The sequence below is a fragment of the Spermophilus citellus genome (genome assembly GCF_964194105.1).
Source record: "Spermophilus citellus genome assembly, chromosome: 6".
Lineage (NCBI taxonomy): Eukaryota > Metazoa > Chordata > Mammalia > Rodentia > Sciuridae > Spermophilus > Spermophilus citellus.
In genome coordinates, this window is record NC_138187.1 from 89,914,340 (window position 1) to 90,058,518 (window position 144,179).

Sequence of the window (144,179 nt, forward strand, 5' to 3'; positions counted from 1 at the left end):
TGCCACCTGGTCTCTGTACAAAGCACCCTGTAGAGCTGCTACTAATAACATACTTGCAAATGATTTCTACTATGCGTATTATTTTCTATTTGCAAATATATTATAAGGCTGGGTGCTAATTTTATTTTCCTTTATACAGGAATTCAATAAAAATTGTGATCCTTACAAGTTACTGGAAATGGGCTTTTTGATATTTAGTTTCTTCCTGGAAGCTATCTTTCTCTTTAAGTCTCAGGAATATTGTGAACTCTTTCTCTTGTTCATACATATGGTTTCTTAATCATTTAGGGGTCATTGACCTTTAATATAATGGATCTTCTTTCTGTAAAATGCATATGCACACTATTTTACATATAGTTCTGTGAGTTCATAGGCCATTTAGAGGCAACATAATTATTCCCAGGTTAGAAACCCCTGTGTTTATCATAGCATGCCTACTATGAACTAGACAGTGAGAGGGAAATCTGAATAATGTAGAGTTCTACCCTTGAGAGGTACAAAATGTAGAAAGAGTACAAAGCAGTAAACAAACAAAAAGCAGTAAACAATTACAATCTAGGGTGACAAGTGCTAAGAGAAGGATAATAGAGGGTATTATGGGAACCCAGAATAGAAGAATCTCACTCAGATAGGAAAATTAAAAGCTATCATGGCAAGGTGAGACATCAACACTGAGCCGCCAAGCAAATAGGACAAGTAGGGCCAAACAGGAAGTTCGGGTATATGTATGAAAGTTCCAGGCAGAGGGAAAAGCATGTCCAGAAGGGAATCAGCATGGTGAGTCTCTGGAACACAAGAATATTTGCTGTAGTTGTTTCAGTAGCTTGTCTGTTGGCTCTCAGCTCTATTCCTGCTTCTCTTTGCATTGCAGCAAGCTGAAAACTAGCAAGTCACATTTACTAGATCCAGCTTATGGCTGGATTCTGCCAATGGAAAGCATTTGTGGAAGACTGTAGACAGGAGGAAGGGAGAAGCCATAGTCCCTCACTTTGGTAGTATCTCCCCTTGTGGGGACTGCAGCGGCCAGTGAGCAGGGTCTACTTGGTTCCACTGGCAGCTGTGGCAGTGGTCACATCAACAGCTTCAGTGACAGAGGCAGTAATGGAGTAGTGTATGCCTTTGAATTTCATTTAACTTCAGCAGCACACGGTCAATGGGTGACACCAGTGTCAAGTGTTCATGCAGGTCTGAGTCACTGGGTAACCTTATCTTTTTTGTCTCTCCAGTTATTTAACAGTTTTTTTTTTTTTTTTTGTGTGTGTGTGTGTGTGTGTGTGTGGTGCGGGGATTGAACCCAGGGTCTTGTGCATGCCAGGCAGGCACCCTGCCAACTGAGCTATATCCCTAGCCCCTATGTTTTAACAGTTCTGAAACCAATTCTCTATATTATATTGCCTCTGCTTAAATTGCCTAGAGTAGCTTCTTATCAAGTAGCTTTGTATTTTACACTAATATAGCAACTGAAATTAGAAAATAAGATGAGAGGTAAAAGAGAGTTGTGGGGAGAGATTTGGTTCAATAGATCCTGCAAGCTCATGTCAGCAAATGATCAGGCATTTGGACTTGTCTAAGAGTAATGGAGACTCATGGAATACTTTAAAGACATAGTCAATATGGTCAATTTTGATTTTAATAAAGATCACTTGGACTATATCAGGGTTGAGTCTGAACTGAACGAAGGCCAGGTATCCAATTAGGAAGCTGTTGTCATACCTTAGGAAATAATTTAGTGGTTTATACTAGAATAATGGCAGTGAGGTTGAAGAGAAGGGACTGGAAAGATTTTTATGAGATGGAATAGTTAGACCTTAATGGGGTACTGTGACATATTTAAAAAGACTACAAATTCATTGATACTCTTTCTGCTGAGAGATCTGTTCTATAGCTTCTCCTGAATTTGAGTATGTTCTGTGGATCACTGGCAAATATGGCAGAAGTGACCCTATACCAGTTTCTGGACTCAGGCCTTACCTAAGAGATGGGCATCTTCCATTTTTTATTTCTTGGAATGTGTGCTCTTGAAATACAAACACCATATTTTGAGAAGAGCCAGCCAAATGGAAGAAAGGCCATACATACGCAGTTGCTCTAGTTGACAGTCCCAGCTAAATTCCTAACTGACAGACAGTGTCAATGATCAGCCATGTTAGGTGTGCCATCTTGGATGTCAAATCCAGTGGAGTCTCCAAAGAACTGTATATAGCCCCAGTCAGACCAAAACTGCATGATAGGTCCAAGCAATTTCCAACTAGCTGGCCAATCTGACCCACAAATCTAAGAGATGATAATACATTGTGTCTTAAGCCACCACTCTTTTTTTTAAGCCTCTAAATTTGGGGGCATTTTGTCATACAGCAATGGAAAACCAAAATAGACATAGGAGAAGGCAGCATCAAGGATGGTATCTAGAATTTTGGTTTTGGCAGAGATTGAAATTAATCAGTTACTGCTGAGATGGAGACGAGAAGCATATATATGAACTGTTTGGGGGAGAATGGGTATGGACAAATTATGCATCATAGTAGGAAACACATATTTTGGAACTTCATTAAAAATTTTCTCTAGTGTAATGTGAGTTTTCTCTATGGCATTAGCAATCTGGTTTTAAACAGATTTGTATTTTATAAATCCCTATCTCTAATACCTCTTAAAATAGTACTGTATCTTCTGGGGCTGGAGTTGTGGCTCAGTGGTAGAGTGCTCGCCTAACGTGTGCAAGGTCCTGGGTTCAATCCTCAGCACCACATAAAAATAAATAAATAAATAAAATATAGGCATCGTGTCCAACTACAACTAAAAAATAAATATTTAAAAAAACAGTACTGTATCTTCTTTTTTTAAAAAAGCTACCTTCTCAAAAGTATCAGGAGGAACTGGTACTAACTCCACCACATTTAGTCCCTGTTAATGTAGGGCTCAACTTCCAGGTCTCTAATTCATTTATCAAGTATTTACACATCATCTACCAAATGCTCAGCATTTTCTGGGAATCACGGGCATAAATGTGAGAGATGATGATATCTCTGCCTTTACGGTGTTTTTACATTCTAACTGGCAGGCAAAGGACAAGTGAAAATAATAATTAGCAATTTGAAAAAGCAAATAGATAAATAAGCAGGATACTAACAAAGTGGTTGAGGGAAGTGGAAAGAGCTAGCAGTGTGAAGAGGAACAGGGTTGGTAGCCATGAGACCAACCAGAGTACAAAGGCCCTTGGACTGTTAAAAGTTTGGTCACAAAATTTTTAACCACCCAAGGAACTGAAAGACTTGTGTGCTTATAGATTCATGATTAAGAAACACATGCATACAATATAAAGTTGGAGAGAGATACAGAGTAAACAATCCTGTGCAGGCCATATTGAGGAATTTGCGTTTTTATTCTAAATATAAACAACTTGCAGAAACCTGGATATAATCTGATTCATGTTTTAAGAAGATATCGGACAGAACTGATAGGGTAAAAAGAGAGGTGGAAAAAACTGACGAGAAACTGTTGTAGTGTCCAGGAGAAAGGAAAGTGGCCTGGGCAAAGGCTCACTCTTAATTTTCTCTTTCCTTACACTCAATCTTTGTAAAGTGCAGATGGAGGCTTAGTAGAAACAGATTGCCAATTATCCTCAAGTGTCCAAATACAAATAAGACTCCCATGTACTTCTGCTTTGTGTAAATATTTGAAATCTTTTTTGAGATTGATGGTGTTTTCTACTTTTTTCTGCAGATCAACCTACTTCCCCTAAACCTGAGGTTTCACTCTAACAGGAACTAAGAACATCTGTGGTCTTGCAAATCCACTGAACCAATTAGTAACTTTCATGCCACTTCACCATAAATAATTTGTTGTCTGACAAGTTCCTTGACAACTGGAATAGGTAGGAATGGAAGATACAAGAAGAGGTACAAGACTTTTTAGGGACTCTGTTAAAGATTAATCTACTTTTTTATTTTACTTTTTGTTGTTCAGCTGAGCCATAGGACCTGGACTGCCAACAAAACTAAACTTTAGTGTAAGGCATCGGCATCCTTGTTTGCCCTAAATCCAGTTCTCTTATCTTGGTGCCTCTAAATTTCTCAATAACTATGTCTGAATATTCATGAAATAACCTTCAATTAAGCAAGGTACCACAATTCAGCTGACATGCTTAAAAAAAGCCTTTTTAGCATTCAGAGGATGATGGCAAAATGTGAAGAAGGCTCTTTAGTGTTACTGGTAGTTTAAAAAAATGGATATTTCATGTAAATTCAAAAGTGGTGACACATGCCTGTAATTTCAACTACTTGAAAGGTTAAGGAAGGAGGATTGTGAGTTAGAGGCTAGTTTCAGCAACTTCATGAGAACCTTTCTCAAAATAAAAAGTGGTTGGGGGTATAGCTTAGTGTTAGAGCACTTGCCTAGAATGCAGGAGGCTCTGAGTTCAATCTCTAGCACCCTTCCCTGTCCCATAGAATAATACAGGTATCATGACTTCTGATAACTTGAAGCCACCAGTATCTTCTTAAGGCATCATCTATTTAGTCAATCGAAAATTGTTCCACCAATAACCAAATCTAGTAGTCTTGTAGGATTTGAACTTGGCATTTATCTTAAGAAATTTAATTTGGTAATATATAAAAATCCACTTAAGGTTGTATGTAAATTTAAGTGACTTTCTTCTTTCCCATCCCTCTACAAGGTCCATTGGCCAATATAACATCCTCCTATGGGGTGAAGAATATTAAAAAAAATGGTTATATTCTTTTTTCAATCTGAACTATTTAAGTGTGATGAAAGAAGTTCTACTAAGATTTGTCTTAAATAGCTCTTATCCAGCTATATTTAAGAGTAAATTTTGAAGGCAATACCAAATTTTTACTGGCTGCTGGGTATGCAGACCTATCACATGCTGAAAACACTGATTTTTCCAACTGTCAATGCCTGTAGGAAAATTGCTGTCTAGAAGGCCTCTGCAGAGTCTGGTTCTGAGTTGAAAACATCTGTTACTGTCTCTTCACCAAAGCTGGAAATTTCAATAATAATTCTAGAAAAAGGGGTGTGGGGAGAGATGAGGAAGGAAAAAAGGGAAGCGTTTCTTCTGTGCTCATGGCTTAAACCTTTTGTGTACTGGTCAGTTGCCATTTTTATAGCTGATTTAAATTATAGTTTACAGTTGGTGAATATCTGCTTCCAAGTCAAATCTGACCTTCCAGTTTATTTATGCTAAGTGTGACTTTTTAAAAAGAGCCTTCCCCTGCTCCTCCCAACCTTCCTAAGTTACTCATTTGGGCATGCACTATTACAGATAAAACTGAGATGAGTCAAATTTAACAAAGTTTATTTGAGCAAGAAATAGGGCAGGACTCTATATCAAATATGGTTCTGAATGCCCTTACGTATAAGGTAGTGAGTTGTATCTATAACCAGAAAACCAGAAAATGATGCACAAAGATTACCTGATTGGTTCGGTTTATTGTTTGCTTTATTGGGGCATATAATTTGACAGTCTTCAACCTAAGATTGACTGAAGCTCAGTTCCTTGGTTAGCAGGGTACATTCTTAAGTTAAAGATTACAACAACCTATTATTAGGTTAAAGGCTTATTAAGGAAGATAGTAGTAGGCTATTAAATATGGAGGATACTTTGGGTCAAATCTTATTGCTCAAGTAGAGAGCTAGGTTTAGGTTAAATTTATTTCAATTTACAATTCTCCCACCTCCCTGTGGTCATCATCTTATCCTTGAGAGATTGATAAAAATGATGGGCATGGGCCATAACACCAGCTTCTGCAATCACCATAATCAATCTGTTTGATTTCAGTATTGTGTCCACAATCTTACAGTAGTAGATGACTCATAGGTCTTATATTATTATTCTAACTATAATGAGATCAATGTGAAAACAACAGCTATGTATGGGCATTTAACACTTTAGGTGAGCACAAAGAGTGCCAAGAAACTGCAAGAGGAGTCTCTATTAATCAACTGATCAATAGCAAACAATTAAAAATTCAAGTATCTGTGGCCCACTGATTAGAGTTTTTGAAGTATGATGGAAATTGAGAAACAAGAGTGTTATGGTTTGTATATGAGGTATCCCCCCAAAGCTCCTGTGTTTCTGCAGGAATATTCAGAAGAGAGATAAGATTGTGAGAGCTGTAACTTAATCAGTCCATCCTAGTTTGAATGGACTGACTAGTGGTACTACAGGAGGGTGGTGTATGGCTGGAGGAAGGGGTCATCGGGGCATGCCCCAGAAGGGGGCATGTTCCTTGTGGTCCTTTCCCACACCCTCCTCCTTCCTGACTCCACTATGAGAAGCTTTCCTTTGCTGGGACCTCCCCCCATGAGGCACTGCCTCACTTTGGAACCAGAGCAATGGAGTTGGCTGTCTAGGGATTGAGACCTCTGAAACTATGAGCCCCAAATAAAATTTCCCTCCTCTAACTGTTCTTGTCAAGTATTTTGGTAAGACTGACACAAAAGCTGACTAAAACAGAAATTGGTACTGAGAATAAGGTTATTTCTTTGGCAACTTGTACATATAGGTTTGGAAGCATTTGAAGCTATAGGAGAAATTTTGAAAAGTTAAGAGAGGGTTGGGGTTATGGCTTAGTGGTAGAGCGCTTGCCTAGCATGTGTGAGGCCCTGGGTTCGATCCTCAGCATCACATTAAAATAAATAAAATAAAGGTATTATGTCTAACCAAAAATAAATAAATAAATAAATAAATCTTTTAAAAAAAAGTTAAGAGATGCAAGCTGTAAAATTCTAAAAATTTTAGAATGTTGTAAGCAGAACTTAACAGGCAATTTTGGTGGGAACTCAGAAGATAAGAATACTGATAGGAATGCAGACCATGCTCATGAGGTTTCAAAGAGAAATGAGGATTCTATTGGGAATTGAACTAAAAGACACTTATGTTGTATTGTAGCAAAGAACTTGACTACATTTTGCCTATGTCTTGAGACTTTCTATGAGGCTTAATTTAAAGATGACGGACTACTCTGGTGGAGAAAATTTCAAGGCAGCACATCATTCAGTCGGCATGGATATTGTTGAGCCAGGTTTACTTTGAGACTCGAGAAGAAAACAGGGCAAAATTTTCTTCTTGTTATTTTTAGATACACATGACAGTAGAGTGCATTTAAATTTTTTTTTAGTTGTTGATGGATCTTTATTTTATTTATTTGTATGTGGTGCTGAGAATTGAACCCAGTGCCTCACACATGCTAGGCAAGTGCACTACCACTGAGCCACAACCCCAGCCTCAAGTACATTTAGATATATTATACATACATAGAGTATAACTTATTTTAATTAGGATCCCATTTTTGTGGTTGTAGATGATGTGAAGTTTCACGGTGGTGTATTCATATATGAACATAGGAAAGTTATGTCAGATTCATTCTACCATCTTTCCTATTCTATCCCCCTCTCTTCCCTTCATTCCTCTTTGTCTAATCCAATGAATTTCTATTCTTCCCTCCCGCACCCTTATTGTGTGTCAGCATCCGCATATCAGAGAGAACATTTGACATTTGGGTTTTGGGGATTTGCTTATTTCACAGCATAATAGTCTCCAGATCCATCCACTTGCCAGCAAATGTCACGAAGTCATTCTTTTTTAGGCTGAGTAGTATTCCATTGTGCATACATTCCTCATTTTCTTTATCCATTTATATGCTGATGGGCACCTAGGTTGGTTCTATAGCTTAGCTACTGTGAATTGAGCTGCTATATAAACATTGATGTGGTCACATCACTATAGTATGCTGCTTTTAAGTCTTTTGAGTATATACCAAGGAGTGGGATAACTATGTCAAATAATGGTTCCATTCCAAACTTTCTAAGGAATCTCCCTATTGTTTTCCAGAGTAGTTGCAACAATTTGCAGTCCCTCCAGCAATATATGAGAGTACTCCCCACCCCCCACATCCTCACCAACATTTATTGTTACTTGTATTCTGATAATTGGCCATTCAGACTGGAGTGAGATGAAATCTTGGTGTAGTTTTAATTTGAATTTCTCAAATTGCTAGAGATGTTGAGCTTTTTTTTCCATGTATTTATTGACCATTCATATTTCTTTTTCTGTGAAGTGCCTGTTCAGTTCCTAGGGCTAAAAGATTTTAAAAACTTGCAGTTTGGATGAAAGAATGCATGTAACGCTGTGGCTGAGGAAGATGTGCTTGTTGAAGAAATTATAGCACCTCAAGAGACTCTAAGTACTTCATACAGAGATAATAGGAATAAGACCTATCTCAGGAATTTCCAAAAATACACCCATTGCAGTTTCCATATAGAAAATTCTTTTAGGATAATATCATAGGGGTGCCCTGATTGCATGGGGTACATAGGAGCTGTTCCACCATTCTGAGTCATGCAGGCACTCAAAGGCCACTGCAGCTATGATTCCAGGGAGCCCATGTAGTGTGTGAGCTAGCAGTAGACCTTGGCATTATTCACCTGGTGCTAGTTCTGCAGGAATGCTCAAGTTAAGGGGTCATAGAGGCTTCCACTGAAATTTCAAAGGAAGGCCTAAAAATTCAGGTAAAGTGTCACAAGGTCAAATTCCCTGAAGGATGTCCCTAAGAAAACAGTGTGCTAAACTGTAAAGGTGAAGCCAAATCTAGAATGGAGACCCCAGGAATTAAGAGATGCTAGTAACTTGAACTATCTGCCGAGGAAAGCTGCTGGGTGCAGAGAGAACCAGGGTAAAAGAGAGGAATGTATGCTACAACTGACCCAAGGATTGGAGCTGTCCAGGCCCTTTGAAAATAACATCTTGTTGGGAATAGTGGTGCATGCCTGTAATCCCAGCAATTCAGGAGGCTGCAAGGAGAACTGCAAATTTGAGGTCAGCCTAAGCAATTTAGTGAGGCTCTAAGCAACTTAGTGAGACCCTATCTCAAAAAAAAAAAAAATCTCATAGACAAGTATCCTAAATGCTGTACATGGAGCTACAGAACTTGTTTACTCAGTTGGATTTTGGTATTGCCTTGGTTCAACCCTTCTTTCTATGCCCCCATCTCTCTCTTTTTGAAATAGAAATGTTTACTCTGTAGCATATGTTGGATACATGTAAGTTATTTTTGATTTGGGCTCACAGTTGAGTTTGTCTTGACCCTCAGATGAGATTTTGGATTTGGATTTATGACAATACCGAAATTATTAAGACTGTGGCACTCTTGGAGATGAACTAAATGCATTTTGCATTGTGAGATGGACATGAGCTTTTGGGGGGTAGGGTGGAATATCATGGTTTGGATGAGGCATCCCTCCAAAGCTCCCATGAGGTGAAATGATTAGATCATGAGAGATGTAACTCAATTAGTCCATCCTAGTTTGAATGGCTGGGTAGTAACTATAGACAGGTGGGGATGGGTCACTGAGGGCATGCCCTGAAGAGTGCACGTTCCCTCTCCCCAACCCCCCCTCCCACCCTGTACTTCTTAATTCTGTCATAAGCTGAGAAGCTTTCCTCTCCTGGGCATGATATAAGCAATCATTCATATCTACTTAGGTAGTTTCCAAGTCTCAAATATTGTTTGGAAGCACAAAATACTTCGTGGAGGCATCAACCAGACAGTTTTTCTATATCCAATAACAATCAGGTTATTGACCATAAAGGTTGCAATACTTCTTTTCACAAGTGTTGAAAAAAAAAGTGATATTTATTTTTATTTTTTGGTACTGGGATTGAACTCAGGGGCACTCAACCTCTGAGTTATATCCCCAAGCCCTATTTTGTATTTTATTTAGAGACAGGTTCTTACCAAGTTGCTTAGTGCCTCACTTTTGCTGGTTTTAAATTCTGAGCCTTCTGCCTCAGCCTCCCTGGCAGCTGGCATTACAGGTGTGTGTCACCATGCCCTGCAAAGTAGTAATATTTAAAATTCCAAGGATAGCATTCTATTCTTTGGGAGTTTCTTCCTTTCCTGTTTCTTGTTTGTAGTATGAAGAGGTACTGGCATTAAGAGATTAGTTTTCTGATTTTTTTTTTTTTTTTTGGCATGAACCCATGGAATCAACAGTCACTCTAGTTTCTTGCAAGATCAGTTTTGCTACATTAAAGCCATCCAAAGATTATTATTCTGTGGAATTCCCTGTGTGGAAAGGGAAGGGATTAGAATGGCAGAAAACAGGAGAAAAGGCCTTCATGGTGACAAATTTTCTGTATCTTGGGAAAGTTATCATGTCATATAATGCCATAATTCTCAAAAAAAAAAGTTTCCCTGGTTTTATTTTAAAGTCTACAACAGGTGTACAGTTGCAGGTGTCAGGAGAGATCCTTTTGAGTTGTGAGATGTAGAACCAACATTCAAGGCCTTGAAACTATGGGACAGTGTGAATAATGACAACTTGGTAGAGTATTTTCCAATGAAGAGCAATCTTTCTCTGATGACACTTGCAGAAGATGCAGTCTCTAGGTTGCAGATTTCGAAAGGTCTGGTTACCATCATTTGGTAGGTCACAAAGAGCTTCTATTCTTGGATGAAAATATACTCTGGCATTAAAGGCTTACAGCACTTATTCAGGACAGTAGTAGATGTTTGAGGCTTTATTTTTTTATTTTTAAAATATTGTTTAGTTGTAGATGGACATAATACCTTAATTTTTAAAAAATGTTTTACATAGTTCCAGGGATCGAACCCAGTACCTTATGCATGCTAAGCAAGCGCCATACCATTGAGCCACAACCCCCAGCCCTGAGGCTTTGTTAACAAATTGGGTATGGATTTTCCAGTAACTATTTCATAAAAGGGCAATCTACATTTTTCAGTTGGAAGTGGGTATGACTGCCATTAAAGCCAGTGGTAACACCTTTGGCCAAGGCAATACAATTGGCTGACTTTACTAATTTCAATTTTAAAATATCATTGTGTTCATGTTATGGTTTTGATGAGGTGTCTCCCCAAAAGCTCCTGTTTCCGCAGGAATATTCAGAGGTGAAACAATTAGGGTGAGAGCTGTTTATCGTAGGTTGAATGAACTACCTGGAGTGGGGGGGCAACTACAGGCAGGCAGAGCACGACTGGAGAAGGTGGGTCTTTGGGTGCATACCCTGGAATGGTGCATGTTCCCCTTAACCACCTCCCACACCTGCCTTGACTTAAGCTGCTTTCCTCCACTGGGCCTTTCCCCCATGATGTGCTGCCTCACCTTGGATCCAGAGCAATGGAGTCAGCTATCTATGGACTGAAAACTGTGAGCCCCAGATAAACTTCTCCTCTTCTAGAGTTGTTTTGGTCCAGTCATTTTAGTCATAACTGCGAAAAAGCTGACTATAACACTCACTGAGGGTGTCAACTGAATTAAGTCCAACTGTAAATGTTTGAAGGGTCCATTAAGTGGTGGAAATGCACCATCAGAAGTTTTTGTTGTCTTCCCAAGATTATGAGTTTGGCAAACCAAAAATTGACTATAAATAATTTTGGCAATTATAAGACAATTATTCCACCAGTATTTTTTAATCATTTGGACTCAAACCATGTTCATCACTTACATAAGTGATCCTCTGACCAGAAGCAATAACAAGTACAGAGACTCTTAAACTTGCTCCTAGTGTCCTCTCAGGAGGAACAAAAGCATTATAGGATGGAGTGTGCTTTTTTATCCAGTTGTCTGTAGCAGTAGAGAGGTTGGGGAGCTTTTGAAGAGATAATTCTAGAACTGCAGACTGTTAAATTGCTCCAAACAGAATCCATTTTTTAAAAAATATTTATTTTTAGTTATAGGTTGACACAATATCTTCATTTTATTTTTATGTGGTCCTAAGGATTGAACCCAGTGCCTCATGCATGGTAGGCGAGCACTCTACCCCTGAGCCACAACCCCAGCCCTCTAATTTGTTTTTGACATTTTCTGAAGCCTTCAAGAAAGCAGAAATTTCATTGGCAACAGGATGAAGTAAAACTGTACTATTCATGAATTGTTTATGTCAGATAGTGTTACATGTAGTTGTTTGGATATAAATGGAAACCATCCATGTATGCTCAATCAACTACTTCCATATACAAATTAGCTACCTCATGATTGATTGCTGAGCCAATTGGTAATAGGATGGAACACATACCAATTAATAAACTGGCAGAATCCTTAAGATCTGATTTTCAATAGATGTTACAAATGCATTAAATCTCTTCTGGACTTGTTTGACACTGCTTCTTATTTTTGCAGAAGAACCAATTGCTATACCAAATAGTACATCATATCCAAACTTGCAAATTGATACAACTTCAATTTGTGTTATTTCTGTTCTATCTTCTGCAGTTTCTTGGGGAATAAAATAATTGTGGTGGTGCTCATCTCAGACATGATGCAGGCAGATCACCTTTTGACTTCTGCAGCTGTCAAGTTGGCATGTAGTACATTGGTTAAGAAGCACAAAGATAATCCCAAGGGTTATTTCAGTGAGTCTCCCATGCCATACCAGATCCCTAAAGTCCTTTCCTTTTCTTCTGAATTCTTCTACTGGGCCAATTACAGATCCTTTGGTCCTTGTTCCCTGTAGAAATTGCTGGAAAATAACTGGAAAGTTATAGTTGTGAGAGTCCATTCTCTCCTGACAGGGTTTATGGCTGCCTGGTTTTTCTGGCATTTTAGTTGTGGCAGGAAATGGTCTTTGATATATTTTGAGTCCAGATGCTTCACTGTGATTCTAAGTGAGCTCTGTAATCTGCACTGGTTCTTCCTTCTCTTGCCTGCAGGATTATATAATGGATGAATTAATCTTCTGCAAAAAAACCCTTCAGAGACTGAATCTAAAAGTCAACAATTTCCTACCTTTCCTTGGTCCCACCTTGAACAAGTTTTGAAAGGGTTATTAATATCCTCTTTCCATTCTGTTTTTGTCATCCACTTCAAGCTTCTCCAGGTCCCAATGTCATATGCATAAGGTGGTAGAGGTCAGGGAGTCTCAGATTTTAAGTTCCTATGAGAATCCTAAAGGTCTGGAAAATTTTTTTGAGGAATTTCTGTTAGATTTGGATTCTCTTATGCTGGCTCTAAGTTCTGTCTCAGAACATGGGGCAGAAAAGATGGCAGGTAACCTTGGTTGGTCAGAAGGCATCACTCTATTTAGCATTTGTCTTTTTATCTTCAGAAAAAAAAGGCAACTGGATAAAGGGTTAGTGGAATCAAGAGTATTTAGATAAAGACAGAGAGAAGAGTCAGAGTTTTAGTTCAGTTATTAAAGTACAGACTTCTTTCATCATGCCCTTAGTTTGTTGCTTAAAGCTTAACTCCTTTTTCTTTATTTACCTTTCTTTTTACCTTTATTTATTTTATTTATTTTTATGTAGTGCTGAGGATTGTACCCAGGGCTTCACACATGTGAGGCATGTGCTCCACCACTGAGCCCCAATGCCCAACCCTTAACTGCTTTTTCAAAAAAAAGGGAAGCAATTTCTGACGCATTAGATTTTCTAGATATGTCTACATAAGAATTAAAAAATATACCCTATTGTATTGTCAGTTTTTTTTTTTTTTTCCTTTTCAGTGCCGGTAATTGAACTCAATGTCTTGTACATGCTAGGCAAGTACTGTCCTGTTTTAGCAGTTTTGTTTTTTGGGTTTTTTTTTTTTTTTTTTTTTTTTGGTGCTGGGATTGAACTCACCGCACCCAATCACTGAGCCACATCTCCAGCACTATTTTGTATTTTATTTAGAGATAGGGTCTCACTGAATTACTTAGCGCCTTCCTTTGCTGAGGCTGGCTTTGAACTCACAATGCTCCTGTCTCAGCCTTCTGAGCTACTGGGATTACAGGTGTGAACCTAGGTACCTGACTTTTAGCAGGGTTTAAAAAAAAAATCTGTTTTTCACATATGACTTGTAATTCTCTCCAAATTAAAACCAGCGCCACTGCTTTTAAGTTGTTTAAAGTTAGATTAATCCATTATCCCCAAAATGCACATGTTCTGGGCCCATAATTTTAATACATGAATCTAGACGGGAGTCCCAGAAAGTGGAATCTTGCAATTCTTTAATTGTGAAGAGCCTATAAATAATTGAAGAAATAAACAAAAACCAAAATAAGCAAATAAACAAAAAACAATCTGAGTTCCTTAACTGGATCTATTCCAGTTAAAAGTGTTAAATCCAATTTGACTTGAAACCCAATTCATATTTTGTCTGTTAAAAAACAACTGAGGCATCTTATCTGAATCCAATTCAGGAAAGTGGGGTGGGAAGAAAGTAGGGTGAGGGGAGAAAGAGAAAAAGAATAACAAAGTTTGCTCAGATAAACTTGTAGAGCTGAGAATCCAAAATGAGTGGAAGCATGAGATCCAAGAAACTTAACCCAGGGCCTTTAGATGCTATAAGACATCACCAGGCCCAAAGTGTGGTTGTGGGTAGTTCGTGTAGAGGCTTGATGCTTCTGGGACACACTGTAAGTTCTACTTTGGACCCTACTAACTATGCCAATTTGTTAAAGAAAAAACCAAGATGAGTTAACTTTAAAAGCTTATTTAAACAACAAATACATGGAACTAGGCAGTGCATCAAGCCAATAATGGTTCAGAATGCCCCGCACCTACAACGTGGTGAACTGTATTTATAACCAGAAAAACAGGAAATGTACAAAGATTACTCTAGTGCAATTCTGCACTTGCCTAATTAGGGCGCAATTTGGCAGCCTTCAGCCTGGGACTGGCTGAGGCTCAATTGCTTGGTTACCAGGGTATACTCTTTAAGTTAGGTTATGACCCGTGTGGACATCAAGCTAGGGTGCCTGTCTCTCATTTTGGAGGCTACTTGGGCCAAATTTTCTCCAGCATGGAAACCAGTTTAAGTCAAATTTACTTCCCAGAACGTATAAGAACAGCACGGGGCACGAAGTAAAACACGTAATTCCTGAGCTCTTCTCTGCCATGTGGACAGGAGCAGGCGCCAAGTTGCAGCGTGCGACCGAAGCTGGCAGGCCCCCAGAGGCGGCCCAGATCAGAGTTCCGCACCCACGTGGCCACACACGCACCTAACGGCTCACACTAGCTCAAAGTCCAAGGGCAGCGGTCTGGCTTTGGCCCTTGGATTTAGCGAGCTCCTGCCCAAGCCGCGGGAGTCATGAAAGTGACAAACGCACCACAGTCAGGGTCCCACTTCTCTCCCGCAACTCAACTCCCGGCCGGCGCGCCGCCGCCCAAACCACGGTGGCAGAGGACGGGCGGGGAACCGGAAGCCAAGATGGCGACATCCCGCCCTCCTCTCGCGACTGGCGAGAAAAGAAGAAGGTTGGGCGAACGACAGGGACGTAGCCAATGAGAGGACGGGGCGCGCGTGACTGGCGGCTCTCGCGGCCTCTCGGCAGGCCCCGCCCCGGCTGCGGAGGCTCGGTCACCGCCCGCCGCGCCCTCTCCTCTCGGCCCTCCTTCCTCGCCCTGCCCAACTCAGCTCTTCCCGTCTGAGGTGGCGGTCGGCCTCGCCTCCTGGTCAGCTCCATTTTACCTCTCCTCCGCTTTTCCCTTTTCCTCGGGCCCGAAACGGCCTGAACACCTTACCGCCTTCTTAGGGTGGCCTCAGAGCCTCTGCGCTTCCTCTGTTCCCGGATCCTCGATCCTCGCCCTGCCCCACCATGAATGAGGAGTACGACGTGATCGTGCTGGGCACCGGCCTGACGGTGAGCTGCGGGCGGAGGGTGCGGGGCGGCCAGCGATGTGCGGGCCTGGGGGGCGTCCCCTCGCCCGGTCTCCCGGCCTGGCCTCGACTCCCTTCCCATCCGGCCGCCCGGGTGGCGGTGGACGCACTCCCCCGGGCAACAAGACGGTCCAGCGTCCGAGACCTGCCGGCCTGAGTCCCCTCGAGGGCTGTCTTTTCGTCGTCGGCCTTGGTTTTCGGGGAGGGGGACGAGGCTAGTGGAAATGAACAGGTTTGAAGGAAGCGGGCTTTCTCCAAGTTTGCAGCGAAACAGCAGGAAATGGAAACCCAGGCGGTGCATCTGTGGAGCTAGTCAGTCGGGTAGTAACGGCCGAATAAAAGCAGGTGAGAAGAAGCTTCACCCTTATGCAGAAATGAAGAGGAAAGGGAAAAAACCTTGCCCTGGGGTGCCGCTGCTCCTTTACTTCCCTTTTGGGTCTGTGACCTATCCCGATTGGAAGCGGAGAAGCACTAGGCGGAGGGGGGAGGGTGTAAACCACTCGCAGTGGCGTTTCCTATTTAGTCTGCAGCCACTACTCAGTATTGGCTGTCAAACCAGGGAGGTTTCGTGACAAGTTATTGAATAGTTATTTCTTTCTAATTGCTAGAGTTTTAAGTTTTTGAAGAAAATGCAGAAATTAGCTTTTCTTTCTTTTTTAACTACCTCTTCCTGCCAGTAAGTTGATTCCTTTAAAGCACTTTGTCAACCCACTTACTGAGCATCAATAGAATTGGAAGTTAGTTTTCTCAGAACTTGGATGTCAGATGCTTTTGCACCTGACTTTTACCATCTTTCCCTTTTGTTTGGTTTGCTTCCTGCCTCCACTGTCTCTTCTGACTGCTTTGTATTAAGAAACTGATGGGTGATGGATTGCTAGAGGCCAAGATCTTTCTACTACTCAACTCCCTTCAGGGAGTTAGAAGATAAATCAATAACATGAAGAGTGAATTACTAATACACAAATGCAAAGTATATCTAATACCATAGTATGTTTATTTTTCTGTGCATCTGTCTGCTTAGAGATCTTTAGATAATATTTTGCAAACAATGCAGGCAGGTTTTGTATCTAGTACCTTTTCTGTTGCTTTTTAAAAGAAAAGAAGGACTGTTCTTGCAGAAGAATTCCAATTTGTAGACAGAAACATTTAACTATCAGCTTTTTGGGGAAATTTGAAATTTTGACAGGGCTACTTCATCATGAATACTGATCCAGATGAACACTGATGTAAATCTTGTGAATTCCTTATAGTCGGACTTCAAATGCCTGAGTCATTTAATGTAAATCACTTCTTCAAGTTTGTTGAAATATGTTTTCTCAGGATCAAATTAATTTTTATAAAGCTTACACTTTATAAAATAACTATTTTTGATTTCTCTAGGTAAGAGAAAACTTTTGACATTGTATTTGGCTAATTTTTTTATAGGAAAAAGTTATCTTTCTGTTTATAGTGATTTATGATGATTGTTGAACACTCATTTCTTAATACTTTATTATATTTGACCAGTTCAGAAATAGACTTGTGACAGTCTAGGAAATAGTACCAAACAGATGCAGTTACTTCTCCAGAAAATCATTTGGTCGTTTAAATGTGGGGAATTTGGTTGAATTTCTTTTTTTATGCCAAGTTGGGAAGAATGTTGGATGCCTAAATGAATAGGCCTACCCACTGCAGGTTTTTTGTTTTTGTTTTTTTAAGTACCTAATTGGGATCTCAAGCTGAATTTAGTAGTTTGTGGTGGATTTTGGCCGTTGGAATGTGTACTGTTGCTGCCAGCATGTTGGAAGAGCCAGTTAGTTCCACTCTTTTTTTTTTTTCTATGATTATTGCTAGTCTTTCAAATTTACTCATGATTCAGGTTAGTTAAACATAGACAAGTGAGAAATATGATATGTCAAGAGCTTTGTAATGTTGTGAACAACCAATAAAAAAAAAATTAAAAAAAAAAACATAGACAAGTGAGTACAAATCCATCATCATGCAGGTTTCCACCTGCCTAGTTCAGAAACATCACTTTGTATCAAAGATGATACACAATCTTATAGGATAACAAACAAGATAATATACTTCATTTAAATTTGCATTTGGACTGTGAATTTTTTGATGAATGGTGGATACATACTTACCATTTTCGGTTGTCATTTTATAGCTATTGATGATAACTCTTTAATCTCCTGTTAGTTTCCTATATTATTTTGTGAGATGTTCTTTTGAGAATTATATCAATTCAGGGTAATCACATTGTTACCATCATTGGTAGGAGTAGTCACAACAGGGGGATTTTAGTGATACCAGGACTTAGATGACTGGCAGTTCAATGAGGAGATCTCCAAAGTTAAAAATTTTCAGTTCCAAATTAACTTTGAGTTTCTAGAGTTAACATGCAACTTTGTTTCCTTAATTTTTGGCTTATAAATATTTAGTGCCTAAGATTTAAGACCCTAATAAAGGCATATATTATGATGTATGGATATTACATGATATTACATGATGTTCCCTTGTGTCTGTACTTTGACTGTCAGAAACTTTTACTTGTAAATAAGTGTGAAGAACTGTTGGAGATTTGTATATTGCTTTAGTGGCATTGTTTACATCAGTTAAGTCTAATTAGCTCATATTAATCCACAATTTTTTTTCCATTTTATTTTACTTATTGTTAGTTTTTACAAACAATAGATTTGCTACAACATGCTGTAGCTCATATTGAATTAAAAAATTTAACACATTTCCAAAATTTAAAAGGTATACTATAAGGAGTCTTAGGACTGTTGTACAATAATGTTACAAATGGTATAAAACTGTAAAATATGAGCCTGCTGTCGGGATAACATCCATTAGTTACATTTTTTTTTAAAAGAGAGAGTGAGAGAGGAGAGAGAGAGAGAGAGAGAGAAAATTTTTAATATTTATTTTTTAGTTCTCGACAGACACAACATCTTTGTTGGTATGTGGTGCTGAGGATCGAACCCGGGTTGCACACATGCCAGGCGAGCACGCTACCACTTGAGCCACATCCCCAGCCCCATTAGTTACATTTAATCCACAGATATTGATAGTAACTTTAATAAAGAAAACCTAAAATGATTTGGTAAAAACTAAAAAATGAGTGTTCTATATAAGGAATTGTGAGTTATCCCTTTAAAGAACTATAGATTTTGGGTAAAAAACTTTCTAAATGATATCAAAACTTCTTTAACAAACTAAAGAACATTATTAATTTACTTTATAACTAAGATTTCACATCACGAGGATTAATTATTGTCTTAAGCTATAACCGAATGAAGCCATTAAGACTTAGTAAGCTCTGTAGGAACTTGGACCCCCCACCCCTTTCCCATATTGGGGATTGGATACAGGGACATTTAACCACAGAACTACATCCCCAGCCATATTTATTTAGAGATAGGGTCTATATTGTACTATATAATATATTCTTTTAGCAATGTAGAAACAATCTTTTATTATTGGTTTAGAAGAATCAATGGATTTGCAGATTTTTTATTAGCTTCAGTTAACTTTTGTTGTATTTGTTCCAGGTGATAACTTTGAAGGTAGTTACTGTCAGCTCTTTGATTCTGCTGCATCATTCAATTATTGGGCCTCTTTATTTTAGTTCTCAGCTTTCAGTGATTGCTTTAGATCCAGTAGGTCATACTTTCTTTTGCAGTGGAGTGTGAAAAGTTATATGTGGAAGCTATGCAACATTCAAAAGTTGTTTGCTGTGATTTTTTTCTTCAAAAGTTTAACCCTGAGTCTACTTTGTTAGCTGGGAATATGAGGGGTCTTCCTGTTTTTTAAATTTTTTTAAGAACCTACTTTCAAGACATAAATACTATTTTACTTTCACATATTATATTGAACTATATATGTTAGTACTTTATTTAGCAAGTTAGCTGTTTTAGATGATATTAGGGCTGATTTTTGTAGTTGTAAAATACTTTCGGTTCTGTTTACCAAGATATCATTAAGAAAATGAAAATTAAGCCACAAAATGGAAGAAAATCTTTCTGTTCCATGTAACCAAGGAAGGACTTAACAGAATATATAAAGCACTTTCATAAGGCAATAAGAAAATGACAGGAAGCCTATAAAAAGTGAGTAAAAAACTTGAAAGGAAACTTATTAAAAAAAGATATCTAGTCTTAATCAAATACAAAAGTACTAAACTTCATTAATTAACAGGAAATTCTTCTTAATGAGAATGGGCTAAAATTAAAGACAACATAAAGTTTTGGGCAAGGATTTGAAACTCCAAGGACATTTTTCATATGATACTTAAAAGCATAAATTATACAACTATTTTGGAAAGCTGATTGACAGTATTTGCTCTCCTTGATAGCTAGCTACAGAAATGTATACTTGAAAGTTATGTTAGAGTGTTCATAGAGCATTGTTTGTAATAGTCAAAAACTGGACCAATAGTAGAAAGGATAAGAAAAATGTGGTATGTCCATTCAGGGGAGACTTCTACAGCTTTGTTACCCAGTGTATGGTCCATAAATCAACTGAAGTTTCAGAAGCTTCAGGATCTGCTTAGGACATGCCAAGTCAGGATCCACTTCAATATTCTTTGCTTGCAGGATTAGATATTCCTTCTGAACTGGTATAGAACAGTAAATATTTTAGGTTTTTCGGGCCATATGATCTCTGTCACAATTACCAAACTAGGGCAGTGTGAAAATAACTGTGCATAATATGTACATAAATGGGGCATGGATATTTACCAATAAAACTATATTTAAAAACAGTAGTATGCATGCTGAATTTGGATCATGTACCTTAGGGATCCCTGCTTTGTGGCAATGTGAATAAACAAATTAGACCTCACACAAAACATGAATGAATCTTTTAAACATAATGTTGAATAAAAGATGCCAGATCAAATAAATACCACATGATTCCTTTTATATGGAGTTCAAAAACAGAACAAATTGTTGCTGTTAGAAGCCATAAGAGTGATGATGATGGTGGTTATGAGTGAAACGGCATGAGTGACTTTCAGAACATAATGTTTTGTTTCTTGAGTCATAAAAAACTATGCATACTTGTATACTAAAATTGAATCTGATAGTTTTAATCATTTAAGAAATATCAAATGAATACATACATTATAGAGGAAAATTGAAAATTGTATGAATTAAGAAATAAATATTTCAAAGTCAAATAGATTATTTGGGGAATGAGATTATACTTCTCTGCTATATAGGGTATTTTGGGCAAATTTGAGAAATTCTAAAATTTATAAATGTATGTGGAATTTCCTTTGTCGTCTTAAAAAATTAATCACTGATCCACAAAATTGTGGTATAAGGAATTCTGTTGTCAGTTTATTAATGGTTATCCTTTATCTTGGATGCTTTTATTCTGGATGCTTCTTCCTTAGGGCTCTATTTCTCAAACATTTTGGTGTAGATTCTGTTTCCACTCTTAAAACTGAAGATCATAAAAAACTTATTTATAAGGATTGTTTCTGTCAATATTAGAAATCAACAGAAATAAAAAAATTGATCTACTTTAAAAAACAGTAATAAATCCATTACATGTTAACATGCTTGACAATTTTATTAAATGTAACAATTTTTCAAAATCAAGATTTATGAGATCATTATTGTCTTACATTTTCTGCAGATCTCTTTAATGCCTGACTTTATAAAAACTCCTGTATTCAATCTGTTGTGATAATTGTCTATCAGAAATTTATGAAAATAATCAGACCACACAAAAGTGTAAGTGGATCAAAAACGGAATATAATAATACAGTCTTTCAGATTGTTGTTGAAATTTTTTTACATACATGAAAACACTAGCATTAATTTTTGAAAAGATGAATTGCAATAATAACCCAACAACTCATCAATGGTTTGATATTCCTTTTTTTGTATGTGGTACCGGGGATTAAACTCCAGGGCACTCGACCCCTAAGTCACATCCCCAGCCCTATTTTGTGTTTTATTTAGAAACAGGGTCTTACTGAGTTGCTTAGCACCTGGCTTTTTCTGAGGCTGGCTTTGAACTTGCCATCCTCCTGCCTTAGCCTCCCAAACCGCTGGGATTACAGGCGTGTGCCACCTTGCCCAGAAATGGTTTGATATTCTGATACATTAAAATTCATTGGTAAAGTTTGCACTGTGAATTCCCTTTTTTCTCCTGCATGATTTTATAACATTTTTCCTATGTCATTTGGAAAATATGCAAATCTTTCCAATGTTAACACATTTCATTTTCCAATTAAAAAAATCATATTTGTTAATACTGTTACTGAAATGTCATTTAAAAGTCAGTATTAGGGACCTGACATACATGCCCAGATTTTAAAAAATTCTAATTATCATTCACAGTTTTAACTTGTTATTGGCAACAAATAATGTCAGTTACTTTCCTTTATATTCATTTTTGAGAAAATGCCTGACAAATATCTAAGCCTAATTAATCATAGTTTGTCAGTCAGTTGGTTTTTAAAATCAAAATGATGATCTGTGAAAAAAGTAGCTAGCTCAGCTTACTTAATCCTGAGGTGTAAGTAATTTAAAATGTGTATTTCCCATTTTATTATACAGAAGATAAAAAGACATATTAAAGGGTATGCATTTTAATAGTTAATTTCTATGCTTCATTAAAGGTATCTCTTAAGCAAGTGCCTGTTAGTGAAGAATATAATGACTGCTAGTTTAGAGCCTCTGTTCTATTTTATCAAAACACCATTGATTTTGCATCATCAGTGCAAATGCAAACCTAGTTTTTGAAAAGTGACTCAATGTTCTTGGTGTTATTATGAAAATAGTTTTCTCTTGGGACCCACTGGGATCCAAGACCACACTTTGAATCTTGGTGACTTTAGGGCTTTCTTCATAGAATATGTCATGTTGCATGAATATAACTGTTAGTTACTAAGAAGATTCTTCGCCCCCTCTGGTGCCAAGGATTGAATCCAGGGCCTTGTGCATGCAAGGCAAGCACTCTACCAATTGAGCTATCCCAGCCTGAGAATTCTTTTTTTAACTAAGAGAATTCTTAATTTCTTAGTGACTGGTTTTTGAAGGTTTTAAATATGTTGTGGGACTTGCCTTCTTTTAAAGATACTTACGTTTTCCCTGTAGGAATGTATTCTGTCTGGTATAATGTCAGTGAATGGAAAGAAGGTTCTTCATATGGATCGAAACCCATATTATGGAGGAGAGAGTGCATCTATAACACCACTGGAAGATGTAAGTGTTAATAAAAATAAACATGCCTTTTGTATTTTGAATATTTTCCTAGTAAATCTTCATTTTAATCCCGAGAGATGGTTTTATTTATTTATTTATTTAAATTTACTAAGTAGAAAGTCTGGAGCACATAATTTTGTAGGAGCTTCTTTTGGGGGGCTGTAGAAGTTTTAATTGTGACCTGTTGTTGCCATCTAGTGTCTATTATCTCTCAAAGCTAACAGAATATATACTAGGAAGATTGATAGCAGGGGGCCTAACATACCAAGCACAATGCCAGTGCTTTCCACTTGGTCTTATTTATTCTCTCAGTCACTCAAAGGCATATTTTTATCCCCATTTTTCAGGCTACAAAATAGTCTCTGTGTGGTTAAAATCTCAGGGTTTGGTTGTGAACCTGTGCTGTACATTTCTAAGCTTAGTTCCCGTTGCTTTAGTAGTCTATTTTCTGCCTTTTTAGGATAAGGCCACTTGAAACATACATAAAAAAAAAAAAATTTTTTTTCTGGTGCTAAAGGATCAGACCCTAGGCCTTGAACATTCGAGGCAAGCTCCCTACCACTGACCTACATCCCCAGCTGCACATGAAGTACTAAGTGTGTTATACTAAACTCACTTATAAATTTCTCGGTGTGGGGCTTGTTGAACATCCGCATGTATCCACCATTAATAATGCTTATAACTTGGACCACTTGGTTCAGGTGATGGCCACCAAATTTCTTTATATACAGTCTGAAGGGATTTGCTGTCACCATTCCTTCCACACTGAGCACATTTATTAGCTGATCTTTAATAAGTTGAACACATTTTCTTCTTTCTCCTTTTTCTTTTTAAAATTTTTTTCTTATGGTGAATATATTCAGATACTTGAATTTTTATTATGTATCTACCAACTTTGTTTTATGTTATCAGTAAGATTCATGAAATTGAAATAATATTCTCAAATTTTAAACTGCAGGCTTCCTTTTATCAAAGTTTCTACTCAATTTAGAAATTATAAGTTAGCTGTTCCTACTGCTAAACACCCCAAACCAAAACCCCCCAGAAAAAAAACAACACAAAGAAGTTTTGGGGAGTGATGGATATATTTGATACTTTTCGATGGTGTTCATAGCCACATACTATTCTCTAGATTCATCAGAATATATACGTTAAGTGTGTGCATTTTTTTGTATATCAGTTATACCTTAATGAAACTTAAAAAGCTATGTTAACTAGAATTAGTTTTAATTATCTTTTCTAGTTTGAAGGATCCAAAATTTATTTTTAACTCCTAATATAACTACAGAAGCAAAGTTAGGGTGGGTTAACTGGACATTATATGGCCCCTAATATGCAGTGTAATGTAATCAACAACAATTTCTTACAAACTAGCCTAATCTTCTCAAAAGAAAAAAAAAGTGAGAAAACTTTTGAATGAAGATGAGAATAAGAAGAAATAAAAAAAATGCAATGTTTGAACCTTTAGTTAATTGTGGTTTGAAAAACAAAAAGACTACTAAATAGCTTCATAAATCTTTTGTTAGCTTTTTATGTGGGGGAAGAATGAGTTCTACCAATAAGGAATGTACCTACAGAACTACTAGTGTCACTAATAAATAGTCTCCTGTTTTGTTTTATTGCTACTAAAAAACAAATTAAGGGGCTGGGGATGTGGCTCAAGCGGTAGCGCTTGCCTGGCATGCGTGCGGCCTGGGTTCCATCCTCAGCATCACATGCAAAACAAAGACATTGTGTCCGCCAAAAATTAAAAAAATAAATATTAAAAAATTCTCTCTCTCTCTCTCTCTCTCTCTCTGTGTGTCTCTAAAAAAAAAAAATTAAAACTTATGTAATATTTTGTTTATTTTAGCATTCACAAATTGATCAATCTGTCTTATTTATGTATGTATTGGGACCTTGATAAACATTTTATCTGATAAAATATGAAATGCCCTCCTACCTTACCGTATTGTAGTAGTGTTTTGTTATTATACCAAAACCACATAATCAAAAGTATTATATAAAATAATGGAAAATTAAATTTTGTTACTTTTTGTTTTGTTTTTAGTTATACAAAAGATTTAAATTACCAGGACCACCACCAACATCAATGGGGAGAGGAAGAGACTGGAATGTTGACTTAATTCCCAAGTTTCTTATGGCTAATGGTAAAGAATTCTAACTTAATTTATGAAAGTATACTGGATCTTATTTGGAGGTAGAAACTACCTCTCAAAGAGAGAATATTATTATGTGTGTGAGGAACTGGATTTTGTTGAATTGTAATAGTATGGTTAATGATGTGGTCCATTAGAGGTGTCTGGAGTTAGTAAGTTAAGAATGGAGAGAAGTGCGTGTGGTTTATTACTAAATGACTATAGAGAAACAAAGTTTTTTTTTTTTTTCAAATATATTTTTAGTTGTTGACAGACCTTTTTTAAAAATTTATTTATTTATATGTGGTGCTGAGAATCAAACCCAGTGCCTCACACATGCCAGGCAAATGTGCTACCGCTGAGCCCCAGCCTCAGCCCGAGAAACAAAGTTAAGATGTAGCAAGATACATGCCAAAATTTTGTAAGCATTTTGTAAATGTAAGTTTTGTAAAATAAAATTGGAAGCATTTGACATAGCTATAAACATTGGTACAATTAGGATGTGGTGTAGTACATACCAGAATTGTAAACATTTGTAACTGACTTCTCTCTCTATGCTTTGCGGACAATTTTAGATAACTGACCCTTTAAAAACTGAGTCATCTTAATGTTTTTTTTTGTGTAGGCTTTTAAAATTATTTTTCATATTAATTTTCTCTCATCATAGAGGCATGAAATATCTTTTTAAATTATTAGTACTTGAGGTGACATTGGAAAACTAAGTTCTTGGTTATCAAAGTCTATGTTTTATGAATAAAAGTATGTGCTACCCTTTCCTTTTATTCTTTTGTTTCTATTACATTGTTTGTTTTAATAGAAAGAGACCTTATTTGAATTTTCTCTAAAATTTGCTAAATTCTTTTGGGGTAAACTCTAAAAAAAGTTTGCTTAAGTAATATTTAAACTAGTAAGCAGTTAAGTAGAATGAAAAGCAAATTTACCTAATTATAATCTCACCATCTAGATTTAATTATAGTTAATATTCTGGTGTATGACATAGTAGTTTTGGTCCCAATTAACTTTTTTTTTTTTTTAAGCCAGTATGTTATGAACGTGCATGCACACGTGACAAACCCCGTTTTATACTCAGAATTGTATTATGGGGACAAAGATAATAATCTTTTTCAAAAGTCTTTTCCTTTTTTATTGCCACATTTTATTTTTACCAGTGATATTATCCTACCCATTTCCTAGTATCTTATCAACCCTTATTTTGGTTGATATTTTGTCATTGAGAGGTAAATTTGGTTGATATTTTGTCATTGAGAGGTAAAATCTGAACTTTAAAAATATCTATTTTTTTAGAGGATAGAATGAGGTTTACATACTGACTGACTTTCCTCTTTAGTAAATTGGCCAGCCTTGTGCTGGTACATTTTTCCATTGAGCTTTTTGTGTTTTTCTTTATTGATGTGAAAGAGCTCTTTATAACTAAGATTACCATTTTAAAGTTATGCAATTTGCCTAATAATCATTAAAATTTTTTTCTATACTCAGGCTTTTTTCATGTCATATTGGTTGATCTTTTTTCGTTTCATTGATTTTTATTTGCAGGTGGTTTATTTTTGAAATTTTCTTTTCACCTTGCCTCAAGTTATTAGAATACTAATGGTTGTTTTAATGATTTGACGATTTCATTTTTTGTCATAAATTTTTACATTTTACCATTTAATACATCTATTGTATGAAATATATCTGCTTTGTTGTCCTATTGGTTTAAAAGTAGAGATTGAATGTGTATGTAGCTCAATGGTAGAGTGTTTCTCCAGCATGTATGAGGCCCTGGGTTCAGTCTCTGGGAACACATACACATATACACGCACACACGCACGCACCCCACCATACACAAAATAAGTAGAGATTGAAGTTTATTATTCAAAATGGCCAACCAGTTGTCCTTCAATACCATTCTTTTTTTTTCTATTTTGATTTTAAATTTTACCAAACATTAATTTGTTAACACATTACATTTTTACACGTGGTATCTACGTATTATTTTTCCCCAATTTGGGGACCAGCTAATATAATTGTATAGTAATATATGTACAACTATAATTATATTTTAATAACCGGTTGTGTCTCTCAATACTTTATTTCTTGCTCTCAAAAAAGAAAAAGAAAATTGATCTTTTTGACAACCCTAGTGTGTGTATCTTCATATCAGCTTTAAAATAAAATTTTGGTTTCACAAGTTTGCTGTTTTTTACATAAGAATTTTTAGGCTTATAGAAAGGTAATATTTTTACTTGCATGCCTGGCTCTTTCTATATCTGGTGTTGATGTTCACTTTAATAAATATAAATTGACTTGGAAACTGAAATATTTTGGGAGTTGTTTCTTTGAAATATGATAGAAACTGTTAAGCAGCTTAAATCCATTTGCAGTAATACTGCAATTCTAAATCTCATGCCTCTAATATCTTTTACCCTTGGCAAAGCAAGTTCATAAGAATTATTAACGCTGAAATCATAATGTTAGAAAAGAAACTTCTAACTATGTAGTAGGTATGTGCCCTGATTTACCATTTAAAATATGGCTTTGCAGATTTGTTTTGTAAGAGCTATTGGACAATGTTAAGAAGAAATTGGGAAGCTGTTAGTATTAGTAAATGTGCGTTTATTTCTGTTAATTTTTAGTGGTAGCAAGATTTAAGTTAAAGTTTGAATTCTATGACTTTTCTAGGTCAGCTGGTTAAGATGCTACTTTACACAGAGGTCACTCGCTATCTAGATTTCAAAGTGACTGAAGGGAGCTTTGTTTATAAGGGAGGAAAAATCTACAAGGTTCCTTCTACTGAAGCAGAAGCCCTGGCATCTAGTAAGTACATTCATTTTATCTTCTCAGTATAATTAGATTATATAGTAGAAAGAAATATCAGACATCAATCCATCCAGTCAACAAATATTTATTGAATGCCTTATTATGTGCCAGACACTGTTCTAGGCAGAAGAGAGTACATTAGTGATCTTTAACATTCTGTATGGTTAGGGAGGGGAGAAGGTTCTTTTTCATTGTCTTTCTTATAACTGCATGCTGCTAGTAGGAAGAGCTGAGGGTCTATAAAGTGGTAGTTTATAGCTGTCTGTTCACCTTTTAGTATAAAAAGCAGTGAATGGATTATCTAGTGTTTCTCTAAGGTAAGTGACCAACAGGGCAACCAACATCCACATTTCTTTCTCTGTTAGATGCCAGAATATGTCTTAGCATTCAGAAGAGGAAAAGGAAGAGCATTCAGCATTTTAGGTAGTTGGTTAAGTGTTGATTGGTTATCAAAGGAAGAACTTTGATATTGTTCCCTTCATAGATCATATTTTTTTCAAAGACTTACTTTCTTTGTATCTAATAAGAGTCATAATTCAGGGGCTGAGGTTGTGGCTCAGTGATAGAATGCTTGCCTCGCATGTTTGAGACCATGTGTTCGATCCTCAGCACCACATAAAAATTAATAAGTGAAATAAAGGTACTGTGTCCAACTACAACTAAAAAATAAATACTTTTTAAAAAAAGTTTAAAAAGAGACATAATTCATATTTAAGTACTGACTGTAATTACTTATAACTGGGGGTAAACTTAAAGACTTTATAACTAATATATATTAATTGTGTGGGTTTTATTTTAAAGTTGTGAAATTGGAGGTGATGTTATCCAAATTTCTCATATCTTAATTTACATTTTGCCTTAGAGGGGCTAAGTTAATGATATTCATGTTTAAATTTTCCTCTCATACTCTCTCTCTCTCTTTTTTTATCTCTCAGTGTCCTATTGTGAGTGTATACTTTTTGAAAAATTCTTTTTTAGGTTTAATGGGACTATTTGAAAAACGACGCTTCAGAAAATTCCTAGTGTATGTTGCCAACTTTGATGAAAAAGATCCTAGAACTTTTGAGGGTATCGATCCTAAGAAAACCACAATGAGAGATGTGTATAAGAGATTTGATTTGGGCCAAGATGTTATAGATTTTACTGGTCATGCTCTTGCACTTTACAGAACTGATGAGTAAGTTTTTTGGTTTTTAAGATTTGTATTTTTCTTGGAATGCTGACTGAAATGAATTTCCCAGTTCTCCAAATTAGAAATTCTAACAGAATATATAACTGTGTTACACTATGAAAGAAGAGGCTCTAAATTCAAATTAATGTTGGAACCTTTTAAATGAATTAGGAAGTCAATAGATTAAAATCTTTTCAATAAAAGATTTTTAAATTGAGCAACTAAGAAAACTAAAACCCTTTTCTAATATTCATTTTCTTTCTAGCTATTTAGATCAACCATGTTGTGAAACCATTAATAGAATTAAACTTTACAGTGAGTCTTTGGCAAGATATGGCAAAAGCCCATACCTCTATCCACTTTATGGCCTTGGAGAATTGCCACAAGGATTTGCAAGGTAAGAGCCCATTTTTAACTGATTAGCTGATACCTCACTGATCCTGAACTTTATCTCAAATAGGTGGTACGTGAGCTTTAATTTTACCAATGAGACAAGGTATGTCTCATACTTTTCCTTTTTTTCCCATGGCATTAAGAGTGTAATACACATGTTTGTAAGTGCTCTTCCTATGAGCCTTGTCCCCAGTACTTTTATTTTTATTAAAGTGAAATTTATGTACAATGAAACATCTTTGGTTAAAAAAAAGAAAAAATTTGACAAATGTATTGACCCTGTATAACCACAACCAAAATATTTTCCTTATCCCAGAAAACTTCCTTGTTTTGTAAACAATACATCCTCTCTCCCTTGCATTACTTTTGTGATTTCTACCACCAGATTATTTTGCCTGTTGTTGAAGTTCTTATCTAGGGAACAATACAGCATGCATTCATTTGTCTCTGGCTTTTGCGTTATGTTTTTTTTTGGGGGGGGTTTAAGGGGGATTGAACTTAGGGGCACTCGACCACTGAGCCACATCCCCAGCCCTATTTTGTATTTTATTTATAGAGAGGGGATCTCACTGGATTGCTTAGGGCCAAACTTTTGCTGAGATTGGCTTTGAAATTGTGATCCTCCTGCCTCAGCCTTCTGAACCGCTGGGATTACAGAAGGGCATCACTGTGCCTGGCCGTGGCTTTTACTTTTTGCTTAACATATTTAAATATTTTGGTTGCCCTGGGGATTGAACCTAGAGCCTCAGGTATGCTGGGTAACCACTCTACCACTGAGCTACATCCTTAGCCCTGTCAGTCATTTTAATTTTAACCACCCAGTGAGTATAAAATGTCATATCATATGGTTTTAATTTGTATTTCCTGAGAAATAAAGTTGACTACTTTTTCATGAGCTTATTGGCCATTTGTATAATTTTGTTCTGTGACTGTTCAGGTCTTTGCAGATTTTTAAAGATTTGGGTTGTCTTTTTAATTTTTGATTTGTAGATCTTGATGTATTCTGGTGCCAAGTCTTTTGTCAGTTTCTTAGTCTCTGGCTTGTCTTTTGTAATTTTTACATTTTGATAAAGTGCCATATTTCAAAATTATCTTTTTATGTTTAAAGCCTTTTGTCTCCTAAGAAATCTTTGCTTTCCCTGAGGACACAAAGATACTTTTGTCTCTTTCTATAAGTTTTATTTTTGCATTTAACTCTGTCATTAATCTTGAAATAATGTTGGTGTGTGGAATGAGGTAGGGCTTGAGGTTCATCTTTACTATACCTATATTTAGTATTTTAGCAGCATTTATCGAAAAGACTTTCTTTCCCAGGTAGTCTCGGTATCTTTGTGGGGAAATAATTTAGCCATGTATATGGGTCTACTTTGGGATCCAGTTTTCTTCCAGTGATTTTGTGTGTTTTTTTCCTTATACTTTTACCACACTGTCTTGATATAGTTTTGTAGTAAATTTTGCAGTCAGGTAATGTAAGTCCAACTGTGTTCTTTTTAAAAATTTGTTTCATCTACTAAGATTCTTTGCGTTTCCATATACATTTTAGAATCAGCTTGTCTCTCCCCAGAAAAAATATTTGCTGGGATTTTGATTGAATTAAGTCTAAGATTTGAGGGAAATATTCATCATCATAGTGAGTTTTTCTATTTATTTTAAAGTTATTTGCTGCTAATACATAGAAATAAAATTCATTTTTTATATTTATGTCTTATGACTGGTTTATTAAACTAATTCACTTATTCTACTACTGTTATAGGTTTCTTAAAATTTTCTTTTATTTTTTTATTTTTTTATTTTTATTTTTTAAAGAGAGAGTGAGAGAGGAGAGAGAGAGAGAGAATTTTTAATATTTATTTTTTAGTTTTCAGCGGACACAACATCTTTGTTGGTATGTGGTGCTGAGGATCGAACCCGGGCCGCACGCATGCCAGGCGAGCGCGCTACCGCTTGAGCCACATCCCCAGCCCGGTTTCTTAAAATTTTCATGTACACAATTGTGTTATGTGTGAGTTTAGAGTTTAAATTCTCCACTTAACAATCTTGACGTGTCTTCCCTTCCCCTTGCCTTTATTGCAGTGGCTGGGTCTTCAAAAACAATGTTAAGGTGCTAAAAATGGACATTCTTGTCTTGTTCCTTGAGTTAGGGATGATGTATTAAATATAATATTGTTAAATGTTTTCTGTAATTTTTTGATAGATGGTTTTATCAGATTAAATTCCTTTCTATTCATGGTTGGCTGAGAGTTTTTATTATGAAAAGGTATTGACATTGAGTTAATCATGCAGCTTTTCTTTTGTATATTAAAATATTGAATTATTTATTTATTATTTATTTATTTGGTGGTGTTGGGGATTGAACCTGAAGCCTTGTGTATGCCAGGCAAGTACTCTGCCAACTGAGCTATATCCTCAGCCCTACAAATTTATTTTTTAATGTTAAGAAAAAAACCCTTGAATTCCTGGGATAATAAGCTCCATATTCATGATGCATTTTCTTGTTTATTGTTGGATTTAATTTGTTCATTGTGTGTGCATATGCAACTAATGCAGATAACAGATGATTGAATTGTGTGTTTCTGTTAATGATATTGTCTTATAAAGCTTGAGTGTTCTTATTTGTATCAAGGTTTGGTAGTCCATAAAATGTTTGGAAGAGTTTCCTCCTCCTTTGTTTTCTGAAAGTTTGTGAAGATTGCTATGGGTTTTTCTTCAGTGTTTCATAGACTTGATTAATGAAACCATCTGAGCCTGGAACTTTCTTTGTAACAAGGCTTTTGATTATTAATTTTCTTTTAATAGAAATTAGGCTATTTGGGCTGGGGCTGTAGCTCAGTGGCAGAGCATTTGCCTAGCATGTATGAGGTACTGGGTTTGATCCTCAGCCCCACATAAAAATAGGCTATTCATATAAGCTATTTCTTCTTGTAGTTTTCATTTGTGCTTTTCAAGGAATTTGACCATTTCATATAAGTTTTTGAATTTACTGTAAAAAGCTGTGCTAACCCTTTTGATGTATGTAAGATCATTAGTGATTTTCCCTCTTTCATTCCTGTGATTGATAATTTATATTTTCTCTCTTCTGCTAGGATTTAATATCATTTATCTTTTTTAAAGAACCAAACTTTTAGCTTATCAATTTTCTCTGTAGCTTTCTGTCTTTATCAATTGCTTTTTAAAAATTTCTTCTCCCCCAGCTTTTTTTTTTAGTTGTAGATGGACACAATATCTTTATTTATATTTTACTTATTTAATTATAATTATAAAAATGTATAATATATAATATTATATAAAAATAATATAAATTATTTTTATTTTATTTATCTTTATTTTATTTTTATATATTATCTTATTTATATTTATTTTTATGTGGTGCTGAGGATTGAACCTAGGGCCTCATGCTTGCGAGACGAGCACTGTATCACTGAGCTACAATCCCAGCCCTCTTCCCCCTTTTTTTGACTTTTATGGTTGAAACACGTGGCTGATATTACATTTTTCACATGTAACATAAGTTAAAAGTTTAATTTTCCTCTAAATCTGTGTTATCCATCCTTGGTACCTCTTTCTTTTGCCACCCCCTCCTTTTAACCTTGAGTTGTTTGGAAGAATAATTATTTCTAAACATGTGGAGATTTTTCTTAAATATCTTATTGTTATTAGTGTCTAATTTTATTATGTTCAGAGAACAAACTTAATACAATTTCAGTCCTTGAAATTGAGACATATTTTATGGTTGAATATGTAATCTTAGTGATGAATATGCTCTGAAAAAAGAATGTGTACTCTGCATTTGCTGGTGGAGTATTAAGAACTGGTAGCCTGGTGTCATGGAGCACACCTAATCCTAGCAACTCATGAAGCTGAGGCAGGAGGTTTGCAAATTCAAAGCCAACCTCAGCAGCTTAGTAGGCTCTAAGCAATATAGCTATACCCTGTCTCTAAATAAAAAGTAGAAAGAGCTGGGGATATATAACTCAGTGTTAAAGTGCTTCAGGCTGAATTCCCTGGTACCTAAAAGAGAAAGAGAACTGGTAGAAAGATTGAAATATATGTCTTTTTCTAGTTCTATCAGTTTTCTTCTTTTGTGTGTGTGGTGAATGAGATTGATCCCAGCGCCTGGCTTATGCTAGGCAAGCACTCTACCACTGAGCTAGCTACATCCTGTATCAACACTGTTCCTGAAGACAGCATCAGCATATAATTGAATCTTTTTTTTGGGGGGGGTCCATTGTGACAATGTTAGCTTTTTAATTGGAGAATTTAGTTCATTTACATTTGACATAATAATCCATACAGTTGGGGTTAGGTCTAGGTTTTTTCTACCCATCAACCCATGCGGTTTCCTGCTCCTGAGTTTTGGATTAATCAGATATTTTCTAGTATTGCATCTTAATTCTTTTTTTTTTTTTTTTTAAAGAGAGAGGATTTTTTTTTTTTAATATTTATTTTTTAGTTCTCGGCAGACACAACATCTTTGTTTTGTATGTGGTGCTGAGGATCGAACCCGGGCCGCACGCATGCCAAGCGAGTGTGCTACCACTTGAGCCACATCCCCAGCCCCCATCTTAATTCTTCTAATGGGTTTTTGTCTTTACCTCTTTTATTGCTCACTCTACAAATTGTAATTATTTATTTATTTATTATAGTTTATATTTAGAGTTAATATTGTACCACATTATGTAAAGAGAAGAGCTTTGCATCACTATCATTTTTATTTACCATTTTCCTTTGTGCCTTTGTCTATATTTTTACTTCTCTCATACTTTATAAGCTCCATAGTACAGTGTTAATTATTTTGCATTAAATAATCATTTTAAAGAGATAAACAAGGGGCTGGGGATGTAGCTCAGTTGGTGGAGTGCAAAAAAGATGAACAGAAGGGCTGGAGGTGTCGCTCAGTGGCAGAATGCTTGCTTAGCGTGCATGAAGCCCTGTTTGATCCTGGTACTTGCGGGGTGGGGAGGAATAGAAGGAAAACATTTTTTGAGTTAGTTAAGATTTGAAGAGATTTTTATCACAGATTTGTTGACTCCTTCCTTTGTGGCTCTTACTTTTGTAGAGGTCCCCCCCCCCCATGATTTTTATCTCTTGTGGCACTTCAAAGTCAGTAAGGCTGCAGCCTTCCTGTTTCTGTTCTAGCTACCCCAAGTTAAAAGACTAGGAAAGTAGTTCCCTTGGGGAAAGCAGTATAAACCACACAGGATCTCAGCCAATTGATTACTGTCAAGTCTGTTCATCATTTTCTGCCTGCTCTAGGCATTTCCTAGGGCCTTCTGATAGTGTTTAGTTTTTAATATTCAGGAGGAGAAGACCAATGAATATAAGTTCTTCCTGTTGCTGGTCAGTGCTTTTTTTTTTCCCCTCTCAGTATTCAACTGTATAACAAATTTGCATTTCTTGTTCTATAATTCATACTCTAATAAATCAAGCTAATATCCTTTTAGATGGGAATTGAGCAAATATATTGCCTATAATTCATATAGATCCAAGGAGGGAGACTTGAGCAATTGAAACATTTATTATAATTGAGATTTTTAAAAACTTTCTAGGCTGAGTGCTATTTATGGAGGTACTTACATGTTGAATAAACCAATTGAAGAAATCATTGTGCATAATGGAAAAGTGGTTGGGGTAAAGTCCGAAGGAGAGGTAAGTAACTTATACAATTTTAAAAATACTGTGTTCTTGTGAAGAAAATGTATTATCTACTAAGTACCTATTTTACTGTGGACATTGATGCTAGATTTCAGACTACATGAGATTTCTGCAGGAAATTTGGTTTTATCATAGCTAAGGACTAATGTAGTTTCTTTGTCTTATTTTAAAAACAAACAACTTTTCTAGTGTGTCAGTTGTTACTTAAGACCCAAATGTCCAGCATTATGGATGGTAATTCTACATACTTAACAGTTAAGTATTCCATATTTAAATTGTGTGGACTGGTACTTGTCCACAAATTGTGGAGTTGGCGATCTCCACAGGTGGAGTTCTGAGTAGTTTTATAAATCTGAATTGTAGGTAGATCACTGGAAGCTGGTTATAATATCTATTCTAATTCAGAAGGTTTGAAGGGACTCTGCCTTTTCTTAAAAGCTCTCTCACTCAGGTCATAATATTCCTGGCCTGCCAACCACACATTAAAAATAAAGTATTACCTCTTCCTTTTATTACTATACTACTTAATTTTTCTTTCATTTCACTCAGTTAACAGCTCTTGCAGTAGAGAATGCATTCTAAGTTACTGCCTGATGTATTATGTCTAAAATTCTAAAAATGTAAGCTTTATCTTAAACATTTAAACATTGAGTTAGGTGGGAATGCAGAGACATCCTGGAGGTGGTCTATTTTTTCTTGTTTAGATTGCATGGGAAATGAAGATTTGAGATAAGATTTTACTAGCCAGAATGAGAAGACAATGAATAATGGAGAGAAAATATAGGCCTGGCTTAGGAAAATAAAAGAGCCTAACAGCAAAGCACGAGGCAAGATTTTTCTTTAATATGATGTATATCTCACAATGATCCTAAGAGACAGGGCTTAATGCTTCTTGGGTACATATAAATAAAAGACACAGCTGACTGAATGGCTGTGCTGGAATTGTAACACACCTAGGGATATATGTTAGGAAATGTTAGCTTTGTCCCTCCTATCTTCTGAGATGTTGAGTCTTTATGGTTTTATATTTTCCAGGCTACTTCTTTATAATCTTTTATCTTGATTGTCAGTATAATTGGTTTACCACAGTGACTACAAAATAATCTTGGTAGTCTCTAATCTTTTTTATATGTTCTTATAAGATGGAATATGTATAGGACACTGTAGGATGATATAGGAAACTGAAGGATGATATTTTGTTTACTAGTGCTTTGACTGCCATTCTTTTATTAACTCCTAAAATGATGAAATGGCCAAATATTTTAAGGTAGGACAAATATTATTCAGATCTCACCATGTATACTACATATATAAATGGGTTCACTGGCCATGTAAGGTAGATGTTTTCTGTTTTTTTTGAAGACCTTTAAGGGGAAAAAAAATCATGAACTATCAATCCTTACAAATGGAGCCAAACACAAGACAAACTCAAAAAGTTAAGTTTAAAAATTATTTTGCTGTTCCTGGTGATATCTCCTGGGCTAAACACCAAATAATCTCCTTTTACTAGTTGGTCACCTGAACTTTTATTGTTAGCGATCTGTCATAACTACCTGTGCTTTCAGCACAATCATTGTTTGGGAGATATGGATAAATGTGTTAATCTGATTGCTTCAGGTTGTTTCTTTCTCTTGCAGGTTTTTCTTTGATTTCACTCTGCTGCACACAGCAAGAAAGTTCCCTTTTTTTAAGGAAACCTCAGGGCTTTGCCATGAAAGAGAGGGGTTATAATACATTACTCTTGGAGCTAAAGTCTTGCTTATAATGCAGTCTTTAAGATTATGATTTTGGTCTATTTATAATGCTAGTCTTATATGTTCTTTTATTTTTTTGCCAGGACATGCAAGTATAACAACCATTATGTACAAAACTTATACTTCTGACTACTATGCAACTGTCCAAAAAGAATTTATAGGGATTGTTGGAAAAGCTATTTTACTAGTTATCTATGGTTAACTTTTATATTAATTAGTTCATGAATATAAGAAATTCTATTCAAGGGAAAATTATATTTTAATGTATTGGTTTGGAGTTTTTGTGGAGCCGGAATTCAATCTCAGGGTTTTGCATATATTAGACAAGCACTTTACCACTGAGTTACATCCCCAGCTCAGAATACTATTTAAAACACTATAAACACTGAATATTACATTAAAAAAATCGTGCTCCCCCCTGCCAGTTTAAAAAGTTGTGATAAAATTACATAATACATGAAATTTATCATCCTTGCCATTTTAAGTGTACAGTTCTGTGGTTTTAAATACATTAATAATATTTTACAGCCATAACCACTACACATCTCTTGTAGTCTTTTCATCTTATAAAACTGAAACTCTGTATGATTGAACAGTAACCCTCCACTCCGTCATCCCATTCCATCTCTCTATGATTTTGGCTACTTTAAAATATGTGATATAAACAGTATTTATATTTTTTTGTAGCACTACTATCTTTAAGGTTAACCCATTTTTAGCATGTCAGAATTTCCTTTCTTATTAAGGATATTCCACTGTATGTGTAAACCACATGTCACTAATCAGTGGATACTTGGGTGGTTTCCACATTTTAGCTGTTGTGATTAATACTATCGTGAATGTTGGTGTGCAGATTTTCTCTTCAAAACCCTGCTTTTCACTTCTTTTGGGTGTATATCCAGAATTTAAATCTCTTGATCATACAATAATTTTTTTTGTTTAATGTACTTTTTTTTTAAATTTCAATAATTTTTTTTAAGAAACAACCATACTGTTTTGATGGTGGTAGTGCCATTTTATATTCCCTTCAGTGGTGCAGTTTCTCACATCTATGCCAACATAGTATTTTGATAGCAGCCATTCTAATGGATACGAGGTGGTATCTCATTGTAATTTTAATTTGCACTTTGCTGATGATTAGTGATGTTTAGTGTCTTTACACTTATTAATAATAGGCCATTTGTTTTCTTTGGAGAACTGTCCTTTCAAACCCTTTGCTCATTTTTGAATAGGGCAGTTATTTTTTTTATTGTTTTAGGAATTCTTGATATATTCTGGCTATTAATCCCTTATCAGATGTATTCATGTACATTTTCTCCCATTCTGTGGGTTGCTCTTTTATACTGTTTTCTTCCTGTGGTACAAAAATTTTTTCGTGAAGACTTGTCTATTTTATTTCCTGGGTCTTTCATGCGTAAGAAATCACAAATTTAATACCATGGAGCTATTGCCCTACATTTCTTCCGGGAGTTTTCATTATTTTAGGTCGTTGATCCATTTTAATTTTTATATATGGTGTTAGATAAGGGTCCATCTTCATTCTTTTGCTGTTGTTGAAAAGATTGTCCTATTCCTACGGATTGACCATGGCATCTTTGTCAAAAATCATTTGTAACTGTGATGGTTTATTTCTGGGCTTTTTCCCATCTCACTTGTCTTTGGCAGTCTTTATGCTAGTACCCCTGTGTTTACTACCTAGTTGTTTAGTGAGTCCCATCTTGATCTTTTTCAAGATTGTTTTGGCTATTCCTTATGATTCAGCATGAATTTTACCACAACATCATTAAGTCTTCTAATCCATGAACATGGGAGTTCCCATGTATTTATGTTTTTATAAGATCTTTAAAAATGTCTTGTTATAGATTGCTCGCTGTAAGCAGCTCATCTGTGACCCCAGCTATGTAAAAGATCGGGTAGAAAAAGTGGGCCAGGTCATCAGAGTTATATGCATCCTCAGCCACCCCATCAAGAATACCAACGATGCCAACTCCTGTCAGATCATTATTCCACAGAACCAAGTCAATCGAAAGTCTGGTGAGTTTTGAAGACCTGCAGATGTTAGATTGCTTTGTGTCATCCTAAATAACTTTATGTGTCGTATCAAGAGACTTTAGTTTACATGTAGGAAACATAATATGATCCTTTTAGATTCTAGGGATCCTGCAGCATTGTGTTGAAGTAAACTAGAAGCCCTGCTTTGGACTTGTATCCATCACTTCTGACCTCAGTTTCTTCCTCTAGAATGAATGGATTGGCTAGGTGAATTCTCACAATCTCCTGGCTCTAACATGAGTGACTGTGGAGGTTTATGCTGATAAGTTCAATTGAATCCACTATATTTTTGAGCTGTGTCATCATTTGTGAACTTCTTACATTTCATTTTAGCAATGTGCTAGAAAACTGTTCAATGTTTGTGATTCACATCAGGACTTGGCTTTGAAAGTGCAGTTCTTAATTTGTTTGCTTTAACCAGTTGTTATCAACTATTTGGTGTTCCCATCTTTTGATTTAGTAGCCCTACATCTTATTTATCTAATTAAGATATCTGAATTATTATTTTTTCTTTTTTTTTTCCTTTAAGAAATAACATTGCAACTAGGTATGGTGGTACATACCTGTAATCCCTGTGACTGGAAGGCTTGGACTGGAGAATTGCAAGTTCCAGGCCAGTCTCAGCAATTTAGTGAGGACCTGAGGAACTTAGTGAGACCCTGTTTCAAAATAAAAAGGGCTGGAGATGTGTCTCAGTGGTTAAGTACCCCTGGGTTCAATCCCCAGTAAGTAAATCACATTGCAGAACATTATCACTAGAACAAAGGGACTTGACAATCTTATTGTTCCCTAACAGGTCCCTGGGTCTGTGAAAATGTACAAAAAAGGAGCCCAATAATTTTCTGTTTGAGAATATAGTTACTTTGAATAGTGATATATACATCAAGATCAGAAATTATTAATTATTGCCAACTTAAAAATAGTTTTTACTGACTTGCAATTTTTAATAAAGGAGGAAATAGATATTTAATAAAAACTTTCTTAGCTATTCAAAACGTTACCAAATGTGCAGGGTACAGAGTGGAAAAGAAAACGCAGAGTAGATAATATGGTACTCTGACAGAGCCAGAAAGGAATTTTATTTCCAAGTTTAGCAGTTCACAGCCACATCAATCCTTAATCCCTAGTAGGTTAAAAGAAATTCGGTTATTAAATATTTGCATATCCACCATGACCCAGTTTGCTTTCACATAGAACTTAAGCTTAGAAGAGCAGTAACTGAATGAAATATAGTAAAACCTGTAGAGCACTCATATCCCAGGTTTATCCACCTCAGTTTTCGAGCTGCTATTGTTTATTTCTAGATATATATGTTTGCATGATCTCCTCTGCACACAATGTGGCAGCTCAAGGAAAGTACATTGCCATTGTTAGTACAACTGTGGAAACCAAGGAACCTGAAAAAGAAATCAGACCAGCTTTGGAGCTCTTGGAACCAATTGAACAAAAGTGAGTGTTGTGTTCTGTCAGCTACCATCCAAACTGAGACTTGATTTTGGTGCTATGGTAAGGTGAGCACGAGAACACAGGCAGACTCTGGCTGCTGTGTGGGCAATCTTGAAATGTCTCATCTCTACCAGTCTTACCTTTGGGGCTTAAAAATTCAGACAAAACAGTGACTTGAGTGTGGGACCAACTAACTTGCCTACTTATCTATTTTTTCCCTTCAGATTTGTCAGCATCAGTGACCTTCTTGTACCAAAAGATTTGGGAGGAGAGAGCCAGGTGAGTGTGGAAATCTGAAAAGGATATTTTTAGGCTTTACTGGAACATCCCCTAAATACTTATAAATATTTGTAATTTTTATTTCCAGATCTTTATTTCCCGCACATATGATGCCACAACTCACTTTGAGACAACCTGTGATGACATTAAAGACATCTATAAGAGGATGACAGGATCTGAGTTTGATTTTGAGGAAATGAAGCGCAAGAAAAATGACATCTATGGGGAAGACTAACAGTAGTACATGTTAATATCTAATTAGGACAAATATAAAATTTGACAAATAATGCATATTGTATGAAATCAAAATTGTAAGGCCTGCTTTTGTAATCAGAATGGAGAGATTGAAGAGCATTGTACCAGTAAATACTCTTCCCCTTCATCTTTCTAATATCATGTATTAACTTGTTTTCATGGAGTGGCTATTCAGAATTGGCCAGTTACCACATTCTGTTCAATTTAACTGGACTGGCTTTTTTTCTAGTGAAGGAGCAGTTTTAAACATTGTGATATCAATACAGAAAACTTGATACAGTATTTGTATCTTTTAATCAGGGTAGACTTTGCATTTATGTTCTTCTGCTGCTCAAGAGCTGGATTCATACAGTTTGTGTGCCATCTTGACATTAAGGAGATTCTAAATTGAATATTCCCTATAACTACATTGTGTGTTAAGTATTATGGCAGGGCCCAAATACCGTAGTCAAAAGTTTGGTTTATGTGGGCATAAACTTCTAACCAAACTCCAGACTTAGGGATTTGTTTGGAGGAAGCCAATATGTGGTGTTTTAACCTAATAAAGTTGATGAGAGAAGGGGAAAGGAACCTATCATTAAAAAGCAGGTAAAATGTGGAAGCATCTTTTGTATCCCAGGTGTGGCTTCTTCAATGGACCAAGCTGCAATGCAGTATTGATTTGACAGAGCCTCTCTTCAATGATGTCTATCCCAAAATGGCTCCAAATGATTTCTGTACTGCAAAATAAAGCCAAACTCTGGAATCCACTGCCCTCTGTATCAGTCTGTTTGTGTCCTGATTGTGAGGGCCACAACAAAGCTACTGCCTTGCCTTCAGGAGAGCCAGGAGTGATGCTGGGCTGGGACCATGGTGTAGCTTCTGGTCTGGATACATCAGAGCAGCCTATCCTTTGGCTTCGCTGTGAGTATACCTCTTATATTATTTCTGACAAAATGACTAGATTCTTGGGTAATTTTAGTAATGGTTTAAATACTTGTTTTAAAAAATAGTACTTGTTCCAGAAAAACATACGTTTTTACCTTAAATCTTGCTTACAGCAGTTTTGTAAATTGTACGTTTATTCATTTATATGTTGTGCCAAAAATCGAACCCAGTGCCTCACACATGCTAGGCAAGCGCTCTACCACTGAGCCACAACCCCAGCCCATCAGCATTTTAATAAGTGAGATCTGCCAGGTGGAGTAGGAACTGTAGTCCATTGTCATCCCTGCCCCCCAAAACACCTCAAGTCTTTATTAAGTTGCCCAGGCTAGACTTGAACTTCCTGCCTCAGTCCCCTCAAGTTGCTGGGATTACAGGCAATGTGTTACCATGTCTGGCAGATTAGTACTTTTTATGTACTCTAAATGATAGAGCTGGCTTTCTCCTTCATAATGATAAACCTCAATGTATATGCTGCTATTTAAGTGAAAGAGACGGAAGTAGATGATCTGGTAAAGCTAGTTAGGGTGTTACTCAGATGTCCGTGTGATGACTTAGCTCAGTCTCTCTCAACTTCCCACTGAGCCAGATCACTTTTTATTGCAGCTGCCAACAGCACCTGCCCTACATCAGCCACTGAAAGTGCCTCCTCCAGACATTTTCAGATGCTTCTAGTTGAGAACCACTGTTGATCCCTTCATATTCTAAAATTGTGAATTTCATGCAGGAAAGGCACCAGCTGGATTAGTGATAGATGAAAAGGAAGATACCTCACTTTTCTAATATGCTGGGCCAGTGGAACACAGAGATGATGAAAGTGCATGCTCTGGGGGAGCTCAAAGTTTAGGAGAGATACTTTTTTTTGTTAAGTATTACAAGTTATAGGAAAGGTAGCACGTAAACAGAAGAATGGCTTCATGGGTATTCTGGAAGCTTTTTGAGCAAGGGGAGAGAAATGTATGAGGTGTAATCTGTAAGGTAGTGTGCCAGGCAGATAGCATAGTAATGTACTGTACCCAATATAGTTATGGTCCCTTACAGACATGATTTAATCACTAAGTGAAGAAGAATACTAATGCTAAAGAATAAAATTGGTGGGCTGGGGATGTGGCTCAAGCGGTAGCGCGCTCTCCTGGCATGCGTGCGGCCCGGGTTCGATCCTCAGCACCACATACAAAGATGTTGTGTCCGCCGAAAACTAAAAAATAAATATTAAAATTCTCTCTTAAAAAAAAAAAAAAAGAATAAAATTGGTGCATGTGTTAAGAAGGAATGGTACAAAGCAGTAGAATGAGTTGCACAGCCCTATATAAAGGCCAGCTGAAATTTCCTTTCTGTAGTTTGCTGCTCAGCATACTTGGTGAAGGAAAGAAGACCACAAGATGCACAGAGAGGCAGGCTGATTATTCCTGTTTAAATAGCCTAAAAATTGTCAAGATCTCCCATACAAGTTTTAATTTTTGGTATAAAAGCACTGCAGAAACAGTAGAATAATTTTTAGTTGTCTTTATTAGAAAATGAAACAAATTAGTTATAAAAACCTTTGCTCCAAATAGATACTATGTATCTTACAAATGTTGCTTGGCTTTGTGTTTTAAAGATTACTATAGAAATTATTTCTAATATCATAAATAAATGATTATTCTTCCTCAGGGGTTGATTTTATAGTGCAGTATTTACAAAAACCGAATAAGTGAAAAAACAACAGTTTATACATCTGTACCATTTAGGACAAAATGTGTTAACTTTGTGTAGTGTTGCTTGTATAACAGCAAATAAAACCATTTAAGATTACAGTTGTTTTTTTTTTTTTTTAAACAAGGGTAGTAAAACCTTTAGAACACCACAACGTACATTTCATGTGCCTCTCTGACATTAACATGCAAAAACAAAGCTATTTGTTAAAATAGACTTATTTTTGCTCCAACTATGTAAACGTGAATTTGTTTACATTTTAAGCTCAATAACTTTGAAGGCATTATGTTGAAAATGAAAATAATTTAAAACAATATTCAACACTGCAACCCAAGGCTAATAGCAACTCTTGTGCCACTGTGAAGTCAAGATGTTTAAGCAAAATATACGAAAAAGAAGGAAAACATTCTAAGGTGTAGAACATCAATTTTTTTCAATTATGACAGACTGTGCATGTGTGTTTCAGAGTTAAAAAATCTGGAAAATACTAATTTGTTGTTGGCATCCTCCATGTCTAGGCAGGTGCAGGTGAATCACCTATATGAACACAAAATTGATGATAGAAAAGTGACCAAACATTTTATAAATTGGTTGTTATATCTAATTGGGCAAATTATGCATCTTAAAGTTACACTGTCTTGTCTTTTGACAACCCAGGTTAACACAAGTGACAATGGACATCATTTGAGTAATTCAAAGTACATTGGTTAGTGATAATTAGGGAAACAAAAGCAATTCCACTCCTAAATACTTTAAATTTATCTCATGATATATACTGTAAAGAGCAGTTTTTGAACAACTGTGCCTCATAAACAGTGAGTGTCTGCTGCCAACAACTCCAACTTACATGGGAAGAGTTACACAGAAAGTGTTCTTACCAATAGCTACTCCTAAATGGAGCTGCTACTTTTTGTATATTTTCAATAAAGTTATTTACATCTGTAACAAGGATTCCACTATTTTCAAAGACTTCTTTTGAGACAGTAGGCTTATCTGTGAAGAAAAAAATTAGTGAAAAATATCAAATAGGATGTTCTTAATAACATCTTACGTACAAGGTGGGAAATAAAAGGAAAAATGTCTGGTTCAATGTTAGAAAAAGATAAGCTGCATCCATGGGAGTGGAAGAAGGGAAGGAACACTGACAACAGTGACAACTCCTGCAGCTTTTAAATAAACTTGAACCATAACCCCCCTTCTGGCCTTATGTGCATTTGTCAGAACATGTCATACTAAAGTTTGTTCCTGGCTGTCTGATGTGGAAGTTTTATCTACCTTTATCGTAGTTATACACTACTGGGAAGGACATTTCTAGAGCCAACCTATTTCCGCATTAAGTAATGGAAATTAAAACTTAGCATGTGAACTTACCTGTTAGGAAGACAGCAAATCTGGCCTCAACATGCTGAATTTGCAGGTTTATCAAACATTTCAAAATTTCTGCTTTTGTTGGAGTTCGAGAGTCACAGTGGTGATAGTGAAGCAATTCGATGATATTTGCACTCTGATATGATTTCAATATTAAATTCTTTTTATGCGCAATTGAATCCATTCTGGAAAATACATAGGAATGTTTTTTAATATTTATTTTTTAGTTTTCGGCAGACATAACATCTTTGTTTGTATGTGGTGCTGAGGATCGAACCTGGACCGCACGCATGCCAGGCTAGTGCGCTACCACTTGAGCCACAACCCCAGCCCACATAGGAATGTTAATCACTAAATTAAGATTCAGTTATTTTCAACTGTTTCACTCCTAGGACTTTTTCTTATCCTTTGTTTTAACCAGTTGTTATAACTCAAACTCATGAGAGATCCAGCTCTTTGCTTCTCAAATGTTCTTTATTATGACACAACTTGGCCTCCTAGAAGTCACTGTCACTATTGTAATGACTTTGTAAATATAAGATTATAAATTTGGGCCTCATTCCATGCCAGAGAGACATTGTACATTTATCTACTACCACTTTAAATTGTGTGGCCTAGAGCAAGTCTTTCATTGATTTGTAGTGGGCCTTTCTGCCTGCATTAAATATTTGTTTGCCAACAGATCTCTTAAAATAGACAAATACACGACAACAGTGAAATGCCTTACAATCCTTATTACACATATAGAGCACAATTTTTCGTATCTCTGTATATCTAAAATGTCTATTCCATAACCATTAACTTTGTTAAAACTATGTAGTTTTCTTACATATCTCAAAAACCTATTACTACCTGTTTTCTTCCTCTTTTAGAGGAAAATGCATCCTTACGTATTAATAACTTACAGGTATGATATGGCTCTTAAGAGCTTTAATGCACTTCTAGTTTAATGATTGAAGTTTAAAATTTCCCTTAAAACTGCTGATCAACAAGATCCTCTGAACCTGGTTCCATTCCCTCTGGATTGCTCAGACCTCAGAACTCTATCTGCTTTGCCAGCTAGCTCCTCTGTCAAGGGAAAACCTTTCCTGAAATTTGTTATTTCTCCCTCCTTTAAAGATTCCATACCTCATACAATTTGTTATGCTTATTCCTACTTTGTTGGAAAAAGCAGTATGGTAAAAGAGGTAAATAAACTCACTTCAAACCTGATGACTTCTTAACCTTGGAATAGTTTTTCTACTTTCTAGGTGAAGTTTCAAAGAGACAATGGATGTAAAGCGCCTACCAGTACTTGACATCTTCAACAGTTAACAATATTTGTCCAATCAACACTTTTCTACTCTGCCTCCCAGCCCACTCTTCTTCCTGTCTCAGAAGAACTGAGAGGCATACCTTAGATAGGTAGGAACATCCATAGGCCTCAGAACTCTCTAGCCATGGAATCAAAATTTTCTATGAGTAAATATCTAACCCACAAATAATTATTTTTATAATTGATGGTAGTCGAGCCAGAATCAAACTATAGAGTTTTTATGACTTCTGTTAACCTAGAGAAGTGCATGGCTTGATACTGTTTACAGCTTCCATTATTGGATGTCCTGCTACAAAAACAATACATCAGCTAGACATCAAACCTAAAAACCATGATCAAAGTGGCAACTCATCAGGCTGCAATGTTTGGAGGGACACTAGAGCACACAGAGCACAAGGGCATTTCTATGCCCACCCGAAAGTACTTACCTTATGTCTTCCTTTAGCTTTTTATTTTCTCTGTAGTGAAGTAACCATTTCCATCTTCCATTTCCATTTAGTTTTTCCAGAATTTTGACAATATCCTTCAGTTGAACTGTAGAATAAGTGTGGCGAGAGATCATAAGTAAAAAAATTAGATCCGTGGTTGGGTATATAACCACCATTACCACTGAAGTGGTTGGGCAGCATCCACTCTCACAAAGGCACAACCTATTGCCCCTTCAACACCTACGTATACTACAATATGAAAGAACTGTGTAGAGACGAGGGCATGGTGGTCTGCAAGTAAAAGCTTGACTGGACAAGCCACACAATAAAAAAGGAGGAGTCCTGTGCTGTAGGAACAAGGCAGGTCGAGTTTCATAAACACAAAAATCTACCAATAGTTTTAACCCCAGTTTCCATGCAGAATTCATGCTTCAGCAGATAATTAATCTCATCCAGAAGTAGTATCCACATTGAATTCTAATGAGAAGATGAGTCAGGTTTGGATTACACATAAAAGTGTGTGCCATGAGAGATGTAAACTCTGTGGGAAAGTTCAAGGAGATGGTTACAAAATATGACTTATGGAAAACAGGGCTGATTCTAAGCAAAATTATTATAGAGCAGACTTGATTTGGCAAGTGAAGGGGTTAAATACAAAAACCTTAAATTTGTATAAATGGGAGTTTGGCCATATCAAGAAGGATCTCAGAAGCAGGTTTGGTGATAAAGATAATTAGGTAAAAACAGGTTAAGAGCACTACCATGAAAATTACTATATAAAAAGTGCTTAGTATAGTATTTGACAGGAACTAAAAATCCTCAAAAGGTGGCAACTGAAATTCTTTAGTTGATAATTTCTGCTATGATAGTATTTGGGTCACTAGGTGAGAAGAAATGGACTTGACTAGATTTCAAAGGAAGGAAAATAAAAGACCAACCTAATGTTAAATGTTCTAATATTTTGTCATCTGATATCATGAAGCCTCCTGTGCGAAACAGCTCTTGGTAGGTGTCGTTAACAACATCTTCAGGGCTGTCTATTCCAGCAAAGATGACACTGGGGAAATGCTTCAGTTTCAGCAGAAAAGGAATCTGTTAGACAGAAAAGGGCCCTGTGAAGAGAGGCACACTAGGCACATTTTCCTATCCACGGGTTTCAAGGTCCAGGAACAGGTGAAAATACATTTGGACTACTGACTGGTAACCGGTTGTGCACGAAGGACTGTTTCTAAGCTCGTCATCAGCAGCTAACTCTTAAAGTTAGTTAAATAAAGAGGTCTCAACGGTTGGGGGAAATAATTGTTCTTGAGGGAAGGTACATCTGAGGCTTTGAGAAGCTGTGAAGTAATCAGCAGATCACATAAATTCAGTCTTGTCTCCAGCTCACAGATAGGTGTCAGTATTGCCAGGCTAATGTCACTGCCTACTGACAAGCAGGATTATGCACCTAGCTATGTCCATAAACTGGATCTTCTGGGAATAAGCAATCACATTTTGTCAACTAGAAGGTAAATATAATAACAGAGTTCAGAAAATATTTCCAAGTCCTTCAAAAGCAAGATTTTTAGACATCATGTGATATAGATTTATCTCAAGTGAGAAAATTTAGCAATCTTTCACCTCTTCATAATTTTCCCTTAGATAATGCAGACAGTTTCTTAACACTATGAAACTTCCTCTGCCCTACAAATAACCTTGGTGAAATGAGTTTTCCACAGTGCACACATCACCTTATTCCTATTATCTTTCCACTTAAAGGCCCAATGGTTGTAATGTGTTCTTTCCCTACAGAGAAAGGCAGGCATGAGTCTGATATTACAGGAACAACTTCAGTTCCTGGGAATACATTTCTTTGAAAGAAAGATTCCAAACCTACCTGATGCAAATGTGATGATAAATCTTCGTTTCTGATGATGATTATTAGCTTATCATTCTCTCTGTGAAAAGCCTGACAGAAATGCTGAGGTTCAATTTCTGTATGGCCTCCTTTCCTCAGAATGTTCTGAAAGATTTACAAACAGCCATTAAAAAAGGATACTTATGGGCTGGGGATGTGGCTCAAGTGGTAGTGCACTCGCCTGGCATGTACGAGGTACTGGGTTCAATCCTCAGCACCATATGAAAAGAAAAATAAAGATAATATGTCCACCTAAAACTAAAAAAATAAATACATAAAAAAGGATACTTGCACAGAACTATCTTATAGCTTATAAAAATAAGCCATCAATATCTAAAACTAACAAATAAAGCCATAAAAAAGCACATCCTTTTGCTAAATTATATCTTAACAAAGGAACAGAAAGAGCAATTGGTCTTGTTAAATAAGCTTTTATATATATAGAAGAAATGACTCTTATTTATCACCACAACTGGATTTAGAAGTTTATTTCAAAAGTAAAGTAATTTGTAATCTTTTATTGTCCATGAAGTATCAAAAATGGATGTTTTAAAATCTACATAAGTTTCTTCAAGGGAATAAAGATATCTTGGGGATACCAGATTTTTAAGTGCCACCTCTAGCCAAAACATGTTAAACTTGAAAAACAAAAACCTGTGCATTCCTTTATCACTAACTAGAACTGATTCAGAGTCAGTGGTCCTTTGGATTTACATCTTTGAATATGATGCATGATACAGTTTAAACTGCAAGTGCTTGTGAGGCACAGCTGTGACATGGCTTACTGTTATCACATAGAATAGCTAGACTGGGAAGGTAAAATGTGTGTTATCAAGGAACCTCAACCCTGTCTCCCCTCCTGACTTGATCAATTTCTGTCGAAATCAATTTCTGTTGAAGGATTTTGGATTTTCACTGTACATCCTTGTTATATCCAAAACACTCATGACAATCATTGATACTTCCTCTTTAAAAATAGAGTATAACTTGAACGGAGCACGGTGGTGGCACACCTGTAATCCCAGCGGCTTGGGAGGCTGAGACAGGAGGATCCTGAGTTCAAAGCCAGCCTCCGTAAAAGCCAGGTGCTAAGCAACTCAGTGAGAGTTTCTAAATAAAACACAAAATGGGGCTGAGGATGTGGCTCAGTGATCGAGTACCCCCGAGTTCAATCCCTGGTACCAAAAGAAAAAAAAAAAAAAAAAAACTTGGACCTTTTGGCCTTGGATCCCAAAACAACCGAAATCACACTCAAAATGAATATGCTTTTTTAAAAAACCTACTGAAATAAGTATACATTTTGTCCTTTATTTACTAATAAACAATTAGAAAGAATACATTTTCATTACTGAAATAATTCATGTGGCATTCTGGGCTCTTCTGTCATGTACTCTAATTTCAATAATAATAAAGGTCCTTGCAGATCCTCCTTTTACATATAAACAGAAATTAATGCTTCAGAATTGTCCACAACAGAATTATTCAGGATACATTCTGAGCTTTAATAACATCTTCTTGATAGTACATTATTCAAGTTTATTTTAGCATGTATCCATTTGAAGATTTTTACTTTGCAAGAAATTTATTACTTTCTGTTATTAACAATGGCCACATGATAAAATATCATGAAACAATGTATGTATTATAGAAGGCATGTCATCTAGAAGTACTCCTCCTACAAATAAAATGCATTAGTAAGATCTGCCTTTGGCATGAAAATCAGTATCATCTGCCCTGAAAAGGAAGTGAAAACTAAGATGATTGCTTTGTTGCTTTTGAGAAGATAAATATTTTGCCCACTGTGACAAAACAGATACATGACACGGTCATGATGCCAACTCAGCTGATTCCCCATTCAGTACATGTCTGTCTGGATATTTCCAGATTGCTTTGAAGAACAAACACCTTCAGAAAGACTGAGGTCATTCAGTATTTTTTCTTTTCAATTACACTCCTACCCAAAATGGGAAGGAACTTGGAACAGACAAGTGGGTGGGGACACAACAAAATCAAATCTAGCAGCCATTTATTAAGAACCTTTGAGAACAGAAGGATCCTTGGTGGGGGGAAGGAAGAAACAAAACAGTTATGCTAAAAAAACAGATTCCACAAATTTGGAAAAAATTTAAATAATTTGACATTTAAATAACAAAATTTAAATATAGGTGCCAATTTACAGAAAAATAAATGTGACTCACACAACAATGTGTTCAAGTTAGCCCTGTTACCTCGATTTTCCCCAATCTCTTCTCCATTTGCTGAAAAGATCTCTCTAAAAGGTAATGTGCTGCTTATTTATCTTTTTAAAATATTTTTTCAGTGGCCACAGGATAGTCTAAACGTATTAAAGTGACTGAATGAGGCCTTTCCTCACATGGCCCCTTCTCAAGTATCCAAACACATTCCATCACAGTAAACTTTAGATACCAACTGTGCTAATCAGCCCCTCTTCTCTGGCTCCCCAGTGCCCCACATACTTCTCCACTAAAGCACTGAGACCTTTGAATCTGCCCTCACTGGCCAGACTGCCAGCTACTGAGCTTTGTGTTTTCTTCTCCAGGGCCTCATGTAACTATTTACCAACTTGGCACCTAACTGAGATTAGCAGAGCAAATCAAAAATGTTTATGCAGCTCAAAAAGAGGTCACTGTGCTTATCTGAACATCCTCAGATGTTGCAAAGGGGTGGAGGGCGGGGAGTGAGTGAGTTAAGAGTTCCTTAGTGGGGGCTGGAGTTGTGGCTCAGCGGTAGAGCACTCACCTAGCACATCGGGGCACTGGGTTCAATCCTCAGCACCACATAAAAATAAATAAATAAAATAAAACTATTGTGTCCAACTATAAAAACTAAAAAAAAATATTTTTTTAAAAAAGAGTTCCTTAGTGATTCAATACACATCGATTTACCATGTGGCAGATACTCTATAGTTAAAATCACAGGAAGTGATGGCATGGTTAAATCAGAGACAGATCTAGCCGAGCATTTAGAACCAATGCATTTAATGTCTACCTCTTACATGGTGCAGTGGTCTGCTCAGCTGAATGCTCTGCATCAATTCCTTAGAAAAGACCTCCCCAACCAGGCCCCTCATCCTGAAAACATGGGCAAAGCACCAGCATCACTGTGTTTGCCATAGCCTTTTATCAATTTGCATGGTTCTTTTATCGGTATTTTTTTTTTTTTTTTTGTCCTGTTACATTGTAAGGATCTTGACAAAAAGACAATACTTTTCACTCTCACCAACAAATGCTGGGACTGTACATACTGAATAAGACTGTTCTGTCATCTGAAAGCAACTTTCTGTTACAAGGGTTGGGGGGTGGGGGAGCAGCTGGTAAGTTTGGGGCCCAGCTCTGGCAAGTGCCCCAAGCAAGGGTCTGATCACAAAGGGGACAGTGGGAATGACAGTATGTCAAGAAGTCAAGACAAGGGGAACACCAGATATGAAAGACTAGCACAAACTTGGTGGTGCAGGATTGGAACAAAAGCAAGAACTCATTTTTGCTTTTTATGCAGAGATGCAAATATATATTGGTGTGTATATATATAAAATTTCCTGGCTCTCTGTGCTAAGAGGTCCTAGAAGAAGTGACACTCAATGGCACTGAGTTTACCCAGTGCCCAGACCTTAGTTCTAAATACAGTACTTTACTAAAAAAAAAAATTCGTGGCTCCTTGGAGAAACTGCTGACTTCAATGCTGGGGCAGAGTAAACATAAGACAAACCTGGAACGTGGGGCTGCACCACAAAGTAAGAAAGTGCACAAAGAATTACTGAAGACTTGTCAAGAGGACACAGAAACCAGCTTATGGGAACTCCCATTGGTAGGCCTGAGTATTAAAATAATGAAGGAGGGGCTGGGATTGTGGCTCCCTGGTAGAGTGCTCACCTAGCATGTTCAAGGCCCTGGGTTTGATCCTCAGCACCACTTAAAAAAAGCAAATAAATAAAATAAAGGTATTGTGTCCAACTACAACTAAAAAATAAATATTTAAAAATAAATTAATAAAATAATGAAGGAACAGATAGTAATCCTTTTAGTATAAAATGGTCCAATATGCCACACTGATATATGAAAGCAAATGAATGAACAAAAAAATGGGAAAGAAGGGAAAGGTCTACTATGCAGAATGCCAACTAATAAATGAAGAAGGAATGACAGAATTAGAATACCATCAGGTGGTAAGCAACCATCAGAGCAATAACTGATTCAGGCAAAAATCATCAATGGATGTTAAATAGGGTGGGTGAAGGTATGATGAGAAAGTGAATTATTTATAAAGTGTCAACGCTTATTAATTATTACAACCTGCTAATTAACTGTACAACAGAGAAATGTGACAGATCATTTTAACCATGTAGAAAAGCTAATACATTAGTAAAGGCACAAACTGCTTTCTAATACAATGCACTGAGAAGATCACAACATTGGATTTGGATTTTCTTACCTTAAATGCTTAAATCATGTGGACATAACAAGTAAATGCAAATCAGAGGAAACTCTATCAAATAACTAGCTTTAAAGTCTTTAAAGCCAAGGCCATAAAAAATAAAGAACAAGACAGGAACTGTTTCAGATTAAAGACACAAGCATACACCTGTGATCCTACAATGGGTCTGTGGAACAGATGGCTAACTTCCCAAGTTTTAGGGTCATACTGTGACTATATAGAAGAATACTCTGTACCCCAATATATAAATTAAATATCAAGGGTAATGGAACACTGTATGCCATTTTCAAATGGTTCAGAAATATTAATATTGCAGTATTTAGGTGAAGAGTACTATTTCTATAATCTTCATGTAAACTTTTGAATTATTTAAAAAATAAATGGTGTCAATATGTCAGATCGAAGTTCTGAAAGAATAAAATGAAAAACCTAATGGTAATCAAGACAGATTCTGGCTCCTTCCAAATCAGAATTTTACCAACATTATATTACTTAAATTAAAGGACTATGTAGTCATAGGTATCCTTATGATCAAATTTAAAAAGGTATCCTGTGGAGCTGGGGATGTAGCTCAGTGGTAGAACCCTTGCCTCACAGGCCCTCAGCACCACATGGATGGATGGATGGATGGATGGATGGATGGATGGAAGGAAGGAAGGAAGGAAGGAAGGAAATTGTGTCCATCTACAACTAAGAAAATGTTAAAAAAAAAAAAAAGACATCCTAAACCAAAAGAAGTTCCTGTCAATGATTCATACTACTAAGAGAAACACAGGTAATAATTTCTGAAAAACCCATATTTTATCATTGGAAATGTTTGTATATACATTTGAACATGGGATTGTGTACACTGGTAACGTGAAAATTAGTCTTTGCACCAATTTTTTAATAACATATAAATCATCAAATATTCTTGTAGAAAAACATTTAGTTTTCAGATAAAGACTAAAAGCTATGAACCCCCCCCAAAAAAAAACCACCCCATACCATGATTTCTCTTTGAAGCCAAAACATTATTTTGAACACTAGTTCTAAAATAAACTAAAATTAGAAGGCAATCAATAACACAATGCGTTAAGAATAAGCTGACAACTTTACCTTTGTTCTTAAAAAGAATGATTTTTCTTCTGTTTCAACAAGGTAGAACAGGAAGGGACTCTTACAAGCTTCTTTCATAACGCTTTTTAGTTTGACATGCAAGCTGGCACACAAGTCTGTAATCATGTCTTCATAGGAGGCTGACTGTCTTGGAAGAGATGGATACATGTCTTGGGACATGGCTTCTCCAGAAGCCACATTTAACTCTTTATCTTGTAAAACAACTTGGTTGTTATTCATCATCACCTTATTGAATTCAGCATATTCATTAAGAATAAGTGAAATATCATTCCGAGATTCTTTCAAAGTGCTATTATATTTCAGTTTGTTGAGGTGAAATGAAACACTCTGATTCTTTTGAGAATTCGTAAGATTTCCGTTGTGATTACATCTCTCCTTCCAAAAGGAGTAAGTGCTGTCCATATGGTTGGGTGTATGGCCTCTTCTGTGCTGACTCGGCTGTCTGGCATCTGGATGCATAATTGTTACCAGAATGGGGCTTCTGCTCTTGGATGCAGGATGCAGAACTGGGGCCTTGGATATTTTTGTCAAAGGTAAAGTTCCAACCATGATCTGGGTAGGTGATTCCTTTGGAAAGATGTTGGGGGAAGAGGCAGGTTTCTTAGAATCCTCCTTCTTCTTTACTATTTGTTTAATTTTATGTGCAAAACGCAGATATTCCAGATCTAATGTGTTTTGGGTGAGGTCATCTGCCACTTGCCAAGTGCTTGTCCAGGAGCTGAGCAGGCTGCAGTTTGCAGCAAAACTTGGTTGCCTCTTCAGGCTATGCAAAGTTCTAGATGTACCTTTGAATTCTTTTGTTATAGTAAAGTTAGCATAGGTCCGGGGGATACCATGGAGATCTCGAATTTGGACATAGCATGGCACACACTTATCTTCTTGCTTTAATCCAATGGACCTGTTTCTTGAAGGAATGCTAGTCTCCAGCTCTGGAACTCTATTATAACCCCAAGCTTCATTATCACTATTGTTTGAGTTCAAGGAAGATTCATAACTATTTTTTACAACATCCTCTTTTTTGCTGGTGTGACTACTTCTCAAAGTGCATGAATCTTCCATGTCTAATTTGGGATTTCTACAGTCATCAAGAAAGTCTTGATCAGAGTCTCCAGAAAGTGGTTCGTAATGCATGCCTGAATTCACCCTCATCTTTGTCTCTCCACCCCGAGTTTCAAAATCAGCCTCAGCCCTGTATTCCTCACTAGGGATCTTATTGTCAATATGCTCTTTAGAGATTCCACAAACAAGAGAGTCAGATGAAGCAGAAGTCTCTTTACTGATACTTTCACTGTTGTCTGCTGCATTCTGGTTTGAACCAGAATACATAGGAAAAAATCCACCATTCAACAGATCCTTTATCTCACATGTTGCCATATCCTGCGACATGTGGATTTTTTGTTCAACTTTTGTTGAAGATGTAGAGTTAGACTGAAGGCTGACAGTACCTAGATCTATACTTTCTTCAGGTGACTCAGCTTTAGTCTCACTATTCTTAAGTAAATTGGCCATTCTGACTACTGATATTTCCTGTGTTTGAAACCCTGGCTCCACATTTCCTGGTTGTGTACAATGGGTGAATGTAGTGCTATCTGAGGAAGAACCAAGCTTTGGGCTCTCTGGGGGCATGTATGTCTGTATAACACCAGCTCTATCAATGGAGGCAGAGTCCATGGACTTCACCTGCATGTACCCTCCACTATCTGTTTTCAAATCACTGTCAAAAAGATTTTTTGTAATGCTTTTAGGGTTGGTCTTTTGTTTTAATGAAACATTTACTATTCCACTTAGAGCAGTTGTAGAAACCAATCTGTCAGCCGAAGACTTATTTTCAACAATCTTTTTAGGACTAAGTGGAGGTTCACTGGACTCTAAGACAAGATGTTTTAAGTCCAAATTTCTATTCTCTATGCTAATTGGCTGCAGTGGATTTCCTGATTTTACCAGTTTTTCGACAGAAGGCTTGAAGTTACCTCTGTATCTGGCAGCTGAGGCAGACTTGGCTAGTGCTGCATCACAGCACTGCACCTTTTCTGAGAAAGGGAAACCTTCATTATGCTCATTTGGGACAGTTCCCTCAGTTACTTTACCAGGAAGGATTGGTCTACCTTTTCTTCCTGGATTATTGATTAACATTAGAGGCATTTCAGCAGAAAGCTGAGTTTGTTGTACTTGAGTTAAGTCACTCTGTCCCACTGGATGGTTAGGACTAACAAAAGAATTTTCTTTTTCTGTTACAGCTAAATCTCCTGAACCAATCTGGGACAATTTGTTACTTTTCTCACACTGTATACCATGAACTTCTAAACTACATGGAGACACAGCCTGAGAAGGTCGTGTTTCTTTGGTTGGTACTGGGGGATGGGGACTAGAAGGTGGTGACACTTCTTCAATTAGAGAATCAAAGGGGAAATCAGAAGTAACGTTAATTTCTTCTGCAATCTCAAGGGTACAATTTTCTTTAGAAAGTATTAAAGTAACCGGCTGTAAACTATCACTTTTTCTTTCCTTATTTTCTAGTGGTTCTTCTGGTACCACAGGACACACTGACATATAATTAGCTGAACTAATTTCTCTGTTTTCCACAAGGGTTACCTCTTCTGGCTCAACTATTTCTTCAGCTATATCCTGAAGTTCTAAATTTGATACTGGGGCCTTCTGAAGTTGCTCTATTTCACCAGCTGCCATTTCTTCCTTGGGACTTGTAGGTGATGATATTGTTAGAGTTAGGTCAATATCAGAATCTTCCTCTGACAATTCCAGTCTGGTCTCTTCCCTACCCATAGATGGGCTAATTTGTTGGGCAAATACCGAAGTAAACGACTCCACATTTGTATTTTCATGATTTAGATTACTCTTGTTATTCTTCCTTATTTCTAAAGAGCCATCTGACATAGTAATTCTTGGTGGAATACAGTTAAGAGAATACCCTTTTCCCAAGGTGGCTGAGGCTGATGATGAGACTACTTCAACCTGGGATGGCTCTATAATCTCTTCTGAAGATATGCTAAAGACACGTTGAGTCTGCAAACTGCAATCTTGAGAGCCTTTCATTTCTTCACTAGGTAATGTATAACTAGAACTTTTGACTAAGGCTAATGCTTCCATTATCGATGTTTTCTTGGATGGTGGTGATGAGACTGGAAGAGGCTTCTCTTTCTGTAATGAACACAGTTCTTGAGCAAGTGTCTCTCTATTAACTGAGGAGGCACAAAGGTGGTTAGTGGCTTTCTGTCCTGACACTGCAAGAGATGGAACATCCCTAAGATCTTGTGTTTGTACTTTTTCCAATGCAGATATGGGATGTCTAGGACTTGTAGGAGGAGACACTTGTTTCATCAGCTCTGTATCAAAGGCTGTGGGTTTATCAGGTCTATTTACTTCTGAATATATTGGTACACAGGCATTTTTTTCAAAAGTGGGAGTAACTGGTTCCAGATTAATCATCACATACCCCATATTATCATCTGTCCTTTCCAAGGAAGACTGACATTCACTGTTTATGGGGCTGCTATGCTGGGTAAGGTCCTGTAAAGTACCTGTTTTTGTCTGCATTGATGCATGACCTACATCAACTTTGTTTTCAAGGGTGTCGTATACAGACTTTTGACGTACTATCGAGTGACTATTGGCCCCATTATAAGTGGTGGTGAATGTGGCTTGTGTAACTGTATCATTATAAGAAGCCACTCTAGTATTATCATCTAACTGAAAGGTTTTTTCTTCACCAGAAATAGAAGGTCCATTAGTTTGCATACTTTCAATACCAGAAAGCACAAGATTAGAAGTCTCTAGATCTGATGATTCTTGTTTGGCTTTCTCTCCAATTACCTGAAATGACAAAAATTAAAGTAAATACATAAATAAATATCAAACAGATTTTTAAAAAATATTTATTCTTTAGTTGTAGTTGGACACAATACTTTTATTTTATTTATTTTTATGTGGTGCTGAGGATTGAACCCAGGGCCTCACACATGCTAGGTGAATACTCTATTGCTGAGCCACAACCCTAGACCTCAAACAGATTTTGTAAAAACACAATTACATATGTTTAGAATAGAAAAGTCAAGGACCAAATTTTCTTGAGACACAAAAAATATAATTTTCTAATATATAAGATTACCACAGGGTAGTGATCAAGAAAATCCATCTCTTTTTAGATCTTAAGCTTAAAATACCATCAAATGTGGGTGTTTTTTTTTTCTTTTTTTTTTTTTTTTGAGAGAGAGAGAGAGAGAGAATTTTTAATATTTATTTTTTAGTTCTCGGTGGACACAACATCTTTGTTGGTATGTGGTGCTGAGGATCGAACCCGGGCCGCATGCATGCCAGGCGAGCGCGCTACCGCTTGAGCCACATCCCCAGCCCTTTTTTTTCTTTTTCACTGAGCTCCAGCCCCCAGAGCAGAATTTTTTTCTTTAAAAGTATATATAGCTGGGTATAGTGGCACACACCTGTAATCCCAGCAGCTCGGGAGGCTGAGACAGCAGGATCGAGAGTTCAAAGCAAGCCTCAGCAATGGCGAGGCACTAAGCAACTGTCGCTAAATGAAATATAAAATGTGGCTCAGTGGTTGAGTGTTCCTGAGTTCAATCCCTGGTACCCCCCCCCCCAAAAAAAAAAAGTATACAGAGATGAGAACTCCAAAACTTTAATTGTTTAGCCTTTTAATTATTATTTTTGGCACTAGGGATTGAACCGAGATACACTTAAACACTGAGCACATCCCCAGCCCCTTTTCATCTTTTATTTAGAGACAGAGTTTCGCTAAGTTGTTTTAGGGGTCTCCTTAAGTTGCTGAGGCTGGCTTTGAACTTGTGATCCTCCTGCCTCAGCCTCACGAGCCACTGGGATTACAGGTATGCATCACAACACCCAGCTTTATTATTTTTTTAAAATAACCCTTTTGGGGCTGGGGTTGTGGCTCAGTGGTAGAGCGCTTGCCTTGCACCTGCGGGGCCCTGGGTTCGATCCTCAGCACCACATAAAAATAAACAAACGAAACAGAGGTATTGTGTCCATCTACAACTAAAATAAGTAAATAAATAAAATAAAACCATCCATTTGGAGGAAAAGTAGCTAGATGCTGTTTGCCAAACAGCAACACTCAACTCAGAAATATAGCACTAAAGAAAAAGCACTCAACTTTGCTCTTAATGAGATTAAAAAATAACTTTTTAAAAATTTTTCATGTATTGATCACTGAACCCAGGGCTTTTGAGCATACTAGGAAAGTGCTCTACCACTGAGCTACAATCCCAGCCTAATTTTTTCCCCCCTAAATAGGTGTCTTTAAAATTTTGAGATAGGACCTTGCTCTTTTGGGGAGCCTTGCCTTAAAATTGTGATCCTCCTGCATCAGCCTCTCCAATTTTGGGGATTATAGGAGTAATCCACTGTACCTAGCAAAAGTTAACTTTGAAATCTAAGAATAACTTTTCTTACCAGTTTTAAATTAGAATGTAAATACAACTTCATTTGGAACTTTCACATGAGACAGAATAAATTAATTATTATCCTCCATACTCCAAATAACTGATTCTGGTAAAATAAAGGTCCTTCACCCCTGAGATATCTTCTTTGCTTAAACCTGAGGATAATTCTCACTTTAATACCTCTTATTCCACAGAGCAACAGGGAATTTATCAATGTTGTTTACACTTATAAACTAAAAGGAATGATTTAAACCATAGAACAACTTAGGTAAAATATTAGCAGAACTATGTCAGGACAATTCTGATTACTCCATAAAGATGTTGTTTTTTTCTGTTGAAAGCCTCCAGCATGGTCTTACGTAGTATATGGTAGAAGGGACTGAGTTATGTAATTTACCATAACTCTGCTACGTTTGGACCATTATGCTCACAGATTGCCTACCATGTCTTGGCACATATATGTTTGGAGTCAGGAACCGTGTTTCAAAACACACACACACACACACATGAATATATGACTATAAGTATATAATGTCTCTACAATAAAGTATGATGATTTAAAGTGTTCTTTAGATGATTAAAAGCAATATACTACTGGTTTCTAGTGCCTACTGTGCTACAATACACTTCACATCCCAGTGTGCCCACTTATGAGGATAGAGTGGCATAACATAAGTGTGCTTTACTGGTGCAGCCACAATATCCAACAAGATGACCCCCAAAAAAAAGAAGAAGAAGAAAAAAAAACTTCTGCAAGGAGAGTCTGAGCATCCTTAATCTAGAATGTTGTGAAATCTAAAACTTTGAATACTGTTATGACACTCAAAACGTTTTGAATTTTTGGACTATTTCAGATTTGGGGTTTTCAGATTAGAGATGTTCAACCAGTAAAGTCTGCACATATTCCAAAGTCTGAAATTCTGTCAAATCTGAAATACTATGGCCCAAACATTTTGGATAAAGGATATGCACAACCTGTACATATTAGAGATTGTTTTTTAATATTTCTTTATTCTTCTTTATATTCTATTTCATGTTTGCCAAAAATCATTCCAAAGATTACCACTGTCAGTTAATTACACACTGCCATAGTAAAAAGCACAGAATTGACAAACAGAGACAAACCCACATGAATACAGTTATGTCATACTAGACAAAGGTGCCAAAAACATTCACTGGAGAAAAGATAGCCTATTCAACAATGGTGCCGGCAAAACTAGAAATCCTTGTGTAGCAAAATGAAATTAAACCTCTGTCTCTCACTCTGCGCAAAAATCAATTCAAAATGGATTAAAGACTTAGGCACTAGAACAGAAACCCTGCGCCCAATAGAAGAAAAAACAGGCCCAAATCTTCACCATGTCAGCCTAGGATCTGACTTCCTTAACAAGACTCCTAAAGCGCAAGAAGTAAAACCATAAATCAATAAATGGGATGGATTCAAATTAAAAAGCTTCTTCTCAGCAAAGGAAACAATTAATAAAGTGAAGAGAGGGCCTACAGATTTGGGAGAAAATCTTTACCACATGCACCTCCGAAAAGCATTAATCTCTAGGATATTAAAAACACTCAAAAAACTTAACACCAAAAAAACAAATAACCCAATCAATAAATGGGCTAAGGAAGTGAACAGACACTTCACAGAAGAAGAAATACAACTGATCAACAAATATATGAAAAAGTGTTCAACATCTCTAGCAATTAGAGAAATGCAAATCAAAACTACTCTAAGATTTCATCTCACTCCTGTCAGAATGGCAATCATCAAGAATACAGGCAACAATAAATGTTGGCAAGGATGTGGGGAAAAAGGAACACTTATACGTTGCTGATGGGACTGCAAATTGGTACAAACACTATGGTAAGCAGTATGGAGATTCCTCAGAAAACTGGGAATGGAAGGAATCACTACTTGATCTAGCTATCCCAATCCTGATTTATACCCAAAGGTCTTAAAATCAGCATACTATAGTGACACAGCCACATCAATGTTTATAGCAGCTCAATTCACAATAGCTAGACTATGGAGCCAACCTAAGTGTCTCTCAATAGAGGAATGGATAAAAAAAATGTGGTACATATACTCAATGGAATATTACTCAGCTTTAAAGAAGAGTAAAATTATGGCATTTGCCAGTAAATGGTTGGAGTTGGAGAATATATCATGCTAAGCGAAATAAGCCAATCCCCAAAAACCATGCAGATGCTAATTCACAATAAGTGGGAGAGGGGACATTAGGAAAAATTAGCATTACCTTAGATTACATAGAGGGAAGTGATGGGAGGGAAGGGGAGGGGATATGGGGATAGGAAAGACAGTAGAATGAAACAAACATTATTACTGTATGTATATATGTGACTCCATGATCAATATGATTCTGCAACATGTACACTAAAAAAACCCGAGAAATTATATCCCATCTATGTATATCAAAGTACATAAATACATTCTACTGTCATGTATAATTAAAATAAAAATGAAAAAAAGTACTATATATGAAACTGGTGTGTATATAGGTAGTAAAGGAATTTCACCTAACTGTAAATATTTTCTCATAAGGTAGTAAGAATCAGATAAAAATTCCTGAACCACATCTTCAGAAAGAAAGCACACCCATACCTAAAACACACACACACACACACACACACAAATATACCCATGTAATTTGTAGGTTGTCTGGAATCGAATCTTGGCTTGACAATTTACTATGGAACTTGAGGCAATTTTCTTACTTCTCTATGTCTTAAGTTTCCTTTATCTACAGGATGGTGGATTACTCATTGTCTTTACCTCACTGGTTTGTTCTGAGACCAGTTAACTGAGTTAATGTCAGTGAAACACTATCTGGCACACAGTGCTCCAGAAACCTTAACTCTGATGATGATGATAATGACGATGATTTAAAGATATTCATCCTCTGAGGTTTACCATGGACCTGCAAGTGTTCAGTAACCTCAGATACAGAAACACTGCCTGCCTCTTAAGTGCTGCTCAAACCCATGCAAAATTATTCCAGAACAAATCTGGGTATTTTGTCAATCTATTTAGTTAGAATTTTGTTACAACATTTTGATTGGTTCAGTTAGAATCTGATTATCTGGTCTGGCTGAGCATCAGCTGAAAACAATGGTATAAAAAAAAGTTTGTTTTCCATTTTCAGAAATCATCAACTGCAATGGTTTTCCTCTCACAGGCCTAGCTAGTATTCTACTATTAAATTATCTATCTTCAAAATTAATTCTGGTATAATCAAGTCTAGTTTAAGGTTTAACAAAGCATTTCTAATGTTTATTACTAAGGTATCATTCTTAATATCTAGATAAGACAAGTATTAGCATCACCTGTTTTATAAAACGCTCAGTGAGAACAAGTGATTTGCTTTGGAGCAATATAAAATTAGTATGTGACACAATTATGGTGGCTCCCCTAGATCACCTGCCTGCCACCCCTCCATGATCTTTTTTATTCCTGCTTTTACAATTAGGATGGTAGGTAAACTACTGAGGACAATGCAGAGCAACACTTTTTGAAAATCAATTTTTTGGCATTAAAATCCTTTACGCCACTTTCCTAAAATAAAACAATGCCTTACTCTGAATGTGATTTAACATACACAAAAACAAACAAAAAATGGAGGAAATTACTTCTAAAATAATGCCAACATTAGTAATATTCAGTTTTTCTTACCTCATTATTACAGGAATAGATAAAATTCTGGCTCTCTGAGGTGTCTGCATGACACTCTCTTGCAAAAGTTTCTTTCTGTTCATTCTGTACACTGAGTTCCAAACCTTTGGCAGGTGGTGGTTTAATCAAAGGAAGCAAGCAGTTAGGGCCAGGGAAGGACATTTCTGAAGCATGACCTCTGGATGTTTCATTCGACTCCAACATAGGTTCTATAGAACATCTTTCCACACTGGAGGACTCCTCAATTTCACCGAGTTCAAAAGATTCTAAAGTGCTATTTATGGACACATACTTTGCTGGGTTGCTGTGCTCTACCACTTTTCGGGATGATCGTATGACTTTGTTCTGATTACTGTAAAACAGAGCTACCCACATGTGAAGTAAAAGCTTCACTTCTTCCACATTATCAGGCAAATTAGTGTTCCAGGGCCTGAGATTTAAAAGAACACACAAAAAATAACTGAAATAGTTATTTGATTTTCTTATCATAAACAAGTGCCTCCATAAGAACTATAGTTTCTGTTTGTTTTTATTTTAAAAATTATATAGATATAAAAAATGAGTAAATATGAAGTTCAAACCCCTTTGAAATCTAATCTAATTTAAATCTAACCCATTTTAAAGAGAAGGGAAGTGAGAACATTTAAGTGAGTTTTTTTCAAATCACAACATTGTGTGGCAGAACTCTGATCCAAACATAGCTAATTCCTAGTTTCCTAAGTATACACAAACATGGGTAAGGAAAGAAGTCTGATACATGCAAAGTCCATTTAGTCACATGTGAACTGAAAGAAAACATTACACCTAATGCTTCTAACAGCGATGTTAGTATTTTTGTTACCATTTATCATGATGGCCCAGGCACTGTGCAAAAGCCCAAAATGTGTAACAACCTCAGTAGGTAGCTACTGCTAAACCCATGCTTACAAGTGTTACCCACACACTGTCATCCTTCAATGACATCACTTGCAAACCTATTAGAAATGCCACCTCTCAGGCCTCACCCCAAAGAGAAAACACCAAAGTGAGATCTGTAAATGAGCTACATACACAATAAAGATTAAGCACTGTCTAGAAACACAAAACTTGCTTAGGGTCACAGGAGGTAATAAATGGAAAGAACTTAGATGCAAGCCTATACTAGTCTAAAATCTAACCATTCTGTTATTATTCCCTTGAAACCTTCTTAAGGAAGATTTCCAGAACAAGCCTATGTAAAAATCACTCATTTCTATCAACCTGATTATTATTAAGAAGTAATTTTTAATACTTAACAATTTTAAAAAATGTTTCTTTTGGAATTTAGCCTAAAAAGCATTATTTCTATGTCTTATACTGTTTTACATAAAGATCTCATCTAAAAACCTATAATAACTCAAAGACTACAATTGGTGATGGAGTACTGCAAAATGGAAAGCCATTTATGAAGCTAAAGGTATTTTTAAATACTCTCCATGTAATCACCAATACTGGCAAAGCCTGCCTGTTACTCTAACTCAGTAAACAAATCTGCTTGGTATTATTACCAAATAACTGGTTTTAAACGCATTTTTTTCTCTTTGCAAAGTCTGGCACAAATATCTTGTGTAACTCAACAGAAAAGTTACAATCATTTTTTTCAAGTTTCACTCACACTTACCCATGCAATGCTCTTATAACAGTCTTCTCCAGTGGATTGTTAGTATATTTGCTATCTAAGTTGAATGAATATTCTGTTTCACATTTGAAAGTGACTTTAAAGGAGCCATCACAGCTAAGCACACTATGGGAGCAATAAAAATCTTTTAGGTGGGAAGATACAAATCGATTTTTGCGCTTTATCAATGAATCCTCAGAAACCTTTTGAAGAGGGGAAGTATTCTGTAGATGCCGAAAAGGCATGACTTTTCCCACTGGAGTTCCAGCATCAGGACCTTTTGTCCCATTCTTGGCAAAAGCAGGGCCTGGTAACCCTCTCGGCTGTAGATGTTTCTTTGAATGTTCCACAAGGAGCAGGGCATATGAATGTTCCACAGCAACCAGCGAATTTTGGCTTGCATCTGAAGACTTTACTGTTTCCTCAGGGGATGCTGACTGGGCTTCATCAGGGGCCTGACAAGGTACCAAGCACTCGTCTTCCTGGCTAACTGTTAAGTCTAACCCTGAGTTACTCTTTCTATCAGAGGACAGTTTGGGTAACAGTACACCTTTTTGACTTTTAATGCCCCTATGATATTCATGGTCAGAGGAACCATGCAGTAAATTTTCTTTAGAGAGTAAAACATCATTCTGTGGCAATTCAGAGGAGCAGGGAAGAATTGTAGGCTCACAAGTTGGGGTGCAAGAGGTAGCAGAACTTAATGCAAGATCAGCTAACATATTTAGGGCCTGGGAGTCATAGTTCATAATGGAGCTTTCAGGAAGATCTTTATGAGCCACTGTGGTGCTTTCTGGTTGATCTGTATTTATACTAATTCCATCTTTTTGGCCATCTGATGAAATTTTTGATTGAAGCTGTAAAGCAGTTTCTCCCTTAGCTTCAGCATAAAAGGGGAAAAAAAAGGGGGGACATATATAACATTTCCTTTTCATAGAATTCTGTCACATATTACTATGTCTTAATGAAAATTAATGGTACTAATGGTTAAGCCAACATATCCAAGAAAAACTATATTATAGAGATTGCATATTAAAAGTTTGCTATCAGACTAAGGTCTCTTTCAATACTCAGATCTATTTTAATGTGTTGCTCAATGGAACAAAATTTAAAGAACATTTAATTTTTAAAAAATCATCACTCCAAAATGCATGTATTAAATAACACACAAGATGCACTGCTCACATCAAGAAATATACAAAGAAGAAAAAGAAAACTTTCAGTCCTTGCTCTCAAGGGGCTTACAATCTAATGAGGATGTAAGAATGTAGAAGTATGAAATGTGTGTTAAGGTCAGATAATACACTTTCTCAGAAATCATTTTCCTTAATAAGTGGTTTATTAAAGAAGCCACCTAAGTTCAAAATAGAGATGATTTTAAACTATATTATCTTTAATTATAAAATATAATATGAATATAAAATTAGAAAGTCATAATATGAATAAAATAAATCAATGAAGGCAGAGTATTCAGAATCACCAATTAATTTTATCATTTCTTATACTTTCAGTCATGAAAACATTATCCCTTTATCTGCAAAAAAAAAAAGCAAATATACTGAAAAATTTTCTTTCTGTAGATAATGAAATCTCTCTATTTTCCCTTAATCATAAAGTTTACAATTTATAGTGGTTTGTTTATGCATTTTCAGGCCACTACTTAATCATTCTTTTACATGCTGTTCTGAAGGATAAAGTTCAGAACTATTCCAAGCAATGATTACCTGATGCAGGTAAATGAATGAACAGAAAAGCCAACTGTGCTTCTCTTTATAATTAACTGTAGTACTTCTGAAAACAATTGATAACGTACCTTCAAAAGTCAATAACTAATACATTTAAAGAGAAGAAAACTACAGCTTATAATGTCATCAATCAGAATGACAAAATATGTAGGGGAAAGGTGAAATTAATCAATTACTAACCAGTTTTTATTTAAAATAGCAAAACCCAAGGGGGGGTTTTGAGCTTAAAGCAGAACTGTCTTGTTCATCCCCACAGGTATATTAAAACTTGCAATTTATTTTATGATCTGGTGCATTAACTGATAATAGAACAGAATGAATTTCATTCTATTTTGTTCACACGATGGCTTCCATACACTTGTCTATCTCTTATACAGAATATCATATTAGTTAAGCCTAACATGAAAAATACTTGTGTTGAAGTCAAAAGAATACAGTTAAATAAATACAGTCTCATGTAAAGTCACTTAATTATTGACCTAGTACAGTTCTTCATTAAAAATAAAATGTCAGAATACACCGGTAAGACATACAGATAAGAAAAGACACTGCTAAATAAATTCAGTGAATAAAAAACTATCACAAACTTTTAAAAGGACAGAAAATCATTAGTCTCAGTTTAAATAACATCAATAATTTTCAAATTGAGGTCAGCAAGGCGATATCCTATCTGCCTTCTTAAACTCTTGATTATTTCAAGTACAAAAAGTAAAATAGATCAGTACAGGTGATTAAGAAATAAAAAAAATTAAGAGACTAATTTAAAAGGTAGTAACCTGAAAACTTCAATTTGGCATGTTGCTGCATAATCCATAAATATCTGCAATACAGTGGGCCTATTTTTAAACATCCATTCTTTTTTGTGGGGGCACTAGGGATTGAACCTGTGTGGTACCAGCTGTATCACTTAACACATCCCTAGCCCTTTTTATTTTTACTTCAAGACAGGGTCTTGCTAAGTTCCTGAGGCTGGCCCTTCAACTTTCAATCCTCCTGTCTCAGCCTCATGAATCACTGGGATTACAAAGGCATGTGTCACTGTGCCCCACTAAACATATATTCTGAAAACTCAATTTTCTGGGCTTACTTTTCTGTCACCATCCTACTAAATAATTCCTTTCAATTTGTCAATATATATCTAAAAGCCAATTCAGTACAAAGAATTCAAGAAAGTGCTAGGAAAAATACATTTTAATGTTTACAAACTAATTGGAACAATAGGACCACAACATATTTAATAGAAAATAAGATAAATTAAATTCCTTAACATTCTCTAAAACCCAACAGAAACTGGACGTGGTGGTGCATACCTGTAATTTCAGTTGCTTAGGAGCCTGAGGCAATTTAGCAAGATCTAGTTTCAAAATAAAACTTAAAAACAACTGGAGAGATGGGATGATTGCCTACCATGTGTGAGGCCCAGTTCAATCCCCACTACTGCAAACAAATAAGTAAGAGACTCCCAACAGGAAATGAGATTAGTGAGAGAGTGTAAGGAATCTTCTCTTTGTGAAGGTATAACTCAGTAGTGTAAAACTTGGGGCAGAGGGGGAAGTGCACAAGAGTAAAAAACACCTATGCTGCAGAGAGAGGCACGGATGACTAAGAGGGGAGGGACATGTCCACGGATGACTAAGAGGGGAGGGACATGTCAAGAAACAGCTGGAGTAAATATGGATACATATGGTAGGACCACACCATGAATTCCCTTCAGAAATAAGCACAAAGGTTCAAATTTGGTATGGAAGTCAAAACTGGATCATTTTCAAATGGTGTGATGAGTTTTTAAAAAAATTTCAGTCATAAGACAATAAAGGAACTTAAAAACAAATAAGTTGACCTATAATTTCACAGCCCCCAACAAAACAATACTTTCTCTGAATTTCCACTATCTGTGAGACACATAAAAATCTAGTGATAAGGGAGAAAACAGAATAAGGGGAATCAGATTTTAAAAACTAACTGAAATATCAAGATATGAGGAATTCAATCTCTTTGTTAAAAACAACAACACATATACTACAACAGGACTCAATACCAAAGGTAAAGGGTTATATAAGTGTCCACACTGCAGTTTGGTACAGAGGATGCATACCATACATAGCAAAGTCATGAAGGAAAGCAAACCCAGAAGTAGAGGAGGCGTGTGTTCAGTTGCAAAGAGGTAAAGTCTGAGTTAAAAACAACACTTTCTACAGTTAAGAGGTTATGTCTAACAAATACAAAGTAGAGCAGTCCGGTTTTCTTCATGTAATTAAACTTTACTATCCACTTAAAATTAGCAAATTAAAATAACTTTTAAAATTAAATTAATGTCTTTTAAACCAAATACAGGATTCTGGATTACTGACTGATTTGAGCAATCTTTTTAAAATTCCTTTAGACAAATTTATAATATTCTACTTTTTATAACTGCTCATGACTCAGTCAAATACTGCTAGATACTACTTGCTCATATGCATGTAGTCATGAATCAGGCCATTTATACTTCAACGCTTACAAGCAATTTATGTAAGACTTTATGCAAATTAAAAAGTAGGGTCTATTGTGTGATTTAAATATTGCCCTTTTCTAGTGTATTTACAATAGGAAACCAAGTTATTTATGTTAGTGTCAGAATATAAAACAAATTACTGATAAATTTAAACTGCTAATATTATTTCAACATATTATGTTGCAATCTCTATGAGATCAGTATTGTAGTGTTTACATTTGCAGGAAGAATGGTTCTTACCAGGTTGTGGCTGCTTTCTGATTCTGGGATTCTGATTGCCTTTTACTACATTTACCCTCTGTTTTTGTGGAGATTTCTTCATAGGTGGCTTAGCCCTTGGAACAGTTTTGACTGGAGATTTTTCTTGTTTCCTTGCCCTTTTAGCATTCGTTGCCACTGGAACATCTTTAGAAATAGAAGCTTCTTGGTTTTTCCTATCCAATTTGGTTTTCTGTACAAACTGTGCAGTCAGCACTTCCGCACCTTATATAGAAAAGACACCATTTTTTAAGGGATGGGGCCCCAGATATTTATCAGCATAGCTTTTCCCTTTATTTCTTTCATTTTGGGGCATAACTTTACTAAAGGGGAATAAACTATATTTTGGGGTAACGTTAAGATTTTTTTTTTAAAAAAGGAGCTAAAAGTTTTCACATTAAAAAACGTGACTTGGGAAGCTGAGGCAGGATGATTGCAAGTTAGAGAAACCCTGTCTCAAAATAAAAAATGAAAAAAGGGCTGCGGATATGGCTCAGTGGTAAATCGCTTAGCAAGTCCTGGGTTCAATTCCTGGAAATAAATAAATAAATGCATACAAGCATACATAAATGAAATTGTTAAGTGTCTGTTTATAACCTCATCGGGTAAAGAAGAAAAATACAGCCCAATAACTTTACAAAAGTAAGGAACAAATTTTTTTTTTTAATGTGTACAAACTTTTTTGATTGATGTGGCAGATAAGAATATGTTAATTCACAATCCCAGGAGATGGATAATTATATTTAAACAGAAAACAACACAGCTCTCATAAGGTGATATGGTTAAAATTATGAATGTACAATCTCTGTAGTATGATTATAAAGAACCACACTGTATATTTTACTTTACTGTTTCTAAATATCTAAATTTTTAATTTTTTTTAAACTTATTTTTTAGCTGTAGTTGGACACAATCTTTTTTTTTTTTTTATGTGGTGCTAAGGATCGAACCCAAGGCCTCACACATGCTAGGCGAGTGCTCTACCACTGAGCCACAACCCCAGCCCAAATCTAAATTTTAATCCATCTGAAAAATAAATTTTTAAGAAAATATAGGGGAAGACTGACAAAAATCTGCACCTAATTTTCTATAAATCTATTTACAAAACAAAAACAAAACAAGACAAAAATCTGTCTTATATGATGCTGTTTGCTTTTTGCATGAAATTAAGAAAATAGCTTAAGATGGGAAATTAGGTGGGAAGGGAAAATACTGCCCACCTAAACATTACACAATAAAAGTTTCAAACTTTTTAAGAGTTAAAAACATGTTAATAAATACTCCATTTTCCCCATGGACTTTTCATAAATCTAGTTGTTTCCACCAGAAAGTTTAGCCACAAAGATATATAAAATTATCAGAAACGAATGTTGTCAAGAATTTTAAAGTTATAATATACAGAAAATAGCATTTCTCACTGAAAACAATAAACAGTATTAAACAGCATAATAAACTATGATGGCATTAGTGAATTATAAGGATAAAATAGAGATTCATTTATTCTTCTGGAATTAGAGAACCAGTACTTTAAAGACAGCTTTCAGAATAATCTCTACATTTCCCAGGGTCTAATTATTTTTCCCTATTAAACTATCACAGGAAATGAAGCAACACATCAGTCTTTTCCAAGAGTAAGACTTCTCTCATTCCATTCCAGTTATTTTCTAAAAGCTTCAGCACTCAGGCAAAATAAATATATCAAGCAGGAAAATGGTTAAGATTTAATTAAAAAAAAAAAAAAAGAAAGAAAAATTAGATAACCAAGACATAGGGGGAAAGTTTCTAACATTTGCACAGTCAGGAAGGGAAGGTCTCTCACAAACCCAGGTCCTGAGGAAAGAAAAAGAAAAATGAAACAAGGTGATTCTCAGGGATGGCATTTTGTTTGTATGGATTACTCAATGTCATGTTTCTCAAACTGCACTCAGTAATCCACTGGTAGGTTGTCAAATAAACTCAATGAAATAGAAATCATCAGATTGTATTATATACAATAAATGTATTATATACAGTAAAGCAAAATTTTTGAAATTATCATTTTAGTCATGTATGAATTTGGGGTAGACTATAAAACAAACTGTTTGAGAAACAGTAAAAATGAATATTGAATTACAGATTGTTTAATACGTTGAAGTAAATTAGTTTATATAGAACAGAAACAGTATGGTTGGCCTGGGATATATTTTAAAAACTTGTTGTAAAAAAAGGATTCAATACTTCATATTGCCATACTTTCCAGCACCCTCTTCAATACACATATACCACCCACACCATTTCTCAAACCAGAAAACCATAATAGGCCAGAAATTATTATTTATTAAACCATAGGGTAAGGTTTTATTCAGAATCTTGGAGATCCCTAAATCTTGTGTTTCTTCTTTAGGCATCAGCATTTTCTAATTCAAAATAGTATAGACAGGGCTGAAAATTTTTTTCTGTGAAAGGCCAGAAAGCACATTATTTTCTGCTTTGAAGGCCAAATAGTCTCTGGCATGACTGCTCAACATTGTCAAAGTAGAGTGAGAAGAGTCAGATGATTGATACAGGTATGATTCTGGCTTCTTGGGTAAAGTGTGCTGACCCTTTTGCTAAGTATAGTTTCCTATACTTTTAGAGAATGTATACTGTACATAATTTGAGATTACTCTATGCCAAAGTCATATGGTTTGCTGTCCTGAGCTAGCCAAAGTATATTTGTCAATAGAGTAAATGGTTCTAGACTCTGTCACTCAGTTTTTCGGGGCATCCAAACTGCTTATGGAACTTTTTCAATGTATGTGTTTCTAAGTCACTGCTTATTTGTTTTAGGTGGTCAGTCCTAAGACCCAGGTGATCATTTAAAATATTCTGATGCACAGAAAGGATGAGAAAGCTAGCCCAAGTGAAACACAAGTGAAACATAAGCTTTTGAGGTACCATCTCAGGGATGATATTTTGTTTGTATTGATTACTCAATGCCATTTTTCTCAAACTGCATTCAGTAATCCACTGAAACACAAGTGAAACAAACTTTTGAGGTACCTCAGTTTCTCCCATTCCTTGGGTTTGCAGGGGTTATCTAGGTCACTGCTTTTCAAGCTTAGCATGTGTGCAAAATACCTGGGGAGATATGTTGGTGTTTCTAACAAACTTCTAACCCACTGCCCAAGCTGCAAAACACCAAATCCTGACAGAAACAGTGTTCAAATACAACTAACTAGTAATAATCCACATAAGTCATGCTTACCTCTTTTTCTTTTCTGAGGAAACTGTCCTTTAACTAACTTAAGGGTTGTTGGAGAGTGCGATCCACTGTCTGTTCCGGGTGCAGTTCTTTTGGGAAGAGGGCGACACAGATTAACCCTTTTATTCTGCACCAGGAGTGGCATGCTGGCTTTTCTCTTTGGCTGCACTCTCAGATTTGATGCTGGATTCAGTGGAACCACCACTCCCTTTTTTGCTGTCGATATTTCCTCAGAATTCTTTTCTGTTTCAGTTTCTTTCCTTACTTCCACCTCTGAGTCAAGAAATTCAGAATCTGGAGTCATAACTAAAGAAAATCCAGCATCACAAATTCCATCTGAAATACAAGGAGACTGAGGACGCTCTGCTAACAAATCCAAAGCAGCAGAAACTTCCAAAGTGTAACCTCTAGGATCTGAAAAATAAGACTTCAACTGAGTTAAAAACTGTAATGGGCACTTTTCAGGTGGAGGAACCAAGTCAAAACCATTGGACGATTTCCCAAAGAATGCAGTCTTTTTCATTCCATCCCGAGCAACAGTCAATGAAGGGCTTTTATCTGTCTTGTACAGTTCTTGAAAATTGTGCTTTACTAATGTGCTTGGACAGGTTCCTTCCTCAGGAAGTGATTTCTTTGCTTCGAGCAGGGCATAATTAAGTGCAGGTAAAACAGGTATCACTTTCAGTGAGATGTCATCTTCAACTTTCAAATCTTTCACCCCTAAAATGTATGTCATATATTAAAAACCTGAAATTGTTTTTTCTCTTTAAATAAAACATACAAGAAAAAAAGATATTTAGATGAAATGGTTAAATATGCTATGTTTCAAATGACAGCCTAAATAGCAATTTTAAAAGACTTACAGATATACATCATGAATAAGTATGTCCATATATTTGATATTAAATGCACACATTGAACTGAAAAAGAATCATTTGACATAAAATTGCTAGGTTAGAATGAATAAGCTAAGCCCTGCCTCCAGCTCCATTTCACTTGACAAGCAGTTCAGAAAGAGCTCAGTTGGTCCTTCATAGCAGTAGCTCTGGCCATTACAGTGGGCAGATTTGCTTTCCTGCTTTTTAATTCTCATTTTCTTTCTTTAAAATATATGTACCTTATTTTATATGTACCTTATATAACTCACATCAAAATCTTTTTAGAAGTTGTATAATGCAAATCAGATGCAACTGAAAGAAGTAAAGGATTTAAATAATCCCCAAATCTCAATGAAAGAACAGTTGCTAATTTCATCACCTTTCTGATCAAATGAAACAAAATTTTAAAAATTAACTAAACCAATTACCTGTGTTTCACCTCTTTTCCTTGGTTCACTCTGTTAATTTTTTAGCAAATGGATAACTTAAAAAGAAATAGTGAGAAAAAGGAAAGGCCAGATCCTCTATGAACTGCTTATTAATTGTTGATGGACTTTATTGTCTTTATTTTTATGTGGTGCTGAGAATCTAACCCAGTGCCTCATGCATGCCAGGCAAGCACACTACCACTGAGCCACAACCCCAGCCCCTGAACTGCTTATTAAAATATTGGAAAATTTCAGTCACTAGTAATATAAATCTACATATACAAAGACTTCCAGTAGCCAGAAGCTGCAAATAGGAATTATACAATCTTTTTAAAGAAAAGGTACCCAAAGAATTACTAACCCCAAGTTAGTCCTAGTTAAATATAGTAACATAATAAGTATTAGGAAAAGGAAAAAAAAAAAAAAAAAGGTAACTAAGAATAAACAGGAAAATGTGGCTATATATTGAAACAAAAATTCCTTTCTTTAAAGTTCATCACTTAAAGAGTAATGAATTAAGGAAAAATAAAAAGCCCTTATGCATTTATAAGCACACAGTTTGCAATAAAGTATCCTTTTAAAGGCAATTTCATTATTTCGAGATGGAATTTGGAAAGGCAGAACCTAATATGATTTGTCATAGACTATCAAAAAATCCATGGAAGAGGGCTGGGGCTATAGAGCACTTGCCTTGCATGTGTGAGGCACTGGGTTCGATCCTTAGTACCACATAAAAATAAATAAATAAAGATGTCATGTCCATCTATAACTAAAAAAAATTTTTAAAAAAATCTATAAAAGAGAAGTTAGCTGCAATATATTACTCTCCCCCCACCTCGGAAGATCTAACCTGAGGGGTGCTTTACCGCAGCACTACATCCCTAATTCTTTTTAATTTTGAGACGGGGTCTCTTTTTAAGTTGCTTAAGGGCCTCACTAAATTGCTGAGGCCAGCCTTGAACTTGTGATCCTCCTGTCTCATCCCCCCAAAGTCACTGGGATTGTAGGTATGAGCCACCATGCCTAATATCATTCAATTTAAAACAAATAGCTTAAGTTTTACTTCTGAATGACAGTTTCGTTTTTTTTTTTTTTTTTAAAGTCTTCATGAGCCTGAGTAACACATGAAACACAAAACCCCAGTAAGTATTCAAACAAAATTCTTGGGCTGTTCCTGGGTATAAACAGTAATGGATCTTATCCAAGTTTATAATTTAAAAATAAATCAACTAAGGGGTTATAGCTCAATGGTAGGGCGCTCGCCTATCACGTGCGAGACCCTGGGTTCAATCCTCAGCACCACATATCAATAAATAACATAAAGGTATTGTGTCCAACTACAACTAAAAAATAAATTGATTTTAAAAAATCAACTTAAGCCAGGCATGGTGACACACACATATAAGTCCCAAATATGTGGGAAGCTGAGGTAGAAAGATGACCTGAACCAATGAATTAAAGATCAGTTTGAGCAGCATAGCAAGATTCTGTCTAACACCACCAAATATATTTTTAAAATAAAACAAGCAACAATAACAAAACCTTTAAAAACTTTTCTGTAATGATTGTAGCTTTATAAATTCAAGACATAATTTTTTGTTTAAAAAACACACAGTGTTGGGCTGGGGTTGTGGCTCAGTGGTAGAGCGCTTGCCTAGCCATGTGTGAGGCACTGGGTTCGATTCTCAGCACCACATATAAATAAGTAAATAAAGGTCCATCAACAACTAATAAAAATATTTAAAAAAAGAAGTTTAAAAAACATACAGTGTAGGGCAGGTGATGAAGCTCAGTGGTACAGTACTTAGCTACCATGTATAAGACTCTGGGGTAGCTCCCTAGTTCCACAAACCAAACAAAACCCCACATATTTATGAAACAAGTGAGAATTTCTTCAGGTTGACCAAAAAAAAAAAAAAAAAAAAAAAAAAAAAAAAAGATTCGCTTTTATTAATTTGTTTAGCAAATATTTATTATTTTTGAGGTTTCTGGCATCAGTAGACCTTAAAGATAGAAGAATATAAAAAAAGCAGGCACTAGGCTGGGGATATAGCTCAGTGGTAGATAATGTGTTTAGCATTCATGAGGCCCTAAGTTACATTCTTAGCACAATGAAGAAAAAAAAGAGTTACAAGAAGGGTAGGTATTGAAATACACAAGTAAATATTTACATTATATTAATGGTAAGCATTGTTGAGGTTATAAAAAAACTGATACCGAAACTACAACTTGACATATATGAATAAGTTAGATCAGTGTTCCTTAAGGTTTTTGTTCATTATCCTCCCCCAGGAGCCACCTTAGCCTTTTTCCCTAATTGCCATAAAAAAAATGTAATAGCAAAGATACACTGCATATCTGTTTTTGTAATATATAAGTAATATTTTTTCACCACAGGAATCAAATTTTGGTCCTTTGGGCATTCAATGTCACTCTGAGAATGCATAAGCCAAATATGGAGAACAATAGTCCAAACAGTGAGAAGAGTATCCATGAAGACCCTGAGTTCTCCTACTGGATAGGCTATGGCAAAACAATCTCCTAGCTACTGTTGTTCAGTAACAAACAAATTCAATTTTAGACATTCTGAATTTGAAGTACCTTGGAGATATCAAGGTGGAAATGTCAGTGGATATTGTGAGATGTGTGTGTGAAGCCCAGAGGAAACGATAAGCCTGCAAAGGAGGTCTGGGATCAACTAGGAAAATTAAGGGATGAGAGTTATTTAAGAAGAAACAGCACTTAATAGTTCATGTGCTACTGAGAGGTCAAGTCAGAAGAGGACTGGGAAACACACAAAAGACCAAGTGAACTGAATACCACTGTGTCCTTACCTGTTGACAGGTGTGAATGGAACAAATATAACCCATGTAGACCTATCTGCTCACCTCCCAAATCTATACAGAATGAGAATCAGAAGAAGAAAAGTTAGGTTGCCAATCTTATATAACAAAAGTTAAGTACACTGAAAAATATTTCTTCCCAAAAAAATGTGTCCTTACTTGGTTCTGGTATTAAGGCTGATGATGTAAGTAAAATAAAAAATCCCCGGTCTTCTAAGCATTTGATGATTGCCTGAAAACACAAAAAATAAAAGTTTTTTAAAAAAAGAATTTTTAACACCTCTCTCCTCTACCACACAGTGTATTCTGAGCTCAAAAGAATTTAAAAATTTTTTGAAATGTTAATGTTTCCAGGAATCACAGAATTTAGAGCCCAGTTTTAGAAATTGCCAGTTTCTTAGCAAAAAAATCATGGCCATGTTCTAAGTATATTAACTATAACAGCAAGGGTTAGTTTATAATAGTGCTTAACTATATAGCAGGTCAATCAGAAAAAGCTTCTTTCACTCTTCCCCCACTGAGATAGTTGCCATTTCAAACCACTGAAGGCAAAGTTACCAAGTAGCCCACTGATTCACATGACAATTACTATAGAATCCTGAAACTAAAAACACTATCCAATGAAAGAATCCTTTTAATAACATCCTAAACAACACTCGTGTAGTAGGAGAAATTATCAAAAAGTTATTATCGAAAATCATAAAGTTAATAGTTCTTTTCCATTTTAAAAAATGTACCCCTAACAAAGATAAAATCCAATGTCCATACAATATTAAAAACAAACAAAACAAAAACAAAAACAAAAAAACAACAACTACTGAGACATCAACATAAACTGAGGTACAAGGGGGATAAAAACATATTAGTCAATGAATATTATGTCCATAGACTGGGCATGGTGTATGCCTGTAATACCAGTAACTCTGGAGGTTGAGGCAGGAAGATCATAAGTTGGAGGCCAGTCTGGGTAACTTAACGAGGCCCTCAGCAACTTAGTGAGACCCTGTCTCAAAATAAAAGAAAAAATTTAAAAAGGCTAGGAATGGAGCTCAGTGGTAAAGCAAACTTAGGTTCAATTCCCATTAGCCAAATAAATAAATAAATACCACACATTGAGAATTCTTTTCGCAAATTAAAAAACTTCAATCTAGGCATAGCCAACTAATATGTAGATATCAATTTCTCAATTAAGGTGAAATAATTACATTTTAAATGAATGACTCTTACCAACTGTTTATTTTTAATGTACTCTGTTAGTTTATCTATCCTTTCCCCTTGTTTGTTTGACAGTTCCACTTCATACAAATCAAAGCACAAATCTTGGCAAGAGACTGTAAAGGAAATTAGAAAAACAACATTCCTTATGTTTTTTTTAATAGTTCGTTCGTTCATTTTGTATGTCACAAAAATGAAAGATAAACTAAGACTATTTCTTGATAAACTTTTATCACTTAGTGTTCTTAGTTATAAAATGTAAACTTATTGAAATAATTATTTTAAAACAATGCTCATTTACACTGACACTGCTATAGGATTAATAAGATAAATACTATATAAATAAAATAAACATCAATATTCCAAAGATTAACCTAAGTGACCAAAATTTTTTCTTCTCACATTTTTTTTTTTTCATTTTAAAGGATATAAGTAAAAACAGCAACAAAAACTCTGCTATCTTTGATAGGAAATGTCTATGAGTTTCTAGTTATTTTTAATATCTGCTTAATTCTCTCAGTATTCTAAAAGCTAGTCTTATTATCTTAGATAAACTACCTTTAACATTTTCTGAATGAATTCCAAGGAACTGACGAATATGGCAAATCTAGAACTTTCTCAAAAAACTCTTAAAGAATCTCTTAAGATTAATAGAAGAAAGGTTTGTGTGTGTGAGGGCACATGAACTACAAGAGAAAATGGGAAATAACAAGAACAAAAGCCCAGAACATGCAGTGTGCCATTACATTCAACAGACCTTTGTGCTCCAAGTAGTTCTGTTTTTTAAAGGCAGCTTCTGGTAGTCGTTTTTTCAAAGAAGACACTTTCATTACATACTTAAAATCAAGTTCCTGTGGTCTAAAAAAACAAGGATATCAAGCAATGCAATAAATATTGAAATTATATATAGTTCCATAATTATATATAGTTCCAAAAATTATGGAACTATATATAACATAAATGCAAACAAAAATATAATGACCACAGAAGTTCTTACAGTGATAAAATCTAGGTTAAATAATATGCATATGTATATACTGTACAGATTTTCAACAAATGACCCAAATGTGCAAACTGGTTCACATTTTCTGAATACATGCAATTTTGATATAACCAAAATATCCTGATGTTTCAACAAATTATATATACTGCAAATTGAGAATTTAAAAAATCATGCTATCTAAGAGTTGAAAACTCTTACACATGCAGATTTTTTGAATCACCTCCCAACTACTTTACTACTTTTTCCTTTTCCAAAACTTATTTTTGGAAGGTTTAGACTAGCTTAAACTGTGCAAAAATGGTACAAAGAATTCTTCTATACACTTCAGATTTCCTAAATGTCACCAGCATACCATATTTACTTTATCATTCTTCCTTTCTATATAACCATATTATTTCTGATTCTTTTGAAAATAAAAATGCAAATGTGATGTCTTTTTACCCAAATACTTCTTCAAAAAGGAAATTTTCTGACACAATGACAAACCAATCAGTAAAATCAAGAAATTCACAATGTTATAGTATTATTACTTAACCTACCCCTTACTCAACTTTTGTCAAAGTCTCAGTAAGATCTTTTGCAGCAAAAGTAAGCAATTTCCTATACAGGATGTCAATGCATTTTGTTATCATATCTCTTTGGTTTCCTTTTATCTGGAACATTTCTTAGTCTTTCTTTTCAAAAACCAGATATTTTAAAGAACACAGACCATTTTGTAGAATGCCTGTGTATCTAGGTAGGTCAAATGCTTCCTCCTGATTATATTAGCAGCAATACCACAGACAGAAGCGATACAATGTCATTCTCTCTGCATTATACCAGAAAGCAACTGACATCTATTCCATTAATAGTTACATTAACTTGACCCTTAGTTAAGATGGGATTTGTCAGTTTCCTGCGCTTTTGTGATTAATAAGCAAGTTAAAGGGATATGCAAATATCAATCAATCACCTACTGCTTTTAGCATCCACTTGATTATTATATTTCAACATGTTTTTGTACATTTGGTAGTTGTGCTCTATTTTGAGGAAGAATTTTTCCTTCTCATTTATTCAAAAAATTCTTATTTTTAATTGTCAATGAAGCTTTATTTTTTATTTATTGATATGTGATGCTGAGAATCAAACCCAGAGCCTCACACATGCTAGGCAAGCGCTCTGCCACTGAGCCACATCACCAGCCCCTTATTTTATGATTTATATCTCTCTGTCTCTTCATAAGAAAGGGCCAACAGAAAGAAACTAAATCGATACCATACCAGTTTTCACCATTTATTTCAATTCAACTATGTCTATATTTCAATGATTTAGAGTACAAAGAATTGGTAAAAGAAAATATTTCATAAGATGTACTTTACAGTTTGCCTGGAGAAAGTATTAATTATGATAATTCATTACAATGTAGATAAATGTAACAGCTACTTTAACATTCCCCCCTCCACCGTCAGAGAATCATGTAAAAACTAGAAACTCAGATACTGCTTATGTTTTTCTTTCTTTCTTTTTTTTTTTTTTTTGGTACCAGGGATTGAATCCTGGAGTGCTTAACATCCTAGTCCCTTTTCCTTTTCTTTTTCTATTTTGAGACACAGTCTTGCTAAGTTGCTTAGAGCCTTGCTAAGTTGCTGAGCCTGGCTTTAAACTTGTGATCCTCCTGCCACAGACTCCCAAGCCACCACACCTTGCAGATACTGCATATCTTAATAAAGACTTAGTAACAGGATTGAGTGGCTATAATCTTGTATTTGTTATTAAGGCAAATCTGATTCACTTTGGGGAAAAGTCAAATCTCTAATATAAAGTAATTTATTCTGAGAGATCATTTTCCCATCAATAGATTAGAATTTAGGTCTCCTGTGTCATATCCTTGTGCTCTATATACCTACTCAAATATATCTAAAAGCAAGTATAATTGTTGCAATTCACACCAATGCCAACCAGCAAGACCTCAGATGGGAATTTTAAAAAAATTTTAAATTAAAAAATTAGGGTTAGCAGTATAGCTCAGGGGTGGAGTGCTTGCTTAGCATGGGCAGGGTTCTGGGTTTGAAAGCCAGCAGTAGGGGGGGAAAAACCCTATAAAACTTCATATAAGCATTTAGGAAGGAAACAAAATACAATACTTACAGCTGTGTTGGAATTATTGTACCGTAAGTAGACCAAAGAGTTATATCACACAGCACACAACCTTGAATAATTAATCTCCCTTTCCATGGAGAGAGAACTTTAAGAAATGAGAATAAAAAAGGAAACTGATTATTTATGAATAAAACATTTACTAAAAACAAAAAACTGAAAGGCTAATAAAATAATTTCTTACCATTTTTACTGAGTTCAACTCTATAAAAAGAAAAAAAAAAAGCATTCTTATTAGAGGCAAAAGTAGTTAATCCCAGTAAAACAAAGTATGCATATAATTACTTACATGCTATTATGAGCTGGTGTTGCCATCTTTTTAGGCTCCCTGTACTGAAAAGCTACAATTACATAAGGACAGATCTGTCTTGGTCTCTTAATAACAGTGTCGCCTGAAAGTTCATAGAGGTAATACTGAAAAAAAAAAAAAAAAAAATATATATATATATATATATATATTATCAGTGCTATGGAATTACATACACATCAAATTTACCTCTATTTCACCCAGCCCTAAAATTTGGCACACTAGATTCAGAAATATACTTTAGGTATTATTTATTCACAGGTGACTCTACCTGACTCAGCTCAAAGGCACGAAAATGACTTGTCTTGTGAGAAACTTTGTTTGTATCTGCCGCCACGTGACAATCATAGCCAAAAGATGGCCTAGTGTAGTTAGTTGTATAATTCTCAGACACAAACTTGACTTTTCCCTGGAATGAAAATATTAAGATTAATCAGATGTCTTCAAATAGCAAAAACATTTACTCTAGAATTCATAAGCCTAAAAAGGAAGTGGTTGTGTTTGCACCACCAGTAACTATAGTAAGAATTATCTTCTTTAAAAAAAATGATCTTGGGCTGGGGCTGTAGCTCAGTGGCAGAACACTTGCCTAGCATGTGTGAGGCACTGGGTTTGATCCTTGGCACCACATAAAAATAAATTCAAATAAATAAAGGTATTCTGTCCATCTACAACTACAAAAACAAAACAAAACAATGATATTAAGGCCAATAATAGTTTCAATTATCACAAACCCTTTAAAATTATATTTAAAAATCTTATGTGTTTGGTTATCTTTCAGAGGCAAATACAGCTTTTATCACAATATCAAAGGAATACAGGAATAACTCCAAAATTAAGAGAACCAGAAATAATCTTGTTTGCCAGGCAGTAGTGCACACCTATAATTCCAGTGACTCAGGAGGCTGAGAACAGGAGGATTATAAGTTTGAGGCAAGCATCAAACTTAGTGCGATCCATTCTCAAAATTAAAAAAAAAAAAACATTTAAGAGGAAAAACTACACAGTCTACCATATTTTTTTAAAGTATTTTTTTAGTCTTAGATGGGCACAGTATCTTTATCTACATGTAGTGCTGAAGATCGAACCCAGTGCTTAATGTGTGCGAGGAAAGTGTTCTATCATTGAGCCCCAACCCTACCCACCATCTTTCATGATATACTCTGTGAATGGCTATTTAGTAGTAATAACAGAAAATATAACAAAATTTGAAATTTCAAAAGATGAATTTCCAAACCAAAGTATTAATAATTGTAAATCATGCCAGGGCCCAAAAGTCAGCAACAAGCAAATATGTATAAAGTGCTTAGGCAAAGTGTAAGGCAGTTAGCCTTGATCAACAAACAGCCAACAGTATTTCCCATTATAGACTTTTCTTCAACAAGGATCAAAGTCAAAGTTACCATATGATGAATTACAATTATGTAAAACCTGAATAAACAATAAAATATTGAATAATATAATGACATAAGAAAAATGTTCATAATGTTAAGTTTTAAAAGAATTAGCATGCAAATATACAAACCATAAACTTTTTATGAGTTAGGAAATCAATATGTATGGGGGGGAAATATACACCATACATACCAATGTGAGATATGAGAGTATAGACAATTTTTACTTTTAGAGGCAGGGTCTCTCTGAGTTGCTTAGGTCCTCACTTAAATTGCTGAGGCTTGCTCTCAACTCACGATCTGCCTGCCTCAGCCTCCTTAACTGTTCCTCCACATCTGGCTGGAACTACATTTTTTACAGAAAAATTTTTTTATTGTTCTTGAAGTCCTGCCTCTTCACTTACAGGACCTACCGAAGACAATACTAAGAGGCCAAAAAAGGTAAATAATACTACTCAATAACTGCAACCTCCACCTTTTCCCATGAAACATCTATGGCACTGAGCATTTTTTGCTTTTCTGAAATAAAATGAGGACTGAGCGCACCTAAGCAAATATTAAACAGCAATCTCTAGCCAGATAGGGGAGCAGACACTGGCAACAAACCAACCTACATGATCAAAACCAAAATGCTTATTATCTGCATTAATAGGCCTACTTTCTGCCAGAACTACAACACTTGTCACAGAGCAGAATGAAGTTTAAGACAAGCAAGGACAGTACATCATGTCAGTGTTATTTTTCCCTCTAGTTCTTGGGGACAAACTTTAAAAAATATGAACAGTTTAAACTCTTTAAAAAGTCAGTAAAACTGGGCTGGGGTTGCAGCTCAGTGGTAGAGTACTTGCATCATATGCGTGAAGCCCTGGGTTCTATTCTCAGCACCACATAAAAACAAATAGTAAAGATACTGTGCCCATCTACAACTAAAAATATATTTTTTAAAAAGTCAGTAAAACTAAAACTAAAAAACCCCACCCACATCGAAAATCAAATTTCCTGCCATTTGGATGAAAATACTAATTGAGTGCCTCACTTAAACTGAACTACTTAGGACTTTTAAGATTTGTGACATTAGTACTAAGGTGCCATATGAAGCTGTGAACAGGCTTTGAATGTCTTAAAAATAAAGAAAACGTATACTTCTTATTTTGACAATTCAAACCAGACAATAAATGTTGTTTAAATCCATTTTCCATAACTGTAATCATATTATTTTATAAGCAGCTACTTGTTTTATTCCATATTTAAAAAGGAGCTCTGCTAGATAGGGATGAGAGGAAGACTTTTCACTAAACAATTTTTTAAATTATTATTTTAAAGTTTCTTTTCTTAAATATGTTCAGATGATGTATTAAATGAACAAAAATTTGTTTTCAAAGAAAAGAAAAATTAGTTTTTCTTTTACTGAGTCTGAATAACTTGTCTTAGACAATTACTACATTTAGTTAATGCTCTACAAAGAATATCATAAGGGGCTGAGTATATAGTTTAGTTGGTAGAATGCTTGCCTTGCATGCACAAGGTCCTGGGTTCAATCCCCAGCACCACACACACACACACACACACACACACACACACACACACAAGACAAAATATATCTTAAGTAGATAACCTTCAGTTTTTAAAAGAAAATTATATAAAAGCACATCTGGGCCTTTACCTTAATTAGATTAAAAATTACAACATAACCAGATTTCCCATGATACCATGGTCTTGGATGAAGACAGTCTGAGTATTTGGAAATGTATATACCTATAAAAGTATAAAACAGATTAAATTACACTTTAACAGACAATTTATACAGATACAATTCACACATAGGACTATCTTTAAATAATACTACAAAAAGAACGGATAAAAGTCTATTTTTAAAATGCTATGTTGATATTGCTTATACCTTTTTAAGAATCACTATGTTTCAAAACCTTAAAGTTAAGAATGTGTGTTTGACAACCAATTTTCTAGTTTGGTATAATAACTAAAAAGGGATAAAAGTATCACATTTTTTTTGAAAAATCGTAAATGTCTTCTTTTGTGTTTTCTGTGTAATCACTCAAACAAAAGGCCTATGATATTATGGTAATCTGACTCTCAAAGTTATTCTTTGTGAAAAAATATCAATAAACACCCATTTAATAATACTGAGAGTCTATGTGGTAGGTTCTGTGTTAAAGAACAGTGACAAAAAAGTAAATAAAGTAAGGTTCCAGTCTTCAAAGCTTATTTTGCTAGACTGCAAATTCTGTCAAAGCAAAGGTTATATTTATTGTTTGCCAAAAAAATATAGCCCCAAATCCAGTAGGTACTTTGGGTTCAGCAGCAGAGAACTACTAAAGGTTTTAAGAAGCTGACTGCCAGTAAAGAGGAAAGAATAGAACAACAACAATTAGAAAGCTCTAGTAACAACTGAGAGAGAAGGATCCCCACAGTAGCAGTGAAAATAAGGAGAAAGGACAGACTTCAGAGATATTACTCAACTGAGGCATCTTTTTTGAAATACAAAACACAATGGGTGAGAAAGCTTAAGATATAGTGACAAAAAACAATCTATAATCAGAATCTTGGCTTCCAGTTATGAATAAGTCCCTCAAGGGAGAAGGGTAGGCCTGGATCACAGACACAAAGACCACAGATTCTCAGGAAAATTTAAGATTAATATACTTCCTAAGACTATGAAACACTATTAGTAGAACACATTACTATTAAACATATAATTATCCAGTTCTATATGAGCCGGAAACTATGAAATTTATGAAGGCAGTGGTGTTATTCTATTATCAAACTCCACATGTATTCAGAAGGATGGGTTCCTGTCAGAATAATCCATCTTTTACTTTTACCTGTCTACTGAAGCCAGCCTCTCAAGCAGCAGCAATAAAATCATGTGACTGTAGTAATGCAAGAAAAATTTCATATTTTTTGAGATGGAAGCTGAGGCATTTATTTTAATTTACTTTCAAATTCTTCAGAAAAGAATGTAAATGAAACAAATCATATAATGCAAAATGTTGTCTGTTAGCCTTAGGTTCTCTAACTTTTCTATATGTTAGAACTTTTGTAATGAAAAAAAAAAATGGGGTTAAAAAATAGGGGAAAAGAAAAAAGGTTTTATGTAATGTTCCTGGGGTTCTAAATTTATCACCCTTACAATATCCTTTAGAAGATATAAGTTGAATGCTAATAATTTTGTTTTATGGTCATCATGTGAACTAGTGATTACACTGCTAGTTATATATGCAAAAGAAATGAAAACATAATGTCTACATACAAACTTATACATAAATGTTAATAGCACAGAGTAGCCACAGCATAATAGCTAAAAAGTGAACACAACACAAATGCCCATCCATTGATGAATAAAGAAAACTGTGGTATATAAACATATAATAAATTAAACCATAAAAAAAATGAAGTACAGCCGGGCTTGGCGGCACGTGCCGACAATCCCAGTGGCTCAAGAGGCTGACAAGAGGACAGCAAGTTCAAAAAACAGTGTCAGCAATGGCGAGGTGCTAATTAGAAACCCTGTGTCTAAATAAAATACAAAATAAGGCAGGGGATATGGCTCAGTGGTTGAGTGCCCCTGAGTTCAATCCTCAGCACCCCACCCAAAATAAAATGTGAAGAGAGATAGGCTATAATACAGATGAACCTCTAAACCAGTATACTAAGTAAATAAAGTTACTCATAAAAAATCACATAATACGAGATTCCATTTATATGCATGTCATAAGAGGCAAATCTATAGAGGCAGAAAGTAGACTAGTGGTTGCCTAAAGGTGGTGATAGTGTGGAAAGGGAAGTCACTGTTCATTGACATGGGATTTCTTTTTTGGGTGACAAAAATGGGTCTAAAATTAATGATGGTGAATAGACTAAAAAAGCACAACCCCACTGAATGGTCCACTTTCTAAATGGGTGAGTTTTACAGTATGTGAATTATATCTCAATTCAAGTATTAAAAGGAGGTGGTCAGCAAAAAAACAACCATGAAGCCCAATAATCCTTCTTAGTCCTGATATCTTGACATCTTATAGCACTTAACCCTGCAAAACACCCTCCTCTTCCTTGAGATATTTCTCCTTGTGTGAAGCTCTACTTGCCAATTCTCCACCCAATAGGCTACTCTTAATCCTTCCTCATTCTATGGGCTTTCTTATCTCCCCACACCCTGGTCCCATTAATGATCCAAAAGTTCTGTGGGCCATCTATTGTTTCTATACTATCCTAAGTAAAATCTTGGCTTCAACTAATACCCTACCCTCAAATCTGATTCTGATCCCTTCCCAAATATTTTTTATCACTTGCAAGCTATATTTTAGAAACACTTATGAAAGCTCATTATCTCTCAAATTTAACTCACTAAAATACTGTTCATTTACTAAGAAAACCAGGTATAAACTCCTGGGCTAAGTACTTTATACGGTCTCACTTAATCCTCACAACAACTCTATAAAGTAATTTAATCTATTTTCCAAATGAGAAAACTGAAGACTAAAAAAAAACTTAAGTGTTAATTATGTTCTTAGCCATTACTTATCTCTCTTAACTCATCAGCTTCCCTACCAATCTGCTTCTCTCCTTCTGTGATTCCTTTCTACTAGTAATATCGCTATAGTATACGTTTAAAACTTTGTACTTGATTCTTCTCTCTTACTACTAACATTCCGTAGTTGCCAAGTTTGATCAGTTCTATCTATTCTCCATTCTTATTGCCATTATGATAGTTTAGAAGGGATCCTCGTGACAGTGCTAATCTTTGGTACTTAAAAAAAAAAAAAAAACAAAAAAACAACTTTTTTATGCTTAAAGTTCTTATTTCTAAAGATTATAATTGGTTTGACATTAATGAAACTGGTTTTTAATATAAGTGTTTTACTGTTACTATGATTCTCTTATACTTTCTTAACAATTCTCATTAATTCAATGGTCAGATGAAGTGTAAACCCACAGGAAATTCATGTACTTTAGATCAAATTCTCTTTCAAAATAATAATAAAAGCATTTTATAAAATTAACTAATCTTGGGTGGGGATGCAGCTCAGTAGTAGAATACTTTCCTAGCCCTAGTTCAATCCCAAGTACCTCAAAATAAAAACAAAAACAAAAACAACAGAACAAAAACCCAGTATGGAATTTAAACAAAACTCACTTCCTTTTGTAAAATAAGAGATTTGTTTTTTTCTTATAGACTTACCTTTGGCTGGATCACCAAGAGTGGTAATAGCACTGCTGCCAACACACAGTCCACGCTGACAAACCAATTTGGCCTTTAAACAAAAAAATACTACTGTTGCTTATTATTATTCTTGGGAGAGGCAATGAAATAGTGCTATATAATCTATAAGCTTTAAAATAAGTGCAGAATCTGTTCACTGCATGTATTCATGGCACAAAGCAAGCTCACGTTCAGCAACTGTATTTTGATTAATGGTCCAAAGTTTTCCACAAAACTTTACATTGGTGACATTTAACAAAATATCACCAGCAAAACCAAATTAAACAAGGTCACAATTAAGTACTCCCTTGAAGGTGTCCCCTCCCACCAATTATAGCTTTAAATCCACTAAATTCAAAATGTCTTTATTTTGTGTAAACCTATAGCACACTTTATTTGGATTCAGGACTAAGTTAAAAGAGATTAAATTCCTCTAGTAGTGCTACATAATCTTTTTATTTTACATCAATTATATTTTAAGCAAATCTGCCCCTATTCTTTATAAAACATTAGCCCAACGTAGGAATTACTTTTGTATTACTTTTTGTTGGTAGTACTACTAGCCATACACATCTTTGGAGACATATCCTATGAAGTTTGTTTGATCCCACAATTTAGGTACAGAAAATAAAACAGATATTCAATTTTCAAAGACAGGCATGAAACAATTCTAATTAACGAGTACGTTAAAAGTATTCATCTTATCCTCAAAATCATGTAATTTTAAGTTGAAAAGCCTCTAAAGAAAATATCTGGTAAACAATTATTCATAATAGAGAAATGCCTATTCACTCCACTAAAGGGCATTTAATCCGAATTAATTCAATTTTTACCATAAATTTACAAATTTAAGATAAAACTAAAGAGAAACTATAAAAAGTTGTTTTAAAAAATCATGTCAGCTTTCATTATCATTTATACTGCCACTTAACTAAATAACAAAAAATACCAATTAACTGGTCATCTGACAATCTCTTACCTGATTTTCAGTTTCAAATAGAAGAAACCCGTAAGTTTCTTGAAGTTCTTCCTGAGTATAGTTAATTGCTTGTTTTTGTTGATAAAAGGTTTTGTACTGTATAAAGAGAGAATAATCAAATGCAATAAATATGCTATTTTCGCTTGCAAATAAATTCTTTAAATGTGCCACCTGAACTCCTCCAGCTGAAAAATTAATTAAATGTATTATTTTTTCTATTCCCTAAAATATAATGTCTTGTGAGTATTTCCAAAGCTCTTTCACCTCATCTGAAAAATGATAGCCAAGAAGTATGAGCCTCAAATACCAAAAATGAGTCTATTTCTTTTAAATCTAAATGAAACTCACATAGTGTACACCAAGTACCTCACCTCATTTAAGAAAATGTCATTTTTCACCAAAGTCACTTGACTGTACTGAAAACCATGCTCAGATGCAGAGTCCAAGTAAGAAGTACGGAGAACTGAAATTGCCCTCTGGAAAAGAGAGTCTGAACTCAAGGACACTGTCTCAAAAACTGTAAAACACAAATAAAAATAATGTCACTGTTTAAGATAATGAAAGGATGGGATTAAGAGGAGCACAATGAATATCACTCAATGTTACTTATTTCTTTCCTGTATAAGTAATAAATTAATGATGTACTGCAGTATAGGTACTGTATCTATACTGTCTTAATGAATTTTTAAAAGACCATTCATGTGAGGAAAACAGCATAAATAAATTACAACTGAGGCTAAATTACTTTATTACAGGAGCTCAGATATGACCTATCAGACCCCTTACACTTTCTGGTCTAAAGTTGAGCACTATATTGTAAATACAGTTGGCCCAAAGCAGATGTACCTGTAGGGTCAAGATGGCAGTCAACAACTGCTTAGGTCAATGTTTCTTACCCTTTAGGTTTTTATTCCTCTTATCCATGTCACATTCTGATAAACTCACTCTTCCTATCCTCTCATCAAATTCCTAAGTCTGTTAGAGTCCTTTTTAAGGGGTCAATTATTGCCAACTCAAACAATACAAATCATCTGTCTCTGGTATCTCCCCATCAGCAAAGAGTTATCTATAGAATTTTAATTCCCATGGACTATAATTTTTTTTCATTTTACAAAATAAAACTATTTTTAAGGTTTTTTAAAAAAACATACCCATGCACTATCCCCAGAGATTGTGATATACTCCTTCCCTGAGAAGCATGTTTCCTAATTGAGAATTACTACTTGAATTCAATAATTTCCTTGATGATACTGTGTGTTTTGGATTTTTTCATTTCAGCAAAAACTGTGCTTAACCATTTGAACTGTTTACTCTCTTCTGTTTGTATTCTTTTTATTCTCTTTATCAAAATTCTGGGATTTACAAACTTCTTTATAAATAAGAATGATTTATACTGCACCAGAAGTTTTGGTCAAATAGTATGAATAAATATATTAAATGGCTTCCCACCTCTTAAAAAAAAACCCTGCCAATTTCATTAAATTTCAAATGTTAAAGAGAAGCATCCTAATTAAAATTAACTTATGAACAAAATATGTAAATTGTTACATATTAACTAAAACCATACTACAAAGGAAATGAAAACATTTCAGTAAATTTAATTTCAACTAAACTGTCCCAATGCTTCAAGTTATTTTAAAAAATTCTTTTTAAATAAACTCTCTAGTTTCAAAATGAAAGCTGCAAATAGAATGAAAGAAAAAAAAGGATGAAACATTTAAGAATTTTCAGAAGTTAGCACATCTAATCTATAGCTTTACTTTTGCTCAATCACTTTCTCTTTCAATTCCAGTGCTGTAAAACATGAGGATATTCTAAGCTAGGATTCATGGCTCTGCAGCTATTTGGAAGGCTGAGGAAGATGGCTTGAGTCCAGGAGTTTGAAGCCAACCAGAAACCCCATCTCAAAAAAAATAGCCAAACACCAAAGATAATAGTTAAAATAACAGTTTTCTGTATATTCACCGAGGCTCAATAGGTGTAAAACATGTTTTTTACAGTGAAAAAGAAAAAAAAAGAGTAGCTTCAGAAATAAAGGTTTTGATTATCTACATCTCCAAATTCTGCAAGACATTAACAGGGAGATATAGAGTTTGGGAAGTACGGAATACCATATACATTCCCATTTTTAAGCATCATAATGCACCATAATACAGTGAAAACCAAGAGGTAGTGCAAATTTTAAAAACAAATTTACTTAGCTTTTTAATACATGTGGCCAGAGAACACTATATTTCACATCAGTATGAGGAATACTGTTCTCAATGAAGCTTTGAGTAAAGCTAATGATTTGAAACAAATAAGGAAGAACAACTATAAAATGATTTATTTTGTGCTTACATATTTTTATTTCTAAAACTATTTACAGTTAAAATTGCTTTCCCCTTTAGGCCAGCATTATCTGAACATCATCATATTGATAATAAGTAATAATTTTATGGTTAGCAGAAGGAAAAGAATGTTGGAAAATCACAGCTAATCTTGAATCTTTCATAATTTCATAAAAATGACAATTATACTCTCCAAAGAGCAAAAGTTTCCTGCTCTATAAATAAGAACTTTATCGAAAAAATTATTGATGCTTTTCCTCACACAACATATTTTCACTTGAGTCTACTGCACTGAACAACATGAACACTTCATAAATGAATGGCCTCATTTTTGCTGAGCCATATTCATGCTTTATTCAAACATTGAAAATTACAGTATTAAGTAAATGAAGAGGGGGCTTTTCTACAAAGAAACCTAAAACAACATTTAAGAAGGTAACCGAAAAGTGCCTGTGTGTAAAATATTCAAAGTATTGGGCGGGTTTAAGTGACAATAAAGTGCATACAAAGAAAGGTGAGTTCAGTTCGATCACAATGGTTCTGGTAAGTGAATTTTCCTGTTGTACCTGGCTTTTGGCACATTTCTGTTATGTGTATGCTCATGCTCAGCCTTTAAGTTTGATTTTGGACACCTCTAACTTCTAATAATAGGGATGAGAAAATAATAAACCAACTACCTGTGTGCTATATCATAGCACACTTTATATAAACTTTTGGTCTGGGGATTGTAGCTCAGTGGTAGAATACTTGCCTAGCATGCACGAGGCCCTGGGTGTGAACTCTAGTACCAAAAGAGAGGAGGGGAAAGGTAGAAAAAGAAAATTTGGTCTGAAAGCCAATGATGAGATAAAACTAATGACAAATTATATGTCACAGCGATTCTAACAAAAACTAGCTTATACATCTCTCCATGACCACATCTCCCCACAGAAGGACAATAACCTACATCTGTTAATAATGATGCCTATAAACCTTACCTATTCTAAGTAAGCCATTTGATAATTGAAGGAAACAGTCCATTCCTTAATCATTTAATCTTAAAATGTATTATATCTTTACTTTGAAGATTCTAAAAGATACATGGTTTAAAATAAGTATACTTTTAGTTCAATTTGGCAGAACCTTTAAAAAAAAACATGCAATGTGTAGGAATGTATTTCTAAGAAATACTGGGATAAGCGAACAGGACGGACGGACGGACACACACACACACACACACACACACACACACACACACAGCATTCCTTGAATGAGAATCCCTAGCGGCAAAAAAAAAAAAAAAAAAAAAAATGAAGATACCCTAAAGTGCCATCAACAGAGAATACTCTGCAACTATTTTTTTTAATATTTATTTTTTAGTTGTAAGTGGACAAAATATCTTTATTTCAGTTTTATGTGGTGCTGAGGATTGAACCCAGGGCTTTATGTGTGCTAGGAAAGCACTCTACCACTGAGCCACAACCCCAGTCCCCCCACTCTGCAACTATTAAAAACAAGGTAAATTTGTATTCACTGACATACAAAGATATCTATTATATACTACAGAGAAACAACATATGTTACCTGTCATTTTGGCAAAAAAGAAAAAAATACGTAAGCAAAATTAGGTATTTGAAAGTATACAGAAAAAAATATAGAAGGATGGGAAACCAAACTGTTGATACTGGTTAAATTAATAGTTACTGAAACTGGGAAGGGGACAAAAGAGGAACTTAAATTTTTTACCTAATATATATTATTCCAATTTAGGTTTTTCTTACACGAGCATGTATTACTTCCACCGTTTAAAATATCTCAACTTTGAAAAAAATGAACTATGATTTTGAAGAAATATAAATAGAAGAATGTATTTTTTATGATGCAATTCAAAAACTTAACCACCTATCAATTTTAGATTAATGATTATAAAAACATTGCAGCTATTGGAAATGATTTTTTTTGAAAACTTTGTTTTACATGATCTAAATTAAAACTAAAAATGTTATAATTCTACTTTGAATTCGTAAGTAATAATTTACAGCACTTAGATTAATACCCACTCTTTTCTGATAAGAACCCTGTCTCGATCTTCTCTAAGAGAGAATGTAGCTGGGAGGATGGTCTTAGTTCCTTTATATCACATATACCTCCAGAATTCTTGACGCAGTCCTGTTCTTTGTTAATGTCATAAATGCTAAATGAAAAATAAAAAAATTCATAAAGTGAATGACTCTATGATATAAACAAATGTTAAACAAGCATCTAATTTGCAAGAGGAATAAGTCTATGGTTAATTTTACCTCCTTTGAGTAGTGCCTGTATAAATTTGCCCTATAAAACAGTAGCATAGTTTGAAATAATTTTCCTCCAACTTCTAATGAAAAATTTGTACACAGAAAGATTCCTGTGCTTACAGGAATCACTTTTGCCTCACTGGGGGGGGGGGGACCTTTTAAAATGAAAAGCAGATCATAGAACCACATCTTTATTTTATTAAAAATAACAAAAGCAGGGCTGGGGTTGTAGCTCAGTGGTAGAGCTAAGCACTCTATCGCTTGCTTAGCACCTATGAGGCATTGGGTTCAATCCCCAGCACCACATTATAAAGAGAGGGGGCGGGGAGATTATGTGCATCTACAACTAAAAATATTTACAAAATATCGAAGTCAAGTAGAACACAATGAAAAAATCATCCCCCCCCAAATCAGTGAATTCGTTAAACTAAACTATTAATGGTATTATGTATCCAGTACTATGATATATCTTTGATTTATCAAGACAGAGAAATGGTCTATTGTAAATAAACAGGTTAAAAGAGCTCAGACTACAAAAGACACATGATGCAAAGCAATCAGTACGGTAAATGTGTAGGAGTCTCTAGAACATAATAGTGAATGCATAGTAGTATAAAACCAATAATCTCATGGAGGTGGAGATAAGTTAGAAAGGTCTCATAGAAGTCATTAATACTTGAAATATGAGATATTTAAGTGATAAGCCAAAAAGGGAATGGATGAGCGTGTTATGTTTTCTAGATAGTAGAAACAGTGTGAGCAAATATACAGAGGTGTAAACATGATACACTAAAGAAACTTCAAGTAGCTTCATATGACTAATGAGGGTAAGAAGAGAGGAGGGAATAATATTCATAATATTCACTATAATTTATAATGTTATGTTTGGATCTTTAATGTCCCTGAAAAGCTCATGTGTTAGGTAATAAAGTAATGCTCAGAGGTGAGATGATTAGATTATGAGAGCTGTAAACTCATCATGGACTAAGTCATTTGATGGGTCAGAATTCTGAATGTACTACTGGATGGTAACTGTGAGCAAGTAGGGCATGGCTGAAGGAAGCAGATCAACAGGGGTACGCCCTTGGGTCATATTTTGTCCCCAGCTTCTGGTACAAATGCATACAATTTCTTTCTCTCCCTTCCTCTTTTGGTTTCCAGCTACTAAGAGCTGACAGCCTTCCTAACCCACACCCTTTCACCATGATATTCTGCATCACCTCAGACCCTGAGCAAGAATCTGCAGACCAGGGACTGAATGTCTGAAACCCTGAACCCAAAATAAACTTTCGCCCTCTAAGTTGTTCTTGTCAGGTATTTTGGTCACTATGATGAAAAGCTGATTAATATATATAAAAAACTAATGTCTTCTTCCTTAACAAGTGAAAGCCTGTGACAACAGAAATCATGTGTTTTGTTTGCCATGGATTATTTAGTATTTAGTTTAATGCTAGCACATAATGGATATTTAATAAATATGTATTTGTTAAGTGAATGCAAGAATAATGTTTATGATAAATAATCTGTTCTAAAATTTGGAAATAAAACTTCTCAACTCTTTTCACAAAGCAGTCAAATTCTAATACCAAAACCTGACTGACAAAACATTCTAGGAGGGCTGGGGCTATAGCTCAATGGTGGAGCGCCCGCCTCGCATGTGTGAGGCACTGGGTTTGATCCTCAGCACCCCGTAAAAAATAAAAAGATATTGTGTCAACTACAACTAAAAAAATATTTTTAAAAAAGATTCTAGGAATAAGAGAAATGGTTCACTAAATAGTAAATCCATAAATTTAACCATACTTATAACTAAGTAAAAACCACAAAAGAGCTATTGCTGTATGAAATGAGGGAGAAGAGCTATAAGCTGCCAGGTCAAAAAGAAATTAATATACAATTATTTCCCAGCAGAAACTTTTTCATATGTAAATTTTTATTGCTGCACAGCATTTTTTGTGTATGTTATTCTACTATACTTAATCTTAGAAATCTGCTTACTTAATAACAGAAAAATGTTCTACAATAAATTTTTTCAGTGGAAAGAAAAGCAGATTACAAAAGAGAAGCATTGTGTACCTATACCAACCCTTTTAACACATACCACAATTACAATAATGGTCATCTTCTGCATAACACACATCAATAACAGATATTTTTATCTGACTATCTTCCCACCACTAGATTATTAGCTTCAAAAATACAAAGCTGTTGTCTCTTTTCAATGCTATGTTCTCAGTGCTTGGAACAGTGCCTGGTACACAGTAAGGATTCAATAAATATTTAATGAATTAATCAGTTTCCCAGATCACGTTATTTATTTCTACTTAAAACCATTTGCCTAGCGAGGCCCCTATAATCCCAGCAACTCTGGAAGGTAAGGCAAGAGGATCACAAGTTTAAGGCCAACCTAAAGACCCTGTCTCAAAATAAAAAATAAAAGTGCTGGGGATATAGCTTAGTGGTTAAGCACCCCTGGGGTTCACTCTCTGGTACCAAAATAAAACCCTCTGCCTCTCACTGCCCTCAGAACACATGTGCTTCCTTCCATGGGCAAGTATAAATTGGTTCCTGCTTATTTCTTATACCTCACCTTGTCACACATTCCCCTGACTTACTTTGATCACTCCATCTAAAGTAGGTGTTGTTTAATGCACTCATTGTAACTTGCAATTTTTTATCAATTAACTTTTTTTTTGGTGGGGGGGGGCAATCTATCTTCCCCTCTACAATGTAACATCCAAGGAAACAAATTCTGCCTCTTGTTCACAGAAGTCCCTCAGTTTCCAGCAGACCACCTAGTACCACTGCAGATAAAAAAATACAAAGTTATCTTTGGGTAAGTCCTTTATTGCTTTATTTTTATAGCTTATGGATTACCTAAGATTTTAAATACAACATAAATATAAACATAATTTGGGAGAAATAAGGCTATTTTCATTTTGTGAGCACAGCTTTTAAGTAGCAGCAAGGTACAACTTCCATAAATGACAAAAACGTAAACAGAAACAGTACTTCTCACAAGTTAAAAAAACAGACTCATACAAAGCAATTCTATTTAAAAAGCTTTAAATGACAGAATGAGAAATGCACGATTTGATAGAAATTTTAAAATTCATTTAGGAAATTCTCCCACGTACAAAAAAAACTAAATATTTTCTGAAGTCAAGATTTAACATAGCAGAATAAACTCTGAGATACGTCTTGCTATTATTTGAAGTGTAAAGTCCACTTGGGAGGCCTTAACTATCGGAGGGAGGTCTACATATGCAAGATGTGGTCCTCCTTGTAGCCTACCACTACGGCACCACCCAGTGAGGACCAGCAGTGGAGGCGCTTTACACACCTTCAACTCCCCGTCTGGATGGCGGAGACCTGCCTGCCCTGTGGCCCTGCCCAGGCTTCACTAGCTACCCTCTCCTGAAGATGAACCCTGGCTCCCTCGCACCCAGGCCTTAGGACAAGGCCCCTTGTCGCAGGCCAGGCGGGTAAGTCAGCGGCCACCTCCCTCCTCACCTCAGGGGGCGGGGGGGGGGGGCTCTGACCCTCTCCCGTCCACCCAGGCCAGTGTACTGGGCAGGCCAGACACACCAAGCCCTGGGCGGGCGAGGCCGCGACCCGCGCCTTTCGAAAGTCAATAAGGGCGGGGCTCAGCGAGCAGCAGCTGGGCATGCCCACTGCCCGCCTCTAGCACAGGTTCCTGTCCCGCGTGGGGGCCACAGGCTCCTGTCGGACCTGAGCTTCTTGGGTATCCCTAGGACCGCTCTGGGAGGGCGGTTTCCGTGAGGTTTTACAGAGAGCATTCCAGGGTCCAGCTTTCCTGAGTGTCCTGCCTGCAGGCACCCAGCAAATCCAGAGTTGATTCTGAAGTCCTTGTTCTTTTCAGTACAGTGACCTCAAAATCACTGTTCCACTGTCGGTTTATACAGCTTTGCTGCATATGGTCTCACGGGTTTTATAAAAAAAACAAAACAAAAAACCTCCATTGAGTATGATTTTGAACGCTTCACGCATCCTTTAAGAGATGTTAACAGCATCTGAAATTAGGGATGGGAGCTCCTCCCTTCCACTAAACTATGCAGCCCTAACAAACACGCCAAAAATAAAATCCAATGGGTGTGGAAAGTGAAGTACTTGGCCTTGATCTAAGAATGTCTTCACTTCCTAGTCATTAACATAGTGGTTAAACTAAGTAACCAAGAAGTCTATATACAGTTCCTAGATGTAATCAATTAGTAAAGCAAATATCATTACCATATTGTGTTGTAACAACATATATAGGATAATTTGAACTCATAAAGCAAATGACTTATATGCAAAAAGAAATTAAGTCATTATTATTATTTTTATTATTTCAGTCCTGGGTATGAACCCAGGGGTTACTTTATCACTGAGCTACATTCCCCAACCCCTTTTTTATTTTTTATTTTAAGACGGGGTTCTAAGATGCCGAGGCTAGTCTCAAACTTGTGATCCTCATTGCCTCAGCCTCCAGCCCAGCAATTATGTGCTATTTAAAATAGCACATTTACTTAGGGTATTTTAATTTAACTGGTGGAAAGAAACTGCTTTAAAAAAAATTCAGATAATATTCATTGAGTAAAATGAATTTTATCTATGTACTCTTTTTTTTGAGAGAGAGTGGGGGAGAGAGAGAGAGAGAGAGAGAGAGAGAGAGAGAGAGAATTTTTAATATTTATTTTTCAGTTCTCTGCGGACACAACATCTTTGTTGGTATGTGGTGCTGAGAATCGAATCCGGGCCGCCACCGCTTGAGCCACATCCCCAGCCCCTATCTATGTACTCTTGACTTTTTCATTTAATTGCAGTTTTCCTACCCTAGGGTTTAATTAATACTCAGCTTTTGAATGTTTTAACATTCTCAAAATTCAAAATACTCTAAAAAGTTTGATTATCAGACTGATGGCTATAATCTTATACCTATCAAAATTTTATTCTTGGGGCTGGGGCTGTAGCTCAGTGGCAGAGTACTTTCCTAGCGCATTTGAAGCCCTGGGTTCAATCCTTAGCACCACATAAAAAATAAACAAATAAAAGCAAAGCATTCTGTCCATCTACAACAACAAAATTTTTTTCAAAAATTATTTTGGGCTGGGGATATAACTCAGTTGGTAGAGGGCTTACCTCGAATGCACAAGGCCCTGGGTTCAATCCCAGCACCACACTCACACACAATAATTTATTCTTGCTGGGTACAGAGGCACATGCCTGTAATGCCAGCTAGTTGGGAGGCCATAGCAAGGAAGATAACAAGCTCTAGGCCAACCTGGGCAATTTAGTGAGACCTTGTCTCAAAATAAAATAAAAAGGGCTGGGAATATAGCTGGGTGGTAGAGGACCCCTGGTTCATTCCCCAGTACTGAAAAAAAAAAATTTTTTTTTTCTTGATATGCTCTTGTAAAAAGGTCAACCAATTCTTCAAACTCCACACTTTTTATATGGGAGATTATGTAATTTTATTAGAATCATTTCAAAGCTTGTACGGTGACCTTTTTTGACTTCTATATAAAGTTAAATGGTCATTGTTCTTATTCCACATCAAACTAGGTTTATGAATTTGTGCTTCAATATTAAACTATAAACCTTTAATAAGATATTTTTCAGTGGACTATCCCTCTTACAAAAAAATCCTAAGAAAAAAATTCTCTCAGTAACAGTTACATTTTAAGACCACTTTGGGATTCTCTTGACTATTATAGCCTACCTCCAAATGTTCTGGGCATAAAGAAGTAGGAGATTTCCACAGGGATGAAGGAGGTGCCTCAACTGAACAAAGGAGGCCTCAGGAATTGGTCTTAAACATTCTTTCTAATGAGGAAGCAGGTGTACAAAGGTTCTAAATGGGTTCTATTTTCACCAAGCCATGTACAGAAAATAGATTATTAGCAAGAGATTGAATTCTCCAATTAAAAGTTATTAAATCTAGGGAAAAACAAAGTATACACTGCAGACACATTTCTTATGAGAAAAGCAATAATTTAAAAAAAGAAGCCAATTTAAAAATAAAAATCCAATCTAATAAATCAATGCAAGCAAAATCTGGTTGTTTGAAAAGGCTAATAATGCAATAGGTAATATTATGGCAATTATAATTATGGAAAAAAGAAAAAATATTTGGAACAAAGAGGTTATAAGAGGGAGTAGAGCTATGACTAGTCTCTTGGGTTTTTTTTTTTTTCATCATTATTGGTTTATTCAGATGTTTCTTCCATTTAGAACAATATTGGTAGATGAAATTTATATAGTTTTCAAACACATTGGTGCAAACTGCCTTTGGTATGAGAATTAAAGTTATCATACTACTGTAAGATGGCACTATTGTAAGTTTGGCACTTACAACAACCCTGATGATATGTACTAAAATTTGAACAAAACAGACAAAGTCCTAGAAAAGTTGATTTACCACACTTGACATAATTATAACCACTAAAAAAATTTATTATTTAAACATCTGCCACCAACAATACTTTAGGCTCAAGTGAGTTCAATGGCAAATTCCATAATTGGTTATCTACATGAGAATAAAGTAAAATGTTCACAAATAACAATTCCAAGTATACAAATGTGAAATAATCTCTAAGAGGCTTTGAAGAAAATATAGAAGAGAACCTTTACAAGAAAAATATTGATAAATTCAACTTATTAAGAACTTGCTTACTAAAAAACAAACAACAACAACAACAACAACAAAACCCAAAAAACCATGAGAGAAAAGGTACTTGGCAACCCAATTATCAAGACTAGTTTCTGAAGCATATTAAAATACATTACGCTCCAACAAACAGCAAAATACTAGATATAACTCAATAATCCATTTACTACAGATTAGCTAAAACAAACAAAAAAATACTGGTACAGCCAGGCCCAGTGGCACATGCCTGTATGATCCTAATGGCTCTGGAAACTGAGGCAGGAGAATCACAAGTTGAAAGCCAGCCTCAGCAACTTAGCAAGGCCGAAAGCAACTTAGTGAGATCTTTTCTCAAAGAAAGCTGGGGATGTGGCTTAGTGGTTAAGTACCCTGATTTAAAAAAAAAAAAAAAAAAAAAAAAAGCTGGTACAACCACAGAATGGAAAATTGTTTTCCTGTGCTATATAATGTTTTCTATATTCTTATTTATGGAGGTTTTCCAAATATATTAAGAAAAAACATGGGATAGCAACAGAAGAATATATCAATTTGTACATGCAACATATTTTTAAAAATACCTACAACCTAATGTATGAGGAAATAAGTACCCTATAGAAATAATGGGATAAACATGACTAAATAAAGAAAACATATGGTTGACTAAAAACACATGAAAAGATTTTCAATTTGTTTAAGTAACCAGGGAAATAGTTTGTAAAGACAATGTACCATTTCACTTCCACCACACTGGCAAAAATCAATAGGTTGGACAAAGCCAAATAGGTTGGAGAAATGGTAGGTTTCATTCACTACTGCTGAATGATAAATCAAAACCACCATTTTGGTTACAAAAAATTGTGCTATGAATAGATAACTATGATTATAATGCATTCCACTATTGTCATGTATGTAAGAAAAAAATTAAAACCCACCATTTTGGAAATGTTACATAGCATCTAAGAAAGTCCAACACAGTCTTCCTATGGACCTAGCAATTCCACTACTAATGCGCGGAGTAAAAATATTGTATATATGCACTTTGAGCCATCAGCACTAATTATAACAGCCTAATGATGGAAATAACCAACATGGATAAATACAGACTATATATTTTTTTAAATATCTTTATTTATTTATTTTTTAATGTGGTGCTAAGGATTGAACCCAGTGTCTCACATGTGCGAAAAAAGCTCTCTACTGCTAAGATATAACCCCAGCCCTCAGACTATCCTTACCAACAAATTATATTTCATTGCAAATGAATGAACGAACCACAACAGGGGTTCCCAAAATGATGATAATGCTAATATACATGATTCTTTCAAATACTATATAATGGTATGCATTGTCAACCAGAAGAGCTGCAAAATTCAGTGAGGCAATATTTTCCAAATGACAAATGAGTAGGAGGAGAAAAAGCATATTTTTCCTAAAAGTGTAATACAGACCAATGGATGTTAATGTCACAGAGCAAGGGAAGTTTACTAATATTGTTCCATATTCTACATTGATGCTACCCTTTGAGAAACTGTTAGTGACATAAATGATAAATATCAAAAAGAACATAACTACCTCAAAATGATATTCAAGTATCTCTCCATTTTCCAACCACTTTTTTCTCTATACATTGCAGTAGACTCAATGTGAAAATGTGAAGTAGAATTCTAGGAGACATTAAAATTATTTGCAAAAATGTAAAGCAGTGCCATTTATTGCTAATACTGGAGGTGGGTTGTTGTCATTAAAATGTTATCTATATTGGATGTAATGGGCTTTTTTTTAAAAGGTACAAATACATACATTTTAAATTGGTCAGTTCCAACATCTAGTGTAGTAACTACCAACAGATACTACCCAAATAAATAAAAGATCTTTGGGATCCTCAATAGTGTTTTAAAGTATAAAGGAATCCTGAGACCAAAAGTTTGTGAACTGCTCAATTACAGGCACATGCTTCAACATGGATGAATTTCAGAAACAATGTTTGATAAAAAATAACTGACAGAACATATACTATGGTTCTATTTAAATAAAGTTCAAAAGCAAGTGAAAGTAAACAATATGTTAAGAAAATATACATGATAAAACTATAAATATTAAAGACAAGGGAATAATTAACATAAAATTGATAATAATCATGGTGATGGAGCAAGGAATTATTTCCTCCTAGAACAGACACAAAATGTTTCTAAGGTTCCTGTGGTTTTCTATTAAGCAACATACAGATATGTACTTTTTAAAACTGTATATTTTTAATAGCATTTTTCATACATACATTTTTGGAAGAAGAAACAGACATACCTATTGTCCTAGAAGGAAAAACTCAAAAGAATGTCTCTTCTCAAATTAATCTATAAAATTCAATGCAATCTCAAACAACATCCCAAAGAAGATTTACTTGAAGAGATGGCTCTAAATTTAATCTGGAAGAAAAATGTAAAAGAACCCAAAGCTTTTTCAAAAGAAAGAAAGCACCAAAATATACTATAAAGCTATAATAACAGTACATGGCTCAAAGAAGAGAGTTCGAACCCTATAAATACATACACAAATGATATTTTGCCCTGGCCAAAATATTTGACTTTCTTATTCATCAAAGAAGATAAAAATTAAATAGATTTTTCTTTGAATTATTAAATGGGTAAAATATTTAGAAATACTTTTACTATCCACTGCCGACTAGCAGGAAGATTAATACATGTTTTGAGAACTCAAAAGAGTACAATTATTTGAAATCATTCTGATAAGGACTCTAAAACACTATCTGATCACTTGAGGCATGTTTATAATAGCATCAAAACAACCAAAACCAATCATCGCAGCATTGTTACAAAGAAATCTTGAAAATAAATGTCCACTAGCAGAAAAACAAAATACATACAATGTCTAATTATACTAACTATATCATACTATATTTATTTAACAAATATTCTCAGGCAAGGTTTTAGGCACTCTGTGGATTTTAATTCATTTAAGCAAATATGTCTAGGTTACAGGATGTGCTCATAATTTATATCTTTTTAAAAGAGCATTAATTACATTTGGGCAAATATCCTGAAAATATATTTCAAATACTGTGTTGTGCGTTCCTTAAAATAATTGTGGATACTTAAGTCACCTTTTATTTTTTCTGGCCTGGTTAGTTATTGATGTATTGGAGATATGATATACAGTTATCCATTTCTACAAGGCAGGTTGTCAAGAGAAGAGTATTCTTACACTGTTAATTTGCTTTGTTATAAACCTCCGGGATAGAATTACACCAGCCTCAGATTCTACCACATTGACTATCTCACACACACTCCTCCCTTTACAATGCTTTCTCAGGGGAACACTGTGGATCACTGTGGAGCCTCAGATCACTAATGCTATTACAAGTAGTATCGTGTACTTGCACAATACTTAAGCTTAAAACACATTTTCATAAGCCCTACCATTCTAATTTTACCTAACGGGAAGAAAAAAGAAAGGTAAAACTGGTTTAAACATGAATTTCAAAAAGACAAGTGGTAATTAAGAAAAACTTGAGAATTCTGAAACTCAAATTTTGAGGTTCATCAATCACGTTCTCCCAGAAAGTGCTGGTTAGTGCCGCCTTCAGACCAACTGCTGGGTTGCAAGGACCAACTTTTAGAACATTCCTTATGCATTATTCCAACTAGTTCTTAAATGACTTTCCCTATGGGCAGCCCCCCCCCCTTTTTTTAAGAGGTCACATACTGCCATAGTCTCTGAAGAAAGAAACTTGAGTAGCAGGCTTCATAACGAACCCTTAGGAAACGATTTCCTGCCAGTCCAGACCCAATGAGGGCCACTTCAGCCAAGAACTTACTGTCCTACTCGTGAGGATGCAGTTGCCTTCTGAAAGGCGAACCCAAACGAAATGTTTAAACTGTTTCAGACTTTCTGCCTGAAAAGGGGGAGAAACCAATTTCGAAGCCCTGCACGGACCTGTGCCATGGTTAAGATGTGTGTGCTGGCGAAACTGAGACTGGCCATAGGTTGGACAGTCATGGGAAGGTGGCTAAGCAGAAAGAACACAGAGCAATGCCGACCCCTCCCACCCGCCGCAAGGCAAACAGGTGGTAGGAACGCGCCCGCTGCCCATCATCGCAGAACCCCAGGGCCGCAGCCCCCGGCCGCGGCGCACACGCCCGAGCAACTGGCGGTGCGCTCACCCTCAGGACCCGTTCTTCTCCGGGTGTCTGCGGAGGTGAGCGACCAGGACGCCCCGGACTGAAAGGGGTTTACCTGTCCTTGGTGCGGCCGCTGGCCCCGAAGACCTAAGATCACTGCGCACTTTTCTTCCCATGCTTTTCCAGCGCGTCCGCTCCTCCTTCCCCGGCCTGGCAGCCAGCTGGCCAGCAAGTGTGCACGAAACCAGGCGCCGTCTCCGGCCCTCGCGCAAACAGCGCCTCGTCAGAGGAACGCCGCGCTCCCCGCGCCCCGGGTCTCCCCTCAGAGTCACAGCCGACAACCTGCCCCGGGACGCCCGCCGCCTGAAAGACCGCGTCGACTTTCTCACGGCCGGGCTCCAGCAACCGGAAGTAAAACCTTGTGGCTCAAGAAAAAAGAGGAGGGGTGCGGAAAAAGAGAGAAAGTGAAAACTGAACTGCCGCGTCCCCTGGAAGACGGGAACCAATCACGGGTCGAAACCAGGACGCAGGCGCGAGCCGCCATTGGCGTCCACGCGGCGCTCGCTTTTTGTCTCTGCGCAGGCGCGAGTCTCAGGCTAGAACGGCCGAGTTCGCATCTCGCGAGACTGGCTCCCGGCCGGATGCAGAAGACGCTGGCGGGAAATGACTGAAGACTGGCGGTGGCTTCTCTATGTGCGGTACCCAGTGACGTTCGCCTACACCTCGCCTTCCCTGCTGCCTGATCCTCCTGCCACTTAAGACATTTCCAAAGTCTCACCCTTATCCATGTAACACGCGGTCTGTGCGCTAGTTCCCTAGAACAGCTCTCCATAATCCATATGGAGAGAGCAAAGGTGACCATAAATAACGTTAATTCAGGGCTATCCTTACCCAAGATAAACCTCATTGAGAGAGATAAGTGCTGTCGAGCCAAGTATATTGACACGTTTGGGAATACAAAGATTTAATCACTTGGTGGGATAGTTCTCTGTTTATTGTGACCAGGTGCTGCATTAGACCCTTGAATTAACAACCATGAACAAGCTGGACAAAGACCCTGTAGCCATAATCGAATTTAGAGATGGGTGAAAAACAGATAAACCTACACCATAACGAAGTAGAATTCCTATAATACATGCTGTGAAGACAAACTGAAAATGCTAGTGGATGGAGTTGGAAGCCAGAGGCCAGAGCAGAAGAAGAACTATAAGATCTCAATGAAAAGGGGATATTCAAAAATCAAAGATGAAGATGGCCAGGTGAATCCTAAGAAGATCTGAAAGTAGAGCTTTCACACCTGAAGGCACAGCAAGTGTAAAGGCTCTGAGAAGTGAAATTAAGCTTGTTCCAATAATTGAAGGTAAAGAATGAAATTGTATTAAAAATGCAAAGAACCAGAAGGTATAGCTTCATGATTTATCTTAAAGCAAATATTCATAAAAACCCCACCCAGGTCAAGAAATGGAACTTTGCCAATATTCTGGAAGCTCCCTCCCCCTGGTGTTTCCCAATCAATAGTTGAATATTCCCTTTGAGAATTAGTGAAATTTAATTGCCATTGCAATAGTACTAAGAGGTAGAACTTTTTTTTTTTTGGTTGGGGGTAGCGGGCATTGAACTTAGGGGCACTCAACCACTTAGAGCCACATCCCCAGCCCTATTTTGTATATAGAGACAGGTTGTCACTGTGTTGCTTAGCACCTCACTTTTGCTGAGGCTGGCTTTGAACCCGCTGTTCTCCTGCCTCAGCCTCCCAAACTGCTGGGATTACAGGTGTGGGCGCTATGCCTGCAGAAGAGGTGGAACTTTTAGTTAATTAGGTCATAAGTACTCTTTTGTGTATGGATTGTTGCAGGAGAGGTTTAGTTATCATATAGTCATGGGTTCCTGATGCCTGCTGTGGTCTCTCACTCCCTGAAAAACCAGCCTCTGTCTCAGAGCAAAGCCTGTCCAAAGAAGGGACAGGACCTTTGTCCTTGGAAAGACCCACAGAGCACTCCTAGGCACATTCCCACCCTGCTAAGTGGTTTATCTACAAATAACAGGACAGATCTGCGCCAGGTGTCCCTGATTCAGTCAGGCTAGGTGGAGACCCATAGTAACCCCCTAGCAGCCACCAATCAGCATGAGACAGGGAAATACCTGGGATGCCAGATGACCCTCCCAGTAGTTTATGGTGGTTGATAATGCGTTGGGAAATCTTGTAGTTCAGCAGGAACACCCCTCTTGGCTTAAACCAATCAGTTCAAATGAATCCCCCTTTTGTAGTAACCAATCACCTCTACCCAACTTGTTCCCGCCAGTGAATGTGCTAATCATGTTTTAGAGTTGTTATTTGATTTTCCCTCGGTGTGTGATGATTTGCTAAGAGATGCTATGATGTATTGGGGGGGGGGGGTCCCTGCCTTCTCCAAAGAATGTATAAAACTGCAAACCCTGGGCTCGGGGCCTCTCAGCGTCACCGGTTGCTGTGTGTGTGTGTGTGCGCGCGCGCGCGCGACCAAGCTAGCTCGCAATAAACACCTCTTTGCTGTTTACATCGATCTTGGTCTCTGGTGGTCTTTTGGGGGTCCCGAATTCGAGCATAACATCCCTATGTGCCCACTTGCCCTTTCCCCCGTGTAATAATGCAACATAAAGGGCTTCACCAGATGCAGCCCCTCGGTCTTTGATTTTCTAGCATCCAGAACCATAAGCAGAATAAGCTTCTCTTGTTTTTAATTGACTCAAGTGTGTTGTATTCTGTTAAAGCAACAGAAAATGGGCCAAGATACCACTCTGGCCTACCACCAAATCTAATCACTACTCTGACTCCACCTGATGATCTTTTCCTTACTTAAAAAAAAAAAAAAATGCCACCTAATATGACTCCTTAAACTTTATCGTGTATTTGCTGGTGGTTTGAAATCAACACAAATTAAATAGTTTTCTGCATGTGTATGAGACTCATTAGGTTTTTATGTGTTTCCTGTTCTTATATTTTTCACGGCTGTGTATATGGATGTAGCACATTTTCTTTACTCATGGCATTTTGATGGACATTTAGATTGTTTCCATTCTTGAATATTTAAAATAATGCTGATATTGAACATTCTTATTTATATCTTTTGAAGCACATGTGTACTTATTTCTGTTGGGCATACACCTACTAATGGAATGCTAAACATGGTTATTTGGATTTTTGTTTTTGCAAATATTTTCCCTCAAACACACACTATTGGCCAAATTCTCTTCCTCATTGATATTGGCCTTGGTTAAGTGAGTTCTTTGGATGATAGAATATTAGCAGACATTACGTGAAAGTGTTAAGTGCATTTGTGTAGTTTGCCTCTGCTCTTATCCCCAAATGATTCACATGAAAAAAAACAGGCCTCATGTAGCTGTTGCATCTTCAGCCCAGGTCTCCAGAAGAAAGCTATGTGGAATTGGATGTGGTGTTGCACACCTCTGATCCCAGCAATTTGGGATGCTGAGGCAGGAGGATTGCAAGTTTGAGGCCATCCTCAGCAATTTAGGCCCTAAGCAACTTAGTGAGACCCTGTCTCAAAAAATAAAAATATCTGAGGATGTAGCTCAGTGGTAAAGTGCCATAGGTTCAAACCTCAGTACAAAAACAGCAACAACAAAAACCCCTATGTGAAACAGATGTGATGCCAAATCACAACTCAACACACTTAGATTAGCAGAAAGTTAGAAGTGTTGAAGATTGATGAGTCTGATCATTAATGCTGTATCAGAAACCACTGAGTTTGGGTTTTTATTATGGATGATGATGCCAAACTTTTGCCAGTTAGTTTTATCTAGCTTTTACACCTCCACAGCAGCTTATTCTAGTTTTTTCTACATCCTGGCCAATGCTTTTTAATTTGGTACATTATGGTTTGACTTTGCATTGCCTCCAACTGATATATTTTGGCTGTTCTAAGTGTTTTGAATTTCTGAGTCATCTTATCCATTTTCTCATCTTAAAAAAAAAACCTGATGGAATTTTTGTTGATATTATCCTGAATGCATAGATAAAATAAATCTAGGGGAGAATTAACATCTTAATAGCCTTCAAATATATAAAATATGATAAATTTAATTAGGTCATTAAAATTTTTAGATATATTTATAAATTTCAATATACAAGTCTCGCATACATTTTATTATATTTATCTCTTCTTATGTTTTGATGTTGTCCTTAATGGTATCTTAGACATTGAACATACAAAAATTTGTGTTTTTTTAATATTTATTTTTTAGTTGGACACAATACCTTTATTTTATTTACTTATTTTTTATGTGGTGCTGAGGATCTAACTCAGGGCTTCGCTCGTGCTAAGCAAGAACTCTAGCACTGAGCCACAACCCCAGCCCCCCAAATTTGATGTTAGTATACATAAACACAATGGATTTTCCAGTGTTAATCTTGTATCTTACAACTTGCTAAACTCACTTAATATATCTAGTAGCTATTGTGTGTTTTCTAATGAAACTCTTTTAAGACAAACTCTTTTAAGACAAATATTTTCTGCAAATAAAACTGGCTTCATTTCTTTTTTTCCAGTCTAGATTTTTCCTCTTCTTACATTATTTAAGCTCTTCTAATGCGAGTAGGATCAAACATCCTTGTAAGCTGGATAACAGATAAAAGAAAAGCATTTATAATGTTAGTTTTGATATTTTGTACACCCTTTTTTTAAATTAGAAATTTCCCTTTTATTCCTAATTTTCATAAATGGTTGTTGAAATTTGTCAAATGCTTTCTTTGTATCAAGATGATATAATATATGTATGTGATTATCATGTGCTTTATAATTGGATATATATCCCATTTTATATAGCCCATTAATGTGGTGAACTGTACATCGATTGGTTTTCCAATGTTAAACCAACATTGAGTTCCTGGGACAAACCCAATTTAGTCAGAATACATTATCCTCTTTATAATATTACTAGACATGAATTACTGATACTTTGTTAAGGGCTCTGGCACTTATGTTCATGAGGCTATTGAAATGTTATTAATATTAATATCTTTGACTTGGGTATCAAGATAACTCTGATTTCATGCAATGAGTTTCCAAAGTACTTTGATTAAAATTAGTAGCATTTCTAGAATTAATCAGCAAAACCATCAGGGCTTTTTTTTTTTTTTTTTTTTTTAAAGAGAGAGTGAGAGAGGAGAGAGAGTGAGAGAGAGAGAGAGAATTTTTAATATTTATTTTTTAGTTCTCGGCGGACACAACATCTTTGTTGGCATGTGGTGCTGAGGATCGAACCCGGGCCGCACGCATGCCAGGCGAGCGTGCCACCGCTTGAGCCACATCCCCAGCCCCCCATCAGGGCTTTTATTTTTCTTTATAGGAAGGATGTTTTTTGTTTTGTTTGTGTTTTTGTTTTGTACCAGTGATTGAACCCAGGTGCACTTAACCACTGAATCACATCTCCAGCCCTTTTTATTTTCTGAGACAGTGTCCCACTAAGTTGCAGAGACTTGGCTTTGAACCTAAGATCCTCCTGCATCAGCCTTCTGAGCTGCTGGGTTTACAAGTGTGTGCCACAGCTCCTGGCTCTAGGAAGGTTTTTAAATACAGATTTTAATTTTAATAGATGTAGAGCTATAGATGATACCTATTTTCAGATAGCTATAGATGATACCTACTGTCATACTTGGGTGATTATCTCCCTGAGGAGTGACATCAGAAAATTAACACTATGTGTGTGGGGTAGTACACAGATCAGAGCAATTTATTAAAGTCTCTAGTTTCCAATCAGGAGTTATGATGCATGCAAAGAAACAAGAAACTATTATCTCCTACACTGGGAGAAAGCTAACCAATAGAAACTACCTACACATGTGACCAGATGCCAGATTTAACAGAAAAGGACTGAAGTAAACATTATAAATATGCTCACCAAACTAAAGGAAAACATGATTAATATAAGTGAAGGGAGATATATGATAAATGTTGCATCAAATAGAACAATCACTAAGGAGAAAAATTCAAAACCTAATGGAAAACATGGATTTCATAATATAATAATGAAGGAACTTTGGATTGTGCAGAGGAGAGTGAGGGGAGGGGAGAAAGTTTGGGGATGGAAAGGAAGTTGAAATGAGATGGACATTTTCACCCTATATACATGTATGATTACACTACCAGTGTGACTCTGCACCATGTACAGTCAGAGGAAGGAGAAATTGTATAATGTGTCAAAATGCATTCCACCTTAACTAATTAGAACAAATCTAAAAATTAAAAAAATCTAAAAATTAAAAAAAAGAATACTAGAGGCATTGAACAGTTGATTTGAACTGTTTGAAGAAAGAACTAGTGAATTTGAGCATACATCAATAAAGATTATGTAAGCTGGATAACAGATAAGAAAAAAGAATTAAGAAAAATGAATGAAACCTCAGAGAAGTATGGAGTAATAGTAATACCAAAAAGAAGGAAAAAAAAGGTTGAAAACTTCCTTAATTTATTAAAAAAATAACCTACACACCCAGAAAGCTCAACAATCTCCAGACAGGGTAAACACAAAGAGACTCACAAACAGAGAACTCATAATAAAAATGTTGAAAAATCAAAAACAAGAATAAACCGGATCCAGTGGCACATGCCTGGGGAGGCTGAGGCAGGAGGATTGAGAGTTCAAAGCCAGCTTCAGCAATTGGGCAAGGCCCTAAGAAACTCAATGAGACCCTGTCTCTAAATAAAATACAAAAAATGGCTGGGGATGTGACTCCATGCTTAATTAGTGCGTTCAATCCTAGTACAAAAAAAAAAAATATGGAAGCAGCAAAAGAAAAATGAGTTGTAACTTACAAGGGAATTCCAATAAGATTAATAGCTACCTTAGCAACAGTAACAACAGAAGCTTCTAGCTAGTGGGATGACATATTCCAAAGGCTCAAGAGAAAAAACTTTCAATTAAGGATCCTATATTCGACAAAGCTATGTTTCAAAATGAAGGAGAATTAAAGATTGTCCCACAGAAACAGTAACTAAATTTGTGGCTAGAAGACCTGCCTTAACAAAAGAAATACTGAAGGAAGTTCTTCAGGTTGAAAGTGATATGAATTCATGTGAAAAACAAAGAGCACCAGTAAAGTTGATTATGAAATGATGAAAATATGAACATACATATTCTCCTTTCTTTCTTCACAAAACTGATTTTAGAATCAGTCATATAAAATAATATGTATATAATTTAATGTTGGGCTTCACAGGGAAATGAACTACATATGTGTAAAATATTTGCTAGTAACAACAAAGGAAATAGGTGAGAGCAAAGCTATATTTGATTTGGCTAAGGTTAGCAACACTGATGGTAAAATAATAGTTATGACAATATATTGTTTTTGTAACATTAATAGTTAATATATTTATACAAATATGTATGACAATAGCACAGTAAAGAAGGAAAAGAGAATAGAGCTGTACAGATTTGCCTTTTTGTATGTCACTTGAATTAAACTAATATAAATTCAAAGCTCATTCTGGTGTACTCTAGAACAGCACCGCCACCCCTGAAAAAAGTAGTGAAAAAGTAATTTAAAATGATACTTTTAAAAAATGATTTATTTTGCAACTCAATTTCTCAATTTTAGATAAAAATTCCATAAAATAAATGAGGACTGAGGTATTTAAGACAATACCCTGAAAATATATATTTGCCTTCATCAATTTTCCCAATATAGTTATATTAATTTTATTCGTACCTAAGTAATAAAACAATTTTTATGTAATTTTTTTGTTTTCCATGGAGTCGATATTTGCTGACTTTTTCTCTGTATATATAAAATATAACTTCAAATTCTATAACAAAACAGACACATATCAACACAGAGCTATATTAGGGGATGAGGTACAAAAAGATGTGTAAGTATGAAAATGGAAGTAGAGTAAAATGGATTAAGTAATTTGAGAGATGTTGCTGGAGACTGAATCCCAGGGTGCTTAACCACTGAGTCACATCCCCAGCCACCACCACCCTTTTTTGTAATTTAAATTTTGAGATGAGGTCTCACTAAGTTGCTTAGGTTGGCTTCAAACTTGCAATCCTCCTGCCTTGGATCCTATTTGCTGGGATTACAGGTGTGCACCACTCCATCCAGCTGTATAAGTCATTTTTAGTAAACAATAAGAAGGAAATGAATAATACCTCTTTTAAGAGTAACTCATTGCCCAAATTAGAAAACTTGGTATTGTTGTTTGAATATAAGATATCCCTTTAAAAGCTCCTTTATTAATGCAGGAACATTGGGGGTGAAAATGATATGAATTTTAAGAGCTATAATTGAATTAGTCCACAGTAATTGAATGGACTGAGTGGTAACTATAGGCAGGTAGGATATGGTTGGAGGTGGGGGGTCACATACCCTGGAAGAGTGCTTGTTTCCTCTGGCCCCTCACCCACATCTCTTTCTCTGCTTCCTGGCCACCACGAGGTGAGTTGCTTTCCTCTATTGCACCCTTTGGCTGGGATGTTCTGCCTCACTCTTGGCCCAGAGCAATGGACTTGGCTGTCTGTGGACTGAGATCTCTGAAACCAAGAACCCCAAATAAAATTTCCCTCCTCAAAGTTAACTTAGATATTGTGTTACACTACAGTGAAGTGGAGGAAGGAAAGAATAGTATTGAAAGGAAAGAACAACCACTTGGTCAAATGTAGAGAAATGTCTACAAGAACATAAGTAGATAACACAAAATAAGCAAAGTACAACAACCAAGAAAAATGACCTCAATAACAAAAATATGACCTAGATGTAATTATTACTTATTATTGAAATTAATGGCAAGGCTAATGGGTAAGTAGATGGCCTAAAAGTGGTGGTTCTTGACTGTCTGTGTACTGTAGTGAGTTTCAGAATCACTCATACCAGTTGGGAATAGAATGCTCGGGCCCCCTTGAAGAACTTGCTGTCCAGGTGCAAGAACTAGTTAACTGATGTCCCAGCCATTAGCTCCTTCAGAAGTTGCCTTGGTTCTTAAGCAGAAATCATGCTCTTCTTGGGGCAGTCCCTTACTGATGACTGAATAAGGTGGTGGCTCAGGGCCGGGGGCTATCCATTTCTTGCACAAAATGGGGTTCCCTTAATTTGTTGCAGAGATCCTGTTGCCTTGCAAATCTCCTCCTGCTCAGTTTTATTTTCTCCCCCTTCTTTCATAGGCTTTACATCCTGTGGTGGCCATGGAGATACCCCTCTCTGATCTCCTTCATGAGAACCTGCTGTGGAGAACACAGATGACACCAACTGCCACTCAGTTGAGTCTACCACAACTTCATGCTGAGGCCATCCTTTCCTCAGGCTGTTCCCAGCCTATGACTGAGCATGGTCGTATGCTACTATTGGGTCATTCTTGCTCAGAGCAGGCCTCTTCTCATGCAGAACCTTTGCTCAGAGTTCTACATCAGTCTAGTCGAGACTTTCTCAGAACTTTGCAGTAGCCCAAGATTTACTATGCAATTTTCCCTTCCCCATTTTCATTCACAATGGAAATGTGGACATCAGATCTGAACCACAATCTGAAGATTTTTCTCATCATTTCACGCTTGCTCCCTCTTCCTTTGTTCTTTGCAGATATTTCCCCCTACTAAGTCACTTCTATTTCTTTTTTTAGAGAACCAGAACTGATACAGGTAAAACTAAGAAAGGTCTAAGAAGAAAGGTCTAAGGAGAAAGGATATTGTATAGGATTTGAGGATTGGTTCACTCACTGTCCAGATGGCAAGGAGGAGCACATTCCAAATGAACTGTGAGGTACAGGGTTGCCCATGGCATAAAGTGGTGGGAAGTGTGATGACTCTGTAGTTCAGTGCTAACAGAAAGAGAGGTGGTCACAGAGCTGCTCATTAATATCCATAGGTCTGGTGGGGTCTGAGGTAATAGAGACAGGTGGTAACAGAAGCCAGGTGTCACAATTACTCTAGTGACTGGCAAAGTAGAGAGGCAGCCAAGGGAGTTTAACCTTAAGGGAGTTGCGGAGAAAACAAATAGCGCATGATAGTCTTAGGGGCAAAATAGATGGGCAAATATGAGGGCCCTTCTATACCTTTGCAACCAGAAAAGGCCAGAATGGAAGACAGGAAAGTCAAGGGTTGAGATGGAAGAAGAAGTGGCCCCAATTTTGTCACTTCCAATGACCCATTGGGAGATTTTGTGCTTCCTATCCTCACAACTCTAGGCTTTACTAGGCTGGAGATTCTGGTCTCCAAAGAAGCACTCTTGTCAGGAGACTTGGTATATACCCTTTAAATTGCAACCTAAGGATGCTAACAGAACACTTTGGACTTTTGTGTCCAGGGAATGTTAATTGAGAAGAGGAACCATCTTTATGACAATAATAATTTCTGCCCATAAGGAGGAGGAACTAGAGCTGTTTTATGTATGGGAAGGAAGGCCTATATAACCAAGGTGTACATTTATGTGTGTCTTGGTTCTCCCTTGCCCCACTGTAACTGAATTGACATATGTAGCAATTCCAACCTGAAATGTGTGTTTACTATGTGTTAAGACTCCTCAAAAATCAAGGCTTGAGTCATATTACTAGGTAAGAAACAAGATCTAATGAGGTGATAGCTGAGAGTGAGGGGAATTAAAACTACACAGTGGAGAAGAGGATGAGGGCCATTTGAGGTCTTAAAACTAACTTTAGAGATAGAAACTCTTATTTGTACCTAAATCTTCTTTTTAAAAATTCTGCCCTTAAAGGCCATGGGTGAATTTCTCCGTAAGTATGTGTAGAGAAGTGGATCTGTGTGATGTAAGGGATCTTCAAGAAAACCTGCTCTAGATCATGTCGGCTAAGGAAACAAATTCCTCAAAACTCCTAAAGAACACAAAGTAAAATCAAGAATCGATAAGTGGGGGCTGGGGTGTGGCTCAGTGGTAGAGCACTCACCTAGCACGTGCAAGGCCCTGGATTTGATCCTCAGCATCACGTAAAAATAAAGATATTGTGTCCAACTAAAAAAAAAAAAACTAAAAAAGAATAAGTGGTATCAAACTAAAAAGCGTCTTCATAGGAAACAAGAACATGAAGAGAGAGCCTACAAATGAGAGAAAAATATTTGCCACCTTTCGGGGAGAACGATGACCAGTATTTCTTTGCAGGGTTCTTTTCTGCCCATGGAGAATCCAAGCCACCCTAAACCTTATAATCTTAGATAATAAGTAACAAAACACAAATTCTCAGAAATATATTTACATACTGCGAAGCCCCTGGTAGATCTAGTCCTGATAGAGCTAGACAAAGGGAAAAGATTGCTCCAGTGATTTATTTAAGCTGGGTACATCAAAGCAAGAATAAGGTTTCAAGGGCAGAGTCTTGCTTTATGATGTCTTGCTGTCAGCAAGACACACTCATCTCAGGTGCAGTGTGGGATCTTTGGGGTAAGTTCACCTGCATCAGGCGGTCAGTCCCTGGGGTGGGGGGTGCCACAAGAAGTTCCCAATGCCAGACTTATCTCCTCAGGAGGCTACTATGTGGAACAGTCCCATGGACAGCTCAAGCCACCTGCACCTCTAATAGAGAATTAATCTCCAGGATATATAAAGAACTCAAAAAACTTAACACCAAGAAAACAATACAATCAATAAATGGGCAAAGGAACTGAACAGACCCTACACAGAAGAATATAATCAGTCAACAAATACTTGAAAAAATGTTCAACATCTCTAGCAATTAGAGAAATGCAAATTAAAACTATACTGAGATTTCATGTTACTCCAGTCAAATGCCAAATATCAAGAATACAAGTAACAATAAATGTTGGCAAGGTTGTGGGGAAAAATGTTCGCTCATACTGGTGGGCCTGCAAATAGGTACAACCACTCTGGAAAGTAGTATGGAGAAAAGTTGGAATGGAATCACTGTTTGACCCAGTTATTGCACTTTTTGGCATATACTAAAAGGACTTAAAATCAGCATACTATAGTGAGGTGGCCACATCAATGTTTATAACAGCTCAATTCACAACAGCTAAACTATAGAACCAACCTAGGTGCCCTTCAACAGATGTGTGGGATAAAGTAGTATCCATGTGGTACATATACACAATGGACTACTACTCAGCCTTAAAGAAGAATGCAATTATGACATTTGCTGATAAATGAATGGAACTGAAGACTATCATGCTAAGTGAAATAAGTCAATCCCAAGAAAACAAAGGTCAAATTCTTTCTGATATGTGGATACTAAAACACAATCAGGAGGGAGGGAAGAATAGAAGTATTTTGGATTAGACCAAAGAGGAATGAAGGGAAGGGAGGGAGGATGGGAATAGGAAAGACAGTAGAATGAATCAGACATAACTCTCCTATGCGCATATATGAGTACATGACCAGTGTAACGCCACATCATGTACAACCACAAGAATGGGAAGATATATCCCATGTATGTATAACATGTCAAAGTATATTCTACTGTCATGTATAACTAAAAAGAACAAATAAAAAATTTAAAAAGAAAAAAATAAATCTGCTCTTGGATCTGAGTTGACTCACAGTCACTGCCCGCTTCTGCCTTGGATCAACTATGGCATTCACCCTTCCTCCAGGATGCTCCAGGCAGCAACTGAGAATCAGGAGAGTACTTGTGCTGGCCTATTCCTCCAAAGGAAAACCTTTGCTTAGGACCTCTGTATCAGACTGGCCAAAAAAAATGTTGCAATATAAGACTCCTTATATTTAAACCTTCCTTACTACTCTTCTTTTACAGGTATTAGGCTATTATCTTCACCTTTAGGTTATTCCTGCTTACCTAAGTACCCTTCTCATTTGTACTTCATGATAATTTTCCTTAATAAATCTCTTATACATTTGCCCTATTCTTTATATCTGCTGTTTTTAGGAACCAAATTGGCATTCTTCCCAACAAAACTTTTGAACTTCCAACCCTAACTCATTTCAGCGTCTACTTTTCAGAGAACTCAACCAGCATACCATGAAACTTATTAAAAATATAAGTGATGGTCCTCTCACTTGAAATTATTTTTAACTAGGTAAGAATCAGGGCCCAGAAGTTGGTCTTTCTTACTTAGCAGAAATTAGATGAAGGACAGTACCTTGTTTTATCTTTGACATTAGTGACTCTAAGATCATCAAACCAATATAAGAACACTAAAACTGAATTTTATGTATTAAAAAAGAGAAATTTTAGCCGATCAGGCAAAATTTTAAGTGCTAAAGATGAACATTGATAGTATAAGTAATGTTCAAAGACCATAGTAATTGTCACAAAGCAGGGCTTGGCAAACTATGCACACAGACCAAATACTACTCAGTGCTTATTTTTACAAAGTCTTAATGAAACCACACCTTCTTGTTTATTACATACAGCTGCTTTTACACTACAAAAGCAGAGTTGAATGCTGAAGCAGTAGTTGGCCCAAAAAGTATATAATATTTACTACCAAACTTTATACAGAAAAGTTTGCCAACTCTAACCATAGGGTAAACACTAGGTGAGGCTGAAGATACAGTAAACCTAGTCCATTAGTTAGCTTTTCATTAATCTGACAAAATATCCAAGAAAAACAAAAAAAGGAAAGATTTATTTGGGCTCATGGTTTCAGTCCATAGAAGGCTGGCTCTGTTGCTTCTGGCCTGAAATGAGTTAGAACATCATGGCAGAAGGACATGGTACAGGATCTGCTCACCTCAAGGTAGCCAGGAAGCAGAGAGAGAAGGAGGAGCTGGGAACATGGACCATGATTTTTCGATTTAAAGTTAGTTTCTTTTCCCTTCTCTCTGTTAGAAATCATGATACCTATCCTTATTTCTTCTAACCTATGTCAATAGGATTAATGTGCAGATCCAACATAATCATGTATATACTCCAATTTCTCAGTATATAGCCTGTCATGTAGCAAAGGGTTTTGGTTTCTTTTTTGGTACCTGGGGTGCTTAACCACCAAGCCACATCCCCAGATCTTTTTATTTTTTATTTTCAAACAGGTCTCACTAAGTTGCTTAGGGCCTTGGTAAATTGCTGAGGCCTTGAATTTGGGCTGCAGCCTATGGAGGCACTGGGATTACAGAGGGCGCTACCCTATACTGTGCACCCAGCGGCAAAGAGTTTCTTTTCTTTTTTTAAAATTTTTTTAGTTGTCATTGGATCTTTATTTATACGTGGTGCTGAGAATCAAACCCTGTGCCTCTCACATGCTAGGCAAGCGCTCTACCACCAAGCCATGACCTCAGCCCAGCAAAGAGTTTCTTAAAATGTTATTTCTGGCCTGGTGCTTGCAGTGGTGCACACCTGCAATCCCAGTGGCTTGGGAGGCTGAGGCAGGAGGATCACAAGTTCCAATCCAGCCCCAGCAATTTAGTTCACTTGTCTGCAGATGTAGCTCAGAGGTAAAGCACCTCTGGGTTCAATCTCCAGTACCCAAAACTCCCGTGTATATCTCTGCCTGGTCTGTCATTTCTCTCTTGCCCATTTCGCCGTTCCTGGCTTTCCTTTCAGGTATGAGGGTGATACTGGTTTCATGAAATGAATTTATAAGTGTTCCATAACTTTCTAGATAAAAAGAATATGTTAAAAGCAGTAAGAGGGGAAAAAGAGTGATTGAATTCGGGGAAAACAATAATGGTTGCAGGTAACTTCTCATCAGAAATAATTCAAGGCGACCGGGCATAATTGCGCCTGCCTATAATCTCAGTGACTTGGGAGGCTAAAGCAAGAGTATCGTAAGTTCAAGGCCAGCCTCAGCAATTTTGCAAGGCCCAAGGCAACTTAATAATACCCTGTCTTAACATAAAAATTTTAAAAGGGGGGATGGGTGGTCTGCAGATATAGCTCAGTGGTAAAGCACCTCTGGGCTCAATCTCCAGTACCCAAAATAAAATAAAATGCTTAGATACTCGCTTCCACAATGACTGAGTAAAGACCTCCAAAAATCAGGTCCTTCATTGAGCAATAAGAACATTGGTAAAAGTCAGAAAAACATTTTCCTTCAGACTCTAGAATGTAATTGAAGGCTTATAATAACCAGAGGAGCATTTATTTAAGAGAAATATTCAAATCACATTAGTATAGTAAATGTCATGGCATTCTAAGTTGCCCTATTTGCATTTCCCTCTCCTAAGCTCTGCAGTATTCTGGAAAAATAACTGCCTCAGAATCACCAGCAGCCTTGTGAACAGCAGAGATTTGGAGTTTCCCCAGAAAGTCCTGTCTCAAGATCTCTCATTGTCTCACTTGTCTGGAAGCCCTCTGGAAAGACTCTATTTATTTGATCAGAGAGCTTGATAAGTGAGAAATACTCAAGAGATTTTCAGAGCATATCATTATAGGTGTTTGTGCAGTCATTTGAGACAGTGATACCAACTGGAGCAAATGAGAGACTGGCCAAGAGCTTAAGTGGAAAACCTAATGAATGAGACCTTCATAGAGAGATATGCAAAACTTCAATATATTCCTGAGGACTTAGAAGCCTGTGTGTGTGTGTGTGTGTGTGTGTGTGTGTGTAGGTTGTGCACAAGCCAAGAAAGAACTGAGAAGATCCTAATCTCTTATCAAATACACATAAAATATTCTTCAGGACAGATCATATGCTATGTTATAAAACAAAATTTGATAAATTAAAAAGGATTAAATGGTACAAAGTGTTTTTTTTTAACAGTATTGGGAATTGAACACAGGGGCACTCTACTTCTGAGCTACATCCCCAGCCCTTTTTATTTTGACACAGCATCTCATTAAATTGGCTTCAACTTCTGATTCTCCTGCCTCAGCTTCCTGAGTTTCTGGGTCATAAAAAATATTTTCTTCAACTACAATGAAATTAAACTAGAAACCAATAATAGAAAGAAATTTGTGAAATATACAAATATATGCAAATTAAACACACATGCCTAAATATCCAATGAATCAAAGAAGAAATCACAAGAGAACTTAGAAAATACTTTGAATGAATAAAAACAAACTCAGGAAACATAAGCTAAACTTGGATAACTGCAAAAGAAAAAGACAAATCCACATTAATCTGGAAATGGACCCTACTCTCTCTCAGAAAGTGGTAGAAGAAAATAGGAAATCAGCAAGAATTTTGGAAGACTTGAATACTGTCAAACAATATGATCTAAGAAGTTTGTTAGAACTTCACCTGCTGGGTGCAGTGGCACATGCCAATCATCCCAGAGACTCTGGAGACTAAGGTAGAAGATCACCAAGTTGAAGGCCAGCTAAGGCAATTTAACCCTCAGCAACTTAACAAGACTCTGTCTCAAAAAGTTTTTAAAAAGGATGAAGGGCTGGTCTGAGAATGTAGCTCAGAGGTAAAGCACCCCTGTGTTCAATCCCCAATACCAAACAAAACCAAACCAAAAAACTTCACTCAATGACTGCCAAATAAATAAACATTCTATTGTGTATATATGGAACATTTGGTGAGGTAAGCTAGATCATATGCTGTACTATAATATAAACATTAATAAATTTAAAAGTATTAAAATAATATAGAATATATTATAGATTTATTTTGCATTTTATCAGCAATGAAGACATATCTGAAAATTCTCAGTATGTGGAAATTAAACTATACACATCTAAATAAGCCGGAGATCAAAGAAAAGATCACAGGAGGCATTAGAAAATATTTGATACTGAATGAAATCATAACATATCAAACTTGTGGTATGTAGCTGGTTATGGTTTGGATCTTAAATGTCCCCAAAAGCTCATGTGTTAAAAGATTTGGTTCCAGTGCAGCAGTGTTCAGAGGTGGGGTCTTGGGGAGGTGATTGGGTCATTAGGGCTCTGACCTCATGAATGAATTAATCTACTTATAAATTCATAGCTTAATGACTATTGTGTGGTAGTGGAAAGTTAGGTGGTAGGGCCTAATTGGAGGAGGTGGGGCAGTGGGGGGGATGCCATTGAAGAGTATAATTTTGTCCCTGACTCCTCCCTCTTTCTCTCTTTCCAGGTTGCCATAAATTGAGCGAGCGGCTTTCCCCTGCCGCCACAGGCTTCTGCCACAATGAATTTCTGCCTTGCTGCAGACAGAAAAGCGAGTGTGCCAAGCAACCATGGCTAAAGCCTCTGAAACTGTGAACCAAGATGGATCTTTTCTCCTTCAAGCTCTTTTAAATTGTTTTTCTCAGGTATCATATCACAGTGATGTAAAGTTAACTAATACACAGCAAAAGCAGTGGTTAGAGGGAAATTTTTGGCTTTATCCATTTAATCTCCAACTTCATTGACATGGGTAACCAACAGAAGAAGGTGGTGCCTTACCACAGAACTTTACACATACCTGGTCCAGCACTTTGAGAAGCTGATGATATTCAGTGAGAGCCAGTTGCTGCTTATATTAGAAAATAAACACGTTTAAAATAAACAATATGTTGCATCAAAAAACAAGGAAGCTTATTCAGAGTTGTGTTGCTTTCTTAGTGGTTGGAGGAGTCAGGTATTTTCCTTTCACTTTGGAGGGGTTGTCATGACATCACCCTCAGGGGACAGGGAGAATTTCTGTGGCTTTATTTCCTACCCTGCCTCATGCATGTGTCTTACCAAGTTGCTTAGAGTAAACAATAGCTCCTGTTCATCAGAGCGGATCAACTCCATATAATAAAAATAGAGCAATGGACTAGTTGGATGGAAAGGTAGTCAGGATTCCTGCAGACTAACTAGACTGTGACATAAGGTTGGAATGTTGATAAAGTTCTGAGTTAAGAAAGCGAAACTGAAAGCAAACCTTTATTAATGAAGACCCTGTCTCAAAAAAAAAAAAAAGGGCTGGGATGTAACTCAGTGGTAATGCACCCCATTGCACCCCATGTTGAAAATAAATAAACAAATAAATAGTTTAGGTTTCGTACAGGTCAGGGTGAGTGAATCTGACCATGAGGCTGCAACCAACTTTGGCAAGGTTAAATCTTCCAAACTTCTGAAGCTGCTTTGCTTAAAAACGAAACCAAAACCAAAAACCTCACTTACTCAAATGTTGACTTGGAATCAATCCAGAAACAGATTCTGCCAGGCTGTGTCCCAGGTTCCATCTGCTAAGACTCTTGGGGGAACACGGGATTCAAACCTGTTCCTAAGGGAAAACTTGCTTTTAAAAATGCACTTGAAACCAGGGGCAGTGGCACATGCCTGTAATCCCAGTGGCTGGGGAGACTGAAGCAGGATGATCACAAATTCAGTCAGCCCCAGTAAGTTAATAAGGTCCTGAGCAATTTAGTGAGACCCTGTCCCTGTCTCAAAATAAAAATTAAAAATGGGTGGGGATGTGTCTCAGGGCTTGGGTGCCCCTGAGTTCAATCCCTGATTAAAAAAAAAAAGACTTGAATGATTTGAAATCTCAAAATATAAAATATTATATGGAAAATGACAAACCCCAAAGTAGTGAGACCCGGGGAAAGGGGAGTGAGAAGGAAAGCCATACATTGAGAGCATTGATCCTTTCCCTATACATTCCCCAACACCCCCCCCCCCCCCCCCCCCCCCGTGATAAAACAAACCCTGATGAAGAGGTGTCCATCAAACCTGGAAAGACAGTCTCTGGGAAGAGGCCGAAGCATTACCCTCCTGTGAACAAATTCTTTCCAGATACCAATCACTGACCCCAGGACCTCCATCAGGTCCAGTACAATAAATTACAGAAATTTCCTCCGGTAAAACAAACCCTAAATTCCTAAGCACTGACTCCTTCACTCATTGATAGAACTAACTCCAAATTCTTGGGTGCCCAAAGAAAATTCATATGCTCAGTAGACCACCTCTGAGAATAACCTATCTAAGCCCAGGCCCTTTCTTTGTTCGGGGGCTCCTTTTCCACCAGGAAAGTGGGTCCTACCATGGCGTCATTTCGTCCCTGCATCCCCTTCTCCTGCGTGAAACTTTATTCCTGAATAAAGCGCTGAGCTGCTTTGTGAAGTCTGCGATCCTCCCAGTCTTTTTGTGGCTAACACAAAAGAAAGGGAAGAGTTCTGAAGGGAAGAGTTTCGTGAAAGTGAACCGAACGCGATCAGTGCAAAGCCTCAGAGTGAGTTTTGGCAGCTGGACACATTTTTCACATGGACACTCGTTTTGCGCGTCATGCATGTTTTGCACGTAAACACGCAGATCATGCTTTGCACATGCACACTCACACGGTTTGCACATGGACAAATTCTCACACAGGCAAACGTTTACACGGGAACGAGTGTTTTGCACACTGATATGTTTCGCACATGCAACTATACACCTCAGTTGTTTGGCAAAGCGCGGGGGCACTTAGCGGAGGGGGACCCAGGGTTGGCATCAGGCGGTGGCCACCGTGTGGGGAATCGCGTCAACACAGTAGGAACTACAACTCCCGGCGCGCTGCCACCTCCGGCAGCTGACCGCCCGGCTCCGAGGCTGGCTCCGCCCAGTGGCCCGGCGCAGCCGGGCAGGTCTCAGATCAGGTCCCAGCGCCCGGAGTCGCGGGGCCGCGAAGTGCCGGCACCCAGCCAGAGAGCCGCATGGAGCCGCGGGCTGCTGACAGCTGCTTCCTGGGCGACGTGGGTATGAGCAGGGTGGCACGGAGGACGCGGGCGCGAGGAAGAAATCGCCTGCTGGCGAAAGAGCGGGGACCGTGGGAGCAGCTGTTAGAGGGGACCCAAGAGGCGCATCTGATGGCGTTCGTTCCCGAGATGGGTGACCTGCTGTGTTCGGAGTTGGTGGTCAGGAGCGTTTGGTGGGTGGGCCGCGAATAGAGCAGGGTCCTGGTGATCTTGAGCATCTCAGTCTCCGCTATGTGTCCGGCACCTTCACCCAAGTAAGGCTGGTCATCCGTGTGACGCACCAAGTGTGAGGTTTCAGAACCCCAAACCTACCGGAGCCCTGCGCACATTGGGGAAGGTGCGGGGTGTGTGGTGGTGGTGATGGGGTGTCGTTGTACACTTGAGGGGAAGAACTTGGTACGTGTCCATCGGGTCCCTTGGTTGGTGGCCCTGGTATGAGCCTTCTGTGGGAGCCTCAACGCCTCCCAGCCGCCTTCGAGACCGTGGTTTCAGTGTCACAAGCATCCTATGGACGCTGGCCGGCTGTGGCAGGGAATTGACTCCAGAATGAGGGACCCCGTAGCACACTCGGTGATAAAGCGAGTATCAGTTCTACACGCTGTCATTTGGGTCTCTCAAGACTCAAATGGATGAGAGGCAAAGGGACATTGTTAAGGGGAAGAAAACCTTTTTTTTTTTTTAATGAAGTAGTATTATGGCAAATGAAATGAACGCAGAAAGTACTTTGAAGCCTGAAAAGAAAAGAAAAAAAAAAAGCCTTAAAATGCCCCAAAATACTTTTACGCTGGTAAAAACTAATGCAAATGAAAGCTGAAAGTCATAAGGGTAAATTTATTTGAAAAAGAAATTGCAGAGATAGCAAGGCACAGATATTATTTGTTTTTGAGAAACAACCCCCTTCAAAATAGTCAAGGTATTTAATAAAACTTTTGTTTTTACTTGGCATTTCATTGTAGGCAGGCTTAAGACTTTGACCCTGACAGCGTGATCTGTGTTTGATTGGTTCAATTGAATATGCTGTGAACAGCTAACCACTGAAGCTTATTAATTTATTTGTTTATTTTTATGCCATGTATTTTTATTGGTTCTTTTTAGTTATACATAACATTTGAATTCATTTAGACAAAATTATAAAAGCATGGAATATGATTTGGTATAATTCAGTTTCCAGTACTCCTCCTTTTCTCCTCTTCTTCCTTGCAAAGCCTATTTAAATACACATTTTATTTTGTAGAGGATTCAAAATAGTATGGTGGCCCTTCAAGCATGTTTTCTGCATAGTTAAAGGATTTATCAGTAGAAGAAAGGTATGTTCTTAGTTAACTGATTTCTAAACCCCTGGGCTCATGGCTGTTTTTGACATTGTCATATTTTAATTCAGTATATTTCTCTAAAAACACGTTTTGCTGACTTTTTAATGACCAACCCTAAGGAGTAAGCTGAATGTGTTGGATACAAAACAATATTGCTGTCCCAGTGGAGGTGGAGGACACCATAGGAGCTTTAACCCACTTTAGCATTGTGACCTCAAATTCTCTGATCTGTGGTGTACTCTAACCAAACATTTAGATTTTTCATTTTTAAAAAATTTTTATGGGTACATTATACATAATAGAGGAATTTATTGTTATATAATTTTATTTACTTTATTTTTGTTCTTAGGATTGAATCCAGGGGTGATTTACCACTGAGTCACATACCAAGTCCTTTTTATTAATTTTCAGACAGGAGTTCCCTAAGTTCCTGAGGCAGGCCATGAACTTGTGATTCTCCTGCCTCAGCTTCCTAAGTTGCTAGGATTATAGGCTTGTGCCACAGTGCCTGGTTGTTGCAAAATTTTTTTGGGGGGGTTATATATTTTTAATATAACATCTCACAGAGGTATTGATTACAGTCTTACACTTTGGCCTTTCAATAAGCACAAAGAATTTAGGTATTGTCACATGTCTGGTGTCCAGTTCCCCAAATTTTCTCAAACTCATCCCACAGCTTTTGTCTCCCAACTTGCTTGATTTTTCTTTGCTTATGTGGATTTATACCTTCTCTTTCACCCTCAATGGAATGAGATCTTTGGGGATCTAATTCTAACATTCTTTACTTCTGCAGGGGGGGGGGTGGAGAAAAAAGAATTCAATAAGGCAGAAATCCAGGGCATTTTCTAAGGAGGAGAGACACACTTTGAGCAGGAAGTTTATTCTTTTTTTTTTTTTTTAAATATTTTTTAGTTATACATGGACATAATATATCTTTATTTTGTTTATTTATTTTTATGTGGTGCTGAGGATCAAATGCAGTGCCTCGCATGTGGGAGGCAAAGGCTCTTCCACCCAGCCACAACGCCACTCCTGAGCAGGAAGTTTATTCTAAAATAGGAATTCAAAGAAAACTTGTTAACAAACAACCAGAAAAACTTATTTAGGGCCAAAAAAGGTATCAAAGGAAATAATAGTACGTTACAAACACTGAGCACTCTCATGGGCAAAATAATGTAAATCATTATTTTATTTTCTTCATAAAATGGTCCTGTGAAACTATATCCTCAGTCAGAAGAAAACTGAGGCTGTAGTGGATTTAAAATGAATAGCTTCCCTTTAGGACCAGAGCTCGGGTCTTTTCTGAGGCAAAACCCAGGCTCAGTGTGCCTTGTTGGGCCTTGGGAACCAGGGGACAGGGAACCTCTCCCGGTAAGTGTCTTGGGGTGGCCAAAGGCAAGGGAAGTGGAGGTAGCAGGCTGCTGGATGGGTGAGTGAGGAGGAGAGGAAAGGGAGGTTTGGAGATAAAGGTGTCTAATAAGGTGGATTTTCCTCAAGGTCTTTGTAGAAGGCTCCTTTTCCATTAAGCAGAGAACTTCTTTCCTTTCTCTGGCTTTTATTCGTTAGGCAAACTATTTTTACTTCCTTTCTCTTTGTCTTTCACTTTCATTTACTGTGTTTCACTTTCTTTTTCCCACTCTTATTCAGTGTAGACTGTTTTCTCCAAAAAAATATTTAATATTTTTAACCTCGTCAAACACATCTTAAAATCATACTGTAGGTCATTTGATCTTAAGTCTACTGACAAAGAATATTTTAGGAATCATAATTAAAACACTTTAAAAGACACGGTTGAAAATATCTTTAAAAGCAACAAAAGACAGCTGGGTGCATACTTGTAATCCCAGTTACTCAGGAGGTTGAGGCAGGAAGGTCACAAGTTCAAGGCCAGCCTGGGCAACTTAGCAAGATCTTGTCTCAAAATAGAAAATAAATAACCCAGTGGTAGAGCACCCTAGGTTCAATTCCCCCTTGGAAATCAAGGTGCCTGCTAATTTCTGGTCTGTTGAAGTTTAAATGCAGACTGCATGATTAAAGTTTGGTGATGACGATCAACACTATTAAGTACCTACTTCTCAGCACATGTCTTTAGTTACCACAATGATTCTGCCATGTAGGTGTTGAGCTCTGGGGAGAGAGGATAAACCCATAAGTGCCCAGGGCTAAATCCATGAAGACAGAGAGGCTGGTCTCCCCACCTGCACTTGTATTCCTTTATGGTTGTTGTACTGCAGTTTGGGGAGCATGTGGCAATGAAAGGATGGTGTGCTTGCAGTCCTTTCCTGGGAGTGTCAGTCCTAAAAGATGTCAGAGATCCTCTCAGCTATAACAGTTTTTGGTGGTGTCGAGGATTGAACCCAGGGCCTGTGCATGCTAGGCAAACACTACCAACTGAGCTACATCCCCAGCCCCTAACAGTTGTCGTTATGTGCACAGATCTTAGATGTCTGCAGCACTGCAGCACTTAGATGTCTGTAGCATACTAGACTTCTCTCTGAGAGCTAAAGATGAGCCAATTGAGACCTTTCAGAAAGCCATCCCCTGCAGCTTCTGGTGCTTAATCATGGTGCTTCTGTGGTGGTTTCCCAGCATTTGGGGGTCCACTCCCATCTAACTACATCTAACTACATTTATTGATGGGGCATGTGGGAGAGCCCTCATTATTTCAATAATTTTTTTTTTTGGGGGGAAAGGCTTATACTAGAACCCTCTTATTGTGTTCAGTTCTGAAATGACTGTTCTTTTGCTGGGACCCCAGATTTCCTTTAGTGACTTATTTTGAACAAGATTCCCAGCCTGTACAACATTTAACAGTGCATCTTGGATATTTGAGAACAATTCAAAACCATAGTGCTGGATCAGCTTTCTGTTGAAGGTGTCCTTGGGTCTCTTGATCATGAAGAGGCTGAGCTGGGAGAAGAGTGGCTTGGTCATGGTCATGGTCAAGTTAGGTCCACCAGAGTGGGCACAGACAGAACATCATGGAAGATGATCTCTGGAGAATTTGCTTGTAGGGCTCTTTCTGGAAGGGTAGACCTGGCCTGGGCTGAGTAGTTACTGATTGGGCTCAAAGAGTAGGACTCTATGCTCCAGAATGACTAAACAAGGTGCCGGCAAACTGGCTCTCTGTGTGGATGGGCGAAGAAAAAGAAGCAGAAATAAAACTCTGATTTGCTCTTTTTCCTGGTATAAATACTCATTCCCTGGCTGTCTGGTCAGCAGAATTCCTAGTTATTTAGCAGTGGGATCTGGGGAGCTGGCCCCAGCAAAATCACTTTTAAAAGATTCAGGGCTGGGTCTCAGGGGACCCGGAAACTGAGTAGGTGGGAACTGAGCAGGTAAACTGGTCAGGGACTCAGTGAGTTGCCCGCTGGGGACTCCAACAAGGATTGAGTTACTGGGACTCAGTACAAGGTGGGGCTTGTTATGGAACAAAGAGAGAACTGGCACACAAGCTCCAAGCAGGACTCAGGAATAGTAATAATGATAATAAGGGTTCCTCAATAATTGCAGCACCTGTCACTTGCTGAATGTTTTCAGTTGGCTAGGCACTGTATAAAATAATGTCCAGGTGTTAGTCCATTCAGTCTCGGCCATCCTGTGATCTGGGCAGTAATATTTCCATTTTATAAGGGTCGAGACAGAGGCTTTGAGAGAAGAATGGGTTGCCCAAGGTCACAGGGCCAGTTGTTAGTGACAGAGACTGATCTGAACTCACCAGTGGGTGATTCCTGGGTCTGGTCACTGTACCCATCAGCTCCCCAAGGGCAGACTGAGCAGCCTGATGTCCTCAGCTAGGGCTTTTCAATCTGGAGGGTCAGGCTTGGTCCTGGGCCTGACTCTCAGATGTGAGAATTTAAGCAGTTATCTGGCAGTAGATATGTAGATGACATTCATAGAACTTTCTAGGTTCAAGGCAAAGATTTTTGCTTAGCCATTCTTTGGGGGTGGGGTGGGGCTACAAGCAACAGGTGACCTGAGGAACAATGTAAGCATCTCCGTGACTCTGAACTGAAGTGAAGGGGAGAGGCAGGAATGAACTGGAATCCAGCAGTCCGCGCTGGATCACACCCTGCCCTGGCTACAGACTCCTCTCCTGTTACAACACAAATTCTTCTTTAATTGACGCACCAGTTCCTGAGTATGGCTGGCTGGCTGGAGTCTGCAAGTACAACCCTGTTGTCTCAGGTTATTGTCTGGTAGTGGGTAGATTTGTAAGGGGCTGGAAGTTGTTTGTGGTTTGGCTGAGCAGGGATAGAACTAGCTGCAGGGATAAAAAGCTCAGCCCAGCAAGTAAAAGATGCTTCTGATTCTTGTGTGTCAGGTCTGTGCTGGAGCTGGACACCAATCTGCCATGGTCCCATCTCCAAGGTGCCCAAGGACTGCCTTAGGTCAGGAAGGGAAGAATGCGAATTAGCTATTTGTACAGAGATGAAGGGCAAGGGTGGGTGAACGACCCGCTGCTCCTGAGGCTTCTTGAAAGTGCAGACATTCCTCTGGGCCTTAGTGGTACAGAAGGAATTTAGTCACTAGGCTGGAAAGAAGGTGGACCTGGGGCCTGGGGGACTGAGGGAGGGCAATCCAGGCAGCAGAAGAACAGCACACACAGAGGCCTGACACTGTGTGACACTCTGAACCTGAAGGAGTTCAGAGATATTGTGTCACAGAAGAGGACAAGCCTCCGGAGAAGGATCATGCGGAATTCCGGGAGTGAAGGGGGAATGTGGCTCTGGACAAGCGGAATTCTTTGATGGCAAAGAATTTCAGCACATGCCAAAGGCACAGAATGATGTTTATTTAGGCAAGTAGATGGAGTATTCAAGGGAGAAGGGGGGCTACCTCAAGAGAAACACCTTTGGGGTAAAGCAAGAAATACACACTTGAGGTAGAAAGGTGGTGTGGGGGTCTCAATATTTAGAGTGGGACAGTTGCTGGGGTCTCGACTAGAGGTGAAGCCAAGGTGGATTGACACAATTCTTAGCCAGTTTTTCCTGTACTTGTGCACCACCCTCTTGTGGGAGGGCAAGGTGGGGCACAGGCGGTGGGCAAGTCGCTGGGGGGTTGCCATTGTTCCTGGTTGCTTTCTGCATCTCAGTGGTTCCTAGGTGTTTCCTGCATTTCAATGGGCACTTCAGTTGAGACTCTGTATCTTCCTTTATCCCCAAATTTCTGTCTCAGTTGGAGAAGAGTAGGGCGGGGAGGGAAACTGCCAGGATTGTGTCACAGCAGCAAGCAGGTCCTACGCTGGAGAAAGGAGCCACTGGAGGATTGTGAGCAGGGCCCACATGACCAACTTGTGATTTAGCTGTGTTAGAGGGAGAGGGGTGAGAGGGAGCCTGTGACCGAGAGGGATTTGGGGAGGAATCTAGCCCTAGAGAGAAATTGCCAGAACTGTGCAGGGTCTCAAGTTTCCAAGGTGTCACTCCCTGAGGGAGATAGTGCTGGGAGGAGGGAACATCCTGTCACACCAGGGTCCAGACTCCAGGCTGTGGTCAGGTCTGGCCAGTCAGTCTATTAGTTAGCCACATTTCTTGTGCTTACTCTTCAGGGATAGATTTAAGGTTACCTTGTCCCAGGGCTGTCCCTGGGATGTCATCTCTGCATTGCTGGCTGCTGGTCTTCATGAAGGGAGTTGCTCCCTCTCCCTTGCATTACAACCCTAGAAAGGCCATCCAGTGGCTTGGGGGTATCACCCCAGGCAGCAAGCACCCCCTCCTACTACCATTGTAGAGCTGTCTCCTGCAGAGAGCCATCAGTAGGCGACTGCCCTCACCAAGCCCCAGGTCCTCCTCCATCTTTTTGCTACTCTTTTAATTTTTTTTTAAAATTAATAGTGGTAAAGAATATAAGACATAAAATTTACCATTATAGCCATTTTTAAGTATACTATTCCGTGCCATAAACACAGTCGCATATTGTATAATCGTCACCATCCCCCACTCAGGACTCTTTTCATCTTATAAAACTCACTGGATGACCCTTTAAACACTAATCTTCCATCATTCTACTTTCTGACTCTTTAATTTTGGCTGTTTTAGAGGCCTTGTGCAAATGAAAACATCAGCATCTGTCTTTTTATGACTGTTTTATTTCACTGAATGCCTTCAAGGTTTATCCATGTTATAGCATATGTCAGAATTTCCTTCCTTTGTGAAGCTGAATAATATTCCATTGTATGTGCACACCACATTTTGCTTGTCCATTCATCTTTTGATGGACACTAAGGTTACATCTATATTTTAACTACTGTGAATGATGATGATATAAACATGGATGTGCCAGTATCTCAGATTTCTGCTTTCAGTTCTTTTGAGTATATACCAGGAAGTGTAATTGCTGGACCTCGTGGTATTCTGTGTTTAACTTTTTGGAGAATTGTCAATTATTTTTCACAGGGTTATATCATTTTGCATTCCCACCAATGGCACACCGGGGTTCCAGTTTCTCTACATCCTTGCCAACACTTAGCTTTGATTTTTGATTTTTGTTTTTGATATAGTCATCCTAATGGGTATGAGAACATATCTCATTGTGGTTTTTGATTTGCATTTCTTTAATGATTATTTTCATATGCTTGTTGGACATTTTTACGTCTTCTTTGAATAAATATCTCTTCAAATCCTTTGCTCACTTTTCAGATGGATTATTTGCTTTTTGGTTGTTCAGTTGTAGAAGTTCTTTATATATTCTGGATTTTAACCCCTTATCAGATATGTGATTTGCAGATATTTTATCCATTTCATGGGTTGCCTTTTCACTTTGTTGACTATGCCCTTTAATGGAGAGAAATTTTTTTCTTTTCTCTCTTTCTGTTTTTCTTTCCTTTTTTTCTTATCATGCTGCTTCTTATCTCTGTTCTCAATTGTTGCCACTTCAGCAGGGGCAGCTGAAGTTTATTTGCTAGAAAGTATGGTTACCAATAGTTGCATTTCCTCTAAAGAGTAGTCATATAAAGAAACAAGGGCTGGGGTTATGGCTCAGCTGTAGAGTGTTCCATTCACACTGGGTGCGAGACCCTGGGTTCGATCCTCAGCACCAAATAAAATAATAATAATAAAAAATAAACAAGCGGAATAAAGGTGATGTGTCCAACTACAACTAAAAAAAAAAAAGAAAAAGAAATAAAATTAGATTTTCTTTTAAAAGCTAAAATTTCATTTAAAATGTTTACTTAGTAATTCATTTTAGTAATTCAGTTAGATTCATTCATTCGTTCATGCAGTCTTCAACAAGCAGGTGGACATGGACGTCTTCTTTGAGACATAGGCCATGCCAGGTGCTAGGAACACAGAGATGGATAAACAAAACTTGACCTGGATAACCACAGCTTCCCCTTCTCTGTGATGCTTCCCCTGCCTGTCCCTGGGAACTTGGGAGAGTCTAAGTCTGAGTTCTCCTTACTTGAAAGGTTCTTCCACTACCATGGTGACCATGATTTGGATTGTTTCTACATTTTCTTTGCTCCTGACTGTGCACTACCTGTTGATGCATCTTATTTGTCTTTGAATATGGTAGCAGAGGGTACTAATTCCATCTTGATGAGCTGCTGAATGGAAGTAAGGCAGGAGCTATGCATGCATGCCACCTGGGCTCTACTCCAGGGAGATGGGATCACAGAGATGGGCGAGGTCCACTGACTTCCTTATATGCCTCACCAAGGAGTTTGGACTCCACCCTCCAGGCAGTGGGGATCGCTCAAGAATTTTAACTGGAGTCCTGAGACCAATTATGTGATCAGGTATCCTTCATGGGGTGTCAGGGGGTCCCCGGAGTCCTTTGTGTGTTTATTGTCAGGGATCAAGTGTCAGGGTCTTAGCGCTAGCTTCATTTCCTCTCCAGGTTTCTGGGTGGAGCGCACCCCGGTGCACGAGGCCGCCCAGCGGGGCGAGAGCCTGCAGCTGCAGCAGCTGATCGAAAGCGGCGCCTGCGTCAACCAGGTCACGGTGGACTCCATCACGCCACTGCACGCGGCCAGTCTGCAGGGCCAGGCGCAGTGCGTGCAGCTGCTGCTGGCAGCTGGGGCCCAGGTGAGTGGCTCTGGGCTGCAGCTGCAGGAATAGATGCAACCGACTAGGGAGACCTCTGGAGGGAGGGAAAGACATGACTTGGGATTTGCCTTATGTGATGGGAAAGCAGCGATATGCAGGACACTTTGAGGCAGGCTGGGAAGGAAAGGCCTGAAGACCCGACAGGGTGTGCTTGGAAGTTCGGGAGGAGGGAGGCACAGCAAGTGTGCTGCGCACTGAGGACAGAGTGCCAGGAAGTGATCTTGCTCTGAGGGGTTTTAGCAAAGTTTGTTGGTGGGGGTGCTCTGCTCTGGGAGAGGAATGGGGGCCTGGGCTCAGAGCAGGGTTCCAGGGTTCAGAATGACTGGTTAGAGAGGCTGGTTCTCTGGAGGTAGAGGGAAGGAAAAAAAGGAACAAAACCAAAATTCTGATTTGGTGCCTTCCCTAGTGTAAGTACTCACCCGATGGCTGGTTTGAAGGCGCCAGTTGGCAGAATTCCTGGCTGTTTAGCTGCTGGCTCTGGGGAGCTGGCAGGTTCCCTCCCCCCCCCCCCCCCCCACTGAGTGGACTTATAAGGAATGTGGGGCTCTGGTCTCAGAGTTGGGGGGGGGCGGGGGGGGGTAGAAAGAAGTGCAGGCGATGTACCATCTACTTTTCCCAGAAGCTTGCAATGAACAAGTTTCAGCACATAGAAGCTGAATTTGGACAAATTATAAGTAGAATTTGCCAATTTAGGGAGTTGCCTTTTGCTGGCCCATGATTTTCGCACTAGAGGAGGCATGTTAAGCAGTCTTGGGCCTCCTTTTAGTGGAGGATTCAGCTAAAACCCATTTTTATATCCTGCCTCCCCCCAGCTGGCAACTTCAGCCTCTACTTTCCTGCTTTGTGCTTATTAGTTATTTGAGATAGCGGTGAGGCAGAGGTCTCTCCTGCCCCAGGAGAAAAGAACCTCCAGTGGGAGGACTTCTGTGCTTGGGATGTGCTTTATCTTTGAACTTCTTTGTCTGGCTGATGCCTTGGTACATAATAGCAAACCAGCTTCTAAGACATGTCTTTGCAAAGATGAGTGCACATCAAGATGAGAAAGAAGTTGCACATGTTTGCTGTGCCCTCTGACACTTGTTTCTAATTCCCCCTGAGGTGGATGCTCGAAACATCGACGGCAGCACCCCTCTCTGCGATGCCTGTGCCTCTGGCAGCATTGAGTGTGTGAAGCTCTTGCTGTCTTATGGGGCGAAGGTCAATCCCCCACTGTACACAGCGTCCCCGCTGCATGAGGCATGCATGAGTGGTGAGTTGATGAGTGGTGAGTTGATCCAGTGCAAAGCGTTCACAGCCTAGAGTAGGAATGTGGCAAGGGATGGATTTATTTAAAAGGTTTTGGGAAAGAATTAATAGGACTTGGTGTGACAGAGAGCTGCATGGGGTCAAATATGGCTCAAGTTTGAGCTAGGAGCCATTCTGCGGGCTGAAAGGGATTAGCCAGGAGCAGGACCCCTGGGAAGGTGGTCACAGCATCCAGGTGAGCCGGGCCAGCACAGTTGTAGCTGTGGAGTTGTGTTTCAGGGCTAGAGGTGGAAACTGGGTAGTACCAACAATGGAGAGGTAATTATATGAAAAGTGAAGAAGCAGTCTGGGGCAGATGTGCCAGGAGAGGAGAGCAGAGGGCCCTTGATCCAACCTGCATCGGAGACAGAAAGAGGAGCCAGAAAGAAGCAGGGCTACCTGAATAGTGGCAAAGGCTGAGTGAGTTCAGCCAGGAGGCAGGACTGGGATACCCACAGCCACAGGGCCATCTGTTCCATTTGATGTTTGCCATGCTTATTATTTCCAATGCACATACTCATGGATGTTTCCATTTTTTTCCATTTATTCCAAGGGAGTTCTGAATGTGTGAGGCTTCTTATTGACGTCGGGGCCAATCTGGAAGCTCATGATTGCCATTTTGGGACCCCTCTGCACGTTGCCTGTGCGCGGGAGCACCTGGACTGTGTCAAAGTGCTTCTCAATGCAGGTGCGTATGTAGTTAATCTCCTGAACTGGTATTTACCCACGTGGGTGGCTTATCTGAGCTAGTATTTACCTGCATGAATGGCTTAGCCGTGCTGCGTGTGGCAAAGAGCTGTGCAGCAGCGTCAAACAGATCAGGGTTTGAAGCTGGCTCTCATACTTGCCAGGGAGAACTTGGCCTCCGTTTCTATAAAACTGGAAAAACAAAACCTATTTTGCAGGGTTATTGGGAGGAGTCTTAATCCTGTCTCCACAGTGCTTGGTGTGTGGTTGGTGCTCATCAAATGCAAAAGACTATTTTTAGAGGACACAGGCAATCATGCACAGTTGCTGCCTGATAGCATTGTTGTCTGAATCCAAAAGAGACAAGGGAAAAATGGGACGTGGAGTCTGCAGTCTTAAGAGAATGGAGCATTTGTAATCCAACCATTACCAACGTGTCTGAAAGGCTCACTCTTTTTCGAAGGTGGGGAAAAGTCTGTACATGTTCAGTACAGATACAATCATTTTTTTCTGAATATTTTTGATTCTTGGTTGGTTAAATCCATGAATGTAGAACCCATGGATAGGGAAAGCTGGCAGTAATCAGAAAATAAGGAATAACTGGATAAACGATAAAGGGTACTTCTTGGCTCAGGGGAGTTAAAGGATGAGAAGAAGAGCAGGTCTAGGGTCACTTTGACTTGATGGTTCAACATTATCACTAAGACCTCCATTTATTTGAGTTTTGCAATTCTGTTTTCCTACGTATTAGCTATATCCTGGGGTAGTAGTCAGGTGGCTGTAGTAGATTCAGGCTTTGAATCTAAACACTGTACTTTTTAAAGCTCTGGTAGCTTTTTCAGAAGAGTGAGAAGTCTCCTTTCCATATGTCTCTGGCATCCTCCTCTAGTGTTCCATTGGCCCAAACTGGATCCCATGTCCAAACTGATCCCATTGTCCCCAACTTGTCCAAAATCTAATTGGCTCTAGTCCGGATCACCTGAACTAATTACCGTGGTAGGGGCAGGTGATAAAACCAGTGAGCACTCACACCTGCAGCTGAGGTTAGGTGGGTCCTCTCACTCTACCCCAGTACCCCCACTGCACGTTGCCAAGTGGCCACAGTGGAGGAGAGTTGGAAAGGAAGAGGGGACAACCATAATATCCACTATAGCCTTAAAAAAGGTTACCCAGTAGGTTTTTTTTTTTTTCCTTGTGGTTCTGGGGATTGAACCCAGGGCCTTGTGCACGGGAGGCAAGCACTTTACCAACTGAGCTACATCCCTGGTCCTTACTCTGTAGTTTTTAAAGGGAGTTTCCATATTCCTGGGAAATTGCAGATGATCATGGTTTGGGGAAGCCTCTGCAGTGTTCAGTGCTAGCTCAATGCTTGCTGATACTCACACAGTCAACTCTGTGTGTGATCCTCTGTGGCCATTCTGATCTTCTCAGATGGTCTCCTTTAACAGCCTTTCTTGGATCAAATGGATTATTATTATTTTTTTTCCTCAAAAACTAGTTTTTCATTGTGGAACATTTCAAACTCACAGAAGAGTAGAAAGAAACAGTAGCATACTGCTACATACTCAAAATTGCGTCGTCTTAAAGTATGATTCTGAACTGTTGGGGTTGGTTTTCCCTGGAACATCTAAGGAAAGCCATGTTCCAAGCCTCTAGAAGAACATGCAGCACTTCCACTGTGATTTCAGCGCCATCCTGAGCAAGCCGAGCTGTGGAGCTGCCACGTCGCACTGGGTAGATACCGAGACAGATCTACTTTTTGTTCTCCGTTAAGCAGCGCAACCAAGTCAAGGAACTAGATTCTATTTGCAAAGGAGGAGGAATGGTGAGGGTGAAAGTCCAGTTATTTTGGGGATGTCATTTTTTGATCTAAGCACTGCCAGTAAATATTTAACTCTGCTGGAAGCATTTGGAAGTTGCTAAAGGAGGACTGTTTTGTTTCTACCTTCTCAGCCAGTCCTCATCATGATTTTTTTCCCGTCTATCGTGGCAGAAAGCTTGCATTGAGCTATTTGTGTTTATGTTCCAGAATTGTGCCGGCTTGTGGCATGCTAGGGTGTGTTAGTCCCTTCACTTTGCCAGCTGTGGTTCTTACTCTGAATCCACTTTGATCCTATTTCGCTTTGAAGTCAGGACTTTGGTAATGACCCCTTTCTCTGAAGCATGACGCTGAGAGTTGCCCACATGAAACCGGTTGTTTTGCCGGCATCCCTGTTCTCTGTCTCTGTCTCATACTACTCAGTTCAAGGCATGCTATCATCATTGCGCCGCACAGAGTCACTTTGTTCAGAACCTCTCCTTCCCTTCCTCTCTGCCTTCCTCTTTCTTTCCTCGGTCCCTGTCCCTCCATGAGTATCCATATATGTTTTCTCTCTTTGTGTTTTTGTAGGATACACATTATCAGTTGCAGTACTTATCTTTAATGGACATAAATGCTATGGGGCTATATATGTCTCTTTTTCCATCCAGCACCGTGTTTTCAAGACGCATTCCATATTGCTGTGTGCACATCTGGGTTGGTGTTTCTAACAGCCACTGAGGCTTCCAGCTTCTTTCCTCATTTATTCATCTTTCTTCCTCTAACACCCAGTCACATGATGCCAGGTGCACGTTTTAGAAAGATCCCATTGTGCTGGGTGTGGTGGCACCCAGCTGTAATCCCAGTGAATTGGGAGGCTGAGGCAAGTTTGAGGGCAGCATCAGCAACTTAGTAAAGCCCTAAGCAATTTAGTGAGATACTGTCTCAAAATTAAAAGTAAGAAGGGCTGAGGATTAAGCGCCCCTGGGTTCAATCCCTAGTGCAAAAAAAAAAAACAAAAAACAAAAACCAAACAACAACAACAACAAAACCCCAATGTATATCTTGGGAAGGCTGCTTTAGAAGAGTCTTCACCTGGGCCTCATCTGTGGAGTCACTGTGGCAAATAGCATGGCAGGCAGAGATCATTTTTAGGTTCTTTCCAAGCATCAGTTTCCTCTCTGACCTTGGGAGTATAGTTTTGCTTCTCTTGTGCCTCTTTCTCTGTTGTTAAATAGAGACAATTGCTTTCCTTCCCAGCTGGCAAGAATATTGACAGAATTAAAACAGGAGAGAAGCTACCTGCACTTTAGATACTGTAGACCTTATACTGGGGACATTTTAGTGTGCATTTAGTATTAAAATTTACATTTGAGTTATGATTTACAGGGTATTTATTCTTATAAGCAAGCATTGGAAGAAAATCCCTAATGTGACATAGTGGTTGGATATAGGGGGAATCTTTCTTTAATTTTTACTTTTTTATATACTTTTTTGTAATTCATTTGTGCCAAGCTAAGTATATAGGTCATCTGAACCAGGTGTGGTGGTGCATGCTGAATTCCAGCTGCTTGGGAGGCTAAGGGAGGAGCATTACAAGTTGGAGGGCAGCCTGGACAATTAGTAAGAACCTATCTCAGAATAAAATGAAAAAAAAAAAAGGTAGAGTGGGGGTGGGGAGCTGGGAATGTAGCTTATTAGTAGAGGGCTTGCCTAAAAAGCATGAGGCCCTGGGTTCAATTCCCAATGCTGGGGAGGAAAAAATTCACTAGTCTAGCCTTTTTCTTGATTGACGGATATTTTTCCTGACCTGAGCTCTGAATTTTGGCTGTGAATTTTGACTGTGGGAAATGGGAAAAGTGTTCATCTTTTGTTCTATCCCATTGGAGTGCTTGCTATATTCTTAGCAGCATGAACACAGTTCTTAAATTTCATTAGGATGTTAAAAATATTTTAAATCAGAAAGCAGGATGTTTCAATACTTTTTGAGTGCATACTGCTGCCATATTTTATATTTTATGATTGTGGCTTGAATTTGTCACTTAGAGGGATTACTTATTGATGCTAGGGGATCTATATATTTGAGCCTGGTGCGCCCATGCCAGGAGGGAGCACTGTGTCTTCTTCAGGACACAGGAATACTTGGGTGGCTCAGCTGAGATTCCAGACATCTGTGGCCCTCTGAGGGCATACTGCATCAGAACTGACAGTTGACTCACAAGGAAGCCTGTTGTTTTTTCTTCTTTTTGGTTCTATTTCCAGTTATTTTTACTTATTATTGTTGCCTTCTCATAGGGGAAAAAAAAAGTAATTTTACCCTTGGAGTTTGAAAAGCATCTTTGAAGAGCTACGGAGGAGTCTGCCCTGATTTTGCTTTCTGGGTGGGGTTGCTTGGCAGGTGGTACCACGTGTACCAGCTAGTTTTCTCTTGGCTTCAAGTTCTCTCCTTTGACATTTTCTCTGCGCTGGACCTCCAGGAGCCAATGTGAATGCAGCAAAACTTCATGAGACGGCCCTTCACCATGCGGCCAAGGTGAAGAATGTGGACCTCATCGAGATGCTCATCCAGTTTGGAGGCAACATCTATGCCCGGGACAACCGTGGGAAGAAGCCTTCGGACTACACATGGAGCAGCAGCGCCCCAGCCAAGTGCTTTGAGTACTACGAAAGTGAGCCCCACCTACAGGCACCCTTACCTCCACCCTTGGCCTTAGGCTAGTTTGCCAGTTCTCCCTGAGCTCCCACTTAGAGCTTAGTAGTTAGTCCTGAGCTCCTGTTCTTTGCCTCTGGGATGTCATTAGAGTACTCCATCAGCAGGAGCTGTTTTGTGCAGGCACACCAGTTCTTCCCACGTTTTTTGTGGCCCATGGTATCACCGGAGAAAGAGGGCCTGGGACCTGGAGCCTGGAGCAGTGCTGCCAGCCATTAGCACATGCCCCAGAATAAACTCTGAAGCTGTGCATCATTTGTCTGGCTATTTGACAAATGGGACTACAGCTACCAATTAGTTCTTCGCTGACAAATCTGTGTGGAGAATGTTCACAGTGGTTCAGAAAAACAAAAACAAACCCCCTGCTCAAAGCTCCAAAACCACAAAATGAGACCCCAGGGGCCCTGCATTCTGTTTCCTGGTCTTCTTTCCTTGAGTCCTTGGCCATCCTCTCTGCTAACTTTGCTGAGGAGGCATGCAGGCACGTTCTAATTCCAGGGGACAGGGAGGCTTTTCCAATTCTGCCTTAGTGTCTTTTAGGTTGAAGGACATTAGGCTCCTTGCTGAAACTAACCTCCTATACTTCTTCATTCCCTTTTCCAGAGACACCTCTAACCTTGTCACAACTCTGCAGAGTGAGCTTAAGGAAGGCCACCGGTGTTCGAGGACTGGAGAAAATAGCAAAGTTGAACATCCCTCCCAGGCTCATCGATTATCTCTGCTACAACTGAGCTGCAGGAGCGTGGCCTGGGGTGGGCTGGCCACTATCCTGGGCTGCTGCCCTTGCTGTGCCCAGTCCCAGACTGGAGAGAATTCTGCCTGCTTGTCTGAAACACCGTGATTGCTGTAGGATTGAACAACATTCTTTGAGTCTCTTTCAGCTGTCCTGTTTGGTCTTCTCTCTCAAATCCTAGAGAAGATTTCCAAGGCCTTGGAAAGGCCTGTCTCAGGTCATAATTGTGGATATGACCCTGTTCTGGTCCTCTGGAACTGGTGCTGTCCCTCTGTGTGGGCCCAGGTGTCCAATTTTCCTCTTTTTACCCACCTCTCTCAAAGGCTCGCTCAGGACAGGTGACTCAAGGAGCACAGACAGGGGAGGCCAGGCAGGACTGGGGACTCGGGGCACTGCTGTTGTGTCTGGGTGGCATGCCATGGAAGCTCCAAGTCCTAGCACCTGATCTTGTGGTCTGGGATGACCACTATGGTGATGTCTTGCCACCTAGATATTTTTTGGGGAGCAACAGTTGGCACTTTCCAAGGCCTACCTGCACCCAGGTGTATCCACCACTCAGGGGCTTCATACGGGTCATAGTGGGGAAAGGCTCAAGCTTTGAATTCCCCACAACTAGCAGTGTTTCTTAGGAAGTTTGTCTTTAATGTTAAGTCTCAACTCTTTTAAGAAGTTTATGTAGGATGAAGAGCCTTTACAGGAGGTATGGGCTGCAACACTAAGGATTTGTCAATGAGCCATAAAAACAATAGGTGATGGGAAGACCCTTCATGCACATTCTCAAGGCTGGTGATTCCCAATGTAAAGGGCTGTTTGGAGACTCTTTAGGGACTATTTTTCAACTGTTTCTACAGTTGCCAAATGAATTCTTCTACCCTTTCTCACCAACTCCTTAAAGCAGTAAAACTGGCAGGAGATGGTGGCCTCCCCTGAAGAGCATCAGTACCTATTTACTCATTCATCTTGCAGATGCTCATGCAACCTATGTCATCTGTAAGACTGGTCCAGGGCTGTGAACTGAGTAGGAATGAGACTCACGGGGCAAGGCAGGAAAAGAAAGTGAAATAGTCATATAGTAATAGAAACCAGTCCTTCTAGTTTTTAGGCTACGAGGTGAAATATTAAGTAGTGTATTCAGATAACATTTGCCTGGCTGACATTCTGTATCTTAATTAAAAAAAAAAAGAATATGTACAACAGGAGTTGAACTTGGGAATTTTGCATAATTAGACATATTTGGTTTCTAGGGAAACAGGAAGCAGCACTTGGAAATGCTCATGTGAGCTATGCCTGTTCTGAAGCCAGCATGCCCAGAAATGGGGGCAAGGTGGCCATCAGACACTTCCAGGCTGGCCTGGGCCTCCCATCCACAGTGTGGAATAGAAGGAGACTGAGCTGGACACGGTGAGGCCAGTGGTGCCACCAGATCATCTGCCCACATGGTTTCTTGGGTCGGGCCACAGAGCTGTTGAAGCATCTCAGGCTGGTGGCCATGGGTGTTTCCATCTCCTCGGTTTTAGCCATTGTTATGGTGAAGCTTTGTCTTATACTGGGAAATTGTTCTCAACAAATCAATGTTTCTGCATGTAATGACAATAATAATTTTTAAAAAGCATTGGGTTCTGCCTCTTTCATCTCTAATAGAAACTTCCCTTTAGTAATGAAATCTGGTATCATCTCCAGATGGTATAAATCTTAATATATTCAGGTGCCGGTAAACTTAGTGCTCAATAAAAGGTTGAATAAAGTGCCTTGCATTCATGTGACCCTTTTCTTCTGGGGCAGAAACACTGGATAGGCTTCCTCCTATGTGGATGAAGACGGTTCACTCCCTGTGTAAGGGGCCGGATGACTACGGTATAGCTTCTCCACCTTATACAGGGCTGTGATGGAAGACAGTTTTCTTACTCCTTTGGGCCTGGGTTGTCCCAGCTGCCAAATTGGAATAACAGGTCAGACCTAGATCATTAAAAGGATCTTGACCAACTACTGACCAATCCCTTCTCCCCACAGGTGAGGAAATGAGCCCCTGCTAGCCACGTAGGTTTTTATGAGGCTGAATTTAGATGATTAAAGGATACTTTGAAAAGTATAAAACGTTCCTCAAGTGTGAAAATTATGTGGCTATGACTTCTGAGATTTTGTTAATGTTTATAGATCCTATGGCTTTCGGGGATGCTAGTGTCAGAAAACCTTACAGTTTGCATTTTGAAACTCAATGTGCAATTGACTTGATTTGGAGAAGACATTTGCAGGGCTGGAGACATGGCTCAAGCCGTAGCGCGCTCGCCTGGCATGCGTGCGGCCCGGGTTCGATCCTCAGCACCACATGCCAACAAAGATGTTGTGTCCGCCGAGAACTAAAAAATAAATATTAAAAATTCTCTGAGTGAAGAGAATTTATGAAAGTGGAATCTTCAAATGTCCATTCACAAGAAATGTAAATTAATGAATATTTAATTCATCAAAATGATGCCATATACCATCATCTTGAAAAAATGTTGAAAGATCTGACAGTTTTCTAATGTTGATGTACCTTATGGACAATTAGGAACTGTTAATGGGGAATAAATTGGAACATCTATTTTGGAGAGTGATTGGATGGTAGCATGGTTAAAAGTGCTTAGCCCAGGTCTCCAGGAGCTCTACTCTGATATAAATATACCTTAATGACATCACAAGGAGATGTTCATGAGGATTTGTACTGCAGCTATATTTGTCGTGGTGAAAGATGGTGTTCAGCGGGGACTAAGCTGTAGAAGGTACTTGCATAACGTCTACATCCTGGAACATTTAAGATGAATTAGAATTACATGTTTTAACGTAAGCAAATCTAAAAAAAATATAATGGTGGATGAAAAAAGTTGCCACACATCTATCTACAGTATGAACCTTTTGCATAAATTTAAATTTGGAAGAGCCCAAGCATCTAATACATGCATATGAGGCACACATATGGAAACCACACCTGGTGTCCTGGTCCTGGCTCTGGGAAGTCAGAATGGAATATCTCTATGCATAAGAACAAAGGGAAACTTAACTCTGCAACATTCCCGTCTTAAAAAATGATAATAAATAAACATGGTAGAATGCTGCTATTTGTTCATGTTGGGTAGTGAATAGAATCAGCTGTTATCATGTGTTTGGGTATTTAATTTTTTTTTCATAAAAATTGATTGTGTGGAGGAGCAACAAGGGGTCAAATGTCTTTATAAGAGAGAGAGAGACAGATATCTATGTGACTCTTTCTTTTTTTAAATATTTATTTTTTAGAAGTAGTTGGACACAAAACCGCATTTTGTTTATTTATTTATTTTATGTGGTGCTGAGATCAAACTCAGGGCCTCGCACGTGCTAGACGAGTGATCTACCGCCGAGCCACAATCCCAGCCCCTCTATGTGACTCTTATAAACTGAATCCTGCTTTAAAAATCCCCTCAGCTTCCTATTGCTGTGAGTTTGTGGTTTGGGTTATAAGATCTATTCCACCATCTCTTTTTGGATCTCCCTTTGTCAAATAAACGAGGCCTTTAAACTCCTTAGTCATACCCCATGGCTCGCAGACTGAGCTGGTAAGAAAAACATTTATATTCACAAGAAATGCAAATTAATGAATATTTAATTCAACAAAATATATACCATATATATATATATATACTATATATATATATATATAGTATATATATATATATACTATATACCATCATCTTGAAAAAATGTTGAAAGATCTGACAGTTTTCTAATGTTGATGTACTTTATGGACAATTAGAAACTATTAATGGGGAATAAATTGGAACATCTATTTTGGAGAGTGATTGGATGACCCTCAGCTTGTCTGAAGGAGAGTGATGCATGAAGTCTTATT

General features: G+C 37.4%; 4 protein-coding genes across 5 annotated transcripts; 2 read left to right on the forward strand and 2 right to left on the reverse strand.

The window, feature by feature from the left end:
• Positions 1–10,567: 10,567 nt before the first annotated feature.
• On the reverse strand, positions 10,568–15,421 carry LOC308651076 (uncharacterized protein; the record flags this gene model as incomplete). 2 transcript variants are annotated; one of them, XM_081297802.1, is made up of 2 exons in its annotated part: positions 10,568–12,680; positions 15,065–15,421. In XM_081297802.1, the coding sequence occupies 2 exons, from the start codon at positions 15,419–15,421 to the stop codon at positions 12,627–12,629; spliced, it is 411 nt and encodes a 136-aa protein (XP_081153928.1). In that variant the 3' UTR covers positions 10,568–12,626. The 2 variants fall into 2 exon arrangements, with proteins under 2 accessions (XP_081153928.1, XP_081153929.1); XM_081297803.1 differs by having other exon boundaries at positions 10,568–12,712.
• Positions 15,371–41,539, forward strand: GDI2 (GDP dissociation inhibitor 2). The gene is made up of 11 exons (XM_081297801.1): positions 15,371–15,598; positions 22,713–22,820; positions 24,871–24,970; positions 27,641–27,775; positions 28,757–28,955; positions 29,215–29,346; positions 34,889–34,988; positions 38,611–38,782; positions 40,105–40,249; positions 40,471–40,525; positions 40,614–41,539. Exons 1-11 carry the CDS (start codon positions 15,554–15,556, stop codon positions 40,758–40,760), a joined length of 1,338 nt encoding a protein of 445 aa, XP_081153927.1. The 5' UTR covers positions 15,371–15,553; the 3' UTR covers positions 40,761–41,539.
• Positions 41,540–43,195: 1,656 nt separating this feature from the next.
• TASOR2 (transcription activation suppressor family member 2) lies at positions 43,196–105,697 on the reverse strand. The gene is made up of 23 exons (XM_081297800.1): positions 104,365–105,697; positions 89,233–89,378; positions 88,862–88,957; positions 87,862–87,934; positions 84,325–84,416; positions 81,539–81,676; positions 81,250–81,374; positions 81,145–81,164; positions 80,952–81,048; positions 78,579–78,679; positions 77,834–77,937; positions 76,766–76,838; positions 76,598–76,660; positions 72,461–73,177; positions 69,217–69,459; positions 64,741–65,617; positions 63,102–63,531; positions 53,958–57,806; positions 48,387–48,512; positions 47,449–47,602; positions 46,511–46,616; positions 44,771–44,952; positions 43,196–44,392 (listed from the first exon to the last, which is right to left on the reverse strand). The coding sequence occupies exons 1-23, from the start codon at positions 104,423–104,425 to the stop codon at positions 44,274–44,276; spliced, it is 7,992 nt and encodes a 2,663-aa protein (XP_081153926.1). The 5' UTR covers positions 104,426–105,697; the 3' UTR covers positions 43,196–44,273.
• Positions 105,698–123,614: 17,917 nt separating this feature from the next.
• Positions 123,615–142,064, forward strand: ASB13 (ankyrin repeat and SOCS box containing 13). The gene is made up of 6 exons (XM_081298617.1): positions 123,615–123,745; positions 132,897–133,084; positions 134,204–134,354; positions 134,943–135,077; positions 139,352–139,543; positions 140,188–142,064. Exons 1-6 carry the CDS (start codon positions 123,703–123,705, stop codon positions 140,313–140,315), a joined length of 837 nt encoding a protein of 278 aa, XP_081154743.1. The 5' UTR covers positions 123,615–123,702; the 3' UTR covers positions 140,316–142,064.
• The last annotated feature ends 2,115 nt before the right edge of the window (positions 142,065–144,179 follow it).

What these genes read in the sequence shown, in the direction of transcription:
- GDI2 (XM_081297801.1), top strand. Translation starts at nt 15,554, where the DNA reads ATGAATGAGGAGTACGACGTGATCGTGCTGGGCACCGGCCTGACG. An exon ending in AGCAGAAGCCCTGGCATCTA is followed by an intron (nt 27,776 to 28,756) that starts GTAAGTACATTC and finishes ATTCTTTTTTAG; the next exon opens with GTTTAATGGGACTATTTGAA. An exon ending in CCAAGTCAATCGAAAGTCTG is followed by an intron (nt 38,783 to 40,104) that starts GTGAGTTTTGAA and finishes GTTTATTTCTAG; the next exon opens with ATATATATGTTTGCATGATC.
- TASOR2 (XM_081297800.1), bottom strand. Translation starts at nt 104,425, where the DNA reads ATGGGAAGAAAAGTGCGCAGTGATCTTAGGTCTTCGGGGCCAGCGGCC. An exon ending in TATCATCACATTTGCATCAG is followed by an intron (nt 47,603 to 48,386) that starts GTAGGTTTGGAA and finishes TCTGTCTAACAG; the next exon opens with ATTCCTTTTCTGCTGAAACT. An exon ending in ATTTGCTGTCTTCCTAACAG is followed by an intron (nt 44,393 to 44,770) that starts GTAAGTTCACAT and finishes TTTTCTTCACAG; the next exon opens with ATAAGCCTACTGTCTCAAAA.
- ASB13 (XM_081298617.1), top strand. Translation starts at nt 123,703, where the DNA reads ATGGAGCCGCGGGCTGCTGACAGCTGCTTCCTGGGCGACGTGG. An exon ending in TGCTGGCAGCTGGGGCCCAG is followed by an intron (nt 133,085 to 134,203) that starts GTGAGTGGCTCT and finishes ATTCCCCCTGAG; the next exon opens with GTGGATGCTCGAAACATCGA. An exon ending in GTGCTTTGAGTACTACGAAA is followed by an intron (nt 139,544 to 140,187) that starts GTGAGCCCCACC and finishes TCCCTTTTCCAG; the next exon opens with AGACACCTCTAACCTTGTCA.